Below are 141,849 nucleotides of genomic sequence, written 5' to 3'. Positions count from 1 at the left end.
GGAAGTGTAAGGAGACGGAGACCACGGGAAGTGTAAGGAGACAGAGACCACGGGAAGTGTAGAGATGGAGACCACAGGAGTGTAAGGAGATGGAGACCACGGGAAGTGTAAGGACACGGAGACCACAGGAAGTGTAAGGACACGGAGACCATGGGAAGTGTAAGGACACGGAGACCATGGGAAGTGTAAGGACACGGAGACCATGGGAAGTGTAAGGACACGGAGACCACGGGAAGTGTAAGGAGACGGAGACCACGGGAAGTGTAGAGATGGAGACCACGGGAAGTGTAAGGACACGGAGACCACGGGAAGTGTAAGGAGACGGAGACCACGGGAAGTGTAAGGAGACAGAGACCACGGGAAGTGTAAGGACACGGAGACCACGGGAAGTGTAAGGAGACAGAGACCACGGGAAGTGTAGAGATGGAGACCACAGGAGTGTAAGGAGATGGAGACCACGGGAAGTGTAAGGACACGGAGACCACAGGAAGTGTAAGGACACGGAGACCATGGGAAGTGTAAGGACACGGAGACCACGGGAAGTGTAAGGACACGGAGACCACGGGAAGTGTAAGGAGACGGAGACCACGGGAAGTGTAAGGACACGGAGACCATGGGAAGTGTAAGGAGACAGAGACCACGGGAAGTGTAAGGAGAAGGAGACCAGGAGAAACAGGTGCAGGCCTTGGGAAATAAGGCCTGGTTCTCAAATATAAGAAATGGGGCTGGGGGACTGTGGGTGTACCACTGAAGAGAAGTGGCTTGTGTTTTTCTCTGATTAAATCATGACTGTGACTCGGGGTGAGAGAGACAGAGGTAAGTGTGATTCTGTCTACCTCATGGCAATACCACTTGTCCATGGGCCTCCCCATCACCAGGTTGAGGCCAGCTTGGCAGGTTTCTACAGTGAATGGCCTGCTTTCTCTCCCTTTTGCCTTCTCTAGATGTGGAAGGAGAGTCTAGGAGTGAGGAGAGCTTGATTTGTACATAGGTCACTGGGACTTCTACATGGAACACTTGTCTCTCCTGTCCTCCCCTGTGTTCATTCAGTCATGTTTATCAGCACCAACTCACAGACATTTATTTTGTGTTTTGCATTAGAGACATGTGTCACTGTATTTTGTTTGAACTATTCCAATTTGACTACCGGGGGCACTTTTGGTGGCCACTGGTGATATTTTCATTCCGTGGTTTAAATACATCACTGTTCCAGACACTGAATGATGCTGGGTCCTTTTGCATAAGCCCTGTTCAGCCCCTGTGTGGCTCCCGCTGTTGTAGATGGAAGGCATTAGAGCCAAGATGGAGGCACGGGGTATAAAAGCCATGACCAGAGTGGCATTGGAAACTTCGGAGTGAGAAGGCTTGCTAAATGATGTGGGGAATGCTCTGGGTAGCAGAGGAAATGATGAATGAACAATAAATCAATGCACAGGAGAGAGAGATAAGAAAATCTAAAATGTGTAGAAGAGATAGGAAAATCTAAAATGTACAGAAGAGATGGAAAAATCTAAAATGTATAGAAGAGATGGAAAAATCTAAAATGTATAGAAGAGATGGAAAATCTAAAACAGGGCAGCCAACGAATGTTGCGCACCCTCAAGCAGGGCCATGTGGGAGCTGAGGTGACAGAGAGGGAGAGAAAGGGGGGAAAGCACTTGAAGAAATGATGACTGAAAACACCCCAACTCGGATGAAAGGCATTCGCCTGGCGTCCAAGGAGCTCAGAATCCAGGCAGAACGAAGAGAAGCCTGGCCAGGCACAGTGTGCAGCAAGCATTAAAGACAAAGACCAACAGGGAAGTCTGACGTTACCAAGAGGAAAGCAATTCACATACAAAGGGACCCAATGAGGCTACCAAGGACCCTCGTAAGAAGCGATGGGAGCCAGATGGTCACAGGACGACAAGCTCCGGGTGTTAAAAGAGAAATCTGTCAGCTAAAATACTTACATGCAGCTCATCGTTAAACTGAAGGTGGGACAAAGGCGACCTGTTGCCAGCAAAGCTGCCTTCCCAGAGACGCTGCGGGGAGTCTTCCTAGTGCAGGCAAGATGGCTGCAGTTATGCAAATCGTTGTGAGATTTTGGAAGATTTTAGATTTTTGGATTAAAGATTCTCAGCTAATAAAGTCTGTGTGGATATTCCAAAAATCCAGAAGACCTCACGCTGAATACTTCTGCTCTTCCACCCAACAGATTTCAACAGAATATCACCCCCCATAGCAATGTATCTTCCCGCCCCCACCGTCCCAGGAAAAGCACGAAGCTCTTCGGGCAAGCTAGACTATGTGCTGAATAAGGAAACAGACCTCAACAAATTTTAAAAGGTTTAAGTGATTTGAAGTGTTGTCTCTATTCACAATGGAAATTCCATTAGTAATCAATGCTAAAAGGAAATGTAAAACTCACAAGTTCCAGAAATTAGACAAAACATTCCTAAATAATAGGAAGCCAAAGAGGAATCTCACAGCACAGTCAGAGAGTTCATTTGCAAGAATGAAAATGAAAAACACAGAATCCAGGAGCTGATGTTCCCCTGAAGCCAGTAATAACACTCAGACAGAAACGTGTACCTGCAGAAAAAAGATTGCAAACTAATAACCTATCCTTTCACCTTGAAAGACTGAAAAAGAAGAACAAACCAATCCCAAAGCAAACAGAAGGAAGGCAGTAATAAAAAGACGAGAGAACAAAAAGCAGTAAAATCAACACCAAAGTGTTGTGCCTGTGAACACAAGTCTGGTTCTTTGAAAGGATGAACAAAGGTGCTAAGTCTTGAGCTGTACAGACTGAGGAACAGAAAGAGGCTGGGACCACTGAATCTGGAAAGTGCTGACCTTGCAAGAGAGTATTATGAGCAGCCAAGTGCCAGCCGCATAGGAACTTGGAGAGTTGGGTGAACTCATGCAAAAACAAAACAAAACAACTAACCAGAACTCATTCAAGAAGAACTAGGAAAGTCTTTAAAACAACAACAAGCCATAGCCAGGCATGGTGGCCCACATAACAAACCACAGCCAGGTGTGGTGACCCCCACACAAGCCATAGCCAGATACCATGGCCCACATGTTTAATCCAGCATTAAGAGGCAGAGGCATGCTGGTCACTGTAAGTCTGAGGGCAGCCTGGTCTACATAGTGAGTTGCAAGCAAGACAGAGCTACATAAAGAGCCCCTATCTCAAAACACAAACAAGAACAAAAAATACCCACTCTCCCTAAAGAGCCCCAGATCCTGGATTCACTGAGGAAGAATTATAACAGGTGTTCCAAAAGGTAATCAATTTCCTACATTCCTATGCTCATCTAAGTCCAAAGAAAGAAAGGAGCACGTCCCAAGTCACCATATCAGGCTAGAGCCACCTGGGCACAAGGACAAGAAGTCAAAAGGAAGAAAAACAAACCAGCCACCATCATCAGTGAATTAGCTTGTAAATATAAAAGAAAAAATTCAAAAACCAAAACACCATTAAATCAATTCCAGCAACTGATAGATTTACCAGTTTAACAGCTCCTCCCCAACCTCCATATCCTCAGAAGTTCATTAGTTAAGTTTCCTGCAAAAAAACAAAAAAAAAACAAAAAACCAACAACAACAACAACAGCAAAAAAAAAAACCAAAACAGACTGTTTTGCCTTGTCCACGGGCTTCACAGCAGAGGATAAGCAGGTTTCAGATGTAACTCTCCACTAAAGGAACACAGAAGATGACTTTTTCCGATTCATGAAGATGTTTTGAACTTCTGTCCCCTTTCTATATGCTGGAATTTTGGAGATTTGGAGTTTGAGCATTGATAAATGGAGCTCTGCTAACCTGATAGTGCTCTATTTCCTATTCAGTCACAAGCTCAAGGTTCCAAATTTCCTTTGGTTGCCTTCTAAGTACAGACTTAAAGATGCATTTCATCGTGCTACAACCAGGCTCTCTAGACATAGGGAAAATGTTCAACACCAAGATAATAGGGTTTCTATGCCCCAATAATAGGTTTCTCTGCCTACACAGTAAGCCAGATCAGGCCAAATTGAAAAAGTATAACAAGTTTATTGGAGCAAAGCAACTCCGGGGTGGGTTCTCCGGTCCCAGAGGCTGAAGCTGGAGAAGTCACATGCCCACACTAAAGCAGGGAGATTGTGTAGGTTGCAGGTGAGGGGTGATGACATGTTCAATACAGACTGGGTTTGTGCCCAAGTATGATCAAAAGCTGAAAGTTTTAGGCGGGACTTGGGTGGCGGACAACTTCAGGGGAGGAGCTGCTGTAGCCAGCAAGAGTGCTGAGCTGGGCTTTTTGGTTCCTTCTCTTTGTTGTAGATTCTCTGAGAGGGTGTGGTTTGGAAAGGGGGGGCTTTCCAGATGAAGCAGGAGTGAGCTGGAGGTTCCAATCAAACAGCAACATATAAAAAGGATCCTGTACCATGACCAAAAAGGGCTCACCCTAGGAATGCCAGCCTGTTCATCATGAGACATACACCAAGGATAGAATAAAGGACAAAGATGTATGGTTGTTAAATAGACACAGGAATAAAAGGGAACCTGACATCTACTAAAGGCATCTAGGAAAAACCACAGCAAACTTCTTGCTCAGAGAGAAGAAGGGTGGGAAACCACTTCCCCACGGTGATGAATGAGAGGGGACTCTGCTCCCCCACCCTTATTCAGCATGGTGCTGGAGGGTATATCCAGGGAATCAGGTGAGAAAATGAAACGAAAGGATGGAGAATAACTCGTCAAGGATCTCTATTTTCATATAATATTATTTCCTACACAGGAAGTCCCAAGGAATCTGCACACAGGGAAGTCTATTATAGCTGCAAGTGAGCTGCGTGAGGCTGAAGGGTGTGAGCCTAATACACGAAAAGCAATTGGGCAATATGAAAATTAAATTAAGGAAAATTTCATTTATAACAGCATCAAAAATAAAATACTAAGATATAAATGTAACACAAGGAGGGCAAGAGCTGTACACTGGGAATTATAAACACCGCTGAAAGAAATTGAAGAGAATCAAAGCTGATGGAAGACAACACATGTTCCTAGCTCAGAGACTTAGGGTTCTTAAGACCATTGTACTCCTCAGATTGATCTGCAAACCCAACACGATCAGTGAACGGTCCATCACCCAGCTGCCTTCATTGCCTAACTGATGCTAATGTTCCTATGAAAACCTAAGGGATCAGAATGGGGGGGGGGCAGGGGCACCAGAAAGGAAGAAGAAAATAAGACTTGAGATTGCTGGCTTCAAATCTTACTACAAAAATATGTCAGTTGGGACAGGTGCATGGCCACATCTGTGGGGTGTAACTGAGGAGCCAACACTGAACCACCTCACAAGGCACCAGCACAATGAAGCAGAGGCGGTGGCAGCAGCAGAGCTCTGTGTCCACATGGGAAAGGATGAGGGAATGCCAGCTTCCCTGAGCTCCAGAGCCAAACGCAGACCTGAGACCTGAATGCCGAGAGAAAGCTGTAAAGGGTGGGAATAAATCATCCTGATCTTGGGGTTAGACAGTAGCTTCTTCCACAGGACACCAAGGGCACAAGCCACAGAGGAGAAACGTAAGCTGAGCTGTGTCAGAATTTAAACTTGTATGCTATCAACAGTGTCATAGAGGAGGAAGGAAGGAAGGAAGGGAGGGAGGGAGGGAGGGAGGGAGGGAGGGAGGGAGGGAGGGAGGGAGGGAGGGAGGGAGGGAAGGAAGGGAAGAAGGAAGGAAGAGAGAGGGAGGGAAGGAGGGAGAGAAGGAGGGAGGGAGGGAGTAGGGAAGGAAGGAAGGGAGAGAGAGAGGGAGTGAAGGAGGGAGGGAAGGAAGGAAAGAAGAGAGAGAGGGAAGGAAGGAAGGAAGGAAGAAAGAGAGGGAGGGAGGAAGGAAGGAAGGAAGAGAGAAAGGGAGGGAGGGAGGAAGGAAGGAAGGGAGAGAGGGAAGGAAGGAAGGAAGGAAGGAAAAGAAAAAGTACAGTCCCACAGAATAGGAGAAAATACCTACAAGTCAGCCGTGTGGCCAAGCACTTGTATCTATGACACACATGCACAACATTCACTTTTCTAACCTGATGGCAAAAGACCAATAACACAATTTAGCAGTGGTCTAAGAACTTGAGTAGACACTTCTACAAGCAGCACGCATATGAAGTGCTGCTCCGTGCCATTACTCACCAGGGAAACACAAATCAAATTCACAAAGAGGCTCCACTCCACACTGCCAGGGATGGCCAGCTCAGAAGGCCTGACAACAGCAGGTACAGTCGAGGAGCATGGAGGCTGAGACCCCCAGCGCATGATGGTGAAACCACAGAGCCCCAAAAGTTGCTGTGCAAAATAGCCTGGTGGTTCTTAAACTCCAAACAGGGAGTGGTAATCCCACTCCTAGATAGGTACACTCAAAAGAAACGAAAGCCTTTGTCCACACACTGGCATGTAACGTTTCATTGTGGCTTTCTCCAAAAGAAAGTTTGCATGGAACCAGCACAAATGTCCATCCACCGAGTCCCCAGGGGGTGGAGGGGAGTATGCAATGGGAGACTATGTAGCAGTAAGAATGAAAACATTTGTCCAAGTTGCTTGAGGGTGAGCCTTATTCCTGGGCTAAGAGGGGGTGATCCTTATTCCTGGGCTAAGAGGAGGAAGCCAGTAGGAAAACGGGGCTTTTGAGGGTTGGGGGGACCTGGAGTGAGTGCAACAGATAAGGCTTCTTTTATGAATGACACAAGTGTTCACAGGTCAGATTATGACCTTGTCGCACCGTCTTGTGGGTGGCCTCAAACACGTTAATTTATACACTTTAAATGGGTAAGGCACACCGCATACCCATCATATCTCAGGTTCTCTTTGTTTCTTTTAGTCAGCATAGCCAAAGTTGAATTATCTTTATCATACTACAAATGACTCCAAAGTTATGCTAGGATGTGAGGAAAGATAAAAAAAAGTTCTAGGATAATTTTGAGGCCCGGGAAATGTTAGTCATTTTATTAATTAGAAGAGAACAGAAAAAGATAACTGTAAACCAAGTTGTTTATACACCAAAAAAGAAAACAGAAGAATTTTAAAAGAATCGAATAAAAAGCCAGCAAACAGAATCCCCAGAGCCGTCAACACCATGTAAGGGTGGTTCCAAGCCTGGAGACACAGTGTCTTCATATCTGTATCTAACTGTATTGGCTGATTTTCTCGTGGCTCTGATGTAACATCTAAGAGAAGCAGCTTACTGGAGGAAGGGTTTCTTTCAGCTCATGCCCCTGAGGGTCAAGGGTTCCTGGAGTTCTTGGTGATTAGAAGCTTGGTGGCAGGAGCATGCAGCTGCTGGTTTACATCTCACAGGACAAGGAAACAGACTGGGTGCGGGCACGCAGGGCCAGTGATCCTGCAGGGTCAGTAATCGACCGAGGACAGTCATCCACAAGCACACAGTGATCCGCAAGTCTTGGCAGCCCGATAACCTACTCTCCCCAGCTGAGCCTCACCTCCTGACAGATCCACAGTCTCCCAAAACAGCACCACCAGCTGGAGCCCAAGGGTCCAAACACGCGAACCTGTGGCAGATATTTTACATTCAATCTGTAACTGCCAATTGTCGGATCTCACCCACCGGCGCGGAAAAGGCCTTTGACAAGACTCAGCAGTCAGTCCACAAAAACAGCGCTAGCAGAGAGACTGAATTAACAGCCTTTGCAGCCCAGAGACACTGCAGGGAAGGAGCAAAAGGTGTTCCCCGGCTTGGGCGCCTACCTCCTGGTGGCTCACCTGGGCGCATGCTTGTGATCCTTGTGTGGCTGGAGATGAGCCTAGAGGGGGCAGAACAAGCAGGCCCTGGCTCCTACTGGTTTCCTGTCACTTTTCCTTCTGTGTGAAGCCTGCATGAAGGCCCTACTGCAGCATAGAGATTCCACAATGACACAGCAACCTGCTGCAGGTGCCATCACCCGACCCGTCACTTAGGTGTCATCCTGGGGGGATTAGGGACTTAGAGTGGAGGCCACGCAGACCTTGCCTTGCTGTCTGTGGAAGGAAAGTGCTCTCTGACCCCCTTGGGCTTTGTCTCCTTCCACCAGCTCTGCAGAAGGGAGTCTGCCAACCTGTAGCTGCCCCTAGGGACACTTACACACTTGGCAAAGCCAAAATCCCACTCACAAGACACTGAACTGCCTCAGCAAAAATCAGAATTACTCAGGGACACCACGGGTACAATTTGACATGGTGTTCAGGGTTCTGACAGACACAAATAGACAAAAAAACCAAACTTGAAATTTGAAACACACAAATTGGTAGGGTTTTTTAAAAATCATTTTTCTAGTGTTAGGAATTGTCAGACTCAGAGCCTGATGCATTCCAGGCAAGCATTCCACCACTGAGCCAGACCTCAAACGCTTGGATTTGTTTTTTGTTTTTTGTTTTCAAATCCAGACATTGAATTTAAAATTAGAATTAATAAGAAAGTATGGTAGGTTGAGAGTGTCATATAATTATATGGAAATCAATACAACGGCTGTTTCAAATAATAAAAACGTAGAAACGAAGGGAAATGAGTCTATGCACAATATCTAGAAAACCATAAACGGCTGGGAGATGATTGGCAGACGTGGAACTGTGCGCCTGACAGTTCTGTACTTGGCCAAGTCTTCCTAGGGCCCCAGCAGGTCCCCATCCACCCCTCAGCTGACCAGTATGTTGGACCAATGAGAAGGAACCAAGGCAAAGAAGGGGCCCTCCCTCCTGCCCCGTCCTCCCCTTCCCAGCATTACTAAGCATCCTAGCTGAGGATACTTACTGACTGCAATTCTCACCCAAAACTTACTTCTCCTGGCCCCTGGCAGGGCTGTGGGCTGCTTGCAAACCTTCAGCCTAGAGCAGAAGTGGTCTCTTGCTCTGAGTCTCCCCACCTGACTCGGCTCTCCCCTCTCCCAACCGATCACCGGCTCCTGCACTAAATTCCCTAGTAACCAGAGCGGTGTGTAGTTTCCAGGTAGTCTCCCAGCTTGACACAATTAGAAGAAAATGACAAAATCTTACTTAAGAGCCCTGGACACACAAGGTCTTCATGGCTAACACTTTCATGGCAAAAAGAAAAAAAAAAAGCTGGTTTTCTAGCACTCCTGCTTCGGCTTACATCATACCCTGGCAGAGCCGCAGCAGAGCTCTGAGACGATTCGTGTCTTGCTGACACGTATGGAGTCCATATGGAAGGAGAAGCGCTCAGGAACCTGTGGCCCGGAATGCGCAGAGAGAACAGACAGAGCTCGGAGAAGCCTGGGCCAGGTGTGTGGGGGGGGGGCTGGAGATGGGCTCAGGGTAGACGGGAAGCTGACATTGGAACGTGGGCTTTATTCAGTTAATAAATGAGGTTACAGTGGCTAGCTGCCTCCAAAAGAAATAAAAGTAGAGCTACTGATTTCTTTAAAATAAACCCCAACCCTGGAGAGATGGCTCAGCCGTGAAAGGCCAGGCTCACAACCAAAAGGATAAAATAAACTCCAAGTGAGTATCAAGACTCGTGTAAAATAAAACAGTGTCTCAAGAACAAAGAGCACATGCTGTTCTTGCAGAAGACCTGAGTTTGGTTCCCAGAGCCCACAGACTGACTCACGACCGCCTCTAACTCCAGCTCCAGAACATCAAACGGCTCTGAGTTCTTTGGGCACCTGTGCTCACATGCACATACCCACACGAAGACAGAGCAAGTGCACACAGTTAAGACTTATAGGAATAGTGGTTGGAGAGACGGCTCGAGGGCTAAGAGCAATGGCTGATCTTGCAGAGGATGCGGGTTTAATTCCCAGCACCCACATGGCAGCTGACAATTGTCTGTAACTCCAGGTCCAGGGGAGCCAGCAGCCTCTTTTACTTCCTCAGGCACCAGGCACACGCGGTGCACAGACACACATCCAGGCAAAACATCCATGCACATAAAATAAATCTTTTTTAAAAAGGATCGAAATGATAAAATAAAGTTCAAAATACTACAAGAAGAAAAGAAAGAAGAAAAAATACTACAAGAAAGCCTGGGATAGTACGTATGATACCAGAGCAAGAGCTCAGGGTCTCCTGTTACTGGGGAAGTACAGATGGAGGGGGGAGGGGCTCCCACTGAAAACCCCTTGGCAAACTAAGAGAGCAGAGCTATGCATTGCTCTGGGGGAGGGGGACCTGCAGGCACATGGATGCTGGCAGGGAAATGGGCATCTCAGGGGTCCTAGAAAACAACCTTCCAACACTAACCAAAGAAAAACCAGCCAGGCCCACAGCCCCAAGTCCTAGGCCCTGGCCTGCAGTCTGTTGCTTGAGAAACCTGCAAATTTACACAGCTCTCATTCCCTGCCCACAGTCCTGGAGGCTGGAGGCCTGAAGTCACCAGGCACGGCCAGGTGCAGCCCTCCCCGTCACTCACCATCCTGCTCTTTTCCTGAGTGTTACAGGGTCATCTCTCTGGGTGTGGCTGTGTCCTGATCTCCTCCTCCTATAGGACATCGATTCAGTGGCCCAGGATACACTAGGCAATCTCATTTTACTGCCATTGCCTCCATGAAGGTCAGTGGCCCAAATACACTCATGTGCTAAGGCCCTAGGGATTGGGCTTCAACCTATGGGTGTCTTCCCTGTAGTTGTGATAAAATATCCTGGCCATAGCAACTTAAGGGAAAGGGGCCTGGTTTAGTTCACAGCTCCAGGCTTTGTCCAGGCCCCAGGGAGCCAAGACTGGACATATGCACACTAGCACTCAGCCTGCTTCCTCCTCTCTTGTACAGTCCAGGATCCCTTGCCCAGGGGATGGTACCGCTCATGGTGGGCAGACCTTCTCAGTAGCCAAGGTCCCATAGGCAAGCCTAATGCCAACAATCCTTCACTGAGCCGCCATCCCTCCCCAGGTGGTTCTCTGTTGACATCTAAAAAAAAATCCATCACAGCAGGTGGTGCAGCTCAGTTTCTAACGGCCCAAAGACTGCTTCCCGGAGAGAGCTACAAGACCACCTAAAAAAACAAACACGGCAAGTGTGGATTTCTCCAGGAAGACATGAACACTGCCAGGAAGCTCACAAAAGGTTCCCAGTCCTCCAGTGGCCACACCACACCCTAGGGAACACAACCACACACAAAGGACATGTGGTGAATGATGACATTGACCTTTCACAAGAAAGGTTTGCCATAGACCTGTCTATAGAGACAGTTGGCAAATGAGTGGATGGCTGGGACAAGAGGCGTGCCGGTGGGTGCAGGAGGAGGGGGTTCCGGAGGGTGCAGGAGGAGGGGGTTCCGGTGGGTGCAGGAGAAGGGGGTTCCGGTGGGTGCAGGAGAAGGGGGTTCCGGTGGGTGCAGGAGGAGGGGGTTCCGGAGGGTGCAGGAGGAGGGGGTTCCGGAGGGTGCAGGAGAAGGGGGTTCCGGTGGGTGCAGGAGAAGGGGGTTCCGGTGGGTGCAGGAGGAGGGGGTTCCGGAGGGTGCAGGAGGAGGGGGTTCCGGAGGGTGCAGGAGGAGGGGGTTCCGGAGGGTGCAGGAGGAGGGGGTGCCGGTGGGTAAGGGGGAAGTGCTGATGACTCTGCTCTCACCAGGAACATTCTGGGGACACTAGCAGTGCCTGTAGGCATGCTTCAGTAGAGAGGGAGGGACAGACCTGCTGCAGCAGGAAGGAAGAGAAGCAGAACGACCCCCCCAGAGGGCCTGCAGAGAGCCACAGCTTACAGCCGCTCATTCCCTTGGAAGGCAGAGAGGCTGAGTGCCCCTCTGTCTGGGAAGCACGGGATCCTCAGTGCATGGGTTTGGGGACACGGCACGGAAAAGCTGCCACTTCGTGCGAGGTCAGAGCCCCACATCCCGTACTGGCCAGTCAAGCTGGACATGTCAGGAAGGAGTGACCCAAGTCTCCCCCAGTCAGTCCCGGGACACCCATGGCCCATGCTATGTCCTTGGTCCTCTCCGTGAAGGTGCCTGTGTGGGGAAGGCAGCATGCAGCTCGGGCCCTGGGAACAGCTCGCTGGAATCCAGCTTGAGGGCTTATAGTCACCCTCCAGTGAGTCACAGGTGAGGTGCACAGGACCCGGGAGCCGGGCCTCACCCCACTCGTCAGCATCCCAGGATCTGCAGGCTGGCCTTGGCTCAGGGACCCCACGTCTCCGCAGCCAATGAAATGCTGATTGCTCCCAATTCTATGTAATTGAGTTTCCCTCACATGGGACCAGCGAGCAATATAATTTCTAGGATGATCAAACCCTGCCAGGGCCCGAGCACAGTTACTGAGTCGTAGGATTGCAGAATGAGTCCTGTGCTGCCACTGCGTTCCTGGGAGAAGATTGCTCCCCCAGGCCCTGGCACTGTCCTGTTGATGAGGTGTCTCAAGTGCCCCTGCCCCCTGCTGAGGTGAATTCTACTCCCAGCTCACCAGCTGGGCCACAGCCCAGAGAAAGCATCAGTTATCCTGGAGACCTTAGCCACCCCCCACTCACACAGTGAGCCTCGTGTTTACGGCCGCCCTTCTCAGAGGGACACGGACAACTGCAGCGCGGGCTCCTGCCATTGCACTGAGCAAGGAACGAGGCAGAATACCTGCTTGGGCTACAGCGTGACCACAGGGCTGCCACCAGCATCTGGTCCCCAGTGCTCCCAGAGAGCCTCCAGATAGCCACTGTGGTGCAGTCATGCCTGGTCCCCAGGGACTAAGTCCCCTGGGCCTAACCATGGGGAGACAAGGCCTAATAGTGTAGAGAGGCCCAGACTATTACATCCACCTAGGAACATGGGGCCCAGCTCAGCGGCAGATGGCACTGTGGTCCTTAAGGAGCAGGGATATCAGTCGCCCAGTGACTTGGCCTCATAGCTGACCCCAGGTCCAAGTAACAGAGATAAGGGAGCACTCAGTTGCAGGTCTGAGGCTTAGAGGGGGCAGAATCTCTCTGGGGCCCCGAAGTCTACAGAGAGGGTAAGGCTGAAAACAGGCAGAGGAGAGGACCAATGAGAAGAATTCACAGCGCTGGAGCCCAGGAGGGTGGAGGAGAAGGCAGGGCAGCCGCGGATGCAGAGACTGGGCCTGGCAGGCAGGGCCAAGCACTCTATTGACAATGTTAGAAGCCCACCGCCCCAAGACCCAGGGCTGTGAGGGGCTCTCCTGCAGTTCCAGAGATGTGAACAGCTTCAGAAAACTTCTCTGTCCATGGTGCAGCCTGCCAGGAAGGCCCATCTGGGGAACCCACCCTAAGAGTGTCTGTCTGGAGAAGGCAGAGGGCAGAGGAGGCCCTGGCCTGTGGACTGCCCAGACGACTCAACTATTGTCCCTTCCTGTACTTCTCCAACCCTGTGGTTCTCCCTGCTTCGGCCGCCCCTGATTCTGCTGACTTAAAAACTGTTCTGCCTCAGAGAGAAATTGAGGTAGACCAGAAGTCCCTCGAAGTCTGGGAGGAGATGCTTCCCACACTTCCCATGAGGACTTCTCCAAACTTCTGAAGGAGTTCAACAGGTTTGTCAACTCTCCAGGGAGTGGGTCCCCCGAAGGTGGGACTGCTCAGGAGTAGAGATGTAAGAGTCTGGGCAACCACCGAGAGATCCAGATCATTGGCCATTTCCAGCTCTCCCTGGCCTTCTCTGAGAGATAGGCTGCTGCTAATTACACCTTGTGGCTTTCCAGACACAAACCAAAGCCCCCAGCCTGACCCACAGAGGAAACCTCGACCTACATGCACTGGGAACCCAGGTTGGAGCTCACGGTGCATCTGGTTTAATGATCACCCGGTGCTATAATTAGATATTAAAAATCTCACTGTGCCTTCATAGAATAACGTAGAAGGAATAATAAAGTATCATAGTTATAAAGTCATCAAAATGTAATAAAACGGCATTACAAAGGCTTAAATTTTAACGATGGTTTTTTAGTATGTCACTTAGTATGTAATTAAAGTTACAAAATAATGAAAATGGAGCACTGTGGGGATCGGGGATGGGGGTTTCAGTTGAATCCACAGTGGCCAAGTGGAAAGTCAGTGTGGCCTCTGGAGACTATGGTCTCCATTAGGGGTCTGGACAGACATACTGACCTTCCACAGGCCTACAAAAGGGTCTGGAGATCAGGGGTTCAGGGCTAGGAAAGCCCACCTGTTCCTTCTCAGCGGTCAGGGTCTCTCACCTGACCCAATACCTCCAGGGACCAAGGGCTGCTCAGGTGTGTGTGGGGCACCATTAGGTGTGCCAGGTTTGTTGTGTGTCAGGCAGTGCCAGGTACAGAGGCCCCAGGTGTCCTGATCTAGTCCAGCAGTAAGCAAGCGACAGCATATAGTCTAGTCATAGGACTAGAGTGACCTGCCCCTATGCAGTCAAGAAGGGCAGTCCAGCTGGGCATTGGTGGCGCACGCCTTTAATCCCAGCACTCGGGAGGCAGAGGCAGGCGGATCTCTGTGAGTTCGAGGCCAGGCTGGACCGACAGCCTCCAAAACAATACAGAGAAACCCTGTCTCATAAAAAAAAAAAAAGAAGGGCAGTCCAGCGGGGGGGGGGGGGGGAGGGCAGAGGGGCCCGTTAAGGGACGTGTGAGCAAAGCCATGGACCCGTGGACCAATCACAGCCGCACTGCTAACACAGGGAAGCTTCACAATGCGGGTAAACTGAGGCCCCAGGAACTCTGCTCAGGCCGTGAGTCTTAGACTCAGCTGTTGGTCTCACCTGAGCTTGACGGGAGTCTCTGACTGAGCTGGAATCCTGATCTTAGACAGAGCCCGAATCCTGGGCCCTAATCCCAGCTACAGCACTTCCAGAGTTTTACAGAGCTCTGAGGGAACCTCTCCCAGCGCCTTCTCCCTGCTCTCCCTCCTTGCTGGTGCTGTGTTTTTGTTCTAAGTGGTAGCCATTCAGGGTGGGTGGCTAGGAAGGCATCCTCTGCAAAGTAATTCCCACAGGGGCCGGTTCACAATCGCCTATCACCCAGGCAGGAGCAGCCACCCTCACACCCCCCCTTCCAGCCTCCACCTATCTCTGACTTCCTGTTAACTCTCAGGTAGCCTCAGGGCTGTCCCGTGCTGTCCACACTTCTGCTCTGGACAGTTGCACTGAGCCCCTTCTCCCTCAAGTCGCCCTCCTCGGGGTCCTTCTCTGGGTGCCGGGACAGCAGTTCAGGGCAGGGCAGCCACACAGTCGGGGCCTGGCTGACACTGCAAGGTGTACCCCCCCCCAGGCTGCAGTGGCCAGCAAGTGTGCACTCTCCAGAAAGAAGGGGCCCGCTGCTGCCTCACTAGATCATCCTTAAGAAACTGAGACACCGGGGTGCCTCTCTACGGCCCCATAAATCCAGAGAGGAGGGGGCTGCGCTCCGAAAGCAGAGCCTTTTGAATCTAAATGGCCAATTTGGCCAATGAATCAATTTCACTGGGCTGAGGCAAGCACGGAGATGAAAGCAGTTTTTAAGACCCGTTTAAAGCAGCGAGAGCCTCTTTGTTCCTGCTTTCTTCATACTGACGCCCCCTAATATTTCATCTGTATTCATTTTTATGGCTTTCCAAATTATAGACGTCAGCTAAAAAACTGACAAAAGAGAGTACCAGAAGAGGAGGCAACAGCGGCCGGTGGAAAGAAAGGCCGAGCTACCCCACGGAGGTGAGGGCACCAGGGAGTGAGCGGGGCCCTCAGCCCACCCCTCTGGAGCCAAGCCCTGGTCTCCCCACATCCGAGCAGCAGCCTGAGGCCAGCCTGTTCTGACCGCAGGGCAGAGGGTCAGACAGATGTCCCTGCCAAGAGGAGCCCATGCTCTGGTAGGGGGAAGAGTACTGCCCCCTCCCCCTAAAGTACGTCTGACAAAGAAAGGTCTTGGGGTGCAGGGAGCCCAAAATGGGAAGGGCTAGAGAAATAGAGGGGTACCTCAGAATGGCCTGGTCTTCCTCACGCATTCTCCTCTTCCTTTCCGCCATGCCCAAGCTGTAAGCCGAGGTTACAATTGCACCCTTGGGGATCCGTCTTCTGACGGTTTGGAACAAGTCTGACCCAGCCAGCTGGAATGTAACTCTGGAATTGTCTCTGATGGACCAGGCACTGGCTGGGCAGTCCATGGCGTAAGGAGATCACGGGGGTCAAGACTTTGGGGCAAAACCCAGCAGGGCCAGTAGGAACATGTCAGCGTTTCCCTCCCGCTCTCCTCTGATGTCCTGTGGTGACAACACAACACAGATGACAAAGGCAGCTGCACTGCAATAAAACTTTATTTATAAGAAGTGAGCAGTGGGCCAGATTGAGCCACCAGCCAGGACCCTGCAATGTCCACACTGAGTGTTAGTGTGGCCCATTGCTTTTCTGTAACATCGGGTCCCAACCCCACTGCAGAGCAATGTCTGCCATCCCTCCGCTTTCCCTTTGGAGTTTTCCTATCTCCTGATTCTCCTCACACTTTCCCCCATTTTCTTTAAATGCTTGGACACAAACACATTTGTAACCGGAGTCTCCATGTCCTTAATGTCTACCTCTTCAGCCTCCTCTGTCATTTCTGGTGTGACCTGTCTCCTGTTTCTGGCCATGTCTTCTTACATCTTTGTCATCCGGTAACCTCGGTTGGGTGCTGGGCACTGCCCGGGACAGCACAGGGAGTTGGGCTCTGGATTGGCTTACGTTCCTTGGAAGAGTTTTGGCTTCGTCTGGCAGCAGCTACATCCACTGAAGGATGCTCATCTCTGGGGGATGCTTTGGGGGCCGCATCGCAGGCACAGGTTCATCTGTGAAGCCAGAACTCTGCTGAGCTCTGTGCTGAACTGGGCTCACTCTGAGCCCTCCGAGCCTGGCTGGGGGGACTCAGATGGTTGTGAGACCCTTGTTTCACAGTTCTGTGCTCTTTGCTCTTCCTCCAGGCCGCTCCTGGAGTCCCCCCTCCAGGGGACCCCGGCACTCAGGCAGATACCTGTGAAGTCCCCTGCACAAAGCACTCTTCTCTAGTATCCTCCTCTCCCAAGGCTAGCCACCTCAGCCTCTCAACCTTCGAGTCTGTCTCTCCTCCACTTAGCATGAGCGCTAAGTCACGTGGGCACCTCCTGCCGCAGAACAAAGAGTGGTCCCCTAAGGATGACGGGAGGGAGAGCTGATGAATTCTCATCTGGCCCCAGGGAAGCAGTGCCTCACCCAGTCCAACATCCGCTGTCCCACCACCTAGTCCCCAGCCTCCTGGACACTTCCCACAGGCCTGAGAGCCTCCCTTGGGGTTTCCTCTGGAGTGGGGGTCTCAGCCAGGCATGTTGCCACTCCGTGTCCCAGCGCGGCTACGTCTGTGCAGCTTTCCATTCGAGACAGAGAGCCAGTGGGGAGTCTTGACACGCTCAGTAAGGCCACCCGTCTCTCAGAGTCTAGGTGGGACAGCACAGGAACCGCTGCTTCACCACTGGCAAACACCCGTCCTCCCCCTGGTGACCTCACCCCGTCCCTGTTAGGAACCACTGCATTCGCAGCTCCCTGCTGCCCCCCCCAGCCCAGGCCTTCACCCCAAATCCAAACCCTGTTTTCTTTCCTCACTCCAGCCCACAGAAATGTGCCCTCTCCACAACTGACCACAGCCTGGCTGGCTGGGGCTAGTGTGTCTCCTGGGGACCCCAGGGTCAGACGGAAGCAAGAGGCGGGCCGGGAGCACCGCGAGTCACTCTGGACTCTTGGGAAAGGAAGGAAAGAGGGAAGAGGTGATTGGTCCTGGCAGCAGCTGCTCCTTTCTGCTAGCCGACGTCAGCCTGGAAGCCTCTGCCCATCCCTGGAGCTGCATACACCCGTGAACAACACAACGCGGTCCAGGCTGCCGACGGGGCTGGGATACAAATGGCCCTGCACACTGTGCCGCCATCATTCACGGAAGCACTCCGGCCTGCATCTCTGCCTGGCAGGAGCCACCCCCTCGCTCTGAGGCACAAGGTCTTAAACATTCCGTGGTCTTTAGTTTATTTCCGCCTGACCTCCCAGTTGCTGGGAAGGTGAGCCCATGTGTCCTCACTCGGGAGCTTCAGAGGGCTTGTGAGTGAGTTCACCCCTTGCAGCAAGGACATAACACACCACGTGGCCACACGGGGCTCGGTGATTGGACTATTCTCAACCAGGGCGGCTGCCTACTGCCTGCTCTGTGCCCACCCAGTTTCCTCCATATCTCGTGATGTCTGTGATCTGGTGTTTGGAGAGAGTAGGGCAAAGGCAATTTTAGCGCTGCAATAAGACCAGGAACATGACTCTCTGATGGTCTTAATGAGATTCTTTCTATCTCCTCTGACTGAGCCGGCAGACGGTAACCCCATGTATGAGGTCAAAATGAATGTCATTTGGTCTCCAGCAGAACCGAGTGCCGTCGCCACGGAGCTTGGCTAATCTGCCCCAGCATCCGACAGGAGTGATCAGAGGATACCTCACAGGAAATTGTTTTCCCTCCTTGTAACCATAGCAACAGACGAGAACAGCCCTGCTCAACTTTCCAGGATAGGCTTTGTCAACCTGTAACCAAACCTGGACGGCGAAAGCAGAGGCCAGGCTGGGCCAAAGGCTTCTCAAGGGCATCAGCATTTGAGGTTCCTCCCCTCTGTCCTGACCCATTGAACAAGAACAGTTGGCAACTTCCAGAGAGTGGAGTGGGTTATCAGGAGACAGCCTCATGGCACATTGCTGTGGGCTGTAGCATCTGCCTGGGAGGGTCTGACAGCAATTGTCATCACCCAGAACCTTTAAAAGCTCTGGAGTCAGGGACACACATCACTTACTAATGACACATAGCCCAGAATTGCAGAAATAACTGCTGAGAGAAATTAAGGGGCTCACTTGACAGAGAGGTGCCACACGCATGGGGGGGGGAGGCTTCCTGTGAGTTGCCTCAGAATTCCAGTGGGCTTTGGCTGGGTTGTCCTGTTTGTTCTAGAACATATTCAGAAACCATATTAGTCCATTTCCGTTTCTGTGACAAGACATCTGAGAAAAATAACCTCACAGAGAAAACGCTTGGTTGGTTTCCTTGCTCTAGGTCTGTGGCAGACTGTGGTGAGGGAAGCTGCTCGCTCGCCCCCAGGCAAACAAGCCGGAAGGGGGAGGGAGGCAGGACAAGGTACAACCGCCAAGGGCTTTGGAAATGTCCAAGTGGGTAAGTGCTTGCCCTGCAATCATGAAAGCGTGAATTCAGTGCCCAGAGCCTGTGTTTAAAGGGAAAGGCAGGCATGATGGCACAGGTTTGCACTCTGAGCAGTGGGGGTGGAGACAAGCAGGTCTCGGGCCGCACTGGCCAGCCCGTCTCACCTGACTTAATGAGTTCCAGGCTAGCGAGAGAACTCTCTCTCTCTCTGTCTCTCTGTCTGTCTGTCTCTCTCTCTCTTTGCTTCTCTCTCTCTCTCTCTCTCTCTCTCTCTCTCTCTCTCTCTCTCTCTCTCTCTCACACACACACACACACACACAGACAGAACACATGCCCCAGTGGCAATACTTCTAGCCTCCTTCAATCATGTCCACTTTCTACATTTCCCTACCCCTCCATAATGCCTCTGTCAAGAAGTAATCCACAGCCCCAGTGTGGTGGCACACACCTTTAGTTCCAGCACTCAGGAGGCAGAGGCAGGAAGATCTCTGTGAGTTTGAGACCAGCCTGGTCTACATAGCAAGTTCCAGGCCAGTGAAGGCTACATAGTGAGACCCTGTCTCAAAGTAGATAGATAGATAGATAGATAGATAGATAGATAGATAGATAGAAGATAGATGAATGGATAGATAGATGTTAGACGGATAGATACATAGGTAGATAGATGATAGATACATGGATGGGTGGATAGATAGATGGGTAAATAGATTTTAGATTGATGGATAGATACATAGATACATGATTGATAGATAGATAGATAGATGGATGCATGGATAGATGGATGAATAGATGGGTAGATAAATGTTAAATTGATGGATAGATACTTAGGTAGACAGACAGACAGACAGACAGAATGGATCCATTTATTAGGTCCAGTGCTCTCTGGAAACACCCTCAGACACACCCAGAGGAATGCTTTGTCAGTTTCACAGACATTTCTCAACCGTAGTCTGATCAATTAGGCAATGAAAATCACACCACCCAAGCCCTTTGGTCTCTGCCCCAGTACCCAGCTTCCAGCCCTCACTTGGCTTTGCTCGGGGCTCTTGGGTACGGACTGGAGTCAGCATGGCTGAAGCAGGTTTTGCAGGTGAGTTGCACAACCCCCTGTTGAGTCTAGGTTCGCCACCTGTAACCAGGAACCACACCGTGGTCACAGCACAGAATGGAGGCAGCGGGTCTGGGGACACCTTTACTAGCATTGAGCCACAGAGAGTTCAGCGAAGGACCGGGCCCCGCGATAGGCCGCTCCTACCAATCTTCCCAAGACACCCTTGGCCCCACACAAAATGCCAGCCAGCAGGTCCCTGGGCCCTCTACTGGGACACCACTCTCGGGCTTTTCCCTGACTGTCTTCTGACCTTCCACGGAGACAGGACCTCCTGTTGCCAAGCCCCCTGCAGCAGAGCTGGTCTCCTCGGGTCAGTTCACCCAGCTGCCGCCTCTCACCACACTCCATGTGTTGGGCCACCTTGGAGGGAGCCCACCAAAGGTGTGCAAGCAGCGTCTCAGTGGCGGACGAGGGGCCGAAAGGACACGGTATTGAGCTGGCACATGTCCCTTCCCCCCGTGCCCACACATGTCAGGGGTGCCCCTGACCTCTCACCCTGGCTCTGGGGTTGTCTATTGCCTGAGAAAGTTGCCCGGCCACAGGGCTGGTGCAGGTCTGCAACCCTGCCTCACTGCACCCCAGCCTAGGGACCGTCAGCCAGAGGAGCGGAGGACTGGCGTACAGGCAATTTTCTCCAGAAACAAATGGAGAGAAATTGCTCTAACAGGCGAACAGCCTCTGTTTCAAGCTAATTTCCACATAATAGAATCAAACTGCTTCCCTTTCCTCTCCGCTGTCTCCTCTGCATAATTTGACAAATTGCAAACGCGATTTGATTCAGGGATTGAACACAGGCTCAGATTCTTTTCAACAGTCATGGACAAAAGAGGGTAGAGAGAAGGCAGAGTCTCCTCAAAGTGCTGGTTGCTGCACTCCATAGGAGGTGACAGTGCAGGGACAGCCAATGTCACAGGTCCCAGAAGCTGCTCCACGACTCACTTGGGAAGGGGGGAGCGGCGGGGCCAGAAGCCAGGGGCTGGCCAAGCTCAACATTCCTCCACCACTCCCCACAGGCAAGCCATGCCATCTGGGAAGGGCCTCGGTCCAGGGATTTGATGTGCAATATGTCCTGGGGGCCTCGTGGGGGAAGGCTCCGAGTGTGCCTGGCACACCCAGCCTCACACCCAGCCAAAAGCAAGGCTTGTGCTTGCACTGCCGACTCAGTGACGTGGTGAGAAGCCAGGAGAGCAGCTGTCCCCCGTCCTGCCCACAAAGCTGCCAGACCCTCGCCTGTCTCCCAGCTCTCCAGTCACCCTCATCTTGCCACTTCTCATGTGGCTCCCAGAGCTATGTCAGCCATCCCTGACACCACACACTCTGGTTCTCTTCCTCACAGAGAGACATACAGACTAGTACATCCCACGTGAGCTTCTCAAAGTCCAGCACACAGTAGGTGCACATGCCTACATACACACACACACAGACTAGTACATCCCACCCGAGCTGCTCCCAGACCAGCACACAGTAGGTGCACATGCCTACACACACACACACACACAAACACACACACACACACTCAGAGACTAGTACATCCCACGTGAGCTTCTCCCAGTCCAGCACACAGTAGGTGCACATGCCTACACACACACACTCAGAGACTAGTACATCCCATGCGAGCTGCTCCCAGTCCAGCACACAGTAGGTGCACATGCCTACACACACACACACAAACACACACACACTCAGAGACTAGTACATCCCACACGAGCTTCTCCCAGTCCAGCACACAGTAGGTGCACATGCCTACACACACACAGACAGACAGATACACACACACACACACACACACAGGCATACATACAGATTAGTGCATCCCACATGAGCTTCTCCCAATACAGCACACAGTAGGTGCCCATGCTACAGCCTGCCTGGGAGCACTGAGACCCCCGTAGGCCTCCCTACCCTCAAGCTAGCATGCATGGGACACAACAGAAGAACTTGGATATTTCTGTCCACTAAAAGACTATTTTTAAGGAGAAATTGTTATTTCTGGCAGTACTTATTTTATAACTATACAAACGCTCCATGAAACCAGACTCGGCTGTAAGAAGTGTCCATCTCTTGTAGTGCTGTTCCCAAGTCTCTCTAGGTATCCCTGGCGTCTCATCAGATGTGCCTGTAAGCAAGTGGCCCCAGGGAGGGGCAGAGATCCCATCCACCCTATGACCCTGAGTTGTAGGGTTGGAACCAAAGCCTACCGCCCCTCTCGCAAAGAGAGACCTTTGGGGTAGCACAGCAAAGACAACTGGAGACTATGACTAAGGCACCCCTCAAAGAATGGACACTCAGAGAGCCACGAGGTCTTCCTGGGAGCTGAGGACCCTGAGGGAGAAAGGACAACAGAAACAAAAGAACAGAAGATAGAGGCAGAAGGCAGGGTCCTGAGAACAAACCCTAAATGGGGGAGCCAAGATGGTGGGCCAAGCGGACCTTGGGGGCCAGGCCGGGCCCAGGCGAGGAAGGGCATCTGGGATGCCCCTGGAAATTCTGGAGACTAGTGTATGCATATGCAATGCAAACTAACTAAATACCAGCTGGATAGACAGACTTAAGGAGGTGAGTCTGTTGGCAAAACATCCACTGTGTTTCAAAGCCAAAAATATGTGCTTTAGGGACAACGTGCGGTCTGTGACAAGTTGGCCCCACAAGGCGACGGATGGAGAGCCAACTTGTGGCTTGTGTTCAATCCATCAGTCGGTGGTCAGTCTACACATGCCCGAGGCCCAGCGGGGAAAGGCCTGGCAGCCAAGGGAGGTGGGAGCCACCTGTCCTCTGACCCTCCTCTGGAGGACGGGGAGACGAGGAGAATTCTGGTAAAGGTAGGCAGGGAGAGACCGTGAAGGTACGCCATGTAGAACCTGGGAAGATAGGATTGCCAGGCATTCTCTGGTAGGATGAGGCCATGTAGAAATACTTAGGTTAATAGAAATGATTTAATAAATAAGACAGAGCTAGCCAATAAGAAGCCCTAGACATCGGCCAACAGTTCAATAATTAATATAAGTCTCTGTGTGTTTATTTGGGGCCAGGCAGCTGCGGGACCAGCAGGGACAAGAAACCCCAGCAGCGACAGAGCTAGCCAATAAGAAGCCCTAGACATCGGCCAACAGTTCAATAATTAATATAAGTCTCTGTGTGTTTATTTGGGGCCAGGCAGCTGCGGGACCAGCAGGGACAAGAAACCCCAGCAGCACACGCCTAAGCAAGAATTGGAGGCTTGGGTTTCTCTAAAACAGCCCCAAGGCTCTGAAGGGGGCGGGCGCTTCCGTGGGCAGACTCACAGCTCTGAGGGTCCCTCGAGCTTCCTGCTTTCCCAGTGGTTACCAGAATACTCCAGGAACCAGCACCCAGACATGCCAGCTATTTCTTAAAGTTAGGCGGGGAAAGATGGGTCCCCACTGCAGACAAGGGTTAATTTAGTCATGTAGTAGCTGGTGGCAGCCGCATACATGATTTTTTTTTCAATAAGAACATGTCACATCTTCTGCTCTGCGTATAGACGGCTGTGCACAGGCCAGCTGGATGGGAGCTGCTGGCCCGCTGCCGGATGCCAGCTTGCACCCTAACGCCAGGCAGGAGTCGCCGGTCGCTACCTCAAAGTGCTGTACCCTGACATTTCTTAAGAGCACCCACACTCGCACTCCTCAGGAATCTGAACAGCCTGTCGTGAACACTAGAGCTGAGGCAGGCACTCTGGCTGGGGTTCAGTGGACGCTGTCACAGTCAGACTCCTTCATGAGCTGGGGTCCAGTAAAGAGAAATGGGAGTTTGTCACCAGGGGCAAACTCCAGCCGAGGCCTAGAGGGAGTCCACTGTCAGCAGGGTAGCTGTGGCACTCAGCTGGAGGCTGACGAGGGCGCTCCCGTGAAGTGACGTTCACATAAGAACTCAAAGGACACCAGCCCGAGGAAGACGCAGGAAGCCAGGCGTGGGGCACTGGGAAGGCATGCTGGAAACCGAGGAGGGAGGAGCTTGGTGAGCTGCAGGGAGATGGCCAGTGGAGTGGAGCCCGAGACAAGAGAGCACGGGAGCGCACAAGGCTGGACCACCCAGATCCCGCCACGGCGCTGGACTGGCAGGTTTTTAGTAGAAGAGATGCACGCCCGCATGTGTTTTAAGAAGCCGTTTCAAGGCCGTGCGCTCATCAAAGATGAGCAAGCCACGGCTCAGCCAGGAGGGGAAGGAAACCGGATCTCCTGCAAGGCAGAGCTAGGCACCATGGCACAGGGAGAGGCGGAACGCAGGGGTGATTCTGTGGCTCTCCCACGTGACGCAGGGCCTGCAACCTGCATGGACCCTGGGACAGGGAAGCGCAGGTGGGGTGTGGCGGGCAGGTCAGAGCCAGGCAGCCACCTGTCCAACCTCTGCCCACCTTTTACATCGTCTTCCACTTGGAGATGGTGATGTAATTACACCCTTTCCCTTTCCTCCCTTGCTCCTTTTCAAATTCACGCTGCTTTTTTATTAGTTGTTGTTACGTAATATGTGTGGGTGTGCATACATACACATGTGTGTGGATATATATGTGCATTTGATGTATTCAGATACCTAAATATGTATACATATGTAACATATATATACATGTGTGTGTGTGTGTGTATACATACGTAAGTACGCTGCTCAGTTTGCATGTATGTTTTCAGGGATGACCATTTGGTACTGGATAACCAACAGGTATGTTCTTCCCCAGGGAGTCCTTGGAGGCGAATCTGTTTTGTTTAAAACAGTGTAACTCCTAACTATACTCTAAATATTTGTCCTTAAACCCACAGGTACGTGTAGTCCTTACCCTGCATCAAGGAAACTTCTCTTTGCAACAGATGGAGAAACGCAGAGTTGTGGGTCCCCCGTCCCAACGGATTCATTTATGAACCTGGCACCTAGGGCTCAGGAGTCACTGTAGAAGAGGCGGGGCCAGAAAGGTGGAAAGATCTAGAGGCCCAGGGAGTTGCTGTGCGACTGTCTCCCAAGAATGTCAGCAGCTACACCCGTAAAGTCTCACTAGCATGACTGCCCAACCGGGAAGGAGCCGGACAAGGACAAGGGACTTGGGAACGCAGATGGAGAGGAAGTCCCCAGAGGCCTAAACCCCACACAGAAAGAACCGCAGGTGCTTTTTAAAGGCGCTCTAGCATACATACACAAGGCAAGACAAAAGAGATACAAGGCAGACCCCAGCATCTTGGCTGCAATCCTCCCTCGTCCTCCAGGGAAACTGACTGTGCCCTGTGTTCTTTGCTCTTGTGTATAGGACTTGGTAGAGTTAGGACGTAGCTGTGTTCAACGGCTCCCTTCCAGGGGGATTCTCTGCACAGGTATTGGGTGGGACAGGTGTCCCCTTTTCCAAGTGAGGGCCTGGGCAGTCCCCCACAATCCTGCTCTGACTGGGGGGGCTGGGTTCCAGGGTCACTTGACGTTATAAGCACAGCCCCATTTGGACAGTAGAATTCCTGGTCCCTTCTGGGAACCAAGCAGAGAGCCTGCAGGGGATAAACAACCCCCTACCTCAGGGAACCGCTGCCCCACACCACCTCTTGTGAGAAGGGCTGCTGTTTCCTCAGCTCTGAGGCCTGGCTCTCAGAAGCCTTCTCTTCCCTTTCCTGCTTTCTCTTCCTCTTCCCCTCCTCACCTACGCTCCTTCTGCCACCTCTCTCTGAATCTATTCTTCCTCTGGTCTACATTGTAGCCCCTGCATGGCCTACCCCACATGGCCACATGGGATGTGGGATCCTCCATAACCAGCCCTGGCTTGGGGAGATGCAGCAGGTCCCAGTGCCTTGGTTTGGCCCCCGAGCCCATCTGTACCTGGATGTGAGAGCAGCCTCCCATCGCCACCCAGAGGCACAGGCCCACACCCCCAACCTCACCTCTCACCGCTCCTGCATCCTGGGGTGGGACTGGGGAGCAGGGCAGATGGACACGACATGGGGATGGACGGGACAGCTCTTTACAGCCTGAGACCACTTATACTTTCTTTGGAAAATCCATACATGCTCTGTTTGCAACCCTCCATGGCTGTCTCAGGGATACATGATCTCAGCGTTTCCTTCAAAGCGGCCTTCAGGGCGGCACATGCTGTACCTAGAGCCCCGAGACCCCTTAAAGCCCATCCCGCAAGCTTCTCCCAGGCTGGGCTTGCTTCTGAGCCTCCCCGCACCGGGCCTCTCCTGTGGGGCTCTCTCCCCACTGCTCCCTCTTCGCAGGCCTCTCTTGGTGAGACCGTGCCCCCCCCCCAGCCTGCTTCACACTCCCCGATGTCCCTCTACTGATGGTTTAGTCACTGTGGTCCATTTGTTATGGCCAGTGAACCCATGTTGGTGTATTTTTAACGGGAGCCCAAGTCTTACTCAGATTCCCTAGTCTTTCTCTGGCGTCTGCTGTCTGTTCTAGGATTCTAACCAGGACCCCAGTGACCACGCATCACCCAGTGCATCAGGCTCCTCTTCCCCCTTGCTTTCGATGACCCCAACAGTTTGGAGGACTGTTGCTCAGTGGGAGGGCTGGGGTGTCGACGATGACCCTCCTTTTGGACTTCTCTGATGTTTTTGTTGTGATTAAACTGGTTTGTGGTTTTAGGAAGATCATTGGGCAAAATGCGACTCTCCCTGCACCAAATCAAGGGCAGATGTTGTCCACAGGCCCTGGTCTTAGTCACCTATTGAGGCCCTGCCTTACGATTTCTTCCCTCCATTAGGCTCCTGGGGAGGAGGACATGGGCTCAGAGGATATGCAGAGGCCATCGGGATGTCTTCTGCGCGGGAAGCTCTTCTTGCCTTCCTTGTTTATTTACTTATTTATCTAATCACTGGTTTATATTGTGGTAGATTCATAGATATTAATTTTATGCTTTAGATTAAAATCTGTGAGTGTATTTTATTGCTGCAGTTGCAGCTCTGTTCATAGGAGTGCTGCAAGTTTGTCCCTGTGTCCCTCAGACATCATGTGTGAATGCGTGTGTGTGTACATGTATGTGCATGAGTGTGTGCATGTGTGTGCATAAGCATGTGCATGTGTGTAAAGTGCATGTGTGTGTGCCTGTGTATGTGTTTGTACATTTGTGTGCATGAGCATGTGCTGTTGTGTGTACAAGTACATGTGTGTGCATGTGTGTGCGTGCACGTGTGCACACATGCACATGCCCAGGGAAAGTGGTTTGATGCACGAGGTGTTTCCAGAGAAGGCAGCCTCAAGGGGAGCCATTGTCACTCCCTGTGAGACAGATGCTCCCAGTACCTGTCCTGCCACCCTCCAGTGTTACACACACCCTCCAGTGTCTGGTGTTACACACACCCTCCAGTGTCTGGTGTTACACAACCCTCCAGTGCCTGGCGTTACACACACCCTCCAGTGTCTGGTGTTACACAACCCTCCAGTGTCTGGTGTTACACACACCCTCCAGTGTCTGGTGTTACACAACCCTCCAGTGTCTGGTGTTACACACACCCTCCAGTGTCTGGTGTTACACACACCCTCCAGTGTCTGGTGTTACACAACCCTCCAGTGCCTGGTGTTACACAACCCTCCAGTGCCTGGCGTTACACACACCCTCCAGTGCCTGGTGTTACACAACCCTCCAGTGTCTGGTGTTACACAACCCTCCAGTGCCTGGGTGTCTGGTGTTACACACACCCTCCAGTGTCTGGTGTTACACACACCCTCCAGTGTCTGGTGTTACACAACCCTCCAGTGCCTGGTGTTACACAACCCTCCAGTGCCTGGCGTTACACACACCCTCCAGTGTCTGGTGTTACACAACCCTCCAGTGTCTGGTGTTACACAACCCTCCAGTGCCTGGGTGTCTGGTGTTACACACACCCTCCAGTGTCTGGTGTTACACAACCCTCCAGTGTCTGGTGTTACACACACCCTCCAGTGTCTGGTGTTACACACACCCTCCAGTGTCTGGTGTTACACACACCTGTGAACACACACCTGTGAACACACACCTGTGAACACACACACTAGTGCCTGGTGTTACACACACCTGTGAACACACACACCTGTGAACACACACCTGTGAACACACACCTGTGAACACACACACCTGTGAACACACACACTAGTGCCTCTGCATGTCTGTTGATTGTGCTGTTCTTCCATGACTCAGCTGCTACCTCAGGGCCTGGAGGCGGCTGTGGGGTTACCTACCCCAACTGGACACCCTCGGGGTCTCCCTGCCTCTGCTCTGAAGGAGCCTCGGGAGTTCCTGGGGTCCCCACTTGTCTTCCCGTGCTGACTTGGGTGGCCTGACCGAGCCTCACCTTACATCCTCCAGCAGGCAGGTGACCTGGGAGTGTCTTTCTACGAGGCTTCTCTTCTGAGTCTGGGCTCCTCAGTCAGCCTTGGATGAGCAGGCCTGGCACTCCTGCTGGTGGCCAGCGTGGCAGGGTCCCCACCTAGACGAATCAGACTGGCAGAAGAGCTGTTCCCACAACGAAGGCAGACTGCACTCCCACATCATCCACAGAAACACTCAAATAGCTTCAAGCTGTTGGTTCAGACGGCAGCGGGATCCCCAAAACAAACAAACACGGGCTTGAAAGGCTGTTAGCATGCTCCCACACAGATCCTCCTCCCAGCTGAGGCAGATAGACATACCATGTGGAGACGGGGCCGACGGTTCCTCGGGCTCCTGGGGCGGCCTGGATGATACCACTGCCTTCAGGAGGCTCTGCCCAGCAGCAGCTTGCCCTCTTCACCCGTCTTCTCACCCGACTCCAAGAAGGAGACGGCCCAGGGAGGCTGCACCAGTAGCTGAGCTACCCCAGAGACACCTGGAAGGACCAGTGCTCAGGACACAGAAGGGCGGGCTGTGGAACAGGCCGCTCTGGGCGGCTTTACAAGGGACATTCAATCATCTATTGCCTTCCGTTTCTGGAAGTCAGGGTCCCAAACCAGGTACGTGTGGGTGAGAGCACGCTCCCTCTAGAGCCGCTGGAGAGGACCCTTCTCTGCCTCTTCCGCTGCCATAAGTATGTCCCTTCAATGAGCTGCCTACACTGCCTGATGCCAGGTGTAGCAATCCCCACCCCCGTTAAAGGCTAGTAGGTCACAGAGGCCAGACCACTAGCTATGAGTCTCCAGACCAGGCACTGCCCTGTGGCTCCCATCTGTCCTGGGATCCACAGGGGATTCTGCACTTAGCTCATGATAATGGCGGAATGCACACTTGGTTAGGACAGTGGGAGGATTAAGTGAGGCAGCCACTGATCAAGGGACAAGGGCCCATGTCCCCAAGGAGTACCGAACGAGACTCCCAGGGTTTACTGGGCATACTGGGTACCCTGGCTTCTTAGCCTGAGCTGAGTTCACCTTCTGTCTTCCTCCATGACTCTCAACCAAAATCCAAATGGGAACTTCATTGTCAAGGAGAGGCAGACAGGTGTTTTACAATGTCCGTGGCTATTAGTTTTGAATGCCATCTTGCCACAATGCAGAAATATTTGGAGAAAATAACGGTTGGTCTTCAGTCATGTCTTGATTATTAATTGACGTAGGGAGACCTACCTCCCCCAGCCCCCACCCCACCCCCGGCCGCCAATTTGGGCAGCGCCATTCCCTAGGCAGAAGGTCCTGAATACAACTGGAGAAAAGCAGGAGCAAACATGGCGCATTCCTTTTCTCTGCTCTTGACTGGATCTGATGTGATGAGCTGCGGGAGTCCCTGCCTCGACTTCTGGAAACAATAATCAGCAGCTTGGAACTGCAAGCCAAATAAGCCCTTTCCTCCCTGTGCTGCTTCTGGTCAGGACATGTTTATCACTGCAACAGAAATGGAACCAGAACCATGTCACATAAGATGACAGCTGTGAGCTATGGAGATGTCCCAAATTCAGGAAACCCGTGGGATGGTGAGAACAAAGGAGCTCATACCCCAGGAGCCAGGGAGGTAATTTTGGTCCTGCTAGTGAAGGGTGCCGCTTAGCAGAACCTGAGTGGGAGGAAGGGCTGCTCTGTGTCCCCATCACTCCTTCCCCAGGACTCACCACGAGGAGACCCATCCACACGGAGACCTGTGGGAGGATCCACAAGAGTTCTCTCTGCAGGCAGCCAAGAAGCCCCAGGAAACCTGACCGCACAGGAGAACAGGGAATCTGGGTGGTCCTTTGCTTCAGACACATTCCTCCAACAGGAGGCATCCATCAGCCATGCAAGAGCCCAGGGACCAGGAGGAGGGGCAGGCAGCAGACGGCTTCCGCGGGGCAAAGTTCAGCGTGAGCAGTCACGGAGACCCAACAGAGCTGCTGAAGGAGGGGCATGACAGGGCAGATGCTAGCAGCCACCCCAACTAGGTGTGCCTCTTAAGCTCAAGTCCATGGGTGAGACCAAGGCAGCCACAGACAGGCTCTGCGGTGGTCACTCCACCGCAGGGGCTCATGGGCAGGCTACAGACCCTTCTTAAATATCCAAAGACAGGATTAGAAAGAGCCAAGGGCAAAGACCTAAAACATGGTAACCAGGGATTTACTATCCAATAAACCTATCTTGAAGTATAAAGAAAACAATTCTCAGCACACTGAGCGGGTATTCGGGCTGCCCCTACGTCGATGCTCATAGCGCACCCCTCCTCTCAGAAGTCCTCTGTTCTCAGAGGGGAAGAGGGCTTCAAGGATGAGAGGAACAGACGAAATGTGAATATGGATGGCACGCTGGACGAGGGCATTCTGTGAGCAAGGGAGGTGCACGCCCTGTCGAGAGACAACCCCGTTCTCAGAACACACCTGCCAAAGCAGACGGCATCAAACAACAAGCAGACCCAAGAAAAGCCAACAGGGCTACTTTTTGCTTTGTTACTTGTTGTGGCTTCTTGTTACAATTAAAATTGTTACCAGTTATTAAAAAAAAAACAAAGGAAGCAAATGTTCCAGAATGTTCCAGATTGGATGACAAATGGTTGGGTCTGCCAGCCTGTGAGCTCCTAGTCAATTACAGAGACAACAGACCTCACAGACACAGAAACACAGTAGCGCCAGGGGCTGGGCTCTGAGCCCATCTCGCTGTGAAACTGGGCCCAGGTAGCAGAAGAAACCAAGTGAGGTGTAAGAGTTAAAGCTATAAGCACTGATAATATGTAAAGTCAAATTAAATTAGCAAAATTAGGAAAAGTAGAGAGATTCGTGTGTGGTTGTTCCTCACTGTCAACTCGCCCCGGTTTGGAGCCACCCAGGAGACACACCTGCAGAAGGGGTTTTCTGAGAGGTTTAACTGAGACCACCCTGAATGTAGGCAGCGCCATCCCACAGGCTAAGGTGTCAGATTAGGTGAAAACAAAAACAAGGAGCCCAGCTGAATATCTTTCTCCTTTCTCTACTTATTGGTCAGCATGGCATCCGCCAAGCCACTCCCATCATGCCTTCCTCACCGTGGTGGGCTTCATCCCTCTAAACTGTGAGCCAAAATGAGCTCTTCCTCCCTTAAGTTGCTTTTTGTCAAGTATTTAATCACAGGAAAGGTAGCTAACACAGTTTGGAATTTAAAAAAATAACTCATAGGGACTGGAGAGATGGATTGCTCAGTGGTTAAGAGCACTGTGTGCTCTCACTGGCTGCTCTTCCAGAGGACCAGAGTTCCATTCCCAGCACCCACATGGTAGCCCGAAACAGCCTGTAACTCCAGTTCCAGGGGATCCAACCCCCCCCAGGGCACCAGACATAAAAATAGTGCATATAATTGGAGGCAGAACACCCGCACACACGATAATAACAATGATAATAATATTTAAATAACGTTTCTGGAATAGTTGAGTGCACACAGCGCAATGAGACCTTCACAGTGGCTTCCAGCTGTCTTCACAGTTCCTCAAGCAATGATGGTATGTGGATTATTGTTAGACTCAAACACGTGACATGGGATGCTTTGTCTAACACATCATGGTCTGATGCCACTACAGTCAAGTCCTCTCTCGTCTCTACCTGTCTCTCCAGTTTGACTGTGCCATTGCAGCAGGCATTAATTAGCACTAAGGGTCTCCAGCATTATCTGACTTCAGGTCACCCTTGTCAAGTTCTTGCTCATCTTGCAGTCAGTTGTGTCTCTACTGAAGTCTGTTTCTCTTCCCCAGAGACCGACAGAACGAAGACCCAGGCACCAGGTGCATCACTGATGTGGGGATGGCCCACATAGAGACCCCTAGACAGAGTAGAGACTCCAGTCTGCACAGCCACATGCACGGGTGTGGGCGGTGCTCTGTGTGCAGCCACGCCCACCTACGTTGTGATGATTAGCCTTGACTGTCAACTTGATGGGATCTGGACTCACCTCAGAGGTGCACCACTGGGTGCATCACGAGATGCCTTCTGGAGGGGGTAAACTGAGGGAGAAAAGGCTGTCCTTGGAGTGAGTGACACCTTCCTGCAGGTAGCCCAGATATGAAGAGGTCTGAGGAACAAACAGTGTTTTCTGTCTGTCTTTATCGCTTTGTGGAATAAAGTGTGTCAATCATTGCCACTGCTGCCAAACTCTACAGCCTTCAGACCTGAACTAAAGAACAGCACGTGACTCCCCAGACAACCCCTGACACCCCACCACAATGGTGGTGGTCATTATTGGACTACATAGCTCGTCTCATGCCAGGCAATATGATAAATTCCCTTTGTGACACATGTTGTTCCTCTGAAGTTCTTACACATATTGTGACAAACACAAGTCCAAAACATTGACGTTCCAGCCAATTCCCCGCCTCCCAGATCTCTGTGTCTCCTCCTCTCGCCTGCCTCAATTCTCCCTGAGAAGCCAGACTCTTCACCTGCACAGACCACTCCATCCTTCAACTTGCGTGTGGCCTGGTGTCCCTGGAATCCTGGCCCTGTGTAAGCACATAACCACCCAACCTCCAAGGTCGGTGTGTGGTTTCTCTTGCCTTTAGACTCCACCTACTCCCCAAGTGACCTGGGCAGTCCCTGCTCTGCCTCTCCATAAATCCATCCCACTCATAAATGAGCAATGGCATTAGATGCATTTCTAGGCCTACCTAGGGCTCCTGGCCTCCTAAGTAATGGGCATTTTCCCCTTTTTTATATAGTGTCATGTGTGTTGCTGTTTTTCCTGCATGTGTGTCTGCATCATGGTGCCTGACAGAAGATAGCTTTGCATCCACTAGAACTGGAGTTGCAGACAGTTGTGAGCTGCCATGTGGGTGCTGAGAATCAAACCTGGGTCCTCCGGGAGAGCAGCCAGTACTCTTAACCACTGAGAAATCTTCCCAGTCCCCTAAGCAATGCTTTAGCTTGTACTGAATAGTCACACGGGCCACAGAGGCCTGTGCATTTTGTTCCGTATGCTTCCAGAGGCACAGAACAGCTTCATCTGGTGGGCTCTTCGTTCATCTCTCGCTCCTGCTTCGTACAGTTCAAATTTGAAACTCCCCCGCAGTCTTGTGTTTCGAATGCCAGCTGCCCAGCCGCTGGAACTGTTTGGAGAGACTACGGAAAGTTTACGAGGTGGGACCTGGCTGTCAGAAGTAGACCGCTGGGGTAGCCTTTGAAGGTGGTCCCTGCTTGTCATCCCAGCTCCGAGTTTTCCACTTCCTGGTCTGCCATGACTCCAGGGACTCCTCTGCACACTCCAGCACCAAGATCTCTGTTGTACCCTCCTGCCGTAATGGACCCCGACCCAAGTACAAGTTGTGTCTGCCAGCCATCTTGTCAGAGAGAAAAGCAAACACTCTTTGTTTCCAGGAAGCCTCTGGTCTCCTTTCTGTGTGTGATTTTACCTTTTCAGAAAGACAAAGTTGGAGTCTTTAAGAAAGTGTTTTCTTCTTGTGTGTGCCACGGTGTGCGTGCAGAGGTCCAAGGACAATCCGGTTCCTTCCTTCCACCTATAGCTGAGTTCTGGGGCTTGAACTCAGGTCTCCAGTCTTGACGAGCCACCTCAGGAGCGCAGAAAGACACACTCAGAATGATCCAGTAGGCAGCCTCTGCACACGGAGGCTCTGCTGTGCCTTACTGTGCCTTTCTGTGCCTCGGGGACTGGCGTTCCCGTGGCTGGGCGCTTCCTCTAAGAATGCACGGATGTTTACCTCCGCACCTGCTGGCAGCTGAGGCTGCTTCCTGTTCGGGTGATTGTGAAGAAAGCTGGGGTAAACATTCATGAGCAGCCTTTTGTGTTGACACACATTTTCAAATCAATTGGATGAACACCAAAGAGCACAATTGCTCGGTCTTATGGTGGGAGAGTGTGTACCGTGTAAGGAAATGCCAAACTACTTCCCATCGTGGCTATGTCATCCTGCATGCCACCAGCCATGCCCAGTGACACATGCTCACTAGCGTTTGGTGCTGGCAGTTCTGTGAAGTTTTTGTTTTGGTTGGGTTTTTCTTTTCCTTGTAATCTGTGTGTGGCGGCATCTCCGTGTTTAAATTTGCAATTCCATCGTAACAAATGGCTTTGAATGTCTTCTCACGCCATCTGTCCATCTGCGGCGGTGAGCCGTCTCTCCAGATCTCTTCCCATTGTTAATCAGGGTGTTTGTTTTCTGATTGCTTAGCGCTGGGGTTTCTTTGTAGACTTTTTATGAACACCACATGAGAGGTTGAAGACACACAATGGACATGTATAAAAACACTCTAACCCACAGCCCTCAGCAGCCTGGAAAACAGACCTCTATCCTCCCGGCCCAGCCCAGGAAGCCTGCTTTTGTGTGCTGGGCTTTCAGGAAGTCAGGTCAGCTGCAGCTCAGGAAGTCGTGCAATGAACTCTGTAAGTACAGACAGCAGGACACGATTACACGAAAGCTTCCATGACCTTGTTCCCTACTTCCCACCTAGAATCGGGGACCAGCCAGGGAAAGCTGAATGCGACTCCTAGCCTTCCCACAGGGGACCTATCCCAGAGCCTGGCTGCATGCAGCCCAGACCAACAGCCCACCAGGGGCATCTCCAGCCATGACATTACCTGCCCTCACTTCTCAACAGTGACTTCAAGAGCTGACGTGCACCCCCAGTGGTCAACCCAGGCAGCGCACCCTTGTCTGCCCAATCCTTGTTCTCCACAGTGCCTTCCAGGAGCATGACCACATTATTCAAAGCCCATTTTCCTTCAAGGCTCAAGCTTTGGGGGAAGCCCTGGGTCAGCAACTGCATAGTTGTCTGTGCACAGCTTGTTGCTGGATCTGTTTTACTTCTGGCTCAGTGGCCTCCCTGCTCTGCATCTTGCATTTGCGTAGGGGCTGGGTCTGGGTCAGACGCTTCCCTCTCAGTCAGCCCTGGAGCGGGATGCTCTGTTGGGTCTTGGTTGCAGCAGTCTCACTTGGAATGAGGCCATGCCCAGGAGCACAGATACCCGGGGTGGGTCCTTGGGTCACAGCTTCAGGGGCAGGGCGGCTGTCCTTCCCTGGGGTCATTGCATACAGAAGAGCAGGAGTCCGGTGACCACAGCCGACAGGAGCATCAGAGCTATTCTCCTGTTCTGAAATCAGACAGAGCCAGGGACTATGGACAACACAGCTTACCAGGGCATCTTCAGGACTGTTCTCACATGGGAGGAACTGTAGCTCTGAGGACAGGTGGCATGGCCTGCACCTGTAGAGCCTCATGGGAAGAGGGGTGCCACTGACATCACATGAGTACAAGCCAACATACTGTTGAGCATGTAGCCACGCAGAGGAAACACACACACGCACATGCACACACACACACACACACACACACACACACATGCACACACAAGCCTTGTACACCTGTGAGAGGAAGAATCAGTCAAACACTGCTAACAGCGCTGAGGGCAGGAGGCCTGGCTTGCAGGAACTACTTTAAGCACCACAGAACAGGACGAATGCCTCATGGGTACCGTTGCCTTTGGTTGTCCGGGGACCACTCATGACTGGCTTAGATCCGCCTTTATCCAGGACCACCGGTCACTGTGAGTCTCCTGCCAGGGACAGGTGGAAATGCATTTTATCACCAAATGCAAGAAATCCCCTTGGCAGCACGGACCTGTTCCGTCCCTGAAAGCCTTCTAAAGTGGTCACGCTTTACTACACAGTACTAACACACACAAAAGAATGTTGAGAAACAGCTGACCTGAACAAGGGGGAGCTCATAGACCCCAGACTGACAGCTGGAAAACCAGCATAGGACCAACACCTGAACGTGGGTGTCAGTTAGGAGGGCTGGTTAATCTATGGGGCCTTTGGTAGTGGATCAGTATTTATCCCTCGTACACGAATTGACTTTGGGAGCCCATTCCAGATAGAGGGATACTCTCTCAGCCTAGACACACGAGGAGGAAGGCCTAGGCCCTGCTCCAAATGATATGACAGACTTTGAAGATCCCCCATGGAAGGCCTCACCCTCCCTGGGGAGTAGAAAGGAGATGGGATAGGGGATCGGTGGGAGGGCAGGGGAGGAGGGGAGGGGACTGGGATTGACATGTAAAAGAAGCTGGTTTCTAATTTAAATAAATAAAAAAACGTAAGAAAGAATGTCACAATACACATGAAAGTTAAGAACACAGTAGTAAGCCCCCAGGAAACAAGACCCAACTTGAAAATCAATCGCAGCCACCCCCTTGGTCCTGCCTGCATCTCAGGCCTCTCCATGTGCACTGGGTTTGGTTTGTGGCACTAAAAATGACACCACGCCCCGTGTCTCTCTAGCACCCATCTGTTATCATCAACCATGCCTATGCACATCATGGTTACTGCTCGTAATATTCTGCTGTGTCAATAGATGACATTTAGCCATTATCTCGCTTATGAACATGCGAGCAGTTTCCAGGTTTTTGCTTTAGACATTCTTGGATACAAAATCCCAGTGCACAAGCCAGTGTCTCAGACTTTGTTAACAGGAATCAGAACGGATGACCACTAAGTGAACATTATCTTCAGTTCCACAGGAGAATGTCACACCACGCTTTCTTTTCTAAACAGACCTTAGAGTGTGCAAACAGACGCCCACCACAAGGCTATGAGGTACACATAGAATCTACGTGTATCTATATTATAGATAGTAAAATCACTCAAGGAAAGCTGGCTAGCGTATCCGTCCCCTCGCCCTACAAACAGCTGCAGTGATCCGCCCAGCAACGTGTGGACGTCATGCCCGTGTAGCGCGTGGGTCCCCACTGTTACACACCTTCTCACTTAGCTTTGCTAGGATTCTTGGGCTTTCCCTAACCTGACGGCCAAAATACAGTATCTGGTCACTATCTTGATTTTCTCCTGCTCGTTGGCCACCCCGACCTGCTCCTCTGGACTTCAGTCTGCTTTCCCTGCTCCTTGCCTTATGGGCTACCGTGAGCCTGCTTTCCCTGCTCCTTGCCTTACGGGCTACCGTGAGCCTGCTTTCCCTGCTCCTTGCCTTACGGGCTACCGTGAGCCTGCTTTCCCTGCTCCTTGCCTTACGGGCTACCGTGAGCCTGCCTTTTGTCATTCCTGGGTTTCTTCTGTCCTCTCACAGCTCTGATTTCCTCATCAAGGGTACCTGTTTATTTATCTGCTTGTCTGCTTGCTGTGCCTTTGTGTTTTTCATGTATGCGTGAACGAGAGGAGGCCAATGACGGGCCACAGACTCCCTCGGAGCCGGGCGTGATGGAATGGTGAGCCACCCTACAAGGATGAGAAACAGAACCGGCGGTCTCCACGAGGGCTCGCTTCCTCGTTGCTACTTCATAACTGTAATTTTGCTACTGTTATGAATTGTAATGGAAGCATCTGATGTTTCTGATGGTCTTAGGTGACCCCTGTGAAAGGGTCACAACCCACAGGTTGAAAACTGCGAATAGCTTTCCTACTGAGATGGTCATATTATCTGCAGAGGGTTCTGTTTCCTATCGGGACATTGTTTCTCTTTCTTGCAGTATTGGTCAGCTGGAACTGTGCAATGCAGGGTCCAAGTGTCCAGGGTGAAGGTCTTCTTCTCTTGTCCTCCGTCTTGGCCTTTAGAAGCCTGTCGCTGGGGAATGTCCCCTGATAGTCTCATCTGCTAGCGTTCTCACTAAAAGAGGAGGCTGGGATTATTCTTAGTTTGGCATTTCTGAATACTTCCTTTCTTTCCCGTTTATTAATTTGACACTTTATATTAATTGGTGTCTGATACTGTCACCCTCCCGTTCTTGACTTAACCACTGCCTTGTAGGAAGGGTTATACTGTTTCTTCCAACATGCTTGCCTGCTTGCTATGATTTGAGTAAGCGCTCTCCCAAAGACTCGTGTGTTAAAGATTTGGTGCCTAGCCTGTGGCACAGTGCTGGGAAGTACTGAAAATTGACGTCAGGGCCTTGTGCGTGCCAGACAGGCACGGTGCCACTCATCTATGCCCCCTTGTGCATGCCAGACAGGCACGGTGCCACTCATCTATGCCCCCTTGTGCATGCCAGACAGGCACGGTGCCACTCATCTATGCCCCCTGACTCTGTTTAGTTTAGTTTTCAGTTTAAGACAGGATCTCACGAAGATGCCCAGAAGATGCCCAGACTGACCTTGAACTCACTCTGTAACCCAGGACTGCCTTGCAATATTCCTGTCACCACCCCACCCCCTCAGTCTCTCAATCTCAATCTCCCTCTGCCTGCTGCCTGTGGATACAGATGTAGAACTCTCAGCTGCCTCCAGCACCGTGGCCTGTGAGCCACCGTGCTCCCTACCAGGAAGATAATGGACTCTGAAACTGTAACCAGCCCCAGCTACATGTTTTCCCTTAGAAGCGTTGCTGCGGCAGGGTCTCTTTGCACAGTAATAGGACACTGTTTAAGACACACTAGCCTCGTGCTGTTCCTGAGTCAACTCTGGCAGCCTGTATCCTCAAGGAATCTGTTCATTTCATCTAAGTTACCAAACACGGTGACATAACATCCTTAACAGTCTTCATTATCCTTTCAATATCTGTAAAAGCCTGCAGTGATCTCGCATTCCTTGTTGCTAACATGAACAACTTGCCCTCTCTCTCCTTCTGGCAAATGCAACTAAAGATTTATATGTGATGTGGAGACCTCAGCAGCTTCTACACGCGTGATCTCTGTGACTTGCTATGCCATGGACCTCAGCACCTCACTGTCCCTTTCTGGCTGCTAACTTCATTTCTGTTTTGTTTTGGTGTTGGAAGGTGGGATGGTCACTTGGTTTAATGCCTTGAGATCTCAGTTTCTCTCAATGGGCGACTTTAGCCCTGTGGGGGTTTGAACAGTATGGCCCCAGTAGACTCGTGGGCTTGAAAGCTTGGTCCGTAGGGAGTGGCACCGTTAGGAGGTGTGGCCTGTTGAAGTAGATGTGGCTTTGTTGGAGGAAGTGAGTCAGAAGGGGTGGGCTCTGAGGCCTAAAGTGCTCAAGCCACACCGAGTGGTCCACAGTTCACTTCCTGTTGCCTGTGGATCAAGCTGTAGAACTCTTCAGCTACCTCCCCACCCCTACAACTGCCGGTGTACCGGCATGCTTCACGCCGTGATGACAACAGGCTAAACCCCAATTCAATGTTTTTCCTTATAAGAGGTGCCGTGGTCACTGTGTCTCTTCACTGCAAAAGAAACCCTAAGAAACACCAAACCGCAACTGACATGTTGCGTCTTCATTTTAAATATTAAAATTCTTCCTAATTTCCCTTTAATTTCTTCATAGACCAGCTGGCTAGTATAAGAGCACTATCCACTTAAGTGTTTATGGGCTTTATAGATTTCCTTTTGCTGTTAAGTTTCCATTAAAACCTGTGGTGGTCAGAGAAAACTGTGATTTGAATACTTTTCAACAGAAGGGGACTTGAGCGGTGACCCATGACACAGTGTGACCTGGCAAATGTCCCTGTTTGCTTGAGAAGAACATGTGTTCTGCTGTGTGCCTCACATCCTGGCAATAGTGACATGGTGCCATCAGTCGACGGGATTCCGGCCTTCTACTGTTCCTACCAATTGATGAGAGATGAGTACCACTACAGAGGACAGCATCCCCTGTCCAGGCACCTGCTGGAACAGCTGATGTGCTGCCCTACTGGGCTGGTGCGGATAGGATGGCCCAGAGATGTCTACCACTGCTGAGAGCACAGGGTATGAACCTTCCAGGAATAGCTTGACAGGGTTTTTTGAAATTTAAACGTACATCCCTGTGTGACAGAAATAATTTAAACACACACCTACTGCCAACATCTACCCAAGAGTAAAGAGGCTCTATGCACATACAAATGCCTACATCAGCCTTCGAATGACCAACCCAGAAACAATTGTTCCTTCGTCCCACAGAGAGCCCCTGCTGGGCATGAAGAACAGGCTGGGTCGGTGCGAGGACACACAGGGATCTCAGAGTAAATATCCTCGTTGGAAACTGTCAGATTTGAAAAGGAGAGCCTGTGTAGTAGTTTCACACGGCTCAAAGTCCAGACGATACAAAGTAACCTGTGTTGACAGACAGCAGAGAGCGTGCAGCCTAGGGAGGAGAGAGGGGAGAGCAGGACAGCGGCGAGCTATGGAAGGCTAGGATGACACCTGGAGACCGGCAAGCTAACTGGCTAGCTCATCCTGATTGTGGCACGGTTTCACAGGCTTTTACATACATCAAAATGCATCAAATTACCCGTTTTAAATATGTGTAGTTAATTGCATGTCAATTATACCTCAACAAAGCTGTTTAAAATACACTTTAAACTTACAAGATTTACCACCAAGGGAGTACAAATGAGAACTAGGGCTTCTAGCTCACTGGAGGAAAAAAAATAGTAAGGAAAACAGCTCACGAGCCAACCGCAGAAAGACAAAAACAAAGCCCAAATGCCGGAAGTGTCAACAAACGCTGCCGTTCTGACACAATCACTTTGTTTAAAGAGATCCATCCAAATACACATCTTTACTCAAGGTACCTTTAAAATAAAATCGCTGAATGAAAACGAGGACGTATAGGTGTGTGAGCGGCTCTTCTCAGTGCCCGGCTACAGCAACACGAGGGAAGAGAGAGTTATTTTGACTCGGGTTTTGGGGGGATTCCATCGACCATGGCGGCAGGGAAGCATGGTGGCTGGAGCAGCTAATGTCTGTGGCAGTGGGAGCACGTGACAGTGGTTTGCTCGAATCTGAGCAGATCAGGAGCTAGGAGACAGAAATGCAGGCACTCAACGGGTTCTTTTGATTCAATCTGGGTCCCCAGTCCCTGGGGTGACAGCACCCACATTCAGGATGGGTGTATCCATTACTTTTCTATCTGTGGCAAAACATCAGGACCAAGGCAGCGCACAGAAGAAAGAGTTTATCCAGGCTCAGCGTTCCGGAGGGTTAGAGTCGGTGATGGCAGAGTGAAGTCCCTAGCCAGAGCTCAAATCTTCAACCCCAGCAGTAAGCAGAGGGAACTGTTCAAGTGTTTAAACTCTCAAAGCCCGCCCCAGTGACACACTTCCTCAAGCAAGGCCATGCCTCATAAGCCTCCAAACACCACCTCTGGCTAGGGAACACTGTTCTAACATCAGAGACGGGGAGTATCTCATTCAAGCCATTGCAATGGGTCTCCCCCCCCCCAACTAACCGTCAGTCTTTGGAAACAGACACACCCGAAGGTACGCCTCGCTAGTACCCTGAGTGTTTCTTTGCTTGGTTTTAAAACTTTTATTTTTATGTGTATGTATGAGAATCTCTGTGCACAGATATGTGCACATGCATGCAGATGCCCACAGAGGCCAGAAGAGGACATGGGGTCCCCCCAGAACTGGCATTACAAGCAGTTAGGACCCAGACCCAGGTCCCCTGGGAGAGCATCAAGCCCTTTTAAGCACTGAGCCAACCTCTGCAGTGTTTCTTAGTCCAGGCACTAACAATCAAAATGAATCATAGTATGAGACGACTTAAAAAGATTACAAGAAGAGTTGCTAACTGTATTCTAATTAATATCAGATAAAGTTTTAAAAAGTACTTGAAAGAACAGAGAAGCTTGGCAATGAGAAATGATGGGAGACCCAGAGAGGGTATAAAATGGCTGACCTTTAAGAGTCATAAATGGTCATTAAAAAAAATCTTGAAAGGAAAACAATAGGAGAAATGCCACAGCAAATTAGCAGTTCACACGTAAATGCTCCCCCTGGCCACAAGTTACATAAAACCATATTAGGTTTGATTCCGTCAGTTCCTGATTTTTTAACACAGAGATTGTCTTGAATGAGCGGGGAAATGTTACATTCTCCAATGGTGACTGTAAAGAAACACTCTCCTCTTGGCCCGTCCAGTGCTCTCTGGGGCTTGCGGACACCAGCAGAGGAGACTACGTAGGCTCGGGGTGAGACGGTGTAAAAGCATGTTCCCACTACACTTCCAGAATACAGCCAGAGGAGACTCCTCGTCCTCCTGGGGCCCAGGACTGCAGTCTGTACCGTGAGCTTTCTGGCCTGGCAGGTCCCACTGCCCTCAGCCCCAAAGAAGCACACAGACGCTATATTAGTTATAATAGTGCTGGCCAATAGCTTCGGCTCCTTACTGGCTAGCTCTGTCTTAATTGTTAACCCATAACTACTAATCCATGTATTTCCACATGGTCTTGGCTTACCAGAGAATGAGGGACCTGCGACTCCTTTGCCTGATACATCTTGACAGCTCAGCGCCTCCGCAGAGAAGAGAGAGATTTCCTGTTTGTCCCTGCTTATATCATGTTTCTGCCCAGCTATGTCACTTCTTGCCTGGCCAATCAGTGTTTTATTCATTAACCAATAAGAGAAACATATACACGGAAGAACATTCCCCCATCACCAGTCTGAGAGCCTCTTCCCTGCACAACCAGAGAGAGACTGGTATCTACTTCATGGCAGTTTTGGAGACAGCAGCCAGATCTGCCACACATGTTTGGGGCTGTTAGGTTGTCTCCCAACGCGAGTGTCTTTCTTTAAGACACCTGTACCGAGGCATTCAGCAATACACACACCCTCTGCAGCTGCAACAGAAAATAACAAAGATGTTGGCAAGAACAAAGCCAGACACCCACCTAACCCCACCAGCCTTGGCCATCTTGTAAACCCCAGGGCAAAGCCAAATGACTCCTGAGAAGCCCCCAGTGCCTGTCAAGATTCTGTGACTCTGGGGGCGTAAGACCACTGGCTCCTGATCCAAATCTGAGGCTCCCACTGCTGCGCTTCTCTTGGGAGCCCACAGAACCCAGATCGGAGCCCAGCAGGCCTCTCTCTTGCTTCTCTTACCTCAGATCCCAGGGCTGTGCTGCTAAAGGCAGGAGGAGGAAGGAGTTTAAGACCGGAAGGCCAGCAGCCCCCTCTTCCTCACAGAGGACCCAAAGCCCCTCTGTCTGGGACAGAGCCTGTTGCCTCCCGGATGGCACCTCTGCCTCTCATGCCCTGCCCCAGACTCACTAGCCCTGCCTGGTCTCTTCATCCAGCAGCAGCCTTCCTAAAGGAAGGCTCCCCCTCAGGTCCTGAAGCACACCCTCTGCAGCCCTCCTCCCGGAAGTCAGCACCAGCTCGGGGCACAGCTTCACAGCTCTCACCCCTGACCCTGAGGACTGCTGAGGTGAATGGAAGCCAGAGTTATAAGATGGGTCAGGGGACAGGTAGTCAGAATCCAAAACAAAGTTACAGGCCGCTGACACCAAGGGAGAGCCATGTGTAAGGTGTGGCCTCCTCTCTTCTCATTGCGCCCAGCAAGGCCAGGGGCTGCTCACACACCTTTGAGTAGCACCAAGCATAAGAAGACAAGGCCAGCTTGCATGGGAGAGGAAGATGTGAGAGCCGGTGTGACCATGTCATCCTGTGTGTTTCTGTGGCTGTGACTGTCCTTGGGTCTATGTCTATGTGTGTCTATGTTTCTGAGTGTATCTTTATGTCTTCGTGTGTATGTGCATATTTGTGTGGAGGGGTGTCAATGTGTATGTATGTGTCATGTATGTGCCTTTATGTCTTTGTGTCTCTGTGTGTCTGCCTGTCTGTCTGTGGGTGTCTGAATGGGCCCATCAGCATCTGGCTGGCTGGCTGTACCCGAGCCTTAGAGCTAAGTTTCTGGCCTCCCATTCCATGGCCACCTCACTCCCCTTTAGGTAGGGGGAGGCTCAGGAAGGGTCTCCCACCTGGATACCCCTAGGCGAGGCTCTGGACCACGCCTGGTAAGCATCCTCTCTGCTACACCGTAAGTCCCAGAGAGAGATCGGAGCCAGCCTGGGACACAGTCCTCTAGAAAGCAGCAGTACTCCCGCCCGTATTTCAAGAAGGAGCAGTGTCCCCAGCCCATATCTGAAGTGCCAAACTTTGTGAGCTTGTGGGAGGGGCAAGAAATCAATTTGAAACATTAAGTATGGCTTTGGAACCCATTTGGCTCTCAGATGACAACTTGCCTTGTTCCAGATGGTTCCGTGCAGTTCACATTCGTTAGCATGCTAATTTATTCTGACTCATCCAGGCTGCCTTGGCTGCCTCACAGCAGGGCTGGCATACACCTCAGTGCCAGAGCAGGCCCCTGGAGGCCATGACTCCCAGCTGGGATGGGCCCCTCTAGGAAGCTGTCATACAGCAGAGGGTAAGAGGGCGGGGAGGGAACATCTGGAGGCTGGGCTTAGGTGTCAGCCTCAAGCTGTGGCAGCCCTGTGACAGGCAGTACAGAACTGCCAGATGGGGCTGAGACCCCCACCAAGAGCAGCAGCCAGGGCAGTCCTGGTGGACACCGGCCTCGATGCCCTCACCGTATAACGGTAGGGTGTATGGCCACCCTGTCCATTTCGGCACCCCTGGGTTGGTGGAAGCTACAGGGTCACACAAAGCCCCCTGACTCTCAGCAATTCCATCCCCTACAGTGACTGGACTCACTGGCCAAACATGTACCCTGCCATCACCTTCCCTAAGCATGTGACCCCCCAGCTTCCTGTAGCAGCCCACATCTCCCCAAGACAATTTCTGGCCACCATGGTGAATTTCACCTGTGCCAGGAGCTGGCAGTGCCAGGGTTAATGCCTCTGGGGCAAGCCATCCTAAAGTGATGTCTGGGGAATTGGGAACCTGCACTGCCCCCATCTGACAACACCCTTCTGCATGCACCAGCTACTTCAGCCGTCATACTGGAGGCCTCCGGTCACTGCCAACATACATGGTTGTGCGCTCCGCCCTTGCCAGGCAGAGTGATCCTGCAACAATGAGGGAGGCTGGCCTCTGACTTCTGACCCCATCTTACCAGGAAAACTTGGTGAAATGGTGACACCCAGCTTTAGGGAACCCGGGGAGTATATTAAATGTGGCAAAGGTCCCGGCTAAAACGTAGAGTCTGGCTGCCCACCCAGTCCACAGAGAGATCTGACCTGTGTCTCTTCTGAGATGATGCTTGCAACATCTGCCCACAGCCCCCCAGGACTCTCACAGCTCCTCGGTGCTCCCAGCACCTGCTCACAGCCCCTCAGTGCTCCTGGCACCTACTCACAGCTCCTCGGTGCTCCCAGCACCTACTCACAGCCCCTCAGTGCTCCCGGCACCTACTCACAGCCCCTCAGTGCTCCCAGCACCTGCCCACAGCCCCCAGGACTCTCACAGCTCCTCGGTGCTCCCGGCACCTACTCACAGCTCCTCAGTGCTCCCGGCACCTACTCACAGCCCCTCAGTGCTCCCGGCACCTGCTCACAGCCCCTCAGTGCTCCCGGCGCCTGCTCACAGCTCCTCAGTGCTCCCGGCACCTACTCACAGCCCCTCAGTGCTCCCAACACCTACTCACAGCCCCTCAGTGCTCCCAACACCTACTCACAGCTCCTTAGTGCTCCCGGCACCTACTCACAGCCCCTCAGTGCTCCCAACACCTACTCACAGCCCCTCAGTGCTCCCAACACCTACTCACAGCCCCTCAGTGCTCCCGGCACCTACTCACAGCCCCTCAGTGCTCCCAGCACCTTCCCACAGCCCCTCAGTGCTCCCAGCACCTGCTCACAGCCCCTCAGTGCTCCCGGCACCTGCTCACAGCCCCTCAGTGCTCCCGGCACCTGCCCATAGCACGTCAAAGCCCCCAGCATCTGTTAACAGCTCATGGAGCTCCCAGCATCCATATGTACCAGGCTTCAGGGTCATGCACAGAATCTCTCAGGAACATCTGGTCTTCCACATGCTAGGAGAAAGATGCCAGGATAAACATGGTTCTCTGTCCTCGGTACCTGGACAAAAAAAGGGCTAACCTGGACTGATGGTGACCTTCAGTGACCGCTCACCTAGGAAGGTGAAGGAGATACCTATGTTTCCTTCCTTACAGTGATTCTCAACGTGGTGGTAACGACCCAAAAGAGACCATCAGAAAACACAGATATTTACGTCATGATTCATAACAGTAGCAACGTTGCAGTAATGAGCAGCAATGAAAATAGTTTTATGGTTGAGGTCACCACACATAAGGAACGGTTTTAACGGGTCGCAGCATTAGGAAGGCTGAGACCCACAATGTTAGACGCATTCCTTACTCTCCAGTGTTCCAGCCAGACCAGGCATTGCAAGGAGCTGTACGATGCTGCTTCCCTGTCTCTGGGGCTGCAGGAGAGGCCTAACGGGAGTCCAGGGACACCTGAGTAGGAAGGGCTAGGAGCATCACGACAGAGACCTGGCTGACTGGAAAGCTGCAGCAGCCTCTGTGTGAGCACAGATCAGGCAACACACGTGAACCTGACCCCGGGAGCCCATCCATTCCAAGGTACATGTGGGTTTCCAGGCCACAGGGAGCCATTGTAGCTTTTAAAACAGAGTTCTCATTGGCTCATATTCATTGTGTATATGATGGGTTTCATAAAGAGCTTTTCACACAAGTATGTCACATACAGTAGCCATGTCCTCCCCCTCCCTGTGTATGTCTGTGTGCACATGCGTGCGAGACTTCTTAAACCTGCTCTGCATTCGCTACTGAAGGTCTTGAACAACACATGACGACTGAGGTCTTTCAGGAGCTACAATGGGCATCTCTGTCCGCCACGCCCAGGAAGATGTTCAAAAGACGGTGGTCACCTTGTCACCACGATCCCAGCAGAAAGAGAAAGGGCTGCAGCTCCTATGGACAGACTCTAAATCCAGCAGAAGAGAGACATTAGTGCCCTCCATGTGGGGAACAGTCCGTGGAGGCAGCCTGCAGGCTAGTCACCTTCCTTCAGGGAAGGACCTTGCCTGTCCCACAGCCAACTCTTCACGCTCTCGCCTTCGGCTCAAGGTGTTCTGTAAATTACAAGTGTCCCAGGCCCCACAGAAGAAGCAGGTCTGCTCTTCTGCCGCTTGGTTGAACTCAAAGTGAATTTATCTTCCTGCCTGATTTCTGTTCCCTGACTTTTTTTTAAATACAGGAAACTAAGGAGGTGAGTTGTGGACCCGAGTCCCAGGATCTACCACCATTTTTCCTGTTTGGAAGGAACCCCACATACGGATCTGGAAAGTGGCATGTGAGAGAGAGGACAGTGTTGGGACGCGGTGAAATAGTCCGGACAGCGGCAGCAGCAGGCAGCGCCCAGTGTTGGGAGGACTTGGCAAAACATCTTCCTGGCCATGATGGGTGTTTCCTTATTGCCAGATCTGAGCCACTGCTCTTTCCAAAGTTTTCTCCCAAACTCCTGTCCCCTTCCAAGCTCCCTGGCACTTGGCCAATAAATCCCTTTCTGCCTAAATGACTCCTGTGGGACTCGTGGCCTGCCACCAGGTCAACACGAGTTCAGGTTTGGTGCCAGGGGTATAGGTAGGCTGAGTAGGTGAGTCAGCCTGGCAACAATGGCAGGCCGTGGAGTCCTGGCATTCAAAGGAGGCACACAATCTGGCGTAGTGATGATCTGGTCCCCCCTAGGGTGAGGCTGGGGTGATCCAGAAGAGCCTCTGTCTCCCCAGATTGGGACTGTGTTGATAGGGAAGGACATATAAGGAGTGGGTGATTCAGGTCACTGTAGAATAGGGGTCATAGACAGAAGCCAGACTTGGGTCTCTGAACCCTGAGTGCCAAGTACAGATGGAGCCCCGGTGCTAGGGAGACCTCAGCAGAGAAAAGAAAGCTGCCATGCTGGGAGTCAGCAGGGGTCAAAGAGCAAGAGCATACCCTCCCATCAGCCCCTGGTAACCAAGGTTCCCACAGCGCCCAGAAAGCCGGATGGGAGGAAATTGGACGCAGAGGCAACTATCACAGGAGGCTGTGGTGGCTGATGGCAACCCAGGCAGCTGTGAGCATATGACACGGTTCGCAAACATCAAAGTGCCCAAATAGCTTGAGGTGGCCTGCGTGTCACCTGGTGTCCTATGCCACCCAGTCTAAGCTATGTTCATACCTGTGTATACACACAGTCTGCCTGGAGCATGTATGCACACGGTATGCAGGAAGCATGTACACACAGTCTGTCTGAAGCATGTATGCACACGGTATGCAGGAAGCACACAGACACAGTCTGCCTGGAGCATGTATGTACACAGTATGCAGGGAGCATGTATGCACACGGTATGCAGGGAGCATGTATGCACACGGTATGCAGGGAGCATGTATGCACACGGTATGCAGGGAGCATGTATGCACACAGTCTGCCTGGAGCATGTATGCACACAGACACAGTCTGCCTGGAGCATGTATGCACACAGTCTGTCTGGAGCATGTATGCACACGGTATACAGGAAGCACACAGACACAGTCTGCCTGGAGCATGTATGCACACGGTATGCATGGAGCATGTATGCACACAGTCTGCCTGGAACATGTATGCACACAGTCTGTCTGGAGCATGTATGCACACAGTCTGCCTGGAGCATGTATGCACACGGTATGCAGGAAGCATACAGACACAGTCTGCCTGGAGTATGTATGTACACAGTCTGCCTGGAGCATGTATGCACATGGTATGCAGGGAGCATGTATGCACACAGTCTGTCTGGAGCATGTATGCACACGGTATGCAGGAAGCACACAGACACAGTCTGCCTAGAGCATGTATGCACACAGTATGCAGGGAGCATGTATGCACACAGTCTGCCTGGAGCATGTATACACACAGTCTGCCTGGAGCATGTATGTACACAGTCTGCCTGGAGCATGTATGCACACGGTATGCAGGGAGCATGTATGCACACAGTCTGTCTGGAGCATGTATGCCCACGGTATGCAGGGAGCATGTATGCACACAGTCTGTCTGGAGCATGTATGCACACGGTATGCAGGGAGCATGTATGCACACAGTCTGTCTGGAGCATGTATGCCCACGGTATGCAGGGAGCATGTATGCACACAGTCTGCCTGGAGCATGTATGCACACGGTATGCAGGGAGCATGTATGCACACAGTCTGTCTGGAGCATGTATGCACACAGTCTGTCTGGAGCATGTATGCACACGGTATGCAGGGAGCACACATGTCCCCCTCTCTGGTCTACCCCAAAGCACCCTCGTAAGTGACCGGCCCACTGGGTGGTTTAGCAGCTATGTGTCCTCTCCAGCTGACAGTCAGTCACGCTTTGCCTGCATCCAACAACTTTGCCGCCCATCCTGTCACTTCTGACCCAGGGGCTGTGTGAGAGAAGAGGGAGGCAGCGGGCTGCGTCTGTAGGACGCCCCGACCTTGTTCTGAATCTTCACAACCCCAGAGAGGACAGCAGAACATAGGATCTGCAGGCAGCTATGACCCTGTCCCCGCTCATACACAGATGCCAAAGTCAAAGCGCCACCCGGGCTTAGTGAGGGGGAAGTGAGGGGCCAGCCTGCCTCCACCCCTACTGCCCCTCTCCATCCCTGATCTGTCATTCCCTCACCACAGACGGTGCCCAGGCCTTCAGGCTCCTCAGAGGCTTGACCCATGCCCAATGAAATTGTCAAATGCCCTTTGAAGGCACAGGGTAATCACTTTCAGGGTTTTATAGTCCCCGAGGAGCCACAGCCACGCCCCCCGGCCCAGGAAGGCCGTATCTCAGTGCAAGGACATGGCCCAGGGTATTTACAGACGGTAATGAGACTGTCCACTACAGGAGCCCCATAAATAAGCAGGAAAACTGCTGAGTTTCGTGTGTTTGCCCCTGATTGCCTCGAAGGCCGTCATTATTTCAATAATAATAAAAAAAAAACTAATCAGCTAGCCTTCCCAGCATGCTTGCGATAGTGTTAATTACAGGGAGTCAGCAAATGGCCGGGGGGGGCAGTCTGCACAGCCTGACCCGTCCCGTTAGTCCACAAGGGGCCAGGGCGGGGGGGGGGGGGGGGGGACAGGACAAGAGAGGATGCACGGCTCTCGTCCCACACAGGTACCAGCTGGGCCATCACAGCTAGTGGCACGGGCTGAGCCCCAATCACCTCTCTGTGTGGCGCCAGCACTCCTGGTACTGTCCCCTCCACAAGCTGCAAGTTCTCCATGGGGAAAAACAATAGACCAAAGACCAAGGCCTAATCAAGCAATGCCCAGAATTCTGCCTTAAGAATAATGGAAACCCAAGGACAACAGATTCCAAATCCCCAGGGTCCAAGATGCTAAGGCATTTCCACAAGGACATCTTTTAGGCTGTGCTTTTTTAAAATGGGGGGTCCACTCCCTGGTACCCCTCTCAGGCTTGAGAAGGGTATGAAGTGCACTGTGTTTCTAAGTCTCGGGGATGTTTGTTACTGCGACAAAGTCTACTCTTTGCTGACTGATACAACTGAAATCAACATGTTGGAGGAAAAGGATTCAATCAGCTCTGCATCCTAAAAGGTGAGACAAAGGAGTTTTTATTTTATAATAGTTAGAAGTTTGGAGTTTGTATAAGATTTATGTTTATTCTATGGGCATGTATGCATTGACACCATGTGTATGCAATACCCACAGAGGCCAGAAGAGGGCACTGGACCCCTGGAACTGAAGAGAACAGATAGTTGCAAGCTACAAGTGTGGTTGCTGGGAATCAAAGCGGGGGCCCTCTGCAAGAGCAGCCAGCACTCTGAGTCTCTGGGCCATTCCTCCAGCTCCAAGAGTTAAGTTTTAATTGCAACTTTGGGTTGATGTGCCAGCATTTATAGGGGATTCATGGTATGATTGTATTAGTCCATTTTCCCATTGAAACATCAGCTCACTCTATTCCCAGGCTCAGGTGGCCCCTCTGGACTTCGGTGTCAGAGTCTTCTCAGAAGAATCTCTTTCCTTGCACTTATCAATATGTTGTCTCGCGATTTTTCGCCTGGAATGATCCATCAGATGTGATCAGTCAGCAGCTGCCCCTGGGGTCCCGGCAGCCTGGTCACTGTCATCAAACTCTGTGTCTCCCTAACCCCAGCCTCTTAACGGGAGTCTGCAGGGCCCTCCCCCCACTGAAAGAGCGACCAGTACGAGTGGGGACGTGAAGGACGAGAATGGAGATGAAGTCAGATCAGCCAGCGGTCAGGCTCCAAGGGAGTCAGATCAGCCAGCGAACAGACTCCAAGAGTCACGGCCTTTTCAGGAGGCCATGGGCCTGCCTGGTCCCCACTTCTCCCTGTTTCCCTCGCCAAGCTGCACTTTGAGCCTCTTTCTCTGGGTCACCCTCACCTCTAGGACACAAAGCCTTCAAGGGGCAGCTAAGCTCTACTCCCAGGGAGCAGGGGATAGGGGGCCACTCCTGTGGTGGGAGAGAATGAGGGGCAGGCAGGGGCAGGGGCTTTGTTCCATGCTAGGGATGGTTCTAGTCAGGACTAAGCTATAGCCCGGCCGGCAGCTTGCCACCCCAGCCCCCAGCTTGCCTCCCCGGGCCCCAGATTGCCATCCTCAGCTGGCCTCCTGCTTTCCCTGTGGATCTTGAGTCTAGCTGATGGCTTCCCAGCTCTGGAGAAGGTCCATCCCACAGAAGAAAAGTTTGCAAATAAGTCTCAGAGATGAGGGGCCACCATATGTCCCCACCCATTGCTGGCCATATGCAGGTCTCTTTAGGGACTCTGCCCTTTGGGGAGGAGGACACTTGGCAACCATCAGGCACCAAGACTACGACCTAGACTACAGCCAAGACTCCTCAGCCCGGCTGACCGTCAACTAGATCTGGAATGTCCTCCTAAGGCATGTTTGACAAAGGCTTGGCCAGCCACATGTGTGGTGATAAGAAGGTAGTGTGACATTTTTAAAGTGAGGCCTCGCAGGAGAAACTTGGGTCAGCTTACCGAGAGCCCCATTCCTTCTTGTCCCGCCTCCTTGAGGTACAGAGTTTCCCCCATTGTGCATAACCACCACAGACCCAAGGAACAGCAGCTAAGGCCTCTGAAACCGAGACAAGTGAACCTTTCTTCCTGGTGATACCTCAGATATTTTGTCCCATGACAGAAATCTAGCAGATGCCAGCCAAGGTCAGACCTGGGAACCCTTCCCTCCTCAAGGCCAAACTGTGCCCCCTCTCACTGATTCTGAGTCTCTCAACTGAAGGTCTACAGGCAGGCCAGGGCTCTACAGCTGGCGGCTGACCCTCAGAGCCATGGATTCAGGCTTCGGAGTGAGACAACCCTGTCTATGCTACCACACACCCCCTGAGGACTTCCAGGCAATTACTGGGCCTCAAAGTCTTCATCTATGAGGATGCCGCTGTGAACAGGAGGGGCATGGGCAGCTAGGACCTTGACATGCACAGGCATCTCAGGAAGGGTCATAGGTCCTGAGTTGTAATAAGATGCACAGGTGCTGCCTAGGCCACAGCTGCCACCCCCTGCATCTCCTTGTTCTCAGAGTGACCTGTCATGAGGACCTTCCCCGGGAGGTCAGAACCCAGGGGATTTCTGAGTCAGGATTGGGCCAGTCTTGGCACAAGGAGCTTACCCTGGTCCCCTCCCCTGCAATTAGGAACTCCACTGACACAGGCAGCCAGTGGGGCCTCGAGGGTCGGCTGATGGAGAAGGCTGCGGGAAATCTACTTTGTAATAAAACCGTTCATAAAAGGCAAATGTCGATTAAAAGCTGTGCTTCTGCGGGAAATCGCTTTTTATGTCCCTCTGTGAGGCTAGGAGAAGCAGGCACAAGGTCTCAGGGGGTTTGCAGGGGGGCCATGCCCCACAACTGAGAGCTTTAAAGAAGTTGCGGTTTCGGGGGACCCCAAATAAATGTCCCACAGCACTAAAGGCTGCCCCCAGCACAGCCTCTCTGTAGGGCAAAGCCTGGCGGCCAATCAAGTGAGAGGAAGCTACAGACAGACCACAAGAGAGAGCTCTGTGGCTCTACCCACCCACATGCCTCATGCCACATAGGGAACCATGGGAGCCCCATCTTACAGGAGCCTTGAGAAAGCAAGTGGCCTCCCTGTATGTGTGGAGGGGATGACAATCTGGGCAGAGAAGCCTGTCTGGACTCAGCACCTGTTCCTGGAGACTCAGTTCAGTTTGCACATGGAGGGGGTACTGAGGGATTGATCCTGGATGAGGGGAAGCCACCAGGCTGGCAGTCTTAAGAGGCACAGAACTTAAGACGACCCTTGCACTCGGGCCTGCCAACAAGCTCCTCCTCCCGCTGTAGAGCGCTTTCCAGGGGCTTCCGAGGGCAGGGCTGAATTGTCACCTGGTAATCAGAGCAACCCCTCACAGCACAGGTCCAGTTAAAGACCACAGTGGGCTTCACCACCTCCTATCTCTGGAGCCCCGCTGGGACCTAGTAGCCACAAAGGGTCTCTCTGGTAGAGCAGACAGAGGTGAGGCTGCAGAGACGGTGAGGTTCCTGTGTGCCTGGGACACGGTTACAAATGCAGGTCTCATGAAAAAGCCAGTGGTACACACATGGAAATAAATAAATAAGGAAAGGGCATGACTGGTCCCGGGCTTCTGCACCAGAAGAATGAAAAACAGGAGTAGAGAGGAAGGGGCGTGGCCGGTCCTTGGTGCGGTGGAGGAGAAACTTTACTGAAGGGAGAGCATAGCCAGGGGCGGACAGGTCTGGGAGAGCCCAGAGCAGACATGACCGGACTGAGCTGGGCCACGCGAAGAGACAAGGGAGGCTGGAAGAGGGAGCCAGGTACAGCAGCCAGGAGGTGCAGAAGAGGACAGGGTAGCCAAAATGGTTGGGTTATCTAGGGAAGGGCATCTAGGGGGAAGGCAGCCAAACCCCTGGGCTGGAGAATTTAAGGTAGGGGGCATGGTATGCCAGCCAGGAGGGCCCTGTAACAGGTAGGAACTGAGGCAGGTGTCCACTTTGATGTGTTAAACAGGCACCTCAGCCATTTGTTCCAGGTCTGAAACCTAACCACGTGCACCTGTAACCTAAGGAAAAGGGTTTCGAAGCATAATGAAGCGGCCAGGGTTCTGCGGAGACAGACACCCACATTGTGGTATACTTGCCCGGTACATCAGGCTTTGGACTCAAACTGAGACCCTGCATCTAGCCCACGCCCTGAGCTTCCCAGAAGCAGTGTAAGATTCCCCCACAGACCTCAGAGATGCCCAAGTGTCCCCAGGTGGGGTGTCTGCACACACTCCTAACCTCTGTGAGCAGTCAAGTGTCTCGACACCCCAGCACACCCAACGTGACGCCCACGCCATGTCCCAATAATGACAATGGGAGAAGTTTGCGGTGTTCCTGCAAATGCAATGCTTTTTAGGTGCTTTCCGTCCTAGTTGACCCCACTGGTGCAGAACTGGTGGGACACTGAAATTATAACACAAGTCAGACACCCCAAAGAAAGCCCCTCCGGCCCAAAGCAAAGTGAAGCAAATGAATCTAGGTTGGTGCGGACTGGAGTGTGGCTGTCCAGTATGGAGCGCCGTAGCGAGACTTCATCGTAGGGACACCAGGCTTCTGAGAATGGAGCCACACAATCACAGGCTTCCGTGACCAGGGGTTTGGCCGTCACTTGAGTCCTGTGTGCATTGTGTCATAACTTTGTAAAGACGCTGCATTTAATTTTGCTTTTGAAAACTGGCATGCTAAGGGGGATCCGCAGCTCCCGCCTCTTCCTGCCTGGAGATCACTGTGCCCGATCCCCTGAGTCAGAGGTCAGAATGCAGAGCAGGGCATTCAGGACCTCTGTTCCCAGAGGCTCCTCCATCACCCAGCCCCTGTCTGCCCCTGCAGCCAAAGCCTGGACTCCCAGAGACTGCTTTCCCACGCTGCTGGTGGCCTTGGGTGGCGCTGGTCATCCCAGCCACCACGGCACCTCCTGCCCCTACACATCAAGCCACACCGAACTTAGACTAAGTCTGACTAGGCTGTGAACCCCTAAGATCTGTGTACCTGTCCCTGCCCACCATGGACTCTCTTACGGAACAGACTGCCCACTGCCAGTCACATGGCACAACAGTTTTCTGCCAGGCCCCAGCCTACATTGGCTGGGGGTACCCCTTAGCATCAGACTGAGACCAGCAAATTCTTGAGCCCCTGGATTCCACACCTGGAGCCAGGGGATCGTGCTGGGCGGGGGAGCAGAGTCACGCCTGGCCAGGAAGGCCCCGGAGGCACTCCTCAGCCTGTTCCGTTCTCCCTCCGTTACCTCACTGTAATTTACAAGGTAGCTGGAGCACAGGATATTTTTAATAAGAATTAGGTACAAGCAGATACAGGGGATTAATAGTTGTATTATGATTTTATAGTTCTCCATATACAGCCTCATGGAAAAGACAATCAGAGTAGAGCCATTCCAGGCAGATAAAATGGGGCATTTATTTTTAATGGAAAGAGAATTTCAGGGCTCACCCAGCCGTGGAGAAAGTGCTGTGGAGGGCTCTGAGGGTGCAACAAAGACGGCCTAGAGGCTTGGCCGCCCTGGAGAAGAAGCCTCTGAGGGGAAACCCCCTACTGGAACAGGGAGGGTTCACCTAGGGAGTAGCAGAAGGCCAAGTGGCAGCCCACGATGACCCAAGCCTTCATTCTGCTTCCTGGAAGCCCTGGGCAAATCTCTCCCAGCCTCAGTTTCCCCTCCTGTACACAGCTGTAAAGAGGGAGACTCTCCCGGGGTCTGATCACATCCACTCTTCCCCTCGGGGATCTTCACCCTGACCTGGGTTCCCAGCCCTATCACGTGCCAGCAGCAAGCGGCCAGTTCCGTCCTTAGAAAGCCAGGCTGCTGTGCTGTCCAGGGTTGGCCTGGCCGGGCTGGCTCAGACACGCTCAGCTGGGGAGCCCAATCTCTGAGGTCCCCACACCTACACCCCTCATGATCATCAGCGCAGGCGAAGTCTGACCGGGACTCATGAGGCCGGCTTTGAGTCCCAGGGCTTGAAAAGGGCATGCTTGGTGGTAGGGTGGCCCTGATTATCCAAGAACTTTGTCAGGGCCATGGATACAGGGACCAAGGATCCACATTTCTCCATCGGGGACAAACATACACAGAGATGACTTTGGGCAGGGGTGCCAGGGTTTCTTTTGGGGTTCACCAGCCAGCTCACTAATCATGACACGGAAACTTACGTGTTACAACTGCTTGGCCTTGCTTAGGCTCTTTTCTTGCTAGCTCTAATAACTTAGCCTGTTTTTCTTTGTCTACATTTTGCCTCGGGCCTTATACCTTCTTTCCTTCTTTCTTTCTGTATATCTTACTTTCCTGCTGTCTCTATGTCCGGCCGACTGACAGCTGCCTGGCTTCCGGCCCTGGGCATGTCCCTGTTTCTCCTCATTCTCTTCTTCTTTTCTCTTCTCCCAAGCCTAGATTTCTCTTCCTCCTTATTCTCTCTGCCTGCCAGCCCTGCCTGTCCTTTCTCTGTCTAGCTACTGGCCGTTCAGCTCTTTATTAGACCAATCAGGCGCCTTAGGCAGGCAAGGTGAAGCAAATGCAGCATTACACAATTAAACACACACCCTCACATCGTCAAACAAATGCAGCATAAGGCAACGTAACACATCTTTGCACAGCTAAAGTAATATTCTGCAGCATAGACAAATGTAACACACCTTTACCTAGTTAAAATAATATTCCACAACCGGCAGAAGTTCAAAGATCTGGGGTCCCAGGTCCATGCAGAGTGGACCATAAAGCCTGAAGGTTGTTCCCGTAGCTAGACACGGTCTCTGTGCTTCCCACCCAGAAGTCTTCTATGTAGCTACCACAACCCCAAAGAACAAACCCTGGCTCTCTACAGCTGTGCCTGGGAAGCAACAAGGGCCCCTGTCACTTGGAGTGTCATAGGCTCGGCAAGAGAGACGGGCTCAAACTCAATACTGTTGTGCGCTCAGGCTCAGCATGGGAGGAGACCCTGATTCAGCATCTGAGCTCAGCAAGGCAGATGAGTCCACTCTCAGCAGGGGAAGTGGACACAGGCTCAGGACAGACCCAGCCCAGGCTCCTTACCTGCAGGGATTATGCTGATTTGCTAATTAATGTAGGAAGACTCATCTTAAGTTGGGTGGGGCCATTCCCTGACTGAGACCCTGGACTGCGTAGCGTCGAGAAAGCGAGCTGAGCAACATGCATTCCTTGACTCCCCTCCTGACCATGGATGCAATACCGCCACTGCTTCACGCTCGCTCCTGCAGCCTTGACTTCCGCCAGGATGGACCGTACCTTCAGCAATGAGCTCAAGTAAGACCTTTCCCCTCTAGGCTGCTTCCGTCAGAGAGCTTTACCCCAACAAGGAAAGAACGCAGACCTACCCTCCACCATCCTGCAGCCACCTGCCTGATAAAACAGCAGCGTGGCCTTGGAGACTCAGGTCCATGATGAAAGGAACCTCCATGTGACGCAGGGTTCACTTCACTGGCCGCAGCCGGTGTTCGTGGGCAGCCGGTGTTCGTGGTCTGGACCGAAGGTGTCTCCTAGTTACCCGCAGTGACCCCCTCCCTGCACAGGCTGGCTTTGCGTGTCAACTTGACACAAGCCAGAGTCATCAGAGAGGAAGGGGCCTCAGCTGAGGAAATGCCTCCTTCAGATCCAGCGGTCAGGCATTTTCTCAATTAGTGATCAATGGGGGTGGGCCCAGCCCATTGTGGGCGGAGCCATCCCTGGGCTGTTGATGCTGGCTTCTCTAAGGGAGCAGGCTGAGCAAGCCATGGGAAGAAGCCAGTGAGCAGCTCCGCGGCCTCTGCATCAGCTCCTGCCTCAGGGATCCTGCCCCGTTTGAGTTCCTGTCCTGACTTCCTTCAGTCATGAACAGCACTCTCAAGTGTAAGCCTAATAAACCCTTTCCTCCCCAACTTGCTTTTTGGTCATGGCGTTTCATCGAGGCAATAAAATCCTAACTAAGACACTCCCTAACTCAGAACTCACTTTGTAGATACTCTCTGCTTGGTCCTTAACTCATGGATGGGCCAACCAAGCTCAGCCTGGTCCTTACAAAGGTGGGCGGGCACTCAGTCAGCACAGCACGATGTGACTAGAAGGTAGAAGCCAGGCCACACCCCCACAGCGTATGCGTACACGCAAATCCCTGAGAAGTAGGAGCCGCTGGGCCCAGCAGATGGGAACCAGAGTGGCGGCAGAAACGGGGTGCACAGGACACACCCTAGCACGGTTGTCCGTAAACACAGGCATCCACCATTCGGTCAGTCAGCAGCAAGCCTGAGAGCTAGCCCAGCAGAGACTGCCCCGCCGCCGGCAGCCCCTACAGAACCGGGCGGCTCACACTTTCTAAATCACACAAATTAATTTAGAAATCAGTGCAGCTCCCGCAGCTAGACTGCAGATTTCAAAACAGCTTAACAAATTACCAAATCCCCTTTAAGAAGACAAATTATTCCAGCTCCTCTGCCGCCTGGTTAATTATGCATGCGCTTTTGTTAGGAGATGTTAAATATTCACCAGCGGTGGGTTTGCTCTTGTGACCCACTGCTCATTTCTGTGCAGGACAGCCGTTGTGGCCCTCAAGGTCCACGCACGTGGTGGTGGTGGGGGGTGCTGATCTTGAGGCCGCTGTACAAGGGCTTCCATACTGCAGAGCTGGTGCGACCTCCCAGGCCATGAACCCACACATACCACAGCCCAGCTCATCCTGTCTGTCGGGGGCTCCTGCAGTGTGTGGAGCAGCCCCGGGAGCCTGCCTGAGCTCTCCGATGCTAGTTAACCTGGGGCAGCAGCACAGCGCCTCCCTGCCCCCACCCAGCCTTCTACCCTCCCCCGGTGGCCACGGCCAGTGACCAGGTGTCAGTCTTTCTGCCCGCTCTCCGCCCTGACATGGAACTGAGAAGACACCAGGGTCTTCCAGGCCTTTCCTGGCCACGGCTCCCTTGCAGCCAGGCTCCCCTCTGCCCACGCTGTGTCCTTGTCATTGACATTCAAAGGAAGCCGGGTGGACTCTAGGATACAGAATGCCTCTCTTTGTTAAGGATGTCCCCAAGCTACCCTGGGGTCTGTGGACCTGGCTCTGTGGACAGCCAGAACCTTTGCACCAGCCATACTCCAGGATCCTACTTGTCGCCTGGTGTCGCCAGAACCCAGGGACACACTGGTCCCACTCTATCCTGTGGAAACTGAGTCTTCACTTACACCCATGGCCCGGACTCGCAGTTGGGAGGCCTGGCCTGCCTGCAGCAGGGAGCCCCAGCTGTGCCTAGGCCCCACTCCGACCTCCCCAACAACCCCTTTGTTTTCTAGGTCACCAACATTCATTGGTTTGGCCTTGACATGTAAAGAAGAGAGAACTGGGCAGGAGACATCTCTAAGGGTCCTAAGCAACTGAGCTATCCTGCTTTACCCACCCAGCTTCCAGGCCGGAGGGCTTTCCTTCGCCCTCCCGCCCAGCAACAGAACTCCCAACTCGACACAGCTACATATCAACTTCCAAGGACCTTCCTCAGGCGTTCCCAAGTAACAGTCACAGTGGAACCAAGATGGTGACAGAAGTGGCTGACAATGCCACCCGGGCCATGGGAGGCACGGGACACAGACACCCAAGTGACAGCCAGCCTCATGCATACAGGCTGCTGGAACTCTTCCTCTGCAGGGGGGTCGGTTTTGCCTTCCAACACACAGACACATATATATGCCCATGCATACACACACACACATGGGTACATATACACACATGCATACATATGCCTGCACACATGACCACGCAAGCATGTTCACATACGCACACATACCCGTGTTCATCGTGAGCACACACACATATATGCATGCATACGTTTCTACACATGTACACACACAACTTCATTTATGCATGAACATGCACACACACACCTCATCTATAAATATAAGCGCTGACTTGTATACATGTGTGGTAGCATGAGTTTTGCAGACACGTGCACATAACAGTGCCACTCATATGGGAGGTGTGTGCCCTCACATGTACGTGGCCACATGGAAACCCTCAAAGGTCCCAACACTGGTGCCTTCTTGGGTCTCATCCATGGGGCCCAGCTGGGAAGCACCCCTAGGGCTCCCTGCACAGCAGAGAAACTGAGCCTAGGGAGGGGAAGGATGGGTGCAGGGTATATCCTGGTCAGCGAAAGGTCTAGGGAATGCTGCAGATGGGTCTAGGGTCAGGGAGAGGTCTAAGGTTAGGGTCAGGGCTAGAGTCTGAGCTAGGAATAGGATCGGGGCCAGGACTAGGACTGTGACTAGGCCTAGTATCGGTCTAGGACAAGGGTTGAGGTTAGGGTTAGGGCTAGTACCAGGGCGAGGACTACAGTTATGGGAAGTTTCAGGGCTGGTGCTAGGATTAGACTTATAACAGGTTAGGTTTCAGGCCATGTGTAGGTCTAGGTGTAGGGGTAATATTTGGTTAGGCTCATGAGTAGGAGTAGGAATGGGTTTCTATTGTGTTTAATGTTATTTGTATGGCTAGATGTAGGATCAGGCTGTTCAGGGTTAAAGTTTGGGTTGAGTAGACTACTGTCCATGGTGAGGCTCAACCCAACCCCTTGAGGTCTGCACGAGCATGTACCAGGGGTCCTACCAAATCAGCCTTGATGGATTTGGCATGATCTGAGCCTTAGGTAACCCTGTCCTTTGACCCTGTCCAAACCTGTCACTCAGCCCTGTAGGGTCACATCTGGGTTCCCTGCTCCAAACTTCCCAGGACAGAATGCTCTATGGGGACACCCTCAGGCTGCCTGCTGAGACCTGCAGGCTCTTTGCACAAGACTTGACCCGACCTACCATGTGGCTGAAGTGCAGGGGCTGGGTTGCAGGGGTGGGAGGTAGCAGGCGGCCACCGGTGCCTTTGCGCTCACTTTGGAAACTGTCAGTTCAGCAGTCTGGCTGAGGACCCTGCTCCACAGCGGCCTTAAAACTGTCCACACTCATAAATCACCCGGGATTTAAACAAGCGCTGGTGGCAGGTAATTTTTCAGAACTCCCCCACCCTCACGGGCAGTCAGTGGCGTGGTTATGCATGATGTTGGGTGGGGTGGAGAGAGTGAGCCCAGATGGGTGGACAGCGCAACAGTGTTGCCGTCATCTCGGGGATGTCTGTGGAGTTGGACGTGAGGATGCTGGCAGTGGGTGGTTAGCCTGGCCGGGATAGGGCTCAGAGATGCCTGCAGATGCCTTCCTGATCCTGGGGCTCCACCCACCTGATCATGCTAATGCCCACAGCAGACTCCCCCACCTCCCAAGATGTCCTTGTGGGCAGGCAACACTTGTCCTGGGGAGGACACACCGGCGGTGGAATTCAAACACCCATCCAAGAGACCAGAGCATCCTCGAGGTGTATTCTCTTCCTGCAAGCCACAGGTCAGTGGCCCCACATCCGGGAGGAGCAGAGCAAACTGATGCTTCCTCCACACATTTTTTAAAGATCACTGTGTCCTTTAGCAGAAAGATGAGCTGCCTCACGCTGCCCATCTCCCCAGACAGTCTCTCAGATCCCTACCTGCAGCAGAGTTTAGAGGGCCATGTGGGCTGGGGTTAGGATCTGAGAGCTAGGCTCTGTGACATCAGATCGGGGAACCATGCAGGCTGGGACCAGGGCTCAGTTACCACTCTTGTAGACAAAAAACCGGGATTCAAATACGAGACTGAGATTTGTGTGCTATGAGGTGAGACCAAGAATCCATGTGGGCTGGGATCTAGGACCAGTTCTGGACTGAGCCAAAAGTCCCTGACACAGGCTCAGAGTGGTGATGGACTTGTTGGTTGTCACACAGATGGTGACACGGCTGTCGGTGTGTTCTCCAAATTGCTCTTCCTTGCCTGACCAGAGGAGGATCCACCCACCTACTTACTTAAGCAAGCACAAGCCATCTTTGGTTCCGCATCTAAAACTGCAGGAAGTGCCTGCCTGACCCCTGGGAATTGATGGGAAGGGGGTGCAGTCTAACAAAGATGGACTTGGGTGTAACTCAGGCCAACAAGCTTTCTCTGGCCCTGGGAACCACAGAACAACAAGCAGAACCCTGCAGGCTAGGGACTCAAAGGGCCCAAAAGTGCCTGCAGCCTCCTGCTAGGGAGGCCCCTGACTGTACACCATTCCCTGCAGGTCCCAACCAGGCAAGGCCATTTCGATGAGGCAGGAAGGCTCCTGGGACCCCAGAGCAGGGCCTAAGTCTCTGAGGAAGCATATAGTGCCAAGCCACTCCCAACCCCACATGACCGTTAGGCTCCCTAATACAGTACCTGTGAGCTTGTAGTTTACAAATACAAAGGCTGCCTTCATCCAGGCACCTGTACGGTGGTTCCTTCCAGACCTGAAAGTCACTCTTGGCGGTCCTGCTTCTGAGAAACACATTGCCCCTGCGGGGGTCCCTTTGGATATAAGGGTGCCTGGACCATAGAATAGCCCCACCAACTGTGGGACAGCCTCCCCAGCCAGCCCAGGTAAAGGCGCAGCCTGATCGTCTCTGGCCAGTCCTCCTACGCCACCTGGTGGCCATATCATCACATGAGACAGGCTGCACCAAGGGAAGCCTGTCCATACCCTGGCTAGGCAGGGCCACCATCCCGACTGGCCTTGCAGATGTTTGCAGAGATCAGCATTTGGGGGAAACTGAGGCACCCAGCCACTGAGCCGCCTTCTGGTGCGGCGCCTTCTCTTTTGAGGAGCCCGGACTGTCACAGCAGATCCCTCCCCAGAGGGCAAACAGCAATAAACGCAAATGCCAGGCATCAGCCGGCCCAAGCAGAGCGGCTCCTGATTGCTAACCCTCAACCCGAAGCTCTTTAAAACCCTTCCTGAGCCACATCATTGTCTCCAAAGAGCTGTTATTACTCTTGTAAAAAAAACTTATAAAAATTCTAATCAACACTGGTCTTAAACGGAAGCATCTCGCATGCTGGCTGCCTCCTCCTGTGGGGGTCTGGGGTGAGCGAGAGGCCTTTACGAGACACCACTCTCCCCACCTCCCTTCAACCTCGTTGCTCTTGCTGCCTATTGAAGTGTTAAAGACGGAGCCTGTGGCTGTAGTTATCCACTGGTGCTCTTATGTTCAGGCAACCAGGACCCTTGCAAAGTTGGGAGTTGTGATGTCAGCCCTTGCTGTGATCCCGTTCACCCTGGCGGAAGCAGCCCTGCATCATCCTAACTTCCTGCTTCACTTGGCTCACTCAGAAGAGGGACAGGAACGCAGCTGGGAGGCCAGCTGACGTGTGAGTGGACAAGCAGCTGAGTGTCCGGGCTGCGAGGTGCCAGGGGTACCTTCGGACTGCGCAGAGGACAAGCCCGTGGAAAACATGGCCAGTGCCCAGCCTGGCCCATCTCAGGAGTCCACGCTACCTGAAGCCAGACTGTCTTGTACCTGGTCAGTCCTGCATCAGACTCTCACCTGAGCCTCACAGAGGAGACTGCAGGTGTGGGCAGGCGGTAGCCACAGGCTGGGGGATGACCTTCAGGTGACTGTGCACCCATTACCCGCTGCAGCCCCTTCGTGAGCCTCCAAAGAGTCTAGCTTCTGCAGTCAGGAGAAACCAGAGGATCATGAGGAAGCAGGGTGTTGGGCCCCTGATCATGTGACACAGCCCAAACCAAAAACCAAGCTGGCTGACAGAGCACAGACCACAGACTCTTTCCCTCAGGGCCTCACAGGAATCGCGATGGTAACGATGGTGGTCCGGTCGGTTCCTGGCCACAGTCCTGCCCTGAGCATTGCCTGAGCTGTCTGCTGGCATCTGTGGGTCTGCATCCCACAGTCCTGGAGGGCACCACGTGAGAGGCAGGTACAGTTGCACACGCCCTGAAGCAGCCGTAGGCGGAGCCAGGGAAGCCGGAGCACAGAGGCCCTGCTGAGGAGCCACCACCACAGACAACTTGGCTCTGCCCCAGATGCTAAGGGCATCCTCACAGACTGCACGCCGCCAAGCGCGCCCTCGCCTCCTTGGTGCACGGATCTAGGCAGACAGGCGGGAGGGCTGCCAGGTGATGGGAAGGCCGAGCCGCTGGGAACTGAGGGCTCTTCCTCGCCTCAGGTAGTGTCCCGGGAGAGAAGGACAGGGTTGCACTGAACCCAGGACACTCTCAGGGTGACCGCTGAGCCGCCTAGAGTCTGATACCTTCAACAGTTCGGTCAGTGGCTGTTTGAAGGCGGTACCTATGAGTGTTGTACACAGGCCTGTGGGGCCGTGGGGGCTCATGAAGGTGGGGTCTGTCTCCAGAAAACCAACAGCATGTTCAGGGTGTGTATGGCCCCTCCTCCTTCCTACAGCGCTAAGGACCATCCCAAACAGGTGCTTTGCCTTGTCAGGAGGGTTGCCATCGCTACTGCAGGTTTACGAGGTGTGAAGGTCCTGGTGTCCAGGGCCCGGCGAGGCGTGAACCAGCAGGTGTTCAAGGACCTCGCAACCCCCAAAACCGACTCCTCCAGAAGCCACTCTGTGTGGCTGCTCAGAGGAGCAAACACCCGAGTTCTGCCTCTGTACCCTCTCTGAACTCACACAGCCCGGACCCCTGACCACAGAGAACTCTTCCAGCATGCCTTCCTGTCAGACGAGGGTCAAGGGTCAGGCTGGGGGCAGGTCTTCCCAGGGTGTATACTGGGAAGTGCAGGCAGTCTTCCTATAAGCACGGGAGGAGGGCATCCTGAGAGGAGCATGGGCTCTCCCGGGGGTGGGAGAGAGAGCGGCTGGCACTGGAGAACACAGAGCCGGCTGCGGAACAGCGGCCATGTGTTAAGGTGCCTGGCTGCCCCCCACCCCACCCCGTGTGTCACCCCAGCTGGGAACAGACGGGCTCTCACAGCAAAGGCACATGAGCTCACAGCCTTCCAGCATTTCCACAGCCTCCTCTCCCGAGGCAGACCCCAGGCTGGGGTGCAGATGGGCGGGAGCCTTGCTTCCTGGAAACCTCTTAACAGGAAGAGGTGACCAAAGAGGAAGTGGAGAGAGAGGGTCGGAGGAAAGAGGGTTCTGTAGTGCTGTGGGGTGGGGACAGGGGTTGGAGGGGGAGCCTGGAGGTCGTGGTGGCAGGTAAAATGAGTGTCCCCACTCGGGATGACAGTTCCAGGGCAGGCAGACTGGGAACCAGAGGGATGGCCAGGGCTGGTAAGGGAGGGGGAGACAGCCACTCACTCCACCTCCCTGAGCCCCAACTCTCTCCCCCAAAGGAACCTGGAATCCACGCCTTCCTTAAGAGCCACCTCATGATGGCGTGTGGAGGAAACACTTGCCTTTGAGGAGGCGAACAGACAAAGACGGGATGGGAGAAATTCATCAGGCGGCCTTTCCACCCACCACAGAGATTAAAATGCATGATCCTTTGATATGGGGCTAATAAAGTGAGCCGTCCCCTACTGCAGAAATGAGCCATAACTCAGTGAAGATGAGCTCCAGATAAACTCCGAGCGGGGCCAGAAGGCGGTGGCCCGCCCCAGCATCCTCCCGCCATAGCATCCTCCCAGCCACAGCATCCTCCCAGCCACAGCATCCTCCCAGCCACAGCATCCTCCCAGCCACGGCATCCTCCCAGCCACAGCATCCTCCCAGCCACAGCATCCTCCCACCATAGCATCCTCCCAGCCACAGCATCCTCCCAGCCACGGCATCCTCCCAGCCACGGCATCCTCCCAGCCACAGCATCCTCCCAGCCACGGCATCCTCCCAGCCACAGCATCCTCCCGCCACAGCATCCTCCCAGCCACAGCATCCTCCCAGCCACGGCATCCTCCCAGCCACAGCATCCTCCCGCCACAGCATCCTCCCAGCCACAGCATCCTCCCAGCCACGGCATCCTCCCAGCCACAGCATCCTCCCAGCCACAGCATCCTCCCAGCCACAGCATCCTCCCGCCACAGCATCCTCCCAGCCACAGCATCCTCCCACCACAGCATCCTCCCAGCCACAGCATCCTCCCAGCCACAGCATCCTCCCAGCCACAGCATCCTCCCAGCCACAGCATCCTCCCAGCCACAGCATCCTCCCAGCCACAGCATCCTCCCAGCCACAGCATCCTCCCGCCACAGCATCCTCCCAGCCACAGCATCCTCCCAGCCACGGCATCCTCCCAGCCACAGCATCCTCCCAGCCACAGCATCCTCCCAGCCACAGCATCCTCCCAGCCACAGCATCCTCCCAGCCACAGCATCCTCCCAGCCACAGCATCCTCCCAGCCACAGCATCCTCCCGCCACAGCATCCTCCCAGCCACAGCATCCTCCCAGCCACGGCATCCTCCCAGCCACAGCATCCTCCCAGCCACAGCATCCTCCCAGCCACAGCATCCTCCCGCCACAGCATCCTCCCAGCCACAGCATCCTCCCAGCCACAGCATCCTCCCACCATAGCATCCTCCCGCCACAGCATCCTCCCAGCCATGGCCGGGGAGGGGGGTGGGGAGCAGGGCACCCACTATGGCCTTCTACTGGGCCCTATGTCTCTAACAACCTGCTTGGGGTTGGGCTGGGCGCCTAGACAATGAGCCTCTTGAGTACCTCATGGACGGAGGCCGGGTCACCGTGGTGTTTCTCAAAGGCCTTTGCAACCTGTGTGCTTGCCTGGTTTATGGAAGGACAGACGGGCCAGGTCAGAACTCATCAGAGTATTTGTCACCTCAAAGTTTGGCCAAATCTGATGGCTTGGGGTCATGGTAAGGTTACCCACCCAGGCCCTGCCGAGGAACCTAACCAGGCAATCATATCCAGGGAGTTTGAGACATGACATTTTGCTCAAAACTGCTACCTGCTCCAAACTTGTTTCCATGGAAACATTCTAGAAGCCCAGACTCCAGCCCACACCGCACTGGTGTATTCACTCAGTTCACATAGTTCCTTGTTCACAGCCGGGGAGGTCCCCATGGCACAGTAAGACCTGCTTAGCCACCACGGTCATGTGGCAGACTTGGCCGTGGAAGCTGTGGCATTGTCGTTGCCTTGTGGTACCAGGCTTGCCCTGGCAAAGCGAAATGTACAGCTAACTCAGTGGGGGAAGGGCCCTGGGAGGAGGAAGCATGTGAAAACGCTGCTCGTGAGCGACCTCTTCATGAAGCAGCTTCTTTGGGCTCACCCCCCTGTCCTTCAGGGTCCTGTGGGACACTGTCCATGCGGCAAGCCTGCATCCTTGGCAGGGCCTGAGCCGGGATTCCCGGGCTTCTCTCCCTCCCTGCGTCTCCCACCACCCTACCACAGTGTGGTCCTCCCTCCCAGGGGACCAAGCCAGCTCTGGAAGCTGACAGTTTCCCAACAGCTAGGCTCTTAGACGCTATTACATGGAGAATACCACCTAAAAGCCCTAAATAACCCCCAAAAGAGAAACCCAACCGTTTACCACAGAATCAATTCACCTCTAATTTTAATGCTCTGAAAAGGTATTTTTCTTAATGACTCCATTATTTTTTCAAGCGGAGAGCCATAAACTCCCCTACATACTCCAGGCAGTCTCTTTCTCTCCTTGCCTACCGTGTTGAGAAACGTTTACAGCCATCTCCGCGTAGACGGGGCACAGCTCCCATCAAGTGGCGATTTTATATGGTACTCCCGATTTCACGAACTATAAAGTCCAGGACTTAATTAGCCATCGGCTCTCAGGTTGCTGAGGCCACATCTGTACAGACAGCACACAGGGAGCTCTCAGCCTGGATTCATGAGCACCAAGTCAGAACACTGAGGTCAAGTGAGCATTTGGAGGCTCAGTGCTCTTGTCCTGATGTTTGGGGACTAAAGGACACTTAACTGTGACTTGGATGTGAAGTCTCTCCTATGGGTTTATGATGGTGGGGGCTATGGGGAACAACTTAATCCCTAGAGGTCTGGCTTTCTCCACAACTTGCCACTGAGGGATGCTTACTCGGAGCAAGGGGAAATATTAGCAAGTGGAGCCCGGATAGAGAAAGAAGGTCTCTGGGGCATGAAGGATGTCTTCTTCCATGTCCCTTTCTGTCTCTCTGTCTCTGTCTCCATCCCCCTCCCTCTTTCTTTCCTTCTTTTTTCTTTCCTTCTTTCTTTCTTTTCTCTTTCTTTCTTTCTTTTCTCTTTCTTTCTTTCTTTCTTTCTTTCTCTCTCTCTCTCTGTTTCCCAGTTGCCAAGACGCGGCTGGCTCTGCCCCATCGAGTCCTCTCCACAGCTGCAGGCCAGAGCCTATTGCCTGCAGAGCTTTAACAAGGCCCAAGCGTAGCTCCCGGCTGTGCACACACACCTGCAGGAGACACAAGATTCCCCCTCTCCTGGATCTGTCTCCCCCTCCCCAGGCCCCCGACTCCCGCCCCTCAGACACACAAAGGTAGGGAAGGGGAATGACGCACTAGCCCGAGGAGACACCCTGGCAAAGCTTGGCGGAAGGCAGCATGGGCATGCCTCCCTGCCTGGCACAAACGTGGCTTGGAGTACACACAAGGCCTGCTGCACAGTCACGCCTGCCTGTCAGCTGGTACAGAGTCCTGAGCCCCACCGCTGTCGGAAGCTCTCGCTTGTCCCCGGGCACCAAGAGGAACTATTTCGTAAGGAAGCACGGACCCTCCACGCAGTTAAACTCCGGTAGGTGGATCTTAAAGTGATGCTCGTGTGACCCTGTAGGTACGTGGGGACAGCGCCTACAGCAAGAGTAGACGTGACCCCGCCCCGGGCTGTGATGTCTGCGCCCACTCTGCCTCCGACGGTGAGTGCACATGGGTACTCCCTTTAAAAGTGAGTAGAGTCCAGGGCTGTATGCTGCTGGGGGGGGGATGTGGAGCCCAAAGGGGACCACCAGGAGGCATCTGCGACATCCAGCAAAGGATCCCAGGTTTGTCCCTCCCCATGCAGTGCCACGCCCCCGCCTGCCACAGTCTTCTAAACACAGGTGCCTTGGTGACTCTCTCCTGGCTAAGAATCATGACTTCATGATGGTGCTGTGTGTGTGTGTGTGTGTGTGTGTGTGAGAGAGAGAGAGAGAGAGAGAGAGAGAGAGAGAGAGGGAGGGAGGGAGGGAGGGAGGGAGGGAGGGAGGGACGGAGGGACGGAGGGTGGGAGGGAGGGAGGGAGGGTGGGAGGGTGGGAGGGAGACAGAGACAGAGACAGAGAGAGACAGAGACAGACAGACAGAGAGAGACAGAGACAGAGATTCAGTGTTCTCCTACAGCATGCAAAAGAGCTACTTTTGTGCCAGACAGAAGCACAGACCAGGGTCCCTGCCCCCCGCCTCACCCCATGCCCTAGCCTCAGAGCCCTGCACAGCCGGACCTTCTGCCTGGGACCCAATTCTCCCTGCCGCTCCTGGGTCTGACCCTGGCTATCCCCTGTCCAGCCTTTACGTTTCCCACCCGTACTAAGTAGAGACTGCTCCTGGAAAACTGTCACTGTCATTCGCCAGAGGTCCACAGAGGGGCCTTGCACAGGCCAGTTTTTACATCACCTTTCATACAGAACTTGCCTGGCTGGTTTTATCCTGCAGGCAGGTGCACATACGGAATGATGGGAGAAGCCAGGGGAGCGGTGCTGAGGTGAAAATTCCTGGCATGGCCAATCAGTTTTTGTTGTTAGAAAGATTAGAAATGGGTCTTGGAGACAAGAAAAAGCCAGTTTTGTCTATGAGGTCTTCAACCCAGAAGGATGTCCTAGGCGATGCCAGCAGCCCCCCTCCCTCCTCCCCTCCTTCCCCACACCTTCCCTCCTTCCCTGAGCTCTCCCTGTCTGGCCCTGTCCTGGCCTCCTGCAGGACTCACCTGTGCCTTCCATCCACCCACCCTGCAGGCTCGGGATCCCAGGAAGCCGGAGGGAAAGATGCTGTCCCCAGAGCACACCCGAGTGCCCCCCCCAGTTGAGAGGTAAGCACTGGACAGGGGAAGGAGCAGCGGACACCGTGCCACAGGGGTACATCCCACAGCCTGCCTCAGCCTGGCTCATCTCCTTCCTCAACCAGCCTACACTCCCCAGCAGGCACAGACTCGAGGCTCAGGCTTTGTGTCCCTGCTGAGGCCCCGCAGCCAGCACGCGGACCCTGCTCCTTCCGGTCCCTGCGCCGTCGTGTGTGCCTCTGCACCCCTCTCCTGTAAGGCCGTCTGCATGGTCAATACCAAAGGCAGCGCTTACCCGCTGCCCCTGAGAGGGCGCCTCGCCTGTGCTCTGAGGGGACACCCGTCGCTTCAGGCTTTTCTGATTTTTCTGGCCAGCACACTGGGCTGGGGCTTTGTCACTACCTCCAGAAGCCCGGAGCTGTAGTGGTGCAGGGTAACCTAAGCTGCCTGCTCACATGGCTGAACAACGTGCCCCGCCCAGGCGGAGTCCAGTGTCCTAACACGTCTGAGACGGCGATGAGCGGATCCAGTGGACCTGAGCATTTCATTCCCAACGGAAAGCAGAACACAGTTCCTAAAGGCACCATGCTCCCCTTCTCTCGCTAGGGTCTATCAGAGACGCCATGCCGCTCTGACTGTGCTCTAACATTGACCAGGGCAACTGAGGTGGTATAAATATTCCTGGCCTGTGTGCTTCTATGCAGACCAGGAGTAGTCTCAGGAACTGAACGATGACAGAATAACGAGAAAGGAGGTGTGGACGGCAGCAGGGCTCTGTTCAAGTGAAAGACAACAGATTTGGCTTTTCTACTGATGGGTCCTGAGGACATGCAGCCCGCGGGAGAGCATACAGAGACCCCGTTCCGTTGGGCACCACGCCTACCACAGTAGGTTCAGCGGAGTCTGACACTAGGCGAGGCCAGGTTACCCACCACCACTTGCCTCTAGGCTAGACAGAGTCATCCCTCATCGTCTGCCACCGGACTAAGACAGGCGATCCATCATCTTCCGCCTTTGCGCTAAGCCAGGTGATCCATTGTGATCTGCCATTGGTCCAGACTGGGTGATCCATCTCCGTCTGCCACAGACTAGATGATCGACCACCACCCGCCAGGACCCCTCTGGTCCATCCAACCCCACACCGTAGAGCTGAGTAGGGATACAGAAAGACCACAGCCCGCATCCTTTGAGTCTTGAAGGAATCCTAACTTCTGTAAGCGCCGTATGAACTACAGCCTTACTTTCTAGGCCAAAGGCGGAACTGGCCATCTCTCTGATGTCCGTCATGTCTAATGGTTCTTATTTCCTGGGCCAGGGAACCGATGTCAAAGCTGTCCCGGCCCAAAGTGCAAACAGCCCCATTTATGCACCTGGAGCCTGGGGTTGATCCCAGAGATGTTTTAAGATCCTGTACCCACGAGGCCATAGTCCAGCAGGCTCATTCACCGCTGACCCGCTAAGTTACCAGTTCTCAACCTGTGGGTCGTGACCCCTCTGGGGGTCAAATGACCATTTCACAGAGGTCGCCTAAGACCATCCTGTATATCAGATTTTTGCATTGTGATTCATAACAGTAACAAAATTACAGTTATGAAGTAGCAACAAAAATAATTTTATGGCTGGGCGTCACCACAACCTGAAGAACTGTGCCAAAGGGTCACAGCATCAGGAAGGGTGAGAGCCAATGTTCCAAGCCCTCATTGGAGCCACTCAGACTCTGTCCAGCAGCTCTGAGCACATCAGGCTTCCTCCCTCCCTGCATACGGCCTTTGTCTGAGTCTCTCAGACAAAGGAGCCTCCTGGGCCTGACCGCTCTGCGAGGCCACCGCGTGCTAAGAGGTGGAGTTAGGAGAGCTTGGACCTCACCTGGGCTAGGGACCCCAGGGAGCCACCAGAGACCTGGTTCTGAGATCTTGGCTGCTGCCATGATGGTGGCACAGGCTAGTCCTGGGTGTCCACCTGCCCGCCCCACCTGGGTTTCAGCACGCAGCGCGCACAGCAGAGCAAGGCTCCCACAGAGCAAGGCTCCCACAGAGCAAGGCTCACTGGGCACCGACTCCCTCAGGACACAACAAAGCAATGGCCTGCTGTGGTCCTGGCCCTGGGCGAGCGGCTCTCAACCTTCCCAACGCTGCAACCCGTTAGTACGGTTCCTCATGCCGTGCTGGCCCCAGCCATAAAAGCGTTTCATTGCTGCTTCATAACTGTAGTTAGGGATTAGAATGCAAATATCTGTGTCTTCTGATGGTCTTAGGGGGACCCCTGTGAAAGGGTCGTTAGACCCCCAGAGGGGTCGGGAGCCACAGGCTGAGATAGCCACTGCTCTACCCCATCTCGTTCGGTGTCCAGCAGCTGTGTGGTTCTGATGTGGCCGCGCCAGATGCCACCAGCGTGCCTTGTGCATGGCTCTGCCTCCTGAGAGCGCTTGTCTTTGTCAGCCGGTGGGGACACTGCTGGAGCTCAGTGGGGCTCTGAGAAAACCTGCTGGGGGCCATTTTATATCCCGCCCACAAGGACATCTGTGATTGACATGTGATCTCACATGTGTCCACGCATCTGCCCATGTGTTCTTGTACACGAATTGAAGCGCCGTGTTCCGCATGCGAAGGTTCTGCCCTGGGACAGGCACAGCCATGTGCCTGCCATGAGTCCTTTGGGGCCCAGAAACCAAGGATGGAAAGCTCACACAGGACCCTGTGTAACAGGCTGTGGGCAGGAGCCTGGTTCTGCAATGCCCATTACAGCCAGACCACCCTGAGATACCGTTCCTGAGCCCTACCCCCTCAGCGGGCTGAGGCCTCTGCCCCTCCAACATCCCTGGGCCTCCTCCAGCCAGCCCCCAAGTCCCTGCTGGAGAAACAGCTGTCGCAGCGGCTTTAGGCCTCCCCGTCTCCGTTATGGCTTATGTACGGCCCCCCAGGCGGCAGGCTTGTGGGGACGGACTGACTTTATAAATAAAATTTATCATTGTAATTATGGTTCCTGGAGAGAGCTGAGGACTTTTACAGCCTCTTGGAGGTCATGAATAATTTAGGAGAATGGAACCAGGGTGATTTTGTTAGTGTACAATTGGGCCCAGAGGTTCCCATTATCTGGCTGCGGGTGGCGCTGTGGCTGGCCATCTGAGCGTTCCACTGAAGGAGACCAACCTCTGACACCCAGGAGCCTACCCTGATGGGGGCCAGGGACACTGCCCAGCATCCTCATCTTCCTGCGGGACCAGGCTGGTGAAGGGTGGCCAGGGTTAACTGTCAGAGGTCCCAGCTTCAGCCAGAGACTAGCAAGCATCAACCGCACAGCTAGGCTGTGACAGAGAAGCATCACTCCCAAATGATATCAGAATGCCACACAGCCCGTGGTTTCCCTCCTGCTGTCCCTCTCCCCACGATATGTGACCCTTGAGAGTTTCAAGAGGCAAAGAAGCACCTTTGCTTACTTCCAGTGATGGAGGACTGGCTGTCTCACTGCTGAAGTTCCTCCCTCAGACAAGCTGTCCAGTAAAGACTCCCCAGTCTTCCCCACAAGACCCCAGGCCTGTGGACCCAGCCCAGGCTCCTGCCATATTCGCTGGAGTGGTTTATGAGTGTTAGCATCCCGCAGCCTGTTCTCACCCCACCCTGTCTTTCCTTCTGTCTCTGCTGCAGTCCTCCCCTCACGCCACAACTACCACCTACCAACGATCCCTGGCCAAGCCCACCTGTTACCCACTCAACCATGTCAAGAGGTGACTTTTTAAGCCCTTGGCCCTCTCCCTTCTCCCTCTGGCCTTGGAGTCCCAGAATACCACACGCAGGAGCCAACCATCTCTGGTTTCTTCTCAGCAGCCTGGCCCCTCATTCTACAGCACCCAGGTCCCCATGTGATCTCCATGTGCCTCTGCCTCTGAGCATCTGGGTTTCCTCAATGAATCAGAACAATCGGATGTAGCCTCAGACCTAAGGGAATTTCCAAACCCAGGGTGTTCGCAGCCCAGGGTAGCTCAGGGGCTTCCAGCGATGGGGACACCTTCCTGCATCTTTGGCTTCTGGTTGCCACTGATACTCACGGCCTGAATCTACACTCTGTGATCACGCCATCTCCTCTTCTGCGTCTGACCTCTGACCCCTGCCTCTTAGGACATACGTGACGGCCTTCAGTGTTCACAGGACAGACAGTCTCCAATCTCCTTCCCATCTTTGTTTCGACAAAGGTGCATAACTCTCCCTGGTGAGCTGCACTCGTAGACTCCAGAGACCTCACGTAGATCTCCTTAGGGGACCACTGTTCAGCCTGCCACAGAGGGTAACCCCAAACTCACCTCCATTTGGGTAGCATGAAAATCCCAAGACATATGCATCAACTCCCAGCCCTTGGAGGTTTCCGTCCATCTCCACCCAGCTCCCATTTTTTCATCCCCAGGACATCCCAAACTCACCCAGAGACGTCCTCTGAAACCTGTGGAAATCAGGATAGCGCCTCAAAGGCGTCTCCAACCTCATTCCCCAGAGCCTGGGACTCACTCGGCGTAACATACAGTGTACCAGCAAATTGCCATGTGCAGTTAACGTTTGTTTAAAGAGGACTCTGGGCCGGGCGGTGGTGGCGCACGCCTTTAATCCCAGCACTCGGGAGGCAGAGGCAGGCGGATCTCTGTGAGTTCGAGGCTGGGCTGGACCGATAGCCTCCAAAACAATACAGAGAAACCCTGTCTCGAAAAACCAAAAAAAAAAAAAAAAAAAAAAAAAAAAAAGAGGACTCTGGGAGAGAGTGGGCTCTCTCTGTCTCTTCCAAAGCCCCCTGTTCTGGGTCAGCCTGGGCTCTGGACCTGGAATGGGTGAGGGGAAAACAGCCATCAGATAGAAGGTAAAGTGTTTCAAACGGAGGCTACCACTGATGATTACAGCATAAAGGCACGCCTGCAGGGGTAAAGAGAAGCCAGAAGCCATCCCTGGAGATGAACCCCAGTCGGAAGGGCCGGCTAGCTGCCTCAGTTTCCCCAGTCCACTTTGGCTGAATGCCGTAAGCTTGGATTTAGTGATTTTCTTTTAACCTTCATTCTCTCTCTCAGTCGTGGTTCCAGTACTTTGCTGCCTATTGGCTGCTTCTGTCTGCCTCCTGCTGTGTGTTCCTTGCCTCTTGTTTACCATGTGTTTAATAAAGGCACCCGTTCATGCATATAACAGCTCGTTCTCCAGACAGGTGCAGAGCATGTGGTTACTAGAGGTCCGAAAACAAAGGCTACAGACAGGACTGGCCTTGTTGGAGACTTAGGATCTCCAGCATCAGGAGACTGGGGAGATCGTTCACTGCATCCTCATCCACCAGAAGGATGGAGCAGTTCAGATGACCTCTCCTATTCCTGGTTTCCAAGATGGGGAAAAAGCCACAAGCAGGTGTTCAGGAATCTCTACAAGCTGGGAATGGACATATAGGGGCCCTCCCAGAGCCTTGACAGTACTGGCCCTGCTGTGTCTTACTCTCAGGCCATGGCTCAACCCTGAAGTAAAGAAGAAGGGTTAATCCATTTTGTAACACGTGCCTGCTCACATGCCTAGCCAATCAACAACTGACCCAGCAGCCCCGCAACCCACCACCCTGTCTCGTCCTTCGCCAGCCCCTTGGGACATCTGCCAAGCCTTCAGCAGGAGCCCTCCTGCCCCCTCACGGTGCCCGCACCCCTGTTTCCCTATAAGAACAAGCCAGCCCATGACTCATCGCTGCCCTGACCTCTCCCTGCCCAAGCTCGTCTCTGGATCGAGCGAGGGACCCATGAAACGTGAGCAGTCAATATCCCTTTTCACCCACCTCCCTGAGGAGGGCCACTCCCAACCCTTTCCTGCTTCCTGATGCTCACACCTGTTCACAGATGCTCACACACAAACCCCGCCTCGGAGTCTTCCAGAAAACCCCAGGGTGATGGCTGACATAACAGACAGCACTGACCCTACAAACAGAAAGGCCTGGGACACCAGTGGCCCTGTGGTCCCGGGCCACAACCCCTCACCCCGGAAGTCTAGGCCACAGGAGTGGGCCAGAGAGCACCTCTGAACCAAACCCCAAAGCCATGGATGTGTAGAAGCCTGACTTCACTGACAGCATCCCGGGGCTGTGTATCGGCGCCATCCATGGCTTCCAGGAGCCAGCTATGCCCACTAGACTGAAGCATCGGGAGGTTCCTGCCTGGGAGATCCTTCTGCTGCTGTAGCAGATAAGGTCCTGCCCCCACCCCCACCCCTGCGGCAGAGCCATTAGCTAACTCCTGCCAACCTGATTCCTGCACCACCCCCACCGCTGCCCGCTGCCCACACCGGGAACGAGTGTGTGGTCATTCCTGGCCTGTGCTCTTTCCCTGCCCGGCCTTTCTGGAAAGGACCTCTGCATCCCAGTCAGACAGGAAAGCCTCGGCAGCTAGGCCGGCACAGCACCACGGTGGCAGGACCAGAGAACCACCAAGGACTGACCACAAAGGTCACGGCGATGTTCACAGACCTTACTTACCGTGTGGCCAGAGGACCCGCAACTAGAGGGCCGCCACGGCCTCTGCCCCATGGGTCAGCTCCTGCTGGAGACTTTCACCAGCTCCCAGGAAGGCAGGCTTCACCAGCTCCTTCTCCGGTGTTCACTGTGGCCGTGAGGAATCTGTATCCTGCACGGGGTCAGGGACTTTCTGCCCCAGGCCACTCGGGTGACATGGGATTGCAGTGTGGTACAGAGTTCAGAGGAGGGAAGCCGGTCTGGTACAAGGGTCTGGTCGTCCCCGCCTTCTGAAGAGAGGCCATGTCTGAAAGGCAACCACACAGGGAGGGGACAGCCCCGGTTGCCCTCGACCCAGCAGAGGCCTGCATACTCAAAGACCCTGGTCCCAGAGCCTCCCTCCCATTCCATGCAAGAGTCATTCATGAGTTGACAGGGGCTTCAGCAGGGCCAGCACGTCTGAGCCAGCCCACTGTCTCCTGCCTACGTGACTCTGGGCAAGTTGTTTTATCCCTCGAGTGGCATCCTCATGCTCAACACATGCAAGCCAGGGCGGAAGCAGCAGAGAGCCTTCCGTGGAGAACCAGGACAGACCCCAGGAAAAGCAGTCCCCCACTAGCTGCCCCTCTATGACCTAATGCTAACCCTTCATCTCAGGGCTTTATTGGGGTTCAGCCAACATGCCTACAATCTGTAACTTGGGCCCTGTGCTCTCAGGACAGGCACCTTATGAAGTAGGAGGCCTGGGGCAGGCTAGCTCCCGTCTCCACCCCAAAGCTGCACTGGAGAGTCTAATTCCAGGGTGGGTTCTGCAGTCGCCCCATATCTTCACAGCCCCCCATGTCACCCTCACACATCCACGCTACCCTTAATTCCATAGTACAGCTTTTTCAAGAGGCTCACAGTCCTGGAACTGACCTGATATAAACAAATTGGGCCGAGATGGGCAGGGACAGTGGTGCTGACCCCTGGCCTTGTCTACAGGCCTGGCCCGCTGTCCACTGGGGCCCTGGGAAACGGCACCTCCCAGATCTGGAACCAGTGGCCTGTCTGCAGGGCTGTCGCAATTCTGTCCAAGGGGAAGGCAATCGTAGCTCAGCCATTGCTATCTGAATGGCTCTGTGGTTCAGCGTGAGGGTCCAGACAGGTCACACAGACCAACATACCGGAAGGCGGGGACGACCAGACCCTTGTACCCTGCATACAGCCAAGCAGCCCCATCAGAGGGGACTCTGGAGACTGGCGTGATCTTCTGGTGCTGTCCAGGGCCTCCCTCTTGAGGGTACAGGGAGTGCTGTGACCAAAGCCCACCAGGTCCTTACCGGACTGTGTCCCCACAGTCGCCCTGCAGAGTGTGGTAGTTTCTGCCCCTCATGAACCCAGGAGGCAGCCAGGTGAGCAAACCAGCTCGGCGACCAGGTCTGTGCGACCTTCCCACTCGGGATCGAGATTTCTAGCCACAGTTGTAAGCAAGGAGCCAACTGTGGTGGGCAACAGGATGGAGGCAGTCTGGGCAGAGATCACACATGTCACCACGGTCACTCCTGGGTGGCCACCATTCCCTTCTACAAGCTCTGAAGGGCTTCCTAAAGTGGCGACAGTTGCAGACAAAACAGAGCAGCTGGGGATCCCAGAATGTTATCGTATGCATAGGGAGCAGAGGGTAGGAAGGCTCGGTCTAACCCAGGTGCTTGGTGTTCCAAGGCTCTGGGCAGCTACATGTGGCCCTAGGGCTGCAAAAGCCCTAAGACCATCCCCTGCCCAAGGCCAGGCCATCCTTGGGAGGAGCAGGGCGGTGACCTGTTCAAATCTAGATACAGGAGCGCTGGCCTCTAGCCACACAGGACAGTAAGTGCTGCATCAGACAGAGCGAGGACCCAGGGGCTGCTCCCGGGGCAGCAGGGGCTGAGTCAGCCCTGCCGGTCAGTCTTCCCTGCCTGGGCGTATCCCTCCCGTTAGGCCGATGACCCCTTCTGTTGGGCACGGCCACAGAGCAGACCTCTGACTTGCCTGGTACCCCGGCAGCTGGCAAATGGCTCGCAGCCCCCAGGGCTCACCTCAGTTTAGGCCCTGCTTAGGGGAGGGTCCACACTGTCTACCAGATACTCTCAGGGCCTAGATCAACCCTGCTTCACTCTGAGGTCCCCCTAACCTCATCAACACACCCCCATGACCTGGGCCATCGTCACTACACAAGCCAAATGCTGCTGAGCTGTGCAGACCCCACATCTCACGAGAGCGAGGCCCCGGGTGTGGTGCCTGCTCCTGCTCCTTGGTCCCGGGCCAGGGGTGTGTGAGCAAAGCCAGCAGAGACCAGCCTCGCTGGGAGTCTTCTTAGAGCTCTCCCTGTCACTTAAGGCAGGAATGTTTGGTATCTGGGGAGCTTCCAGACTATTCCTGGCTGGAGCACCAGATTAGGAACACCAGCCCTTCCAGGGACCCCATGGCCTGCCTGGCCTGCCCTCTGCCTGCCGCCCTGCAAAAGGAGGTGAGGGGGCAGGGGTGTCCACAGCTCCCTGGTTCCTTTCCAGCCATTCAGAGGCCTGTGACCCAGCCGCCAAGGTGCCTGGGATGGTATGCAAGTCTATTGGGAGCCACTAGGCCCTGTGTACAACAGCCCCACTACAGAACCGGCTGACTGGAGGCCGCCAACCTCAAGGCGGCTGAGGCCGCTGCCCCGTGCCTCTGTAATGGAAACTTCTCAGCCGCTCTGTGAGCCGCAGCTCCAGTTCCCGACTCCTGTGGGGCTCTGATCGGCAGCAGACGGGAGGACAAGGCAGGTGAGCAACCACACGCAAGACAGGTACGGTGCCACAGGAGCCCAGGTGGGGAAGGCCTTGGTGTGCGTGAGTGTGAGTGTGTGTGTGTGTGTGTGACTCTGTGTATGTGTGTGTGTGGTGTGTAGTGTGTGTCTGGGTCTGTGTGTGTGAGAGAGAGTGCGTGTGTGTGATGTGTGTGGTATGGTGTATGTGAGTGTGTGGGGACATGGAAGGTGGGGAGTGTGTGTGTGTGGTGTGTGTGTGTGGTATGTGTGTTTCTGGTATATATGTGTATGTGGTGTGGGGGTAGGATTGTATATGTGTGTGTGTGGTATGTGTGGTGTGTGTGGTATGTGTGTTTCTGGTATACATGTGTATGTGGTGTGGGGGTAGGACTGTATATGTGTGGGGTGTGTGGGGTGTGTGTGGTGTGTGTGTGAGTGGTATGTGTGTTTCTGGTATATATATATGTATGTAGTGTGGGGGTAGGATTGTATATGTGTGTGGTGTGTGTGTGCTGTGTGTGGTGTGTGTGGTGTGTGTGGGGTGTGTGGGGTGTATATGTATGGGGGGTGTATGTGGGGGGCTGGAGTATATGTGGGGGGATGTGGGAGGTGTAATATGTGTGTGGCACATGCATGTGTGTTAGTATGTGGCCCCTGTGTCTGTGTGCACATGTGTGTTAGAAAGTCCTACAGAGGCATGGGGGCACTGCTGACTCCCCAAACTCCCAGATAAGGTGAGGGAGGAAGTGCCTCTGGATAGACCCTAGAAAACAGTCTAGATTTGGGGTCTAGTAAAGAAACAGGAGCTCCAGAGCCCCCAGCTCAGGCCACCAGGGCTGACTTTGGGACAGAGCCCTTGTCTCCGTGACTGTCTGCTCCAGCTGTCTGCAAGCGCCATGTTCACCCGCCTGGACGAGGGTGCAGCATCCAAGCTTGGCTCTGCAGCCTGGCTGGTGGCATTCTCTACCTGGGTCAGGGTTCCCCACTCTCAGGGGCACAGTGCTCCCTTGCTTGCTCCTGGACTGGAGGAACTGGGCCTCGACTCTAAGGGGATGGCTGGGGGTTGTTTCCCTGAGTGAAGGACAGAGTCCCAGCTGCCAGCCCTCCCAAGCGGCACGGTCCAGCCACGGTTCCCCACAGGCACTACTTTCCACCCTTTATCACCCATCTGCCACAAGCCCGCCTCTGAGCAAGTGCACTCAAGTTACCGGTTACCGCCTGTCCCTGCTGGGGCCAAGGCCTCTGCGCTGGGGCCCGCGGGAGGGGATACCAGCTGCGTGTCTGTGTCCACTGCTGTGTGAGCCAGAGATGCTCCCCACTGGACTCCTGGTGGCAGTGTGAGAGCCAGAGAGCTCTCTGCTTGATGGAGACCACAGAGATAAGGATCCAAGCCAGACATGCACACCGCACACTCACACCCCATACATATTCACATACACACACTCACACACATACCACACACTCACACCCCATACATATTCACATATACACACACTCACACACATACCACACACTCACACCCCATACATATTCACATATACACACACTCACACACATACCACACACTCACACCACATACATATTCACATACCACACACTCACACACCACTCACACATACACACACACTCACACACCACACGTATTCACAGACACACACACACACCACACTCACACATACCACACTCACACACCACACTCACACACACACACCACACACCACACATATTCACATACACACACTCACACACATACCACACACACACCACACATATTCACATACACACACACTCACACATACCACATACACTCATACAAACACCACACACACATACCACACACACACACCACACACCATACATATTCACATATACACACACACTCACACATACACTCATACAAACACCACACACTCACACACACACTACATAATAACACACTCACACATACACACAGGCATGAAGAGGTGGTTCAGGTATATTCGTGCATGTGCAAACAAGCCTGTGTGTACACAGATCACATGCATATGCACATTCTCACATGCTAGCACACACAAGCCACACAGTTACACTTACATGTACATATGGGTTCTCCACAGGTCAATACTCACATGTTATACAAACATATGTCCCCTCATATGTCAAACAACCCCATGTGTACACCCATAAACATGTATGTGCATGCTGTCTACTGTTATGTGTATACAAACACACACATGGGTCTAGAGAGATGGCCCAGCAGTTAAGAGCATTTGTTGTGCCGGGCAGTGGTGGCGCACGCCTCTAATCCCAGCACGTGGGAGGTGGAGGCAGGCAGATCTCTGTGAGCCTGAGGCCAGCCTGGTCTACAGAGCGAGTTCCAGGACAGCTGCCAAAGCTACAGAGAAACCCTGTCTCAAAAAAATCTGACACTGTCCCCTGATTCCAGTGGGCCATCTGCACACACATGATACACAGACATACATGCAGGTGAAACACTCACACACATAAAATAAAGTCAGTTAAGGAAACATTTAAAAGACGCTCACACATGTTGTCTCACAATCCCCCAACAGACCCTGGCCACAGAGGACCAGAAAGTGGGTGCTGGCAGTAAGGCGCCTTCCCTGACTGTGGGCCTGGAGCATAAGCCACCACTGCCCTCCCCCTCCCTCCTCTCCTCCCCCTCCCCCTCCCTTCCCCTTCCCCCTCCCCCCTCCTCCCTCCCCTTCCCTCCTCCCCCTCCCTCCTCCCTCCTCCCTCCTTTTCCTGTTCCCCGTGGCAAGCCCCTTCTCTACCCTATTGCAATAAAACCTTCGCTGCCATAGGAGAGTGAGCTCCCTTCTGCAGTAACTGAGCCATGCAAACACATCCAGGCAGACATAGCAGGGCTCCAGCCACCTGCCATACTCATGCCCGCTGAACACAAAGACTGGCCGTTCCATTACCTCCTGCGGAAGACTGTATGGAGGTCCGGGGTCAACCTTCGAGGAAGGGGAGGGGAGGGGGGAGCTTCGTGTAGGACTCCTTGGAGTCGGGGTAAGCTCCTCACGCTTGTCTACTCTCAGTCCTCAAGAGGAGGCTCCTGGAGTCTACAGAACCCGAGCCGTGCCTCGTGGGACAGGCCTTTGCCCCCATTTCAAGGCCTTCTCCAGGCCCGAGACCTGGGAGGTTCTAGGTGATGAAGGAAGCTGCTTCACACTGACCCTTCCATCTGGGGAAAAGAAGGAGAGCCAGCCCGCCAGCAGCCCAGGGACACCTATCTGACCTCAGTGTCTCCACATACCAAGAAGGAATGTGGTGGTCTCTGACCTCCCACCCCACCCCCACGCCCACCCCGGCCCGGGCTTCAAGCAGGGTCTGTACCCAGAGCAGAACTGGAGGACTCGGAAGGCATGGCTGACGCTGTGGAAAATGACCACACCAGTGGGCGTGACAAGGGCAGAAGAAACACTGCCCCACCCAAATGTGAGACGTGACAGGGGAGAGATGGACTCAGAGAAAGAGCAGCAGTTAGGGAGCCTGGCAGGGGGACAGGCTGAGAGACTGTCAGAGACGGCAGGGCCAGGGGTAGAGAGGGAGAGACGAGTGGGCTGGGCCCTTTGTGCCCCATCCCTCCCAACACAGAAGCCAGCCTAGGAGGCAGGGCCCCTCCAGATAGCCTTTCCTTGTGGGGGGGCGGGGATCCCTGCTGTAGTCTGCTCCCCGTGCCTCCTCCTCTGCGGGGACTCAGACTTCTAGTGGAAGTGTTCACTGTAGCCCTTATCAGAGCTCTCAGAGCCCTGCCAACTCCTGCAATAAACTGAGACCCTCCTGAGCAGCCACACAGCAGGTGGGTGGGCAGCTGTAAATCTCAGGGCACCAGCGCCCAGAGGAATATTACACAGCCATCAAGGCTGATAGTTATGAAGACTATGCCCACAAAGGAAATTGCTGACACCAAGGCTTGCAGCTGGCAGGGCACGGGATTTATCTGCACCGTGATCCGTGCAGAGGGAAGCTGCAGTCGACAGGTCTGTGAGAGTGATGGGGGCTGAGGAAGCCGGCCTGGCTTCCAAGGAGGAATTTTCTCATCCTTTTATCTCTATCTCTAGAAGCGTGGCTTGTGCAATAAATAACGTCTTTCTTATCACAGGACCATGTCCCAGTAAATGAGGTCTGCGGCTCAAGTCTTGCGCCCTGATTCCCACCCACAGACAAGCCATCCAACCAGAGAGAATGAGAGGGCCACGAGGGGCTCACAACCTCCCCGGACTCAGAGGGTAAAGCCACACAGCCTGAAACACGAGCTCTGGAGACACAGGCTGCTGCTGTGGGCTGGGAGAGAGACAAGGGCCAGAAGGGCAGACAGGGTCCCTGTCCTTGCTCTGGAGATATCCTCTGTCTCCGGAACTCTGGAAGCCGTATGACCAGGATCTGGGTGGCAGACAGGGAAATGGTCCCATTTTGAAGGGTTTGGTTTGGCCAAAGCACCCGTTGCAGGGTAGGACAATCAAAGGTACAAAGAGGATCCCACGGGTCTAGGGGAGACTCAGCTTGGCGCCAGGCCAGGGGCCACAGCATGGGATCAGCACGCAGGACAGAGAAGTATGACAACCAGACTGAAGAAGTTGGAGGGACAGGAGGAAGGATGGTGGGTGGAGATGGGGGGGGGAGCCATGGATAGTTACAGAAGGTTAGCGAAGGCGGCCGGTGCAAGACACAGCTGGCGGAGGCTAACTGCTCCACCCAGGAGGAAGCAAGAGAGGGGTTCCAAGTGGGAGGAGCCCAGACCTGCCAGGCCCAGGAAGAGGCTGCGATTTGCCAGGCTGACCTTAGCATAGGCAGTGTGGGCAAAGCAGAGCAGTGCCCCGGGGCTTCTCATGGAGCTATGCACAGCCCTGTACCCTGCTGAGGGCAACTTAGAAATAGCCCTGGCTCCCCTGTGCTCTGTCCCACAAACAGCCTTCTGCCCTGCGTCACAGATAAAGACACTGAGGTTCGCATGGGGCTGGTGCCAGGGCAGAGAGGGGGGCCCTGGGCACTTAGTGTGTGAGTGCTGCCTTCCTCTGCCTCCCAGACACCCTGAGGTGCAGCCTAGGTGAGGGGAGGGGGAGCTTCATGTAGGACAGACCCTAGCCTGCCAGCTGGCCATAGCCATCAGTCAACTCTGGTCACTGCCTTGGCTGGGTCCCACTCCAGGGAGCATACAAACTCTGCCCTCTACACCGGGGACCCTCCCCTATGTCTCAGGTTCCCCTTCACAATCCCTACTGGGGTCAGAACAACAGCCTGGCTTGTGGGACAATGTATAGGAGTTGAGGGGAGCAGAAGGGTACACTTCCTCTCAGAGAAGAGGGACCAACAACCTCTGAGGCTGCAAGGCCAGGTCTGAGTTTTCTGGCCACCCCTGTCCAAGGGAATGCGACAGAACCCCAGTGTGTCTCAGCCAGGAACACAGTTCAGGGCACTGATAGTCTCCATACCCGACCAGCCCTCGCCATGCATGTCCCCTGGCCACTGAGCTCCCCGTGTGTGAGCCTTGTGGCCTCTGACAGTGTTCCCAGCGATCAGTGTGGCTTTGTTCAGGCTGTCTTCAGTTGGTGAGATTATTTTCGGCGCCCTTGGTCTACTTCTGGCATTCCTCCGGGTGTGAAGAACCCTTGGGGTTGGCAGGGGGACACATCCTGGGATGCAGCACGGGCCTTCTGGGCACTGAGCTCACTCACGCATGACTGTTCGGGCTTCACTCCAGGCCAGCAGTGCTGGAGAAGGTGACTGTGGTCCTGATGTCTCCATGCCTTCCTCTGGTCCTCCATAGTTGGTCCTGTCCACTTAGCCCAGAGGAGTCGGCAAACACCACGGCCTGGGGTGCCAGTGAGCAGAGAGGGCTCACAGTGATTTGTTCTCCATCCCCCCCTAGGGTGGTAACAGGAAGTGCCCCCCCTCTATCCTGAGACCCAGACGGCAGGAATGTGGGTGCCATGGGGCTGAGCCACCGAGAACTTCAAGGCATGTGCGGTTCCGGGAGCCCCTGGAGGTGGCTGTCCACTGTAAGAGGGGCCAGGGGCTTTGATGTGAGGGTCCGGGTGGGGTGGGGTGGGCAGCTACCCTTGCAACTCTGACACGGTCTGGGATCGTCAAGAAAAGCCAGTCCTTATTCTGTCTTCCCAGACAGAGCCCCAATAAACCTGTAAAACGGGGTTCTGAGGATCGACCATGGTCAGTGGGAGGGACAGGAGCCAACAGGAGAGAATGAGATTGCTGTTGTAATTTTTAAAAACAGCACACGAGAGAAAGACAGAGTTGGGTGGTGGGGTTTTATTTTACTGGGGGAAAGTGAGTGGAAAAGGGGGGGAGGGAGAGACAGAGAGACAGGCCCAGAAGCAGACAGGGTGGGCAGGGCCCTTTTTAAAAGGGAACACGGTGAATGTGCACAGGTGGTGCTCTTAGTGGCTGCCCCTGAGGACGTATCCTGTCAGGACCCCAAGGGCTGGCCAGTACAGATGCCGGAATACTGACAGTTGTGACCATCAACACCTCCCTCTAGAGAGGGGTTGGACTCAGGGTAGCTCGTCTCACAGGCCAGGCCAGTGAAACTTGTCTCAGTGCCTTTGTATGGTGGGGAGGGAGAAGCTTGAGGACGTTTTCCTAACTAAGTCATCTATGGTGTCCTTCCCAGACATTGCCCGCAGGGACACCACAGCTGCCGTCAAGGGTGAGTTCTGAGAAGGAGCCCCTTCTGCCAGCAGGTCCCGGGCCTTTGCCTCCACAGGGCAGAACAAAACGCAGCCTCAACCACACCCCTGCCCCCACATCTCCAGTTCCTCTACACCCTGAGTCGGTCTCCCCTGATTACACTAGAAGTGACCCCATCCCCACGGGGCCACTCCCCAGAGCCCTGGCTTGTTGAAGCAGCAGCATCCCTATGCGGGTGGGGTCTTCCTCAGGCAGATGAGAACAAGAATCGATGTCCCATGGATCCCATGAGACCCACCCCAGGACCCTACCTGACCATCACCCTGAGGTCGACTACGGGCCAACAGTCAGGTGCCATAAGTCTCCCCCACACCAGCCCACCAGCAGAGAGAGGGTGCACCCTGCGGGGCCTCACTGGGGAGCTGCCTGGACTGACCCGCCACCCTCCTACAGTGCCCACGGCGGCTTCCCACGGCGGCTCCCTGCTCCAGCCAGCATCCTCCAGCGGTTCCCTGTTCCTGTGGCTGACTCTGTGCGTTCTGCTTGGCGTGGCGTTGGGCCTGTACTGTGGCCAGGCCAAGCGTGTCGCGGCAGTCCTGGGGGATCTCCGGGACTGGCTCCTGGTCCTCATCGTGCGTCTGTGGCACACAGCCCTTGCCTGTTGCCACCGCCTCCTGCATCTCTGACACCTGCTGAATGGCAGTTTCACCTCTGAGCGTCGCTGGGGGTGATGGCGTCGGAGGCCTGGGGTGGTTTGGGGGGTTTGTGCATGGTGGTGGGGCCCAGGCGCTAAGACCATCCCCAAGATAGCTCTGCTAGTCACGGCTTGACAACCCAGGAGCTCTGCAGTGGATTGGGAGGGAAAGGGGGCACCTCAGGCCTGCCCACCAGCTGCAGATCCCGCGCGTCCACTGAACCTCTGTAGACACCGTTCTGCCATGCGTGTTGCGACGTTAAGGGAAGCAAGCGCACAGTAATGAGCTTCAGGACCCCCTAGACCTGCCTGGAGGGGGAGCCCTGAACACAGCAAGGAGGCCCAGTCAGACACCAGGGGGATCCACCGAGGGGGGGGCCCTGTACCACCCTGGAACAAACATCTGATCAGGGTTTGGGAGCCAGGGTGAGGGTTATGGTTGTCCTCTTAAGATGTCTCTCCACTTACATGTGCAGAAACAGATTCCACCTGGAAGCATCTGCAGCCTCTTTAACCTCAGGACTATTGCAGAAATGAGGGGTGCGAGGCAGTTGTCGAAGAATCCCTCCAGGCCAAGCATGTGTGTCTAGGCACCAAAGCACACCCTCCACCCACCCACACCTTCTCACCCCCACAACCCACAGGTCCTTTGCGGCTGTCATTCATGAGAACTGGGGGGACCCACAACGCCCCCAGGACCACATCCTCCCCAGCAAGATGCGCCCAGACTCCTAGCTCACTGAGGTGCCATCTGCCCCTCTCTGGCCTTCAGGGACTCCACACAGTGGTCTCCCAGTTATAAAGTTTGGGGGCACAGTCAGGGAGGGCCCAGTGGAGAGAAACCTGCTTCCAGGAGTGGTCTAGAGAGGACCAGCCTGGGAAGCCACTCACCAGGATCAGCTATCACCATGGCTACGGTTGCCTGCACCAACCCTGCTGCCCCAGGACCTGTCCCACCTCATCCGCCCTGGTAAAAGGCAGGCTCATCCCTGGCCTGTGTTCCAACAGACACTAAGGGCTGAGGGGAAGACCTCCAGGTCACCCTTCTGTCCCTGCTTCTGAGAGTGAATACCCTCCAGGAAGGTCACCCATGTGTTACAATAGGGAGCCAGGGCTTCCCGCCTCCCAGCCCGCATTTGCTGCAAAGGCCACCGAAAATAAAAGTGTGCCCAGCTCTGCAGGGGCCACAAAACTCTACCCTAGCTAGCTTTGGTGTCCGTTTTCTGCTTTGTTTCCTTTCTACAGTGCAAATCCAACACAGCCAGGCAAACGGTCTGCCACTGTGTTAACATCCCCAACGCTGTCTCGTTTTAGAATAAATGTTCAAAGACACACACAGAGATGCATGCGCCTAGGAGATGCCATTAAAAACCCATCCGTGTGTCTGGGGGATACAGGACAAGACTGTTTAAATCATGAACGAACAGCGAGTCCGGGGCTGGGAGGCGGGGCCTGAAGTGGTTGGTAAAGACACAAGGACCTCATCCACACTGCATCTTAGATGTTTCGTCTTTATTTTGATATTTTTGACTTGAGAATCAGACACGTGGAGGCTTAGGACTCATCACTATCGGCTTCACCAGGAAGATAGACACAAGGGCTGCCCCCCAAAACAAGCTGGAGAAGAGCAGAGGCATCTTGGGGAGACCTGAGGACCATTCTGCAGCCTCGGCCACCCATCCGGAGAGCCACACATGGTCCAACAGGCCCTGCCAGCACTCCTAGGCCAGAGGCCCTTCCCCAGGAGTCCCCAGCACATTGACGTCTGGGGACAAGTCCAGGCATCTGTAGGTGAATGAAGGTCTCTCTAGATTTGACCAGGTCCCAGACTGACTCCCAGAATCCCCAAGAGGCAGCTGCCAACGGCAGGCCTACACCTGAGGCAGATCCTAGGTCCCAGGGAGCCCGGTTCACCCCCTGTTCCTTCAGGTCCTAAATGGCTACAGCCTTAGTAGGGATGTGAGGCAGAAGATAAGGAAGGAGCCAATCCCCGGGAGACAAAAGAGGGATCTCAGAGCTAGGCAGTGTTCCCATGGCCCAGAGTGGGGGCTGGTGTGTCAGTCTGGGGAAAGGGACCTCAAAACAGGTCTCCAGCCCCCATACCTCCTCCTGGGGCTCAGCCAGGCCACCACCAAAGCCCTCACACAAGGCGGGAGTCAGTCTGCCTGGCCCTCACCTCCCCAGACAGCCATCCCCCATCCTGACCATCCTTGCTGGCTTCAATTCTTAGGGCCCAAGTGATCCCCCTCAGGCCCCCCACAGCGAGCCTGGGCCTACACCTTTGTGAAGCCGGTGCCTTTACCTGGAAACACACTAGCCACTGATGGTGGCCCGTGAGCTGACACAGGCCAGGGTCACCTTGCCTGAGAATGGAAGAATTAGCATTGGAGTGCAGCTTCAGACTAGGGCCAGGGACACTAAATGCACTCACTGAGATCCAGATGATCTGGGTCTCTTCCACCATGGGGGGCCCCACCCCTGGGACACAGAGGACCATGCCACCTAGAAAGCCTCAAAGGGAGGGGGTGGGACTCTCCTACCACAGCAAGCGGCCCCAGACATCCTAACATGCAGATTCCTACCAGGATCTTCCACCTGCCGCTGTACGGGAGGGGGGATTACGGGAGGGGGGATTGCCTCCTGGGGACCTTAGCTGAAGATGCTATAGGATGAAGGACAGCCCTCTCTGGGAGGGGCAGCGACTCAGGTGCCAGAGCCTGCGGTGGTGCCGGAAGGCTGCTAACCCAGCACCATCGCCGCTGCTCTGCAGACACACGCCCGTCCTCACACATGCTCACATACATGCACATATATGGGCAAACGGTCACACAGAGGTGGAGTGTGGATCACACTAACCAAGGCCAGGACAGGAAGCCAGAAGGCACCCCATGCCCAAGTCTCTGGGTCTCTGTCATCACCATCAGGCTCTCCAGGGGAACACAAATGCTCTGCTCTTGGTGGGCGGAGCCAAGTGACACATGCAGAGCTGCACTGGCCAGTCTGGGCGGGGCGGGGCCCCAGGCCCGGTGCAAGCCTTGGGGGAAGGGGGCCACCCTTGCACAGACTAGATGACAGCACTCTTCTCCCCCTGGAAGGAGGTGCGGGAGGCTGGCCTGGACAGCAGCAGCTCCTTCTCATGCACCAGGCTGTCCAACAGGTCTTCCTGGCGGTAGTTGTGGTAGACCTTCAGGAAAGCCAGGGTGGTGATCGCCAGCCAGGCCAGCCACGAGGCCCACAGACCAAACTGCATGGAAGACAGAGCAGCATCGGTGTGTTATGGGGAGAGGGGGACTCACTGTCCCTGTGCTCTATACCCACCTCCCAGCTGTCGCTCTGCAGGCAAGGGAAGGGCACACTAAGGCAGGAGGCCGGTCATGGGCCTGAGAGCCCATGCACACCCACAGGGGGTTTATTCTCTGCAGTGACTGTTATACCCGGCACCTGCAAGAGCCCAGGTTTGCACAGAGGCTCGGGGTGCTCTGCCGTTCTCAGCTGAGGAGGAGCAGGACCTGGGCAGTGCTCTCTTCCCACCCCGACCCACAGGGACCTAAGGAGTGCCTGTAGACCAGGGAGCCTCTCTAGTCAGGGGGATAAATTGACCTTTAGCTGCTGCTTCCAAACAGCTGAAGGAGAAACAATGTAATCAGCTCCGAGTCTACACTACATCAACACGATTCTCGTTTGAGCGTGCTTGTCCTCAGACTGCCCACGCCTCCGTCTAATTGGTCTAAATTAGTTCTAAAACATCGGAAGCTAAAGTTGCGTGAAGGTCTCTTTGACGGCTTCAGCTCATCTCCGCAAAGAACTTTAGGACTTCCAAGGGCTTTTGGGCAGTGCCAAGCATAGTCTCAGTCCGGCCTTTGACAAACCAGAGCGTCCAGAAGCCAGGCTAGGGCATGGAAGGACACCACGGAGGGCGAAAGCCCCACGTGTGTGGGAAGGGGCAGACGTCCATGCTCAGCCCCACCAAGGTGCCCCTAACCCGCACCACCTGTCTGGGGCACAAATGCAGCCACCCAGGGACAGGAAAATCCTAAAGCTTTCCCAGGGCCCTCAACCAATATGGCCCCATAGTCTAAAAGCCACAGGAAAGGTAGGGCAAGGTGGGGTCGGAAATCTTCCTAGGGCAGGTCCCTCATTTCACCTCGGACACAGCACCAGGTGGCTCAGGGACCCTCCAGCATTGTCTGAACGTTTGGAACCAGACCAGAATCCAAGCCCTGTCCTCCTGGCCACTCCTGACGCTACGCGCCCCACTTTCTGTGCCCCCTGCCCTCTCACGCCTGCCCTCCTCTTCCCTCCCACCCACTCAGCACTTCCCACGCTCTGCCCCTGAGCTGATTCTGCATGTCTGCCCTGACTTCTCTCACTGCCCCACCCCCAACACACGCCCACAAGTCCTGCTCAGAGACCCAGCTCTCCCAGCCCCCCGGGAGGGGGGGGGAGTTCTCCTGCTGCTTCCACAGCCTGCACACACACCCCCACCATGGCCTCACCACATGTGAGTCTGTTTCCTTGCCTGGGATCAAGAGTCCGTCCTGTCTGTTGCGGTCCCCGTCCCCATCCCGCACACAGTCGCTTCTCTTCCCACCCAGAAGCCCCACCTACCTGGGCAATAGCAAACTGGTGGTAGAAGCTGGAGTTGTCCACATTCAGCTCCAAGTTCATGTCCTGGAACCCCTCGCAGCTAAAACAGCATGACAACAAGTGGCTAGTCACTCGAGAGTCCCTGAGCCCAAAGGCAGCGAGCACCAAGCCAGGGAGCAGAGAATACTCCCCCCCCCCACACACACACACAGTGATGTCAACTTAAGACAAGCTAGCCACCTGAGGGAACCTCGACTGAGGAAAACGCTTCTGTAAGACCCGGCTGCAGGCAAGCCTGCAAGACATTTTCTTAATTAGTGAGCAATGGGGGTGGGTCTAGACCAGTGTGGGAGGGGCCATCCCTGGGCTGGTGGTCCTGGGTTCTATAAGAAAGCAGGCTGAGCAAGCCATGGGGAGCAAGCCAGTAAGCAGCACCCTCCATGGCCTCTGCATCAGCTCCTGCCTCCAGGTTCCTGCCCAGCTTGAGCTCCCGGTTTGACTTCCTTTGATGATGGGCTGTGATGTGGAAACATAAGCTGAACAAACCCTTTCCTCCCCAAGTTGCTTTGGCCATGGTGTTTCATCCCAGCAACGGTAGCCCTAAGACAAAGGGAGCAGTCCCCAAAGGTGACTAGAGACAGATGCCTCCACTGGAAGTCCGCTCTGACCCTTCATTGGGTGGAAAAAGACGAGGCTTGGAGGAAGGGGCCCTGAACACAAGAGGCAGCCTCCGCTATCTCATCACTGTCTGTCTGGCACTGGGGGGGGCAGGAGGTCACAGGCTGCTCTGCCTAGTCCCTCAGCTCCCCAGTCTGAGACGGAAGTGGCATCCCCAAGTCACATTGCACAGTGGTCCTGCCTCTGTGCAATGAGGGTGGGCAGCCTCAGACCGCCACTGGCAACAGGAGCTGGAGTCAGCAAGTGAGGCAGGCCATGCCAACTATAAAGTCCTGCCTGACGCCTCTTGGCTCACAAGGACTTTCCATGGGTGATGCCGTAGGCTACCGGGCCAAAGAAGGAGGTGCTTGGTGTCGAGTGGGAGGGCCTTAGGGACAGAGCAACAGGCGGGGGGCACAGGCGGGCAAAGCCTCGGACTCGGAATGGGATTCGAGAGGAAAAGCATCTGGAGACCCAGGTAAGGGTGGGCCAAAGCGGGGCCCAGGCTTACCTGCTTTGCGTAGTGCCTTTCTCGGTGATGGTGTCACACCACATGGTGAAGCCCACACTCACGATGGTGCTGGCAATGAAGACCAGGAAGACCACAAAGGCACTGACCAGCAGGTTCAGGAAGGCGTAGAAGAAGGAGCTGCAGCGGGACCAAGAGGAAGATGCGGAGGGAGCCGCCATTCAGGGACCCACCCCTAGTCGCTCCCCTTGATACAGGGAGGGGACGCATTCCTGGGTTTCCCGGTGAGCACTTGGGGTCCTGATGGGGCTGAATGGGGCTTGAAGGGCCTGCTTCCCTCTCCTCAGCTGCCATCCAGGAAATGTTCCAAAAACTGAGCAGCCATGTTCCCTCACAGACCCAGAGGCAGGGTCTTCCCACCACTGCTGCACCGGGGAGTCAGGGCCGAGCCAAGATCCCCAGGTCATAAGGCCCACGGCCTGGGAGCCAGCACGCACACCGAAAACACAAGACATCCTCAAAAGTCACCCACTCACACATTCACACACACTCATACACATGGGTTTGCGCCCCCTCAAATGCATAGGCCGAAACCCCAAAGCCCGAGGCGTGAGCACCAGGCCCTCTAACCCCTAAGCAGAGAAGGGCACAAGACTCCCCCTCCCTTCTCCTCTACTGCCTGAGGGCCAGCCTGATTCCAAATCACCCGTTAACACAGAGAAAGAGGGCACATGGGAGCTATCACCCTACCATAATCTCCAGGGTCACCCAAACCATGGGTGGTCCATAGCACAGAGCATGATGGTCAATCAAGGAGCCTGTGGTGGGCTTAATACTAGGTCCAGGTCAGTTGTGCTCAGATTCTGAACAAAGTGACAAGCATGCCCTCACAGCGGGGAGCCAACACACGAGCCTCTAAGAAGCGGCTGCCCTGACCTGGCAGCCATGGGCCCTGCCGGCTGATGGGTTTGCTCACCCATGCTGTCATCCCGCAAGCCTCCTTGACCTCACGCCAACTCTGCGCTGGACACGAGGACCAAGGCATAGGAACAGGGTAACCCTGACTACCCAAGATAAACAAGCTAAGAGTAACTCAGGTCACGTCAGTCACCAACCCTCCGCTGGCGACTCCCAGCTGTCAACAGGTGGAACCACCTGATGTCCCCCGGGGTCACATGGGGCTTCCTGTGAAGGACACACAGTGTTGATGACTAACAGGCGGCTGGCAGCAACATACCCCAGGCGTGAGCTGTGATCAGGTGGTCACAGCATCAAGGGCAGGCAAGGAGTGAGGACACCCTGCCATGGCTACCAACCCAGGGCTCCGAAGACTGTGCCAGTGGGCAAAGGCCTCCGTGGTGTCTCTGCTGCCTGAAAGCAGCTCTGTGCATCGCCCGCTTACCCTGGGCTCATTCGCTGCGCCCGTCCCTGGATCCTCCCGGCACACGTGGCCATCCTTGGTCCCGCCCACCTGACACCTATACTGTGTGCCTTTCTAGCTGCCCCCATCCTTGCCCAAAGGCTGACCCAGGAACCAAGGCAGGACCTGATGTGCACTGCTCTTGTGTGGCTACAGCGGGGACTCGGTGCCTTCCTCTCCCAGCGTGAATCAGAGCAAAGACTCGACACACTTTGTTCCAGGTTAGGATGAAGACATGGAAAGGGGAACTTAGCTTCCAGGCTGCCTCAGGCTAGCAATGTCCCTGCAAAAATGCCCGGTCTTTTCCACAGGATTCCTAGGTCCCCCCTGTCCAGGAGTGGTGACAAAGACATTGTGGTCCTGTGATGGCTAGGTGTGTGTGTGTGTGTGTGTGTGTGATTTTTGCTGTTTTTGTCAACTTGACCCAAGCTATGGTCATCTGGAAAGAGGGAACCTCAACTGAGAAAATGGCTCCACCCAATTGGCCAGTGGGCAAATCTATGGGGCATTTTCTCGATTAATGATGGATACGGGAATCCCAGCCTACTCTGGGAAGGGCCCTCTTTGGGTAGGTGGTCCTGGGTTGTGTAAGAAGCAGGTGGTGCATGCCATGGGTAACAGATCATTAAGTAGCGCTCTGCCATGGCCCTTGCTTCAGTCTCTGCCCCCCTGCTCCTATCTCCCTGCGTGATGGATGAACTAAAGGCTGTGAAATGAAATGAACCTGTTCCTCTGAGCCTCACTTCTCCCCCTCAGGTGGGCACTAGGAGCCCCCTCCCATAGATCACTGTGGGGACTGGGGGAGCTCGTGTGGGTGAAGGACGTGCACTCTGGGGTTCTCACTGACCGCCCCATACTGACCCAGGACAGACCTGGACTGGGCTGGGCTGAGAGGGACCCACTGCCCTCCCAGAGCCTCAGTGAGCTCACCTGCATCTGTACCCAGGCATAGAGTTGATATTTCTGCCGGGAACTTAGGGTATACACGGTGAGGAACTAGACAACTGGAGACTGGAGCTGGGGTACTTCCATGCCCACCCACAAAGAGACAAGGACACCTCAGCCCATGGAACCCTCCTCTCCAGTAGCCTGTGAGTAGGGGATGTCAGGTGCTCACGCCATGTGGCTGTGCTGCCCCACACACACACACCAAGGAAAACGAGGTGACCAAGGGCAAGTCCCCAGAGGCAGAAGCAAGGACATAGGCCTGTCCATGCACAGAAATCCACTTCATGGGATAGTGGAGAACTGAGGACTTCGGGCCCCTCCCGGGGAACCTCTGTCCCTCCCCCCACTGGACAGCCGCTTGTCATCTTCCCAAGGTCCCTGTTCATCATCATTAGCGTCCTCAGAGCCTGACATTCCTAACTTCCCTGATCGAGCATCCCAACCGTTGCCTCCTTGCTGAGGGTTGAGCTGGCCGTGGCGCAGACAGCAAGGTGGGAGCACAGCCCAGCGTCACATCAGGTCTGTCTCAGAGGCAGCGGGCAGAGTTCTGCGATCCCCACATAGGGCAGGGCATGCCACCTTGCAGCGCCTGGCTCGCCCATGTCCCTGAAGCGGGACTAGCACAGCAGATCTGAGACACAGGCGCTCTGAGCCCAGCCCACCACACTGGGTCACCACCAGCCAGAAGTCTCTAGCTCTTCTGTGCTTTCATTTTCTGGGTTTTTGCTTTTTGATGTAACATGCTGGACCTTCTAGATCTCTGAAGAACTTGATGTGCCCAAAGCCACAGCTGGATCCCGTTTCCTAGATTTAGAATGTCCCCCTTCCCTGTCCCTGAACACACTCACCCAAGGACAGGACCACACGGGCAGCGGGTGGAAAGGCACAGCGCACACAGGGTTAACCCGTCTTCCTCTCACTGCATCTCAGTGTGACCAGCCTTGGATGTGCTGTCTCCATGGCGACAGCTATCCTGGGAAGCCCTGGGAGCAATTTGAAGGCTGAGCGACAGGTGCGAGCAGGCAGATGGGTTACGTTAAGTCAGTGCTCCCTGGCCCGTCACTCACTGACTGCTACCAACCCCAGCTCAACGGGGCTGCTCTTGTACAAAACTTGGGGAACATAGCTCACCTGGGCCCTCCCATCTCCCTCAGGGCGCATCCCTGAAACCACAGGTGCCAGGGGCCATTCACTGGAACGGTACACCACCCTCTGCAATGCGGTTCTGGACCCTGCTCTCTACACCCCTATGTCTGAGCAGCCTGAGCCTGCTTGGCATGGCAAACATACCCTATATAAGGAAAGGCCGGTTCCATCGCCACGGCACGTGACCCATATGCTCAGTACCAACCAAGAGAGTCCCTGAAGAGGCTACAGGGCAACACTCCAACTCCATACTGACCAGGATGTGCCTTGGAGACCTCTGGAGCTGGCACCTAATCTCAGAATCAGAGAGTGCCTGGAACATAACCAGACAGGCCCTCTAAATGCAGGGGCTGGCAAGCCTGGTGTCTGTCCTCCACAGGCTGGATATTCAGTGGCCCCACAAGCCACCGTCTGCCACATGAGCTCACTGTAAATGCCTGTCCGGCCTCCTTAAGTCTCTTGTGTCCCCTTCAATGGCCTGCTACTACAGTCTGACTGGCAATTTTGCTTGAATCACAGTGCTCTCTCTCCCCACAGGGCACCTTATCCACCGCTAGCATCTGCAGACCCAACCTCCCCAGGGGCGCTGAAGAGCTGACTCAACTCTTGGCCAAGTCATGAGTCTACAATCATAACAGGCGCAGCATCGTGGCCACAAAATTGCAAGCCTTGTGGTCCAGACATTTTTCTGTCCCTCTCCATTATGTGGGGGCACCCCCGGGCTCTGTGCCTTGCCTGAGGACAGACTGAAAAGGTGTCTCATCCCCTGCTTGTGATGGGTATACGTGGCCTGGGGTGGGTCACCAGAGCTGTGCCCCTAGACCCACAAGGACTCTATTGAGCACTGACAGCACAGTTGGCTGACTGCCACCTAGACTGTACAGGGGACAGGAGGAAGGACAGCAGCCAGACAGCCACATGACCCTTGCCGATAAGTCTGGTAGTCAAGCAGGATTATATATGTCAGGCGTTTCTGAGAAGACAAGACTAGACACAGTCATGCTAGTCTACAGAAGCCTGGACATAAGTCATGCAAGGTTAAAAACAGGGAAGCACCAAGAACAGAAGCAGAGGATAAGGAACCCAATTGTTCCCCAAGAGGGAGTGTGAACTGTCCAGACCTGACCTCTGGTGTGGGCCAAGCCCATGCGAGCTCTCTCCAAGTCACCTACAGTCTCCTAAATCCTGCCATAGGCCTCAGCTAACTGTGTGACAAAGGCCGCGGGACCCGTTTGTACACCAGTCAGCCTGAAGCATTCCTCGGGAAGGCAAGTACGACAAAGGAGCCCTGCATAGCTGGAAACTCCAAGCCCCACGCTTGTGATGGGCTTGCGGTGGGCGCTTCACTAGGCAGATGAACACCTACCGTGACAAAAGGAAGAAGCGGGTGAGCCAGGGTCTACAGCCGAACCTGCAGGCTTGGGGCTCTCCATGTCCTCACTCAGCCTCTGGTGGTCCTACACACACACACACACACACACACACACACACACACACACACTCACTGGGTTTCTCTAGAGAGCTGCCCTCTGCGCCACCTGCAGGCTTGGGGCTCTCCGTGTCCTCATCCCAGCCTCTGGTGGTCACATGCACACACACACACACACACACACACACACACACACACACACACACACACACCACTCACTGGGTTCTCTCCAGAGAGCTGCCCTCCATGCCACCTGCAAGCTTGGTGCTCTCCGTGTCCTCATCTCAGCCTCTGGTGGTCACACACACACACACACACACACACACACACACACACACACACCACTCACTGGGTTCTCTCCAGAGAGCTGCCCTCCGCTCCGCCTGGCTAGACCATGTGCCCCATGAGGCTGCTCTCTTACACGGAAGCCCAGAAGGACAGAGGTTGCATCTGAGCCATCAAGTCATGGCCCTATCTTTCCACCAGCCAGTGCCGTGTCTCCTGTCCCAGGGTCCTACCACCTGCTCCAGTCTGCACACAGTGAGGTGGCTCCCAGTTTGGTGACGAGCACTCTCAAGCTCATCTGGACAGTGGAAGACTGAGCGCCAACCAGGGGTCTTGAAGAGGGTCAGGGCTCTGTCCTCCAGCAGGCACGGCCTCACCCTAGACCGAACCCCAGCCTCACGAACAGGGGTTTGGTCCTTATCATGTGGCGGCTCCTAGGACCGTCCCTGGCTTCCCATAGACTCCCGTGGAAAACCTCAGCAGAGTGAGTTGAACTCTATCGCCTCAAAGCTACATCCGAGTCCTAACCTTGGTACCTGTGGACATGGCTGCCTCAGGAGGAGCAAGGGACAGAAACAGGCAAGAGGCTATTCGGGAACACTGGAATGACCCAGCCCAAAGCTAAGGAACACACAGGGAGCTGGGGCCACCGGGAGTAGAAGTGTAGGAAGGGCTTCCACAGACCAACTCTCGGGACACTTTGATTCTAGACTTTCAGCCTCTGGTATGGTGAGAATGTAACTGTTTCAAGTTCCTCACCCCTGGTACTAGCAAGAGTGCCCCTCACCCAACCTCCTGCACCCCCACAATCATCCTCAGACCCCTGTGCTCACCAACCACCTCCCTGCAAGGGTTGGGGAGCTATTAAAAACATGTGTGAGGTGGAACACAGGTTGAGGGGGGCTGGATCTGGGGATTCCCTCTCCATGCAGAAGCACCGTCACTCCAGGACCCAAGAAGCCTGGGGCAGGGCAAGGGTGGGCGAGGGTGGGCGAGGGTGATCGAGGGTGGGTGAGGGTGGGCTCTTGGTTGCTGCTGGCTGGGGACACCAGGTAAAGCACATTCCACTGGCTCCAGCAGAGTGACAAAGCAGGAAAGGGTGAAGAAAATCTGGAGGCACTGAGACCACCCACATCCCTCCCTCTCTCTCTCCCTCTCTGTCTCTCTCTCTCTCTCTCTCTCTCTCTCTCTCTCTCTCTCTCTCTCTCTCTACACACACACACACACACACACACACACACACACACAGTACATGCCTTCAGCCAAGGCCACAGTGTCAGATGTGAGCTTATGGAACTTCCCAGACACCCTCTGTTATCTTTTTCCAACACGGGGTGGCCCCTTTTCCCAAAGTGTGGTCCCTTCCCCCTTTCACAGGAGAGAGGTGTAGGCCCAAGGCTGTTGCAAGTGGCCCCAGGTTCCCAAGGAGTGTGGCCTAGTTGAGTCGGAGAGCCCAGGCCTGCGGCCATGACAGTGCAACCTCTGTACCCCAAGGGGTCAGAACCCGGAAGCTGGACTCTGGGAACAGAAGGAGATCATGAGGGTTGGACAGATGGCCTCATGGCCCCTGGGCCTGTGTGAAGACAAAGGGTAGTCTGCTTGAAAGTGGTGAGGCTGCAGATTGACACTTGCAGGCCTGCCTCTGCAGCAGGGGAGGTGGAGGCACTCATGCCCCTGGGAGAGGAGGACCTGGCGGGAAGCCAGGAAGTGCGTGAGTGCTGCATGTGTCTGTGCTGGGCTGCTCACAGGCCTCCACTTACCCCTCATGTCCCTTGCAGAGGAAGAAGAGCGTGCGCCATGCGTGCGCTGCGGCCAGCAGCAGCGACAGGAGGCTGGCGAGCAAGCTGAAGCGGCAGGCGGCCGGCGGGCCCCACTCCTGCACGGTGAAGCGCGGCCGCCCTTGCATCGTCAGGTTGGCGCTCAGCCACATACCCTCGGTAAAGAGCAGGCAGCGGCCGCGGAAGTCGTGGCCGTTCTCGGACAGCGGCACCACCACCACGAAGCTGAACAGGAAGGCCAGAAAGTAGCAGACGCACTGCGCGAAGAGAAAATTGTTGAGTGCCATGGCGGTGCCAGGAGGAGAGGGGCGACCGGAGAGACCGCGGGCGGGGAATGCGGCCGCGCCAGGAGCCGGGCCGCGAGTCCCCGGCACCGCACAGGCCTGGCCCGAACCGCGTGGGAGGCTGCGCAGTGACGGCGCCCGCGGGTCTCTCGCGTTGCGCGCAGACGCGTGCGCACCGGCCGGGCGTGGGGCGCGCCTGCGGTCAGCACCGCGGACAGATCCCGCTGCGGTGCGGGTTAGACTGGCTGGCTGCAAGCCACGCTGGAAAGGCCAGACTGCCTTCTTAAAAGAGATGTGCCATGGGAACCTGGCAGGGGCACCAGCATCTCTAACTCGGCTTGGGGAGAGAGACCCGACTCTGTCAGTAAGGGTACCAGGAGTTAGTAGCTAAGGAGAAAGATGGAGATGAATTTGCAGTGCAGACTGTGGTGACTCCTTTGCCAAGGCCTTTGTGAGGAGTATGGAGGAGGGAGGCAGAGAGTGAAGGAGTCAGGTCGATAGGGATGGAGACAGAAAGCAGGGATGGTCCAGGCATCCCTGGGCTGGAGCCGGCCTGTGAGCTGTTTGTACTCTGAGAGCCATGCCCTCAACCCTACACAGTGGGGCCCTCCAGCCTGTGTTTGTAAGATAAATAATGGTTGCCCTGGGCACCTCATTAAGACCTCTTTGCTGAGATGGAACTGCTGGTGCATTAATTAATAGAATTAATGACTTTTCTAGTTTCCCTTAAGACCAAGTAACCGTTAGTCCAATTCCCAGAATGATCAAGCCCTGGAGCCCTCCTTCTGGATATAGATTACATCAGCATTTTTTTCTTCTTGGCTGCAGGCACTAAAAACTCTTTTTGTTTTACTGCTGAAATAATATGCACCTGTTTTTTTTCGTTTCAACAAATATGTGTAATATTTATAATGTAAAGACAGCAAGTTCCCTCCTCTTCCCTCCACCCTGTCACTCCATCACCACTGGTGACAATTTAAAGTCTATTTATCCCAGACATTTTGCAAATAAGCATGAACAATTTTGAAAAAAAAAAGCTTCACACTATACTGTGACTGCAGGTGATTCATTCACCCAACAATGTGCAGTAGGCATTGCTCCCCGTCTGCACAAGCAGGTCTGTGGTAGTCTGTGTAGGTAACTGTGTAACACTCTATAATAACGACTGGAGTGTGTGTGACTATCCAGAGTGGGGGATTGAAAGTCTCCAGTGTTTGCTGCTTCTGCCTCTGCCGTGTAACATCCTGGTGTCTGTGTTTGTGTGGCCGTGCAGGCAGCACACGGCCTTTAAGAAAGTCTTAGAAGAGGAATAGCTGGGTCATGAGGTGTGAGCATTTGAAGTGGTGTTGGCAGGAATCGCTCATCTCCGACACTATTGTAGTCCACCCACATTGTAGACCCTGCTCCCAAGCAGGGCTTTCCACTCCATCGGTCTTACCTGGGAAAGATGACTCGCCGATTGTAAGTCACCAGGAGGTCAAACATCTCCTACACTCATTGTCATTTGCTATCCTCCTCTACCCATAGAAAACTTGTTTTACAATCTCTTGAGTACGTATAGGAGAGGCCAGACAAAGGTCTGTAGCAGCTACCCTGTCCTCGGAGAGTTCATTCCGGGTTTCTTCCACTGCCACGTCCCTCGATCCAAACCAAACGTAACGGTGGGGGAGTTCAGCCTGCCCCAACCTGAACACACGTGGAAATCCTATCCATCCGTAAGTCCTTGAAGGCTTTAACCAAAATAAAAAAGACCCTGGCAACTGAGTATCAGAGGGGTGATTAAATGTCAGCATCTGAAGCAGACAGACTCTGACACTTATGTATGAATTCCATTTAAACTTTAAAAAAAATCAGGTACTGGGGAGATGGCCAGGAGTTAAGAGCACTGGCTGCTCTTCCAGAGGACTAGATTCGATTCCCAGCACCCACTGGGGATTGGTGGAGCACAGCCAATGGTGGAGCACAGGCATCTGTAAGCCCAGTTCCAGGGCAGATCAGGAGTCCTCCTGTAGCCTCTTCGAGCACAAGGCAGACATGCAAACATTGCACAGACAAAGGTTCAGGCAAAACGCACATGCACGTAAAAAGAATGAAATTTTGATTTCAGCTTTAAAAAGAAATCAGAGATCCCCTCAGTATTTGTATCAGGCCAGATTCTCCAGAGAAATGGAACCAACAGATCAGAGGGTGCATCTATGCACAAATTGTGCAGTCTGACGCCAGTGTACGGGTGTCCTGTTTCGACAGAGACAGAGACAGGGCAGGAATGCTACTTTAGGATTTATGTCACATGGCTGTGAAGACTGACAAGCTCGCAACTTACAGAGTTGGCTGTCGAACTGGGGACCAAGATGAGAGGGGATACTTTGGCTCAAGTTCAAGGCCATTCTGATTCGGAATTCCCTGTCACCCCAAGTAGACCAGGCTTGTTCTCTACAGGCCTCTAACTGACAAAGAGGACCACTCACGGCATGGAAGGAAAGCAGCGTTGCTCCATTGATTTCAATGCTAATTTTATCCCCATGAAAACTTCCAGAATAATGTTTAGCCACATATAACCCATAAAATGAGCCATCATACTACTGGAATAGTTTCAACCTATAGAAACTATGGGAAACCTTACGATTCTTTTTTTTTCTTTTTGAGATAGGGTATCTTTATATTTCCCTAAATGACCTGAAACTCATTATGAAGACAAAGTTGGTCTTGAACTTATAGTAATCTGTAGATGGAAGTTTCTGTCCAGCCCGGTCCAGTAGAAATGTAGTCCCAACACACACACACACACACACACACACACACACACACACACACACACACACACTATTATAATTATAAACTGTTTGGCTGATGGCTCAGGCTTCTTATTGGCTAGTTCTCTCTTAATTATTAACCCATTTCTATTAATCTGTGTATCTTCACGTGGTCTTGGCTTACCAGTGATGCCCAGACCTCTGGCTTCCTTGGCAAGTACGTGCCATCTCCCTGACTCTGCCTCCTACCTTTTTCTATGCCTGTTTTGACTTCCTGTTTGTCTATTGACCAAAACAGCTTTGTTCATCAACCAATAAGAGGAACATATATTCACAGCATATGGAAGAACATCCCCCATCATCTCCTCTTTTCTGTCTAAATAAAAAGGAAAATTTTTAATTTAACATAATAAAATTATGTATAACAAAACAGTTATCAAGCAAGAACTATAGTTAACATTTGGCAAAATTTTAAGAGAAATATTCTATCATCTAGCTTATCTTTGTGAGTGTAAAGTTTTATATGTAACTTATCTTTTATCATAACTAAGGAAAACCATAACCATAACTATCTGTCTTCAACTCCATCAAAGACCCCAAAAGGATAATATATAAACTCTAAAAGTGACAGAGACATCTCTTTGCCTGGACAGTCACCCAGATTTTCTCTGTAATATTGGGGCATCCATCTTCAGCCCATAGGCTATAGTGTCAGGCAGACTTTTTAATGAAATAGGAAATTTGAAGATCTGTTTTGTCTTGTATTGGCAAAGTTTTTCAGTTGCCTTCTTTTGTAAAGCAGGAACCCTGATGGACCATTCTGTCTCTTGGCAAGCTCAGCAGTCACATTTCTTTGTAACCTGCTTCTCCAGTTTGGACTCCATGATGTCAAGCAGTCCAGGCAAGAGCAGTTTCTTGTCCAAAAGACTATCCCTGCCATGCTGAAGGCAAACTCCATAAGAGTTTCTTTGATGCTCATCTTTCTCTCTGATGTAATTGGTGTTTGCCAGGAGCAGTTGTGTCTCATTGTCATGAAAAACCCTAATAAACCATGTTAAATGCCATATTCTGTAGGTCTTTGAAAGGTTTTGAGGAATGCCTATCCACTTGAGATATATGCTTGTATATCTAGAAAACCTAATTAACATAAGTTTTGACTATTATAGGTGACTACAATCTGTGTTTAATTATACATTACATTTTAAAATGAGCTGTATAGACATAATACCTAAACTAGAGTAAAAATATACATATAACAAAATTGACCTTAAATTTGTATCAATAAGCCAAAATCTACACCAGTGTAAAGTATTCATTTCTATATCACATCATCTGCAGAGACTCTAAGGTGTGGCCATGGCTGACCCTGCTCTCTGATCTCTCAGCATTTTCCTCTTTATCTGACTCTGGGTTTGTATTACTTAGACCAATTAAGAACTCCATTTACAAAAATCCACCTGCCTCTGCTTCCTGAGTGCTCTGCTTAAAGATGTAGTACCACCACACCCAGCCCTCACAATTCAGTTTTAAAAGCCAATATTACATTGCCTGAACTCTGTGGGAAATAAAGCAATAATGAATTACATTTACAAATATTGATGCCTATCTATCTAAAACAAAAACAGTTCATTGAATTCAACTCAATGTGTTAATAAGAAAATATGGATAAGTAAAATGTACCCTACAAATGCACGAGGAGCTGAGTTGTAGGAGGCTTGTTAACGAGTAAAGGGAACAGCCTACATTCTGGGTCTTCTGGGCCGAGGCACATCTGAAAGCTATTGCCTAACACTGAGTAACCCTTTCCAGTTCTTCAGCTCTGTGTAAAAACAGAAGGAAACTACCAGAATCTGACAGTGTGTCTCTTAGACATCCAGTTTGTACCTGTTCAGATAAAAGACAAGACAAGAATGCTCATTGTCACAGCTATTGCTGACCATTTGTTTGATGGTTCTATCTAGTGAACAGAAAATAAGATTCATAGTGTCTCCATGGAAACGAGTGAAATCATCCTTATTGGAAGATAATGTGACTTTACACCAAGAACTCTCAATACAATAATTAGAATTTCCAAGAAGACTTTGTAAGATGCTTGGTTACAAGACAAACACACAAAATTCAGTCGCCTTTCTCCAAATGAGCGAGGGAGTCGGGTTTCCTGGGAAACAGACCCAGGGCCACAGGCGGCAAGAGTGGTGGTGGTGGTGCCTGGTGCAGGCCTGGCCGGAGGATCCATTGTGAGGTAGCTGTGACAGTCACACTCCTTTCTCTTTGGCCCTTCCCTGTCTCCAGCCTGTGGTTCTGAAAGTAGCTCGGGTCCAGGAAGGAGACGTCGCAATGTCTGAGCTCAGAATCATCCAGTTTCTCCTGTAAAAGGAGGGCAGAGGGACAATACCCATGTTTCCTCCAGAGATGCTGCTGGGCCGACCCTCCCCAGCACTCTCTGTGAGTTCCCAGATTCTGGCTCCTTGGGGTACCTGTGCCCACTCTGTACCTAAGAATTGAGTGCTCCCATCCCGCACCTACAGGGGGCGCCATTGGGCTTCCCGGTGATGCAGCCACACAGTCTGGCCAGCAGAGTCTCTCTCTCTGCAGCCACCCTCTTAGGACACAGACCTCAGCTGAATGTTCCAGAGTCATTGCACATCCCCGTGTCTCAGCCGTCGGCCCCTCCTCCCCAGTCTGCCTGGGTCATTCTAACACTTCTACCTCCCATAGGGTAGAGTCTGTTTCCCAAGGCCCTCAGAGATAGTAATGTGCATTTTCCCTTGTTACCACAACAAACTACACCACACTGAGAATGTTAGACAACGCAGACTTATTCCCTGACACTCTGGAGGCACAGAATTGAGACTCGGGTTGTGCCTCCCTTTTGGGGATTTTAGGAGAGGATTTTCCTCACCTTTCCCAATTTCTAGATGCTTGGTTCCTGACCCTCTAGTTCCATCTTCAAAGTCAGCCATGCCTGCCCAGGTTCCTCTCAGGATCCACCTCGGTGGTCCTCTACAGGTTTGAACAGGTGGCCCGTGCTGACATTAGGTCCGCCAGGGTGTCTCTCCACCCTCAAGGTCCCTAGGTTTCCTTATAGAGTCAGGCAAGTGCTCTCCTGCTATACCCCACCCTTAACTGTCTCAGAGCCCTTACTGCAGCCACAGCTACAGGGCCCCCCTACAGTTTGGGTATGAAGTGTCCCCCAAAGGCTCGTTACGGAAGGCTTGGCTCTAAAGTGGTGGAGTCAGCCACTGAGAGGCATTTGGGAGCTCTGTACCCTCAAGGCTATGCCTTTGTGGCATCAGAGCAGCCGTGACCAAGTGTAGATGCCTCTCCCAAGACTGATTCTGCTAGCATCCTCACATGGGAAGTGAGGCTCCAAGTCCTCCCCCAAAGACAGGCAAGTTACTAACAATTCTTCAGTGGTGTAGCTGCCCATAACTTGTCTGTAATCCACTAAGTAGACCAAATTAAACTCATTGCTTCATCAAGCTACACTTGGGCAAACCATTTCTTCGGTCTGTTGCCCTCTGGGATAAATATAAATAGACTCCCCAAGAAAAGCCGCACAACACTTGGCACCCAATGGGGATTGACAGAACCAAATACGAGTTTGGAAGGAGCCGTCTCACTGACCCTGCTGTGAGTGGTAAGACCTGTAACTAAAGCTAAACTGTCAAGGGCTAATCACTCAGGGGAAGGGGCGTGGTCATCCTTCCCTCTGTGACGTGGAATGACATGCTTTCTTGCTGTCATGGCAGTAGCACTGTCCTTGCTGTGGGTGATGGGACGTGATATTGTACCTCCATCTGCAGGAACAATATCCAGGACGAGGAACTCTGGGGCGGTCATCTTCCGTGTGTCATGGAGTGGCATGTTAGTGTGGGGCATTCCCTAAACGCCTAACTGGTATAGGACAGGACAGTACGTAAGCAGGCTGTGATGGCAGCTATGTGGTCCTGATGGACAGGAAGACATGGGACCGAGGCTTAGACACCTGCCCGGAAGGAGCTCACCTACACAGGGGAGGAGGGCGTGTGGACGGGCGGCATCCTCCACCTTCACCTCTGACTCGGCAGGAAAAGTGGGAAAGGAGCCAGGAGAGGGCAAGGGGAAGCATGAAGGCACCTTCAAGTCTGACCTTTAACGACAAAGAAGAGGAGATCCATGACTGAGCATGCTGTCGGGGGCCTTAATAATGCCCCGTGCAGGGAACGTCATAATCAGGGGATACTTGCCTGTGAACCTCATGCACCAGGAAAGACTTTTAAATGAAAAACGAAAGAACATGTGAAAATCTGCAGAACATGTGGGTGGACTGGAGAGAGACGCTGGCTGCCTGACCCACAGCAATACAAAGAAATAAGTCTCTGGCGAATTAGTCCATACCAGCCACCAGGCGCATTTGACCACCACCAGCTAAAGTCCCTATCAATGTCAGGAACTGGACTATCAAACATTAAAATGGCAACTGTCTTTTATCCCTGATGTAGTAACGGCTGTGTCTCATCCCATTTGAGAGTGTCACTCTGCCACCAGTGAGTTGACCACCAGCATGATCCAATTCCACAAACATTAGTCAAGTGTTTCCCTACGAACCCAATTTGGGATGCTGCCATAAAGCAGACTGTATCATGGGGGCACTGGGGGGAGCGACAGTCACCAGAAACATTGGGATGGGCTGAGGGAGACATACTACACAGACACGGGCGACTGAGACCAGCCAATGTCACGGGAACAAGGCAAGGGGGTAGATTTCTGCACCCTGCATTAATCAGGGGTTAAATGCGGCTTCATCCAATGCTCTCCTCATGAGGAGCAGCCGTGGACTTGACTGGAATCGTGTTAACCAAACGTCAGGCAACTGCAGCCCAGTCAGACAGTCACTTCACTGTGACTCCCACACTCAGACTCACAAGCATGAACTTTGTATGTTCCAGTGTCTGGTGTGCCCAGCGAAATCCGTGAAGGAAGACAAGTCACAGGACCACTCTGCAAAGTCACATGAGGGTGACCCTGCCACACAAGACACAGAACCAAGAGCCGTGAAGTAAGGGACAAAGAGAAGAGGCTGCACGAACTTCTGAGCCCTCTGTGGGAGAATGGAAAGAGAATGATTAGAAGGGAAGGACGAACAATAGGCAGAGAGAAAACACTTGCGCTTGTCTGAGCAGGCGGCTCCATCACTGGAGTGTGCAGTGTGTTCTGCAAGCTGATAAGGCAGAGGAACAAGTGTGCTTCCTGGAATACAAAAGGCATCTGTTCCTGTTCAAATCGAGATGCGCGCACAAAAGCCACTATCCCGTCCGCCCCCAGCCTGAGGAAGCTGGGGTTCTTAGGCATGGCCAGGAAGATGGTCTAGAGATGAAATGACAGTCTGGGTGAAACGCCATTCCTTGACCTGGCTGAGCCTCTCCCAGGGGCCATCATGCCAGTGCGAGCTCCACTGTAGAAACATATGAGTACTGACATCTATTCCATTTGTTGTAAACGGTAACAGAAACTGCTGTCCTGTTCCAGAACCAGGAGGCTGGAGAGGTCCTGGCCATCTTTAGGATGGGAAAGCATGCAGTCAGACCTCTGGGAGTCAGCACGGAGGACCATCTGTCACAAAGCTAAATATAAAGTGCCAAGGTGATGGGTACAGGCATCACCTTGTAGAGTGACATCACAAAGGTTGTATATTAACGTCCTCTGTAGTGAATGCCTGTCCAGCAGTGCATGGACGGACAGACGGACGCTGCTCTGCTGGTTCCTCGACTCGGGACTTGAGGAGCACCTGGCTGGAGAGGGCTCTGCTGCTACAACAGGAGACATGGGCGGGGAATCTAAACAACAGAAACTTGGTTTTCACAGTTCTCGATGCTATGAAGTCCAGTGCTGAACAGCCACCTCTGGTGCAAGCCTCCTGGCACACGACACTATGGAAAGGTATCCACATGCCAAGAGAGACAAAATAAACACATAGGGACGCAAGAATTAGAGACAGAGAGATGTTTTTGCTGGAAAAATCTGTAAAAACTTACTTATACCATTTGCCCTTGTCTCGTGGAACTGGGTGTAGGGAAAAGGGACCAGCCAAAGAAGCACACTTTGGCCTTGCAACCAGAACCAAAGAAATGTATCCTGATCCTGAAACCAATGCCAAAGAAACACACTTTGTCCCTGGAATTAAAGTCAGTGAAAGAAATACACCCTGGCCCTAAAACTAGAGCCAAAAGACTAAAAAGGACCAGAGAAAGAAACACACTTTGGCCCTGAAACCAGAGCCAAATCTGACCCTAACCCTGTGCAGAAAACTAACCAATCCCTGAGCAGAGCTCTAGCCAATCTGAGCTCAGCATTAAAATCTGACCAATCCCCACCCTGGAAGCCCTATATAAACCCTGTGTTTGTTCAGCTTGTGGCTGTTCATGCTACCAGGCTGTCCTCTGCCACTCTGGCAGAGGGCAGCCACTCTCCTGGATTCTTCCCTCCCAATAAATTCTGTCAGTGAGCTTCGGGTGAAGACCTTCTTTTAGGAGGTGACCCTGGGCAGAGCAGAGAAAGCAGGGCTGTAACACTTCTGCCGGGGAAACCTTCCCCTGACAGAGCAGATTGCTGCACTCAGCTCAACACTGTCCCGGGAACAGAGCTGAACTGTAGCAACTTCGCCCAGGAAACCTTCTCCTGCAGAACAAAACTGCTACACTGGGCAAACATCCCCAGCTGGAAGGCCCTCTCCTGCTGGAGCAGAGCCTATACACTGGGGAAGCCTTTCCCTGAGGCAGGCCTGTGGTGGTCCTTGACTCCCAAGCTCCAGGATACCTTTCCATCTGAGCTGTGTAACATTCAGTATTTTGTGACTCCTGAATGCCAGGATACCTTTCCATCCAAGCTATAACACTCAATATTTGTGACTCCCGAGTGCCAGGATACCTGTCCCATCCGATCCGTCCAAAATGCTTACACTGGGTATCCCTCAATTCACCCTCTGCATTTCAGCCGGCCTGTGGCATTCCCAAACCCTTTGTTATCTGGACCACATTCTTCCTGGGAGGCTGGCGCCATCTCCAGCCTGACTCTCCATGTGTCTGTCACTCTGCCACCAGCCCACCTGTGGCGGGCTTTATGCTCTGTTCTTTTAGGCTGCTTCGTTTTGATATTCTGTTTTTATTTATGTATAGCGTAAGATGAGTGTGTTCTGCACACATGCAGGTGCCCACAGAGGCCTGGTAGAGGCGCCAGGTCTAGAGCTGGAGTTACAGGCAGTTGTGAGCTACAAGACACAGGCTCTGCAAACCACAGAGTCCTCTGGAGCAGGAGGTACTATCTGCAGCCCAGCCGTCTCTCCAGCCCCCTCTCGGCTTTTATACCCCAAGCCCTCTCCCTGGCAGAGGCACCAGCAGCCTCACTTCACTCTGGGGACTGAGTCACACCGGCTTTGCTTTCAGTGCCCCTAGGAGTCTCCTGTCTCTCCGGCTGGGATCTCCACCTTGCCTCTTCTTTGTGGACTGTGCTCGGTAGCTGAGCACCGCTCAGCTGGAAGTACCCTCTCAGGGGCATCTGTCACTGGTAAACTCAGAAGATATTTGAACTCTCTGAGAATCTGTGATAGCAAGGTTGTCCCACACACACTTCAAATCCAAGCATTGTTTATGTCAAGTGTCCTCCAAGGCTCTTCGCTGGGGATGGCTGCCCCCTCACTCTGTAACAAGTAGTAGAGAACAACAAAGCTGCCCAGGAGTCGAAACAATGTGTCCCCGAGAACAGTTAGAAGGTGAAACATCTCCGAAAACAGTTGCTACTGCTTGTCTGACTATATAAAATCCCCACAGGAAGAGAGAGGTCAGAGGGTCGGCTGTGAAAACGTATCCATGGAGAGAAAACTCAACCAAAAACGCCTGCTGGCTACCTCAGCGTCCCGTTTGCTTTCCGCTGGGTAGCTGGGTATCATGAGCATCCAATCTGATGACGTCAGCTCTATTTGTTGCTATTTGTCCTTTCACCTGGAAGCCTGACCTGAGGGGACATGACTCTGCCTGGAACACTCTGTCTGAGTGTTTTGGCTGCGTGGTTTACTGTTTTTCTATCTATCATTTGGTATTTGTCCTTTTACTTGCTATATACTTAATAAACTCACTCACCCAAAACCAAAGGCTATTGTAGATCATTCTCTGGACCGCAAAGAACACCCCTAAGCAGATCCTGTTCCCCTGACCCAAGTGGGGAGGAGGGCAGTGTGCACAGGCATGACCCACCACCTCCCCCGAGAGAAGTGTCCCATAAATAATTCAGGTGACAGGTTATGACCGCAGTGGCCCTGAACAGAAAGGCCCTTTTAGGAGGTGTAGGACTTATACATGGCCAGCGAGGAAAGGTGGAACAGGGATTACAGAGCTGAGGGGTGTGAAAATTGGCTGAATCACCCCCACTGGAAGAAGCAGCTCAACTTGGCTTAATCTCCTGAGCATGCTACCTGAGCCAGGGATGCCCCATACCAAGTGTGACTCTCTCCCACTCAGGGGCCAGCCAGGTGGCCCCTGCCAGGATTGTCAGAACTCTTGAGTCAACAGATAGGGCAAGCAACTGCCCCTAGGTGAGGAACTCCTGTTACTTAGAGTGTTCCGGAAAAGGAACCTGGACCAGCGCTGCCACTTCCCTTGCACTCGGCCGACTTGCAGACGGTACAACTACACCACCTGCACGGGAACACATCTGACCGTGGCTGTGGTACGTTGCCCAGGTTATTCTGCAGGGACGTGAAGGACCTCCATCCTCGCTAAGGTTTCTATTGCTGGGAAGAGACGCCATGACCACGGCAACTCTTATAAAGGAAAACATTTAACTGAGGGCTAGCTTACAGTTCAGAAGTTCAGTCCATTATCATCATGGCGGGAAGCCTGGCAGCGTTCAGGCAGGGGTGGCGCTGGAGGAGGGGCTGAGGGTTCTACATCCTGCAGGCAACAGGAAGTTGACTAAGACACTGGGTGGCAACCTGAGCATAGGAAACCTCAAAGCCTGTCCCTGCAGTGACGCACTTCCTCCAATAAGGCCACACCCACTCCAACAAAGTCACACCTCCTAACAGCGCTGCTCCCTATGACATTATGGGGGACAGTTACATCCAAACTGCCACAATGTCCAATATCCAGCATGTGTCTGGAATGGGATGAGAAGGGTGGGCATCTCTGTCTTCATGTCCTGCCTGACCCTTTGCTGCCCTCCTCCTCCCTCCTCCTCTCCCTCCTCCTCTCCCTCCTCCTCCCTCCTCCTCTCCCTCCTCCTCCTCCCTCCTCCTCTCCCTCCTCCTCCTCCTCCCTCCTCCTCTCCCTCCTCCTCCACTCCCTCCTCTCCTCTATCCCCTCCTTTCTTCTCTCTCTACCCCTCCTCTCCTTCTCCTCCTTCTTTCCCTCCTCTTTTTTCCTCCTCTTCCTCCCCTTCCCTCCTCTCCTTCCTCCTCTTTTTCTCATTCCTTTTTCTTTCTTTGGAGAGGTCTCCATGTATACCAAGATGACCTCTAACTCACAATTCTCCTACCATGATCTCCAGAGTTTGGGGGTCACAAGCCTGCACCCCACACGCATCCTACTATACTATTATTGTTGTTGCTGTTGTTTAAATGCATACAAGTATATCATGAATTTTGGTTACTTTTGTTCCTTTTTTAAAAGAAAATTTGTGAGTTCAAGAAAACAAAAATATTTTAAATAATAAACTAAAATGCTTTTCTCTCAGACAGTCAATCATAAGACTTTGGATCTGTGCACCTGGGCAAAGAAATTGTCCCTGAAAAGTGAAAATGAGAACCTCCCTGCATGTAACTGAACTGTTAATTGCTTTTTGCAAGCAATATTTATGCAGATGGCCCCATGCTCTGTCATACCATGTGAACTACACACACTCATGACATTAGTCACAAGTCCTCCTTTAATCTGGACCTTGGAGCTGTGAGTGCAGCACCTGCGGAGTCCACCATGGGCTCTCCTCTCTGGACACCTGGGGGCTCTCAGTCCTCCCTCCTCTACCCCTCTCCCCACTCCCCCTGGCCTCTGTCCCAGCATCGCACATAGGGAGCTACATGTCCCTACCCTGTCTCCTGTGTGAAAGTCTCAACCCCAATTCCCCGAGTTCCCAGCAGATGCCAGGGCCAAACCACCCATCTGCGGTGCTACTCACGGCATTCGGGCCAAGCAAGGCCCACAGGCAATGCAGGTTTTGGGGCAAACAATCCTGAGATGAGCTAACCTCACGCACAAAAGGATCTGAAGCCAAACCATCGCATGGAAATGTCAAGGACCACAGAAGAGGCCAGAGGCGCCACAGCTCTGTTGGACCCGATTCCGTCCTGGGACAGGACAGGACATGGAGAAGGATATAACCAGGCAGAAAACACTCCTTAGGCAGAGACAGAGACAGAATACCCATCTGGGAAATGAGAGAGAGAGAGAGAGAGAGAGAGAGAGAGAGAGAGAGAGAGAGAGAGAGAGAGAGAGAGAGAGAGCGCAGGGCAAGCCTCAGTACCCAGTCTTAAACGGAACAGGAGCAGGATAAGGATGGTTGGGGGAAAGAGAAGATGACAGCCACTGTGAGGCAGGGGCATCACTCTGAGTCCCGAGAAATGGAGAATAATGTCCCAGCAGTTCAGTACTCACTGCGGGGGGCACACACAGGAAAACAAGCAGAAATGCACAGGAGTGACCGGTACAGAGGGGAGGGGCTTCAAACCCCACAAGGGGAAGTCTCAGAAGCTCTTCCTTCCCAGCACCATCACCCAGGAGAATGAGACAGAAAAGCAGAGAGCAAAGAGTGGTGACCGGCCCCCAGACAGAAAGGGGACCAAGACATTGGCTTCAAACACCAAAGAGACTTTAATGCAAAAGCCCCCACCAGAGATAAAGCAGATATGTAGCAATTACTCAGCCATGACCTCTAGAACCACGTGACTTCCAGCCTGCTCCTGAACAAGGCAGAGGGAGGGACTAACGACAGCCCCTGTCCTCCAGGGCAAGGCCAGTGACGATGGGGTGGGGGTACAGAGGTTATGAAGGGGCCCCACCAAATACCTGCACCCAGCAAGTCTCAGAAACCCACCTGGAGGCGCTCAGCAAGAACAGCTTGTTGAGAAGTCTCACATGCATGGAAGAAGCTGGGTCCTGAGGCCACCTGGCACTGCCACTGCCTGGGGCGGCCCAGGAACGAGTTGGCCTTGAGCACACACACACATGGCTGCTAGCTAACTGCTCGTGTCGAAGCCAAGAAAGATGTTTCTCCTCAAAGAGGATCTGAGTGACAGAGGGCATGTCATGAAGGACAGATATAAGCAGCAGTGATGGGAATAGGACTCATCCTGTATATGTAAGACACACATCAGATCCCATACAGGTCTGCCAGGTCCTCTAGCCCAACGCAATGATGAAGTTGGTCATTTATTAATAGGAAGTTTGCTGGAGGCCTCAGAATTTCATTTAAAAAAACCACCATGTAAATAGCAAAGGTTTAGAAAAAGGATTTTTTCCATCACTTGGCAACAAGCTAAGAAAATAGTAAAGAAATGTCCATTCTATAATCAAACTCCTTTACCAGCGGGTAGTAACCCTGAAGGTATACACAAAAATGAAATTTGGCAAATGGATGTGTTTCACCTTACAGAATTTGGAAAATCAGAATACGTGCACCATCCAATAGACACATTTTCAGGGTCTCAGTGGCCCCCATCACAGCAGTGAGGAGGGTGGAGCCCAGGGCTGTGGAGTTCACATCCATTCCCACACAAGTTCAAGCCTGAAGTGGGGTTGAGGGGCTACTTCACCCTCTCAAGCGTGCAACAGTGGCCACGTTGGTTACCTACTGCATCACAGGAAACAGACATCACAAGCAACAGTCGCTGATCATAAAACGATAGAATCAAAAGTTATTGATAAAACGAAAAACCAAAACACCTTCCAAACAGGAGATTTGGAAGAGAAGTCATGCAGGCAAAACACTCACACAAATAGCCAAATGATGCTGACGACAACGACAATGGCAACAATGAAGATGATGGTGACACGATTTGACGATGATGGGGCTGGAGAGATGGGTCTGTGGCTAAGAATCTCCAGATTTGATTCCCAGCACCGACATGGCAGCTCACAACCTTCCATTACTCCAGTTCCAGGGGATCCAATGCACTCTCTGGCCTCTCCAAGTCCCAGGCATGCACGTAGCACACAGACTTGCATGTAGGCAAAACAACCACACTTAAGAAATAAGTATTTGGGGGCTGGAGAGGTGGCTCAGTGATCAAGAGCACTGGCTGCTCTTCCAGAGGTCCTGAGTTCAATTCCCAGCAACCACATGGTGGCTCACAACCATCTGTAATGAGATCTGGTGCCACCTTCTTCTGGCATGCAGGAATACATGCAGGCAAAACACTACACGAAATAAAAAAATAGGAAGCTTAAAAATAAAAATAAAATAAATATTCAAGATGATGGTGGTGATGGTGATGATAGGCCCAGTGTGACGTCTCAAGGGTAAAGGGACTTCCTACCAAGCCTGACAACCTGAGTTCAGGGCCCACATGGACAAAGAAGAGAACTAATCCCAGCCAATTGTCCTCTGGCCTCATACATGCTCACACCATGGCAGTCAGACACATGTGCGCATACATACACACACACACACACACACTCACACTCACACTCACACATACATACTCACACACACACACAGCTGACTCCAGGGGGCATACTCAAAATGGCAATGGGAACCCAACTCTCTACCCTTTATCAACCATAATGAAAGGAGAAAGGGGAATATGTTCCTTGCTCAAACAACCAGAGAGAGAACCAGGGGACAAGCAAAGGAAAGCAGGAAGATTAGAGCGATGAAGACAAGCGTGGACCTCCGTGAGAACAGACCAACATTTGACCTGGCTCATAAGTCAGATTCTGAACTCAAACTAACACACAGGCAAACGTGGATGCCCCGATCGTGAGGAGGAGAGAGGGTAAGCAGAAGAATGGCCCACAGTCACCCTCAGGCAGACCCATCTGCCGCCTCACAGACACCTGTGTGAGCAAATCTGAAAGCCTGACGCTGCCGGTCAGTTTCCAAAGAACCGTGTTAGTCCCGCCTCCAGCCTCTGGCCTGGAAGTGGAACCCTGTGCATTGAATGAGTTGAGTCGAACTGGGGGTAACTGAGTCCCTCATCTGATCTGACGGATGCCGTGACAGGAAGAGGGAAGTTTGATCACCAACACTCCGGTAGAGGGAGGACAGCTGAGAGGACCAAAGCAGTCACAAATGATGTGTCTACAACCAGGGGATGCCAAGCGCCCCAACAAGCCACAGAAGCAGGCAGAGGGGAGAAGGGTGGGCGCACAGGCATGTGTGGCTTTTTAATCCAAACTGAAATATTGGATCCTCGAAAGACCAGGGAGGAGAAGGTTTCCTAAGCTGTTAAACTCATCAGCTCTTGATTCACAGGCAACAGGAAGTGAACTGAGACACACTGGGAATGGCTTGAGCATATACGACACCTCAAAGCCCGCCTCCACAGTGACATGCTTCTCCCAACAAAGCCACACCCACTCCAACAAAGCCACACCTCCTAATAGTGCCACTCCCATTGGGGGCCACTTTCTTTCAAACCATCACAGATACAACTTAAGCATCCAAAGTTCATCTTTTAACACTACCAGACAAATGTGTCAAATAAAACACATCACTGAAAGGACTGCCAAGGACTTGTAAATACAGCTGCAAACACAGAAATAGAAACACACAGTCCTGCGGCGTAAAGTTGGCAAATTGACATTCAGAGTGGAAGACCCTTTAGACCGTAGCCCCTAATCTTAATGCCTGGTAAGGATGGGGGAGCAGGTGAGAGGTCCGCTAAGCAGAGGAATGTAGCGAAGGGGCAGCGTCGAGCCCCGGGAAAAGAGCTGCCACAGTCACAGTGGGACGTGTCACTGACAATCTCAAGTCCAGAATCCAAGTCAGCATCACCAGCCCATGAAGTAGAAGCAAGGGACCAAAAGGCATTGGCAGGCGTGGAGGCTCATTGATAGAGTCCATCACAGAACAGGAGGCCTCACCCCGCCCATTCCGTCCAGGTCTGCCACAGCCACGCCTGAGCCACCGCCCAGGCCTTTGTGAGCTTCCGGTGTGGCTAGGTCTTTGGACGCGATGGCTTGCACAGGCTTGTTCATCCACACCTGTGGGTCCTGCTATTACCTTGTTCGGTGGTTCCTAAATTCAGTGCAGTCTGATGAGAGGTGCCCCACACACACACCATGACCCACAGTTGGTATTTTTTGACACCTGGCAAATTTCTCCAACTGTTCCCTGCCAGCTCTAATTGAGGCAGCCGCCTGTGTTGTCTGCCACCATTCCACTGAACAGGCTAATTGTGGTCCCCGTCGTTCCTGTCCTTACCTATTGTGGTAACCGTTTTGTGTGACTTGAAACGCGACTGGTCCGATTCCAGATGTGGGATTTTTTTTACCTTGTGCTTAATTAAATTAATTTAAACTTAAATAGCTGCAGGTGTCCCACGAACGAGTCTGGCGTTGCAGAGCAGGAACAAAGTTGTTCTGTTTAGTGAATGGCCTTGGGATGTTCGCACCGGGGAGGGCGGGGCATCCAGCCTCGAGTGGAGCAAAAGGCTTTGGAGAGCCACACCGCCGCTACCTGCAGAAGAACACACGGGAGAACTCGCTTGTGACGCGTGTGAAGAGCAATGTCTCAAGCCACAGACTCCTCATACAGTCAAGGAGGAGCATGATGAATGCGTGGAGCCTAACTACAGCACGCCTGAATGACAAAACACACCACTAATACAGTGGAGGCGACTGTGCCCGGTGTGCGTCTGACTAATAAAGAATTCGAATCAGGAATGCCCAAAGAGGTCCTATAAAGGTTGGTTTAAACGAAAGGTCCCCTGACCCAGGCAGGAGGGCGAGTGGGAGACAGACCACAGTGTCGCACCAGACCCTCCTGTCTCTACGTGGGGCTCTCACCACCACTGACCCCTTTTAAATCCTTGCCAGGCATAGGACAGGAAGGGCAGGTGACGGGTGTGGTTGGCTGTTCTTTGTGGACAGAACATGCCTTTCCCAGAGCTGTCAGTTTCTGGCTACCGGGGCAGTCCCTGGCTGGGTCCCGGGAGGGGCTGAGGTGACCACAGAGGGCCCGTGGGTGGCCCGGCTTGAGAGGGCTTTGTCTTGCTCACACGTGGGAGATAAGGTTGTCTCATTCCCCGAAGCCTCCGCGGGAAAGAGCTGACAGTGCCCACCTGTCTCCACACCTCAGGACAGCAGAGGCAATGTGTGTGGGTGCAGACTCCTGCATGACCCCGGGGTGGAGGGTCCACAGGGTGCAGCTGTGCAGGGAGAGGACACAAAAGAGAAAGCCAAGTGCCCACACTGGAGCTGTCTTTCTGGTGTCACTTACCAGTGTCTCGGTGCAGAGCCGCACAGTCTGCCAGCCGGGGCAGGCTCTGTCTCAGGAACCCCCGAGTCTCCCCACATCTGATGATTTCACACACATCACGAGTGTGTGTGACTCCCCAGGAACAGCTCTCTCTCTTGAGAATACAAGAGCCGGAGCGGAGCGGACGCTGAGATGGGGCTGGGCTTCCGAGGAGCCGAGAGGAAAGACCCCTCAGTGCGGGAGAGCAGTGCTCCAGAGCCTGCTACAGAAAGGCCTGGGCTCTTGTGGCAGCCTCATGTGTTCCCCGCTACGTAAGGGACACAGCTGTCCCCAGACTCCTGGACTCAGCCTGTGCCCCTCCCACTGCAGCAGCAGGACCCTGCTTAGGACCCTCATCCCAGCCTTCCACCCCCGTCCCCCGCCCGTTTCTGACAAATTCAACTCAATCCATCTTCTCGCACACAGCCTGTTAGAGGCTCTGGGGACACTGGCACTGATTAAATGACTGTAATAGACAACATCCATCAGTTGTCAGGTGAAAAGTCACCACTGCAAATTGTCCCATTGGGCTCTTCAGGCAGTGGGGGAACCCGCCTGGCCAAGATCCAGTCCTCACCAGCCCCTGGCCTAGGCTGTCCTGCACGGGGCTAGGGGATGGAGAGAGAGGAGATGGGCTGACCGGGAACCCTGTCCGTGTTTCTCCTGCCCACTCAGCTACACCGTGGTAAGTGGCTGGGCCCTGAAAGCAGATGGGGTACCATGCCTTCATCCCCCCCATAATATGTTCCCAAATACAGACCAGACAGGGACCAGTCCTGTTCTCCCCATCCTCCCAAGACCTGGAAGGAGCCACTGACCAACATCCTTCTCTGGGTGGACAAAAGTCAATACCAGGTCCCCAGCTGGGGTTGTCCACCCTGCCCCACATTCGCCCCACCAAGCCTGCATCAGTCCCTACAATCCTGGTCCCCACGTTACAGAGAGGAAACCGAGGGCTGGACGGATGGATGAGTTAATGACCTACCGCCAGTATCAGTGGGAAGTCTCCATCCCCAGAGGAACTCCAGCCAGCTAGGCAGAGTGACTTCCAATCGCTGCCCTTGGAACCCAAGGACCTACCAGAATTCTTCATGCTGACCCAGTCTTGCCCCATTCTCCTCGAATCTACCCTCTCTTTCCTCCCCCCCGATCCCATTGCAGCCACCCTGAGGATGTACATCTCTGAGGCTTGAAACAGAGAAACACATCTCAATTCTCCAAGCTGGAAGTGGCCAGCAGGTGGTCCTGTGTCCCCACACCAGAGTCAGGAGGTGTTTCCTGGGTCTCTCTGCACAGGAGCCCTGCTCCCCTCACAAGGCCCCTGGGAAACCTCCTGAAGTGGCCTCATTGAGACTGAGACCTCAGCATAATGACAGGCCACATTCAGACAGAGTCCCAGCTGCCTGTCCCCAGGGCCAGCTATGTAGAGCCTGGTGAGATGCACTCACACATGCGCACATGCGCGTGCACGGGTCTCTCTCTCTCACACACACACACACACACACACACACATGCACGCATGCACACACATGCACACCTGCTGGCAGGGAAGCAAGGTGACAGCACCAGGGACCAATGAAGGCAGCTATGTCAGGGAAGAGCCCAGCTCACACAGGTTCATAGCATCCATCACTGAGGCGGCACTAGAGATTCCTACCGGGCCTCGCTGGGTGAAGGGGACCAGGAGAAAACTTTCAGGCTGGCTCTCCCCTGCAGCAGAAGGGACTCTGCACACCCAGACTTCACGGGGCACTGCACCTCTCTGAGAACACCCTCACTCCTGGAGAAACGAACTTGCCCTATGAAGGGTGCCTCTGTCTTCCTGTTTCTCTGTCCCAGCCATCTCCCCAGGTCAGGGCTGTCGGTGGGACAGGGCAGGAAGCTCCCAGCTTTCCTCTCCCGGCATGCTGTGGGTGCCTCGGGACCCAGCCAGCAGACACCGCCTGTGCCCACCACACACAGGCTAGGCTGAGAGGTTGCTGGTCCAGGCTGTGCCGTCTTACGCAGAGTGCCCTTGTGAAGAGGTCTTCATCCTCAGGCACTTGGCCTGAAAGCGGCTCCAAGGTGTTGCCGGGGACCAGTGACTGTAGGTGAGCAGAGAGGTTCCCAGAGCTCTACCCAGTTACAGTGGCTATGCCCAGCCTGCACGTCCCCTCTCTTCCCGACCTGGCTAGCGGACCGGCAAGTACTTCCAACGCTGTGGATTTAATGCTCCGGTGGCCCCTGAACTGCCGCCTCTATTTTATGACTAAATTAACGTTATACACACAGGAGCACGTTTAAGATGCCACCAGAGAGGAGTGATCGCCGCATGGGAAGGGATAAATTTTTACACACACTGTCTCCGGGCCATTAACAGACTGCGCCCATCCCTCTTCTCTACTGACCTTTACCCAGCCCAGAGCTCCTGGCCACCTGCAAGTCAGCGTGCGTGGCCTTTTACGGCCCACTAATTTACCCGTGTTTGGGATATATTGGGTTTCATAACTTTTATATGCAAATCAATAAAATGCCCTTTGCTATTTCACTTAAATCATTGAATAATTAACCAGACTGAGCCCTTCTACCAGAGCTGCATTGCTCCCTCCAAGTGAGAGGGGGTGGCTCCCTGAGTTCTGACTGAGGACTGGCAGCGGGCCCTGTCACCAGTCTGGAAAGAGTGGCAGGCCCTCACGGACCCGGGAAGCTTGTCTGTGGTGTGGTCTGTTAGTCTATGACCGCTGACCCTACAGCTAAGCCTGCCCGCTTTGCCCCAAGAGGCTGTAGGAGTCCCATAGACGCCCAGAATGAAAGGTATGTGTAGGAAGAGGCCTGCACACCATTGAGGGAATCTCCAGGCCCTTGCAGAGCTCGTGGATCCTCTGCTCTCCCAGCCTCACCCTGCAGCCTGCATGTCTGCATCTCTCTGCTTTCCAGACACCCCTCCACCCAGCTCCCCACCCTCGTCCACTCCTGCATGCATCCCTCCATTTACCATCTTGTCCCTCCATCCACCAGCCACCCTCCACCCCACCATCTCCACCCCGCCACCCTCACCCCGCCACCCTCCACCCCGCCACCCTCCATCCTGCCACCCTCACCCCGCCACCCTAACCCCGCCACTCTCCACCCTGCCACCCTCACCCCGCCACCCTAACCCCACCACCCTCACCCTGCCACCCTCACCCTGCCACCCTCACCCCCACCCTCCACCCTGCCACCCTCACCCCCACCCTCCACCCCGCCACCCTAACCCCGCCACTCTCCACCCCGCCACCCTCCATCCTGCCACTCTCCATCCACCCTCTCACTCATCCTTCCACTCCCCCATCTCTCCACCCACCCCTCCACACTTGGCCACTCTCCATGGCCTCTTTCATCCCTCCACCCCTCCATCTCTCCCTCCCTCCACTCTTTCTTTCCTCTTTCTCTCTATCCCCTCTTCCTTAGCTTCCTCAGAGGAGCCAGCCCAGTGTGGCAAAGAGAAGCCAGACATTCAGAGACCACGAGGGCAGCAGACCCTGGTGAGCCGCCACTGGCCTGCCACCTCCCAGTGATCAGCCTGAAGCCCTCATCTGGGTTGGCCTGCCCCCTGCCCCCTACCCCCTGCCCTCCTGCCCTCCTGACCCCTGCTCCCCTGCCCCCTGCCCCCCTGTCCCCCTGCCCTCTGCTCCCCGTCCCCGCTTCACTGACACTGAAATAAAACAACATCATCCACATTCAAAGGACAAGAGCAGCCAACAGTTGACTTTGAGTGGAGCCCAACCTTCTGAGCTTGCGCAGTTCCAACAGGAAGGCACAGCTACCCCTGTGTCCTTGGCCAGAGAAGAGTCCTCGTCTACGGGGAAGGTGGCCCTCTTTGGCTGGGTGCACAGCTCCTGGAGGACGCGAAGAACCGTGCCGGAGAGGAAGGGCTTCTGCTCACCCAGCTGACTCAACCCTGGAGGACAGAGAAGGACAGAGGAGGCCACTGCAGCACCCCCCATGGTCACAGAAATCTGGATGATGTCTCCAGACACTTTCCCTCCGTCCACCCCATGCGTGCCTTCCTTGACACGGGGCTGTGCGCTTCATGAAGAGTAGGTCTGGCCCATTTCCTGACACAGAGCTAAGAAGACCAAGATCACCTGCCGGGAGGAGAGACTTTGCACGAGCGTTTATGCCAATGAGACGGCCCAAGGGGATGTCCACAAGAAAGACCGACCGTGGGTCAGACAAGCCTGGAATGTTGAACCATGTGTGACCCGCCCTTCTCTTGAGGGGATCTGGGAACCCTGGATTGCCAGAGTGTGAATAGTGAATCCTTTGCTCGTGGCTGTCACCTGGAGTGGCTGGGGGCTTGCTGGGGACAGTGACCTCTAGCCAGTGGGGTCTGTGCTGCTCTCTCTGCAGGACTGCCATGCAGATCCCCATTAGGTACAAAAGAGTCATGTGTGATTTTTCCTAAGGAATGTAAATTACCGAACTCCTGGAATCCAGTTGTAGAGAGGGAGGAGTGATGAGCAAAGGGGTCAAGACCAGGCTGGAGAAACCCACAGAAACAGCTGACCTGAACAAGGAGGAGCTCACAGACCCCAGACTGACAGCTGGGAAACCTGCATAGGACTGAACCAGGCCCTCTGAGTGTGGCTGTCAGCTAGGAGGCCTGGGCAGTCTGTGGGGCCTCTGGTGGTGGATCAGTATTTATCCCTAGTGTACGAATGGACTTTGGGATCCCATTCCCCATAGAGGCATACTCTCTCAGCCTAGACACACAGGGGAGGGCCCAGGCCCTGTTCCAAATGATGTGACAGACTTTGAAGCTCCCCCATGGAAGACCTCACCCTCCCTGGGGAGCAGAAGGGGGATGGGATAGGGGGTTGGTGGGAGACGTGGGAGGATGGGAAGGAGAGGGAACTGGGATTGATATGTAAAATAAAATTGTTTCTAATTTAAATAAAAATAAAGAAAAAATGTAAATTAACTGATCGATTGGTTCATTAATTAATTAATAATTATGTTCACTCCTGATAGGACACCAACAAACCAGAGGGGATTCTGCCCAAGTTCAACTTGGTGAACCAATGTTCACTGTGACCACTGAGGAAACAAGGGTGTTGGCAAAGCAACTTCAGCAATGAAAAATTCCACCTCAGAATGGGTGCTGACCTCAGGATTCACACTCCCAACAAACCTTCACCTTGTGCGCACTCTGGCACCCCTAGACCACTGGCAGCTGTAGGGCAGAAGGGGGTGGGTGCGTGAAATCTCGGGCACTGGTGCAGCAAGCTTCCTACCTCATTTTATTGGGGAGTTACAGCAGTGCCTTTCTCATTGCCATAATCAATGCCTGACAAGAAGCAATTTTAAGGAGAAAGGCTTGTTTTGGCTCACAGTCCTAAGGAGTACAGTCCATATATTTGTTTTGGCTCACGGTCCTAGGGGGTACAGTCCATATATTTGTTTTGGTTCACGGTCCTAGGGGGTACAGTCCATATATTTGTTTTGGCTCACGGTCCTAGGGGGTACAGTCCATTGTATTTGTTTTGGCTCACGGTCCTAGGGGGTACAGTCCATATATTTGTTTTGGCTCACGGTCCTAGGGGGTACAGTCCATATATTTGTTTTGGCTCACGGTCCTAGGGGGTACAGTCCATATATTTGTTTTGGCTCATGGTCCTAGGGGGTACAGTCCATATATTTGTTTTGGCTTACAGTCCTAGGGAGTACAGTCCATATATTTGTTTTGGCTCACAGTCCCAGGGGGTACAGTCCATCATGTCAGGGACGGCAACTTGACAGAAGCACGAGGCATCTGGTCATGCTGCATCTGCAGCCAGGAAACAGAGTAAGGAGAGGAAATGAGGTGAGACTAAGACGCTTCTAGGCCCTCCACCAGAGACTTACTTCCCAGTTATATGCCATTGGATGAGAAATGTGCCCACAGGCTCATATATTCCAACACTTGGTCCCCAGTGTGTGGGGACTGCTTAGAGAGGCTATGGAGCCTTTGGAGGGTACAGCCTTGCTAGAGGAAGTGCGCCACCAGCAGTGGACTTTGAGAGTGTAACCCTTGCCCCGCTTTCCCCTCATGGTCTCTGCTTCCTGCGTATGACTGAGATGTGACCTCAGCTCCCTGCTCCTGCCTCCATCCCTTCCTCCGCTATTATAGACATCTATCCCTCTGGGATTATAAGCCAGAATGAAGTATTCTTTAAGTTTCTTTTGGTCCTGATGTTTCATCACAGCAACAGAAGACTACAATCCTACCTCGAGGGGAACCCCCATCCAAGGATCAGGCGTTCAAACATATGTAGTCTATGGAAAACACTACACATTCAAACCACGTGGGAACACTGACAGACCAATCTCCAACACCACAGACCCAGCTATCACTGCGTCGCTTTGCTTATCTTGTTGCCATGACTGTGCAGCTGAACTGTTCTGTAGGCCACCCCAACAGTTTCTGCTCCGTAATGACTGATGGTCACATCAGCGGCAGAAGAAACTATTTCACCACACCCCTCCCCCGCTCCACAGCTCTTACATGTTTTTTCCCATGCCTTCTTCTCAGTGTTCCCTGAGCCTTGAAAGGGGCACTATAGACGCGACTGTTTCTGAGCATGGGGTCACTGTAACACAAAGTAGACACCCCACGCCCAGCTGTCTGACTGGCTCTGAATCTTGTCACTCTTAGCTCAATCTCATGATTCCTCGCATCTCAAAAGGAGAGCAGGTGGGGTCTGCAGCAGCTGCTGGACATCTAGTCCTGACATACAAACAGCAGCAGTGGCAACAACCCACACGGTGTTATCAGAGGCTCAGGTGGCCCCTCGCTAACTCACAGGGATGCAGCCTACCCCTGCCCATCTCCGGAAACTGCGTCTAATGGCCTTATAGCCTCTGACAGACCTTTCCCGTGCACATAGGGCACCTTCAGGCCAACTCTATAGCTTGTTTCTACTGTTCTTTCAAACGCTTTCCCAAAACTGAGAGACTCCGAGGTTAGGGTTCTATAGTGGACGCTTCTTGTGTTAGAATAAATGGGTTGGCTCATCTAAACAGGCCACAGTCAAATGTTCAAAGACGTTGTCACCTGACCCTGGAATTCAGAAACTAAGGGAATACAAACCATCACCAACAACAAAGTATTATTGTTTAATACAGCGTGAAAGACCCAACCGCCGACACTACTGTTAAAAGAACTAAGGTGTGGGGGGGCCTCAGCGGTTGAGAGCAGAGGCACCTCCAGGGGCCTGGACAACCAGACCCTGCTGACAAAGCACCAACAGCCATTTGGAGAAGGAGTTCCACTGGAGTTGTCTACAAGCTTTCCAGAAGGTCCCAGTAGGATCAAGAAGTCCCAGTGTCTTAGGGTTTCTGCTGCTGTGAAGAGACACCATGACCACGGCAACTATTATAAAGGAGAACATTTAACTGAGGTGGCGGCTTCTAGTTTCAGAGGTTCCGTCCATTATTATCATGGCGGAGAGCATGGTGTGTGCAGGCAGACGTGGTGCTGGAGAAGGAGCTGAGAGCCCTACATCTTGCAGGCAACAGGAAATCGACTGAGACACTGGGCAGTATCCTGAGCATAGGAAACCTCAAAGCCCGCCCCCACAGTGACACACTTCCTCCAACAGGTCGTAGTCACTCCAACAGACCACGCCTCCTAATAGTGCCACTCCCTATAAGATTGTGGAGGACAGTTACATTCAAACTACCACAACCAGTGTGGTGCCCTCAGGCTGATGTTAGCCGCTCACAGGGAGCCTGAGAGACAGGGTTCACCTACTCGAAAGTGCAGCAGTCTCCACCCCGCCTCAGCCGGTGGCACCAGGAATGACTGCGGAAGAAACAAGTGGCCCAGTGACACCTGGTTGGGATCCCATTCAGAGGAGCCCAGTTATGGATGTTCAGACATTGTAGTACCGCCTTAATCTGTTTTTTTTTATTTTCCTTTTCATGTATGCATAAGAGTGAGCTATGATAAAATCTATGATTGAATAAGTCCGAAGGAGCTCTTTGCTGAATGTAAAGTAGGACTTCTATGTGATAGAGAATTGTGTCAGGGTTTTATGGGCAGTGGTTTTTCTTTCTTAGAAATGCATAAAACAACAGCCCATCATCCAAACAGCAGCATTCAACAAAGTGGCCAAAAAGGTAATAGCTTATGGTCCATCCAAGAAGAGCAAGAGACCCAGAGGCCAGCTGTGGGGTTACCAAGTCCACGGACAGACTATGGGAGCTAAGCCTCCCCAGAAAGTGTCACACTGGATACAGGAACGGATCGGTAAATCTCAACGCCTATTTGTAACTTCTTACACACTCCCAGAGGCTGCGTGAAAGAGCCTCTCCTTCCCTTGGTGGCACCCCCACTCCAAACCCTCCAGAAACGTCAGACATGAGTGGCTTCCCAGCTCCAATCTCTACATGACCAGAAGTCACACGAGGACATCTCTTATCGCCTTGCTGCCTGACATAATCCTGAAAGTCCTGGGCAACGCTGCAAGTCACATAAAAGTAACAACGTTGCAAGTCACATAAAAGTAACAAGAGGGTTAAGATGGGCAAGGAGGAGATAAAGCCGCCAGGACTTGTGGATAATAAGGCACCTGGGTAGGAAATGTAACCGGATCAACAAGCTGCTCGAACGAGCTACAGCTACAAGATAAAGCCACAAAGATCAATAATATTCCTGCACACCACAGAGCTCAGCCGGCAAATAAGACCTGTTCACGACAGCAGCTGAAGCAATTAAGTAGCTGAGAATTAAGCTACCAGAGAATGGGCTGGGCCCCATGAAAAGGGAAGGTACCATGGTCAGACAGGGGGTGACTCTGGATAGCACCGCCAACAATTGTCCCCAAATTAGTCTCTCTGTTAATGTCATGCAAATGACAGTTCCTGCAGGCGCTTTTCGGAAACTGGACAGCCCTATTCTCAGCCGGCTACGGGAGAATAAAAGCCTGTGAATAGGGAAGCTGATTGGAAAGAAAGCAGGGGAAGGGCGCGCTCTGCCAGGATGGAGAAAAGCTACATAGCCATGGCAACTAGAAATAAAATGACAGGAAGCCGGCGAGGCGCCACCGAGGAACACGCTGACTCTGAGCAGACACGTGAGAGCTCATGTAGGTCAGAGGGGACTTTGCAAATCGGGGGGGCGACACAGTGGCGGGGTAAGTGGCTCGTGATGTGGCGTGAAATGAAGGCAGACCCCACGTTATGCCCTCTTGAAAGTTGCCTACAGCTGGATTGAAACCGCACAAGCCAAATGAAATGCGGGAAGGACTGTGGCGTGGACACCGGGCAGACATGCCGTACTCAAGCGATGACAGAGCTCAGGCCTAGGGACCCCAGGTCACCACACCCCCACATCAATACTTAAAGCCAGCAAAACAAAGAGGCAGCTGGCCACCACCTGAAGATGCTCCTGACTCCAAAGGCCTGCACCAAGCATGCTGGAGAGCGAGCTGCCTGGAACCCAGGCAATGGCACCACATGTCACACACACACACACACACACACACACACACACACACACACACACACACACCTGTCTCCCAGAGTCTCTTCCCACGCCAACTAAATCGCGCTAAGGTACACACGTGACTGGCAGATTCGGCTAGAAACACTGGTTTTGCAGCTGAGGCGGGGGCTTTGCTGTGAGGACTTTGCGGGGTCCTGGAGGTCAGCTGGGGCTGTTCTGGGATTTGGGTGTGGAAAGCAGGCAGGTACCAGCCAGGGCCAGGGGCTGCAAAGGAGGGAGAAGCCACGCTGACTCATTGTAGCCCTCCTCCCAAGTGTTCCCTGGAGACCCCGCTTCCCCCAAGGCCACCACAACCACCAGCTTCAAACGGGCTCTTTGCGGGGGAGGAGAAGCAATCTCGTTCATATAAATGTTTAACTAGGAATTAATATTTATGAGGCTCTTGAATGACGGGCTGTGGGTTTAATAAATACTAACACAGCCTGGGCTTCCCCTCCCCCTCTCTGTGTTGATACCTCTGTTTGTGTAGCATGCATTATTCAGCTCTGGGCCTGGGATGGGACCTAATCCTTGCTCCCTGGCTCCTGAGGGGAGGCCTACAGGCTTGCGGAGAGAAGTTACCAGACTGGGGAATTCCTGTTGTCCCACCTGCCGGCTGCCGCTTACCCTGGTTTAGCACAGCCCCTACAACAACCCGTGGAATCCCAGTGTACAGCCAGCTTCCCGTTCCTGCCAGGCTAGCCCTCAGTCCCAGGAAGTCCTCCAGGTCTGCTGGGATTTCTGGAGGCCCCAGCCTGGCTTCTGGCAAAAAGGAATTCCGGAATCACTGGAAACGGTTAGCCAGCCACAGCACTGGCGGAGCTCCAGCGCCCCCGTGTGGCTAGCATGTGCCCAGACAGAACGAGCACCGGCGTTGGTTTGGTTGGGGTTTACAAGCATTCAGTTCCTGGCCTGGAACAAGCCTAGCCTGGCTTCCCTCCTGGTCTGGGTCACAAGGATTGTTCTGCTGGGCTGGGAGCACAGCTCAACACTACCCTCTGCAGCTCCAGTCATACTGGCCAGTTTAGATGCTGTCACATCCGTGGGGCTGACCCATCCAAGAGATGAAATGCCTCTGTAGTGATGACCCCTTGGGAGACACAAGACAGAGCCTAAGAGTCCCACACACACACCTGGGTGACAAACCTGGGAGCTTCTTTTGCTCACCCCACCCTTCCAGCAGCCTAGGTCTCCCAGAGGCACCACCAACGCCCAAGAACCAGGGAGGCAAACTCACCAAACAACACCCATTCCTTCCACACCTGGAACTGAGATCCAGAAAGAACAGCTCTCCCAAGGCTCAGGAGCTCAGGGTTGCCTTCCAAGCACTGCCCTTGCCTGCTGAAGGGAGACAGACAAGAGTCTTGGCAGGAGGCAGGCTGAGAATGAGGGAGGGGCGGCATCCAGGGCCGAGGCCCCTCAGGGAGGGGGGAAAGGTAAGGCCGCACAGGCGCCAGTGAGTGGAGAGGCGTTCCTATCTCCTAATGCTCAGTGCCCCCTTGGGCCTAGCATCCACAGGAGGCTACCACTGAGAGACAAGAAGACAAAGCCAAGGTAACCAAGCTGGAGGATATGGGCTCAGCAGAATCCAAGCGCTCCTGGAAAGGCTCTTGGCAATCATAGACTTATCACATGACCCTTGGCAGTCATAGACTTATCACATGACCCTCTTGGCAAGACTTATCGCATGACTCTTGAGCCAGAGGTGGCAGAGCCTGCCTCATCTGGCCTGAGAAACATCTTGCCTGGGACCAGACTTGTCCAGATAGGCCCTGAGCTGGACCCTCAGAACTGGGGTGCAGCAGGATAGTGCCCCCCACACGGCACCCTCTGTACAGGACACCCTCTGCAAGGTTAGTCCCGCGTCTTCTGTTCCCTGCAGTTCAAAGACGGCCTCAGGCCTCCTGGGACCCAGTCTGACCTCAGAGACAACCCCTTGAACTGCGCTTCAAGAGTGCATGCCTACGGAGAGGAACCCCAACAAGCTTCACTCTGCTCTGTTTCAACAGCAAATGCCACCTGACCTATGAGATGTCCAAAGCAGGTGTCCCGGAGTGACATACAGGAGCAGCGCCCACTACGGGGCCGTCACAGCAGAAGCCTCCAGCCCTGTAGGGTTTGGGTACCGAACCCAGGAAATGCTGGTTGATTACTGAGGAGACCTGAGCCTCTGGGGACAGCAGACCTTGCAGCAGGGGACAGTGAAACCCCAGGGTGACCTCATGTGGGCATTGTGAGCCTTGATGCTTCCTCTTTTTCAAATTTCTTTCCATTGGCATAAGAAGCCAGGCAGTTGCTTTTGTTGCCCAAAATCCTTAAGGAGCAAAATCCCACACAATCTTGGAGGGAATTGAATTCAGAAATTAGATGCTAGGCCTGGCAGAGACCTCGGTGGAGCCCCCGACAGGGCAAGACAGCCACATCCACTGAGACCACATCACAGTTATTAACCTTTTGCTCCAGAACATATGGAGGAAAGCTGCTAGACCAGAGGCACAGTGGGAGACTTCAGCACACCTCATCAGTAATTTCCAGATCAAAAGCATGAGGGAAGGAAAGGGGGTATTAATGGGACAATTAGCCACATGAATTAACGGACAACAAAGAAAGTAGCGTTCCTTTCAAACACTAAACAAACACACAAAAGAGCGTTACAGAACCTTGAGTGAGTCTGAGCAGAATCATAGAGGGGGGTAGCCCAGGAGCGCTCTGAACACAGTACAATAACCCACAGATAACTGTGGATGTGTGTGTACGTGTGTGCATGTGTGTGTGCACATGTGTGTGTCCATGCATGCCTGCGTGTGCATGTGTGTGTGCATGTGCGTGTGTGTGTGCATGTGTGTGCAATCATGCATGCATTAATACCTTATGAGTGTGCATGTGTGCATGCATGCCTGTGTGCACATGTGTGTGTTTGCACATGCATACATTAATGTGTGTGTGTGTGTGTTTTCAAGGGGATGGGATCCAGAAGACAGCCTTGGTGTCATTCTCAGGATCTGTCCATCTTTGTTTAGATAGTGCTCAACGAGCAAGCTGGGGTGGTCAGCAAGCTTCAGAGATCTCTCATCTCTGTCTCCCTGGCCTGGGACTACAAGTACACAAAACCAGCAGGGGAAGGTAAGCACTTCACCAGGGGAGCTGTCTCCTCAGTCCCGTGATTCTCCTTAAAGAGCCAGCCTCCACCACACACCCTCTCCAAGGCTCAGGTGCCACCGCAGAAGGAGGCAGGGAAAGGCTGTAAGAGCCAGAGGTCAGACAAAATGGTCAAAAGCTACACTTGACCCCTGAAGACTGGTTAACTCTGCTCTGTATCCCCAGGGTGAGGACCGTGCCCAACCTACACAGCCATCATCTGAATGCTGGATGTAATGAGACACAGCACAGGGCACCGGAGCTTGGCGCACAGGTAGCGCAGTAGGCAGCGTGGTTACGCCAGTGAAAGGAGGCAGCATCTGCATGGCTCAGACTCACAGAGGGAAAGCCACGTGCACCGCCACTCTTCACTATGACAAAGGCACTGCATCTCAAAAGTCATGAATGTGGGGCTGGAGGCATGGCTCAGCAGCTGAGAGCACCGGTTGTTCCTTTAGAGGGCATGGGTTCAAATCTCAACACCCCGCATGGCAGCTCACAACCATCTACTAACCCCCTACTGGCTTCTTCCGGTACTGCACACACGTGGTACATATACAAACACACAGGGAAAACCCTTGCAAACATAAAATGAAGACAGCTATATTTGAAAGTTACTGGAGTGTGGCTAGGACGAACCCAGCGGTGGAGGACTCACCTAGCACCCTGCAGGTGTGAAGCCCTGGGTTCTGCCAACGACACCACAGTGAACTCGTGTCCATGTGTCTACATGGCTCTCGTGGGCCAGTGCACGGTTGTAAGTTACCCTCAGCAAGGCCAGGCAGCATCAAAGGACACCTTCATCTAAGAAGCTGAGAGGGGGAAGGAAATACGACTCAAACTAGTTTTGGGGGCGTGTAAATCCAGAGTCTATCTCTTTCTGTCTCCACTCATGCCATTGTACTTTCAGGGCTTTTATAAGGAACAGTATTGTTTCTAAACTCTAACATGGCAGGAACAGGCTTCACCTACTAAGAATCAACCCCCAGCCTCCACAGCCCGAGCCCTCAGAGCTTCCTGCCTTGTGGAGTTTCAGACTTGTCAAAGTCAGGGAGCGGAGCCGGCCTGGGCCAAACAACAAGACCGCATCGGCCTCTGGGACCTCAAACTCACAAAAAAAATCCCCCTGTCTCTGCCTCTAGGGTGCTGGGATTAAAGCTTCTGACTGTTCATTTATTGGCTTAAAAGAAACCGACATTAGCAAAACGTGCCTTCGGTGTGCCTGTGAGGGAGCTTCCGAAGAGGGTTAGGTTTTAGGAGTAATCTATGGCTTAACACGTGGATGGATTCACATTGTTAATAGACTATTGGGAAAGGAGGGGCGTGGTCACGAGAAGGGATGCTGACGGTTGCCCCTAGAGGGTCTCGCCTGGCCCTGGCTCCTTCCTGTCACTCTCTGCTTCCTGCCCGCCATGAGGTGAGCAGCTTTCTCCCCCCCCCATGGCCTCCCGCTTTGTGCTCTGCCTCTCCACAGATGTAAAAGCAGTGGACCCGGTGACCCTGAGTTGAAACCTCTGAAATTGGGGTCAAGTCCCACCGCCCCTCACACTGTTTCTCTTGAATTCTTATCTCAAAAGGAAACTCAAAACACAGAAGCACAATGGTTTCCCCTTAGCTTTGTATTTCCACTCAGCTGTGCCTCCTCCAACAAGGCCGTACCTCCTAATCTTTCTCAGACAGTGCTAAGCATTCAGATATGTGGGGACCACTTTTATTCAGATATGTGGGGGACCACTTTTATTCAAACCGCTATGCACTCCCTGCTGTAGACAGAAGTTTCTGTTCTGCCCAGTTCCACAGGCGCTTAGTCCCAAATAAACACACAGAGGCTTATATTAAGTGTAAACTGGCTGATGGCTCGGGCTTCTATTGGCTAGCTCTCTCTTAATTACTAACCCATTTCTATTAAACTATGTACTGCCCTGAAGCTGTGGCTTACCTGTAATGCTACAGCATGTTACTCCTTAGGTGGCTACATGGCATCTCCCTGGGACTCACTCTCCGCCTTCCTCTTCCCACAATTCTCCTAGTCTGGTATCCCTGCCTATACTTCCTGCCTGGCCAAATCCTGACTGTCCATCGGGCTAAACAGCTTTATTCATCAACCAATAGGAGAAACATATATTCACAGCATACAGAAGGACATCCCCCTGCCTCTTGCCATGTGCATTAGTTGTTCTAGTGTTGCTGTTAGCAAAAGACCTTCCAGAAGTGGCATAGGAGAGGAAGGTTGGTTTTGGCTCACAGTCTCAAAAGTTCACAAGCCCATCATGGGAGAGCATGCAGAGCCGAGTGGCTGGGTCCCTGGCAGTGCCAGGGTGTGCCGCAGCAGTATTGTTCGCTTGGAGGATGGCGGGAAGCAAACAGGCCAGAGCCACAGGTGAGTTCAACCTTCAAAAGCCAACCCCAGTGACCCAATTCTCTCAGCTAAGCCCCGTCACCTACAGATCCCCTGGCCTTCAGAACAGTCCGCTAGCTGGGGACCAGGCTCTGAAGCAGGTGAGGTGTGTCAGATTTATTCCCTGGGAACTGACTGCAGGATGTCACCCACTGGGCACTGTCCTCCAGCCTTGAACCTCCAGAGCCAATTCAAGGCTCGTGTGTAGCTCAGTGGTAAATTGTTCACCCAGCATACACACACACACACACACACACACACACACACACACACACTATACCCAACATATGTTATACTGCAACAGGAAATGGAGATGCGAAGAATGTGTAAATTATAAGATGACTTTTGTTACTTTTTGTTCATTGCTTCCTAAAGATCATTATCTTTGCCTTTTTCCTGCCGGGTTTAGTTACCAGGGCAACTTTGAACACTCAACTCATCAAAACCATGTCAGCACCGGGGAGACTGAGGCAGATTCCAAGAAGCTGGTCTGGGCAACATAGTGAGAGACTATCAAAAATAAATAGTTAATCAGAAACCAAATAACAGTTTTGTTTTGTTTTTAAGAGCATGCAGAAAAGCAAATTTCCATTGTCATAGCAACCCCGGGTGGAAGGATAGGGCGCCTTTGTCTCCAAACGCCTTTTCCACTTGAATATCTCTCAAAGATGCCAGATCCAGCCATGGGTGATGGCTCAGGCCTTTAGCCCCAGCATGTGGGAAGGCAAAGGCCAATGGGTCTCTGTGAGTTCAAGACCAGTCCCAGTCCACATAGTGAGTCCCAGGCTGCCAGGACTGCGCAGTGAAACCTTATCTAGCATATATAGCTGTGTTCAGCCCCAATTAACCGCCCACTTTGGGGTTTGAATGGTGTGAGCACTATGCAACTTTGTTCATACAAACAAGCCCACGGACACAAAGGGAGCTTTGTCACAGAGGTTCCCAAACCACACAGAGCTCCATTATCAGAAAGGATGGGAGGGGTCAGCTGACAGCCAAGGCCACGGGCCCTCTGTGTCTGCCCAAGGAGGGCTTTGTTTTGCACCCATGCGACCCGCTGTGCTGCAGGTGGAAATCTTGGGGCTAGACACAGGGCAGAATGTGAGGGTGGAAAATCTGGACCGCTCAAATCAGCCAACCTTGAGCTGTGCAAACTGCCCTGAGTGATCATGGAACAAAAGCGAGTAATGTCCGGTATCGCCACCAGGGGGCGCCGCGCCACCCTCTTTCACCCAGTCCAAACCGCTGCAGGGCCAGTGCCGGCTCTGAGTCAGTCCCGACCCCATAGCCTTGAAACATCGGCTCCATCCTGGGGCAAAACCTCTGGTTCTGGGTCCTGGTGGCCTCAGGATGCCTGGAAATTCTGACCGGGTGATGCTTAGTCGGCCGTGATCCCATCCCTGCATAAGCAGGTGTCCTGCTGGAACCCGAGTCTGAAAAGGACCTAGGATGAGGAGCCACTGGAGACACCAGTTCCTCCTTCTAAGGCTGCAGAGCCCATGGCCCTGTCCAAGGGGATGACCAATGTCTGAGAACAGCTCAGTAACAGCACACTTGCCCAGCGTAACACAAAGCAACAAGTTCCATCCCTATCAGTAAGAAAAAAAGGGGTGGTGGGTTCCGAGGTTCACTGCCCTCACCTAAGGCTGGCCACACCCAAAGCAAGCCTGGTAGGAGCTGTGTGCCCAGCTCCTGGGTGTGGTGCTGGCCTTGGAAGTGTCATTGGCTCGGCATACGCTGACGTAGATGGCGCAGCACTCAGTCTCTGCAAGCCCGCTTCCCCACCGCACAGAAGGGCTGGAGCTTCTGCTGGCATGGCCGACCTCCCCCTGGAGCTGCCTCACCTCCCTGGGCTTCTGACGGACCCTCTGTAGGGCAGGGGTGTCGGTGGCTGAGTGGGAGGAGTGAGCTGTCATTGTGTATCCCCGAGGTACTGGCGTCCTGCTCCGAATACAATACAACACTCTGTTCCCTGTTCCCCAAGCCCCTGAACATCAGCCGGGGGCCCCTGGGCTCCCATTTGCTGCACAGTCTATAATGTCACCCCCGGCCTGTTGACTACCACCAGGCTGCATCCACAACCCAGCTTGCAGTTCCTGGTAGTGTCAGCTCCAGCTGCAGGAAGGAGGGCCCCTGGGGATCATCCGCCAGTCTTGCCCTGAGAACCTGGCCTCCAGCCACTGAGCATGTTCCGGTTGCTGGATGAACCTTGTTCCTTTCTCCCTGACCTAGCAGGGACCCTCACAATAAAGTCCCAATATTGACATGGGAACTGGAGGTTATTGAGGTGGATTACCCTAGACAGGATATTTATTTAGGGAGAAGTCACTTACATGAGCAGCTGAGAACCCAAGGTCAGCATCCGCTGCTCTCCGAGACCCGACCGGAACCCCAAGAGAGAGCTCTTTATCCCCCTGCATCTTCTAGATGATACCTGTGACCACGCCCAAACGGGCGTGGTCAGTGCTACAAGTACGTACCTAAGATCTCTCCCTACTGGAGGTTAGTGGGTCTCTGGGTGCCACCACGGATAAAAGAAGCTAATATCAGCCAGGGCCAGGGATGTCCCCAGCCTGATTTGAGTGACCAGTCATAGCTTTGGGGCCCAAGCTCAGGAGGAAGGACCCCACAGTCGGAAGATGCTAGTCAGCTGAACAGTAGCAGGGATTGACACTGTGGACCCCAGCCCACCCAAGAGGACTCTTCTGGGTCTCTAGGACCTCGGCTCCAGCCAACAACGGGGCAGCTCCGAGAAGGTGATATCTATTGTTAGATGGAGACCATGGGATTCTGAAATGGTCCTCCAGGACTACGGGACGCCGGTAGGGATGGACCCTGCGTCTGTGAACTCTGGCCCTTTATCACGCTTGGCATTCAAGGGCTCTGGGAGAGGCCAGCATGATCCTGCTTGGAAGTGGTAGGCCAGGTGTGAGGACCAGATGGAAGCAGGACTCGGGGGTACCTAGCCGGTCAGGCTTCACTCTCCCCTGATGTTCTGTGGCCTCGGGTCCCGTGGCAACCTTACACTTAGCATTTTGAGGGGGCCTGGCTGTCTGAGCCACATTCTCCAGCTGCGGTGGGGAGGGGCCCAGGGTCTCCCATCCTCTCCAGCATGTGCTTCAGCCTAGCCTTCCTGTGGGATGTAACGTGCGCGTGTTTCCTCGTGACTGTGGTTTTCACTCCCTGCGCGCTGAACATCCCTTCGTGGGCTTGGGCCGTCCCTGCATCCTTTTTGAAGAAACTGCATCTTGTTGCCTGTTTCTCTCCCTTTGGCTCTTGCTGCAATATTCTATCTCCTTCTTCTCCGCCTTCTCTTCCTCCTCTTCCTTCTTTTTGAAATAGAGTCTCACTTACAGGCCAGGCTCACCTAAAAAATCACTGTGTAGCCCAAGCTGGCACCACACTCGTGGCAATCCTCCTGCCTCAGTCTCCCAGGTGCTGGGATTACAGGTGCAACCACCAGCCCCGGCTCCTTTCACCTTTATTTTTTAGATTTATGTGTCTTTTGCATATGAGTGACGTTGCATGCGTGCGTGCCTGGTGCCCATGGATGCTGGGGAAGGGCAATGGATTCCCCAGAACTGGGGTCACAGGTAGCTATGAGCCATCATGTGATTCTGGGAACTGAACCCCAGTCCTCTGCAAGAGCAACGAGTGCCCTAAACCGCTGAGCCATCTCTGCAGCCCATAATCTTCGTTAAATGTTTACATTTATTTATTTATCTGTGTAGGAGAGTACAGGCGAGGAGGCCAGGGTATAACCCACCAGTCGGTTCTTCCCTGCTGCCGTGTGGGCCCCAGGGACTGAATTCGGGAAGTTAAGCTTGGTGCTAAACACCTTTTACCCGCTGAGCCATCCGGACAGCTCCTTAACTTTCTTTTTTAATGTATATAATGTATTTTCATTGCATTCACTCTCCATTACTCTTTCTCAGGCCCCATCCCTCTCCCCTCCAGGTCCCTTCAAGAAGTAATCACCCTCCTACACATGTGACCTCTTTTTGTGACACAGTTTAATTAGTGTTCCTTGCACGTGTGTGGGTGTGGGACTATGTGCAGGAGCATGAGTACTTTAACCAATAAGAAAAATACCCCCCCCCCCCCCGCTCCTGCAGCTGCCATTAACTGCAAATAGCTCCTCAGAGAAGAGCGGAGCCTCCTCGGGAGCCCTCCCCTTCCCTGCTGGAATGTAGACAGGCTTGATCTCCTGCAGGTAACTGCAGCTGCTGGGGTCCATGAGTGTGGCCGCCATGTTGTGCCCAGAGGCAGCATTTCCCAACACTCATCTCCAACCTTATCTCATAGTCTTCCCACCTCCTTTCCCTCCGAGTGCCTGAGTTTGGGGGTGCAGGGGACACATGAGTTTGGGGGTGTGGGGGACACAGATGAATTTGGGGGTGTGGGGGACAGATGAGTTTGGGACTGTGGGGCAACTGAGATGAGTTTGGGGGTGTGGGGACACAGATGAGTTTGGGGGTGTGGGGACACAGATGAGTTTGGGGGTGTGGGGACATAGATGAGTTTGGGGGTGTGGGGACACAGATGAGTTTGGGGGTGTGGGGACATAGATGAGTTTGGGGGTGTGGGGGGACATAGGTGATTTTGGGAGTGAGGGGCATAGGTGTCCCATTTAGGCCTGAGCTCCCCAAAGTCTGTGCATTATCGGCTGACCACTGAAAAAAAGAAATTTCTCTGTCCAAGATTGAGAGCGGCCCTAATCTTTTTCATTTCTAAAACTTCTCGTCCTCCTCAGCATGACCTGCTGCTCACTCTTTGCTCCCTTTGCTCTGCCTCCTACAATGTTTTTATTTCTTTCTTAGTCTTTTCTGAGTCCTATTTCCTTTCTGGGTTTTGTTAATTCTCATTTGTCTGATGGCCTGTGGTGTCATCGCCGTCCTGGTTCACCTCTCTCTGCCTTAGCATTTGAAGACTGGCTCTGAGGCTGTGAGAAGAGAAAGAGGCATGCAGACCCAGTTCTGAGGATCCAGTGTTGCAATCCAGCACTGCAGACCCAGTTCTGAGGATCCAGTGTTGCAATCCAGCACTGCAGACCCAGTATTGCAATCCAGCACTGCAGACCCAGTTCTGAGGATCCAGTGCTGCAATCCAGTTATTGCAGATCCAGTTCTGAGGATCCAGTATTGCAATCCAGCACTGCAGACCCAGTTCTGAGGATCCAGTATTGCAGATCCAGTTATTGCAGACCCAGTAATGCAAACTCAGTATTGCAAGCCAGTACTGCCGACACAGTACTGCAGACCCAATATTGCAATCCAGTACTTCAGACCCACTACTGTAGACCCATGCATGATATTTATTGCAGATACACAGACTGAAGCATAGCACTGGGCAAGAGAAAGACCAGAGATCTTCACAATCGCTATGGCGAGGATGAAAATGACTTCACCCCATCTGGAATGTGCCTGGTTTTCCTTAAACTGTGTCTGAACACCAGGTGTGTTTCTGGGACCAAGGTTAGCTGTGAGCTTCCAACATGATTGTGCTGAGAGCCAGGGCTGGCTCATGTGTGTGTGTGTGTGTGTGTGTGTGTGTGTGTGTGTGTGTGTGTGTGTATTGTTAAATGGTTGCTGGGGTTCTCCAGGGCGACTGTGATGGTTAAGACTGCAGTCGTCCGCAATCAGGTCAAGCAGAGCTCACAACAAACAACAGAGACTCCTTATTAATTATGAAAGCTTGGCCGGCAGCTTAGGCTTGTTTTTAACGAGCTCGTGTAGTCTAAATCAACCCATTTCTGTTAACCTGTGTGCTGCCACATGGCTTGTGGCTGTTACGTCTCCTCCTGCATGTCCTGCTTATTCTCCGTCTCTCAGTGTCTCCACCTTCTTCCCAGTGCTCTCTGCCCCAAAACTCACGCTTCTCTATTGGTCATCCAGTTTTTTTGTTTTTTTTTTTTTTGGTTTTTGGTTTTTGGTTTTTTTTTTCGAGACAGGGTTTTTCTGTATTGTTTTGGAGGCTGTCCTGGAACTCGCTCTGGAGACAAGGCCTGCCTCAAACTCACAGAGATCCACCTGCCTCTGCCTCCCGAATACTGGGATTAAAGGCATGGGCCATGAACCCCCATTTAGCCATTCACCTTTTTATTAAACCAAACCGAGTGGTACATCTTCACAGTGTACAAAAAGATTATTCCACGAAGTCTGTCGTGCTTCCTGCCGTGACGATAATGGACTAAACCTTTGAAACTGTAAGCCAACCCCAATTAAGTGCTTTCGTTTATAAGAGTTGCCCAGGACATGGCATCTCTTCACAGCGATGGAGCCCTGAACCAGACAGGAGGAAGGGTTTATGTGGCTGACACTTCCACATCACTGTCTGTCACTGAAGAAGTCAGGACAGGAGCTCAAGCAGGGCAGGAACCTGGAGGCAGGAGCTGATGCAGAGGCCATGGGGGGGGGCACTGCTTACTGACTTGCTCCTCATGCCTTGCTCAGCCTGCTGTCTTATGGAACCCAGGACCACCTGCCCAGGATGGCATGGCCTGGGACCTCACGAATCAGTCACAAATTACAGCCAGATATCATTGTGACATTTTTCTCAGTGGAGAATCCCTCCTTTCAGATGACTCTAGCTTGGGTCAAATTGACATAAAACTAGCCATGGCCCACATACACACAAAATAATAAGTAAATGTTTAAAAGAAAAATTCATTGAAATTAACAGCTGGGTGTGGTGGCGCACACCTGTAATCCCAGCTCTTACAGGGATCGGGGCAAGAGGGACGGAGAGTTCCAGGCCAGTTCAGGCTTGTTGTCTTGAAACACAAACAGCAAACTCAGTTATCAGCTCGAGCAAACATTAGGAGGAACTACAGTTTAAAATATCCTAAAACAGCCCGGCGGTGGTGGCTCACGCCTTTAATCACAGCACTCGGGAGGCAGAGACAGGTAGATCTCTATGAGTTTGAGGCCAGCCTGGTCTACAAGAGCTAGTTCCAGGACAGCCTCCAAAGCCACAGAGAAATGTTGTTTTGAAACCCCCATACCCTCAAAAAAATCCTAAAATAGATGGACCACTGTTGTGCACACCTTTAATCCCAGAAGGCAGGTGGATCTCTGTGAGTTCACAGTCACCCTAGTCTACAAAGTGAGTTCCAGGGTAGCTGGGGCAATACAGTGATGCCCTGTCTCAGAAGAAATCCTAAAATAGCAAGGGATAGAGAGGACTCAAAACCTCTTGACCCTGTTGGTGGGAATGTTGGGGGTGCAGCTTCCAGAAAACAATGTGATAATTAAAAGTATGTCACCGTGTGTTCAAGCCAATAACCTGACGGAACTGCAGGCAGAGCCCAGGGCAGCTTCAGGGGCTCAGAGCAGGACAAGAGCCGCAGGGACAATGGCTCTGGTGTCCACTCAGGGAGGTCCCTTCAACCTAGAGAGGAAGGAAGTCCTGTCACACTCAGCAACACAGATGAACTTGAGCCCAAATGTTGAGCAAACAAGGCCAGACACAAGGGACAGTTCCCACATGGCTGCAATTCATGGCATTCCCATAGAGACAGGAAGGAGGGTGGGTTTGCTGGGCTGAAGGACAGGGCCCCAGCTGGGGATTGCTGAGGGACAGGCCACCAGAGGAGCTGAGGGACAGGGAGCAGAGGGGCTGAGGGACAGGGAGAAGTGAGCCTGAGGGACAGGCCACCAGAGGGGCTGAGGGACAGGCAGTCTCCATGTCCCTCTTTGCCTCTCTCATCCAAGGTGCATTACTCCCTGGGCAATGGCTGCTGCCCTGCCCTTCTTAGATCCTGTCTGTCCCTGCAGGTCCAGAATCACTACCAAGAGCACAGGCCCTATTTCCCCCTCTGCCAATGCCCTTATGTCTCTCAGTCTCCAGCTCCGTCCTCTGAGAAGGGCAGGAACAAGTCCCCACTTCAGCAAAACTGACAGTGAAAACAGGGAGGAGTTGAACTCTGTCCCTAGACAACCAATGCAAATTAAAAGTGTCTTCCTTACCTTGAGGCACTGGGGAAGAGGGTTAGCATGGGGAATGCTATTAACCCACTATTAATACCCATGATCCTTTACCGTAAACATTTAACGTTTATTTTCCCCTTAAATAGGCTGTAATCTTGACGCCTGAGGCCATTTCACTCCTAAGAAAGAGATGATCTTTCTCTTACACACATGCTATCTAGAGCTTAAGGCCATCAGGCCAGCGTCTACTGCTTTGGACACTCCACAGATACCTTGAGGAAGCCACCCTGCGTCAGCGACTGTTTGCTACGGAAGCACACTCCCTAGCTTCAGGAGGCACTATGCCAGCTACCTCAAATCTGGCTCTGACTGACGCTAGCTACAGCCATTTTCACCTGGGCGAGGGGGACAGTCTCTCCCCAGCTGACCCAGCACAAGGACATCTCTGATTGGTGGAAGTGTGGAGGGACTGTGCCAGCATTGGTGCAGAGTTCTCCACCGCATGAAAACGACCTTGATGGTGCAGTCAGGCTTGTATTCCCTCAGCTCTAGCCGGGAGACACCCTCATCGGAACTGCCCCTCGGTGTTGCAACATTAGACCCGACATAAGCCATCTCTCTAGGGATGGGGAAAACAGTCTCTCTACTGCAGAATTCCAGACATTTCGGGAGACTCGGGATGTGGGGAATGAAAGCCAGGCTCGGGTCAGCGTGAGGAAGGACCTCAGGGTGGACTCGCCTGACTCTGCCTCTGCCAGCTAAGCAAGGGAGGTCACACTGACTATGACCTCGTAGCCACGGTGCTCACCCTTAACTGGGTGCAGAGAAGACAGTATAAACTTTGTAACTGACACACACCCCCAGTCTGGGGGATATGCCATGCCGGGGACAATACACACCTCCTGACCAGGGCTTCTGCGAGCTGACAGTTAAGACAAGAGCGTGAGGGGCCGTCTCCACCTAGAAAACCCTAAGGAGCTAAATACCCCGTGGAGCTCTCATGGATGAAGGACGAGCTTTAGTTAGCAGTAGGTCCCTGAGCAGGTGGCACTGGGGGACACCTGTTGCTGGTCACAGAAGGTAAGCCACAGTGTTTTGAACCTTCTTTATAATCTTGAATTACACTAAACTTCAAAGTCTATTTTAACGTGTATGTAGTGTAGACCTCATAGAGTCATCTCTGCAGGCTCCGGGTGGGAACAAGCTCCCCCGCCCCCATGCACACTTCCGGACCAAGGTGGAGTAAGCTT

The 141,849-nt window shown here is 53.2% G+C and overlaps 3 protein-coding genes and 3 long non-coding RNA genes across 8 annotated transcripts; 2 read left to right on the top strand and 4 right to left on the bottom strand.

Moving 5' to 3' along the window:
* Nucleotides 1–16,134: 16,134 nt before the first annotated feature.
* Nucleotides 16,135–29,633, bottom strand: LOC121139231. Its single transcript, XR_005876084.1, has 2 exons — nt 28,398–29,633; nt 16,135–16,996 (listed from the first exon to the last, which is right to left on the bottom strand). It is a non-coding gene; the product is annotated as an uncharacterized LOC121139231 (long non-coding RNA).
* Nucleotides 19,988–27,007, top strand: LOC121139230. Its single transcript, XR_005876083.1, has 2 exons — nt 19,988–20,115; nt 24,909–27,007. It is a non-coding gene; the product is annotated as an uncharacterized LOC121139230 (long non-coding RNA).
* A 1,279-nt stretch (nt 29,634–30,912) lies between the features above and the next one.
* LOC121139229 lies at nt 30,913–35,677 on the bottom strand. Its single transcript, XR_005876082.1, has 2 exons — nt 35,029–35,677; nt 30,913–34,831 (listed from the first exon to the last, which is right to left on the bottom strand). It is a non-coding gene; the product is annotated as an uncharacterized LOC121139229 (long non-coding RNA).
* Nucleotides 35,678–77,498: 41,821 nt separating this feature from the next.
* CUNH14orf180 (chromosome unknown C14orf180 homolog) lies at nt 77,499–87,660 on the top strand. Of its 3 annotated transcripts, none has more exons than XM_040742371.1 (6): nt 77,499–77,745; nt 78,883–79,131; nt 83,227–83,353; nt 84,994–85,123; nt 85,753–85,788; nt 86,223–87,660. In XM_040742371.1, the coding sequence occupies exons 3-6, from the start codon at nt 83,243–83,245 to the stop codon at nt 86,453–86,455; spliced, it is 510 nt and encodes a 169-aa protein (XP_040598305.1). In that variant the 5' UTR covers nt 77,499–77,745; nt 78,883–79,131; nt 83,227–83,242; the 3' UTR covers nt 86,456–87,660. The 3 variants fall into 3 exon arrangements, with proteins under 3 accessions (XP_040598305.1, XP_040598304.1, XP_005068293.1); XM_040742370.1 differs by having other exon boundaries at nt 78,883–79,154; XM_005068236.3 differs by lacking the exon at nt 77,499–77,745 and having other exon boundaries at nt 78,864–79,154.
* Nucleotides 87,661–87,960: 300 nt separating this feature from the next.
* On the bottom strand, nt 87,961–99,599 carry Tmem179 (transmembrane protein 179). The gene is made up of 4 exons (XM_005068312.4): nt 99,165–99,599; nt 92,219–92,356; nt 91,072–91,150; nt 87,961–89,707 (listed from the first exon to the last, which is right to left on the bottom strand). The coding sequence occupies exons 1-4, from the start codon at nt 99,467–99,469 to the stop codon at nt 89,528–89,530; spliced, it is 702 nt and encodes a 233-aa protein (XP_005068369.1). The 5' UTR covers nt 99,470–99,599; the 3' UTR covers nt 87,961–89,527.
* Nucleotides 99,600–103,382: 3,783 nt separating this feature from the next.
* Nucleotides 103,383–136,923, bottom strand: LOC121139541. The gene is made up of 5 exons (XM_040743398.1): nt 136,785–136,923; nt 121,394–121,567; nt 107,127–107,475; nt 106,231–106,351; nt 103,383–104,586 (listed from the first exon to the last, which is right to left on the bottom strand). The coding sequence occupies exons 1-5, from the start codon at nt 136,921–136,923 to the stop codon at nt 104,338–104,340; spliced, it is 1,032 nt and encodes a 343-aa protein (XP_040599332.1). The 3' UTR covers nt 103,383–104,337.
* Nucleotides 136,924–141,849: the final 4,926 nt, after the last annotated feature.

This window comes from Mesocricetus auratus, unplaced genomic scaffold, assembly GCF_017639785.1.
Source record: "Mesocricetus auratus isolate SY011 unplaced genomic scaffold, BCM_Maur_2.0 Super-Scaffold_15014, whole genome shotgun sequence".
Taxonomy (NCBI): domain Eukaryota; kingdom Metazoa; phylum Chordata; class Mammalia; order Rodentia; family Cricetidae; genus Mesocricetus; species Mesocricetus auratus.
This window is presented reverse-complemented; position numbering and strand designations above follow the sequence as displayed.

Bases quoted from the DNA above. Each gene is read 5' to 3' on its own strand.
- CUNH14orf180 (XM_040742371.1), top strand. From the start codon at position 83,243: ATGAGGTCTGCGGCTCAAGTCTTGCGCCCTGATTCCCACCCACAGACA. The intron at 83,354-84,993 runs GTAAAGCCACAC...ATCCCCCCCTAG, and splicing joins AACCTCCCCGGACTCAGAGG to GGTGGTAACAGGAAGTGCCC. The intron at 85,789-86,222 runs GTGAGTTCTGAG...ACCCTCCTACAG, and splicing joins CACCACAGCTGCCGTCAAGG to TGCCCACGGCGGCTTCCCAC.
- Tmem179 (XM_005068312.4), bottom strand. From the start codon at position 99,469: ATGGCACTCAACAATTTTCTCTTCGCGCAGTGCGTCTGCTACTTTCTG. The intron at 91,151-92,218 runs GTAAGCCTGGGC...ATGCTGTTTTAG, and splicing joins AAAGGCACTACGCAAAGCAG to CTGCGAGGGGTTCCAGGACA. The intron at 89,708-91,071 runs GTAGGTGGGGCT...TCTTCCATGCAG, and splicing joins ACCAGTTTGCTATTGCCCAG to TTTGGTCTGTGGGCCTCGTG.
- LOC121139541 (XM_040743398.1), bottom strand. From the start codon at position 136,923: ATGGCGGCCACACTCATGGACCCCAGCAGCTGCAGTTACCTGCAGGAG. The intron at 121,568-136,784 runs GCAGGAGCGGGG...TCTGTCCTCCAG, and splicing joins ATTTGCAGTTAATGGCAGCT to GGTTGAGTCAGCTGGGTGAG. The intron at 106,352-107,126 runs GTGAGTCTGAGT...TTGTCGTTAAAG, and splicing joins AACATACAAAGTTCATGCTT to GTCAGACTTGAAGGTGCCTT.